The sequence below is a fragment of the Paroedura picta genome, chromosome 1 (genome assembly GCF_049243985.1).
Source record: "Paroedura picta isolate Pp20150507F chromosome 1, Ppicta_v3.0, whole genome shotgun sequence".
In the NCBI taxonomy this organism is placed as follows: domain Eukaryota; kingdom Metazoa; phylum Chordata; class Lepidosauria; order Squamata; family Gekkonidae; genus Paroedura; species Paroedura picta.
The window spans coordinates 154,909,841-155,054,019 of NC_135369.1; the positions used below are offsets into that span (position 1 = coordinate 154,909,841).

The following is a 144,179-nucleotide window of genomic DNA, read 5'->3' on the forward strand; positions in this document are numbered from 1 at the left end:
AGCCCACTAATACCCTCATAAAAGGTCAGAGGTGAAAATTTCATTAAGTCGACTCCCAGAGATGTGAGAATAAATATGCAATTCCTTGGATACTCCCTTTTTCTCTTTTTCAACCAGTAGGCATCACTCATTTATACAGAGACATGAAACAAGACATCAGCCCATCACACAGTCTGTCTACAGAAACGTTAACCTGGTGTGACCATCAGGGAAGTTTCTCTCCAACTTTTCTATTGAATGGGGTAATATTAAATGACCAACTTAAAGAGTATCCAGACTCCTTGAATTAAAAAAAAAAGTTTATAGTGAGCTAATAACTTTATGTGGAATGTTTAGCTTCAAAATGAAATGTGAACCCAGGGTGAGACAAAAAAAAAAGGGAGGGGTGACAGCTCTAGAATGTCTCCAGGATGTGTGTACAGATCACTAGCAAGATAAAAGGTACAAGGTTGACTGGAACTTTAGGGAGTAATCCTAAACAAATTCTCTCCTGAGAATTAAATTCCTGTGAAGGAAAGGTTAATTTCTGCTTCTCTCTACAAGTGACCACTGAGCCTTGATAGAATGTTAGTGAGAGGCAGTTGAAAAACAGTGGCTGAGAGAACCCTTGGGGAATTGAGGAGGTAGCAGTGAGTCTGATTGAATGAAGCTGTGGTGAGCAGCTTAATGCTGACTGAAAGAGTCAATGTGTAACAAAAGAGCCCAAGTGCGGAAACGGAAACAGGTCGATGGAAATGGAACTTGTAAACTCTATGGGTCTTTCTTCAGTGTTGTGTTCAAAGCATAAATAAAAGTTAATGACATGATCTAGTTGTCTCAGGACAAGAAACCCTCACCATAAATACACACACACACACACACACATCTTGGTCATTGCTAACAAAGACTACTGAGATTGAGATTGAGATCTTGGTCTACATATAGCTAGAAATAGGAATAAATTGTGGCAGCATATGAATGGAATGGTATTTGGTTCCCCAAAACCAATTATTTTAGAGTCTGAGTGGGGGGAAATTATTAAGGGGGAGCTGGGCTACCCTACCTGGTGACGTCTTTGTGAGTGAGAGAGAGAGCAACTGAGAAGTGGAACGATTGTGACTCTTTATGTTTTTGAAAAGGCAAGGAGGGTGGTGATCTCGGTGCAAGTGAAAAAAGGTGCATCACAGTCCCATTTTATTTGGGCTTACTCTCAGGAATGCGTTATGCTTGTAGGCTTTGTCTTCTGTTTGTCTTCCATACAGATTTCTTAATGAATGTACAAAATATTGCAAAAGATCATAGCTCCATAATAGAATGCATTTTAATAGACATTACCACGGCTTTCCTTCCTTACAAACAAGGGTTGGGGAGACCGCAGAACTAACATACAGGGTGCAGATCATTGCTACATTAGAATTTATCAGAAGATATTGATGTTCTGAACTGGATAGCTCAGGGGAGCCTGATCTGTCAGATCTTGGAAGCTAACCAAGGTTGGCCTCAATCAGTATTTGGAAGGCAGATCACCAAGAAATACCAGGGTCTTGACCCAAAGACAGCAAAGCATTCCTGACTGTCTCTTGCCTTGAAAATGCCATCACAAGTTAGCTTTGATGTAAAGTGTGAAAGGGGAGAATCACCCGGCTATTTCTCGGTTTGTTTTCAGGGTGCTGGTCTGTCTTTTACTGATAATGCTTTGGTGCCACTGGTGCGTTCTCTAATGCTTGTTTTAATATTTTTCCTTTTGGATGCTGTGTTTTAATTATTTTCTTGTTTGCTATCACGTCATAGCTGGTTTATGGTGATCCCTGTAGGATTCTCTAGGCAGGAGACATTCAGAGGTGGTCTGCCTCTGAGTTGGGACTCTTGTATTCCTTGGTGATATCCCATTCAAATTCCATTCAAGGCCTATCCTGATTAGATTCAAAGATCTAACAAGATTGGGCCAGTTTATTTTATTAGTTGTAAACTGCCTTGAGCAGGTCTCTGTAGGGGTAGCATATAAAGTTTCTAAATAAAGAAAAAAATCTGTGTTCATTCCTCTGAAAGATAGTTGGGAAGTATTGAATTGACACATACACCTTCTATAATATTAGCACGGATTTGCTGCTCTAGCCTTAAAAATATTTAAATTACCCCAGGCATGTTAGGGATGAGAAGAAGTGGAGCCAAGACTGGAAGAGAAGGGAACAGAAGCATTAGAAAGGAGACAGATAGAAATAAAGGTAGATTATGGAAGGAAAAGAGAGGAAAACAGAAGGAAGAGAAAATGATAGAATGATAGAACAAAAAGAGTTGAAGGGGGGAGAAAAAAAGAGACAAATATAAAGACATAACAAAAAAGCTGGCTGGGCAGACACAGGGATTTTCCAGACTCCAACCATGTTTCAGGTTTCCTTGGGTGTCGTGGCAGTTCTGATTGATTGATTGATTCTGCTATTGGTGCTGTCAATTCAAACTTACTTGTTTGTTTGTTTGTTTTTCTCTCATCACAGTTCCATCTGTTCACATTCACATTGAGAACTGATTTTCTGGGGGGGTTTACACATGCTGTAAAGCCTTGCAGCATCTGGGCAGCCTCAAGGGGGCTGCTCAACCCTGTATTGTTGTTGTTATTTATTAGATTTGTTTCCCTCCACTCTCAGGAAGCTGTCTCATGGCAGGTTACACAATAAAACCCTACAGTACAGTAAACCCCCATTAAAATCCCATTAAAAGAATTGAACAAGTTGCCGGTAAAAATAATCAGCCCTCCCTACAATGGTACAAATGCTGCAAGGGGTGCCAGTGGGAATGCATCAGCCAGCCATGCACCAGAATGATGTTCCATAACTGAAGGTGGTGTATCTTCTTGAGGGGGGCCCATCCGATCTTCTCCCAGAACTTGCCTCAACCATAGATCAGAAGCTCCCGCAGGAGCTGGAGCTCTTCCAGGAGCCCATTCCACCAGGTAGGGTCCAGGACCAAAAAGGCCCTAGCCCTGGTCTATGTAAGGCAAACTTCTATGGGGCTTGGAATGACCAACAAGCTGGTACCTGCAGACTGCAGTGCTCTATGTGGGGGGGCATAGGGCAACAGGTGGTCCCTCAGATATGTGGGTCCCAGACCATGAAGGGCTGTAAAGGTTAGAACTAAAACCTTGAACCTGACCCAGGCCACAACCGGCAGCCAATGCAGCTTCCTCAGCACAGACTGGATATGGGACCTCCAAGGTGTTCCTCTGAGGACCCCAGTAGCCATGTTTTGTACCAGCTGCAATTTCCCAGTCAGGGGCAAGGGCAGGCCTACATAGACCAAGTTACAGAAATCAATTATGGAGGTGACTGTCACATGGATCATGGTCCGGTGTCTAGAAGACAGATAGGGCTCTACTAGCCTCATCTGACAAAGGTGGTAGCCTGATGGTAGCCTGATGGGCTACTTTCTTGACTTGTGGCCCCATGGTCAGTGAGGCATCCAAGGTCACCCCCAGATTTCTGGCCTGGGGCTTAAAGTTCATCCCCACCGATCACACACCATCATGTCTCCTGGACAAGCCTGTTCTGGTATCCAATGCCCGTGCCCTTTCTTGGGGGAGAGGCTCCATGAAAGCCCCCTCCTCATTCCAGATCCCTTCCCTGGACCTTGATGAAGCTGTCAGCATTGCCCAAACACGTCCTGGGAACACATAGGCAGGGTGCAATCCCCTTGCATGAGCATAGCCTCACTGGGAATCCAGGGCATACAAACTAGCCAGAATATTGCTAGCTTCTCTCCCCTCCCTGCCACCACCAAGACTGGCATATTCTTCAGTCTCCCTCTGAACTGTTCTGCTCTAGAGCTGGTTTTCAAAGAACTGGAATTACAGAATTTTTTCTCCTCCAAGATCTCCTTGAAGACTTTGCGTTAGCTGCAGGAGCTGATGTCAGGTCTCCTCCTGGAATGTTGTTTCAGGACAGGCGCCCTACAGCACTGACACACTTCAGTGCTGGCACACCAATCTATTTCTCAGAAATTCACCACCCTTTCCAGGTGGGTTTTGCATGGCAACCCACAAGACAGAAAAAATGTTCAGATTCTGAGCAAGAGGCTATCTTGTGAATTCATTCTGCGGGCGGGGAGGGGGGAGGAGAATAACAGGGCAAATTAATTCAAGATAGAACTGGAGGGGGGAGAGAATGAGGCAAGACCAGGGTCTAGTCTGCACACAATAGATAATGCACTTTCAATGCACTTTAGAAGTAGATTTTCCTGTTCTGCACAGGAAAATCCAGCTGCCAAAGCATATTGAAAGTGCATTATCCTATGTGTGCAGACTAGGCCCAGGAAAGCAAAGGGATGTTAACAAAGTTGTATGGACAGAAGGGGAAAATCCCCCACTAACATTGAGGAATGAAAATAGAATGTTAAGGCAATCTGGAAAACACCAAAGATACGATGCTGAGTGGAACAGAAGGAAGAGAGCAAGAGAAATGATAGATGGCACCTCACAGGCAGGACTAGCTTGACCAGAAGGCATCAGGCCAGACGAGAGGGAGGAGTCTTCCAGAGCTGGTGATGGAATTGGTGCTCTTGAACATAGTCAGCTGGAGGCCACGGACCTTACTGCAGGCTGCAGCTTGGCAATTACTGCTGCAGGAGCCTTCAGCTGTGCTGCAAGGACTTGCCTTGTTCAAATGAGACTTGGTTGATTGGCTCAGCAGCATCTTGGGGTGGGCGGGCAACCATTGGCCTTGCTCCAATGAAGTCTGCTGCCATCCTGCAAACTTGCTAAAAAGCACAGCAAGCAGGAAGTCAGACAACAGCTGCCCCTTTCTCTGCTCTAATTTCAAATGCTGCATTCAGCTGGAAGAAATCTTGTGCAGTATTGGAGCTCTCCATTTGCTCCTGGCCACCACACCGGGTGCCAGCTCACTGGGAAACTTTCCAGTAAAGTCACTAGTCGTTCCTCCTTTGGGTGAACTACACGCTGAACAGTTGCCAGAATGTTCTTTTTGCTTCTGCTTCTATGGAGATAGTATGATTGAGCCCAGGGCAGGGAAAGACCAGATGCTCAGCCCTTCTCTTTCCTGGCCTTGAGAAACTATAAGAACTCTGGTGCTATTTCCAGAGGGGAGGAAGAGGAGTTTTATACCCTGCTTTTCACTACTCACAGGAGTCTCAAAGCGGCTTACAGTCACCTTCCCCTTCCTCCTTCCCCCACAACAAACACCCTGTGAGTGGGTGAGGCTGAGAGAGCCCTAATATTTCAGAATAGCTTTATCAGTGCTGTGGGGAGCCTAAGTTCACCCAGCTGGCTGCATGTGGGGGAGCAGGGAATCAAACCCGGATTGCCAGATTAGAAGTCTGCACTCCTCACCATGACACTAAGATGGCTGTCATGTTCCCAGCCTCTCTCTGGTTACTTAGGAAAGATTTCATCACAGTTTTTATTCAGTATCAGGCCTGCTTCTTAGCACTTATTTTAACTTGTCTTGGTTCCCACTATGAGGTGAGCAGGGTGGGATACAATGATTTTAAAATAAAATGTGTAATAATTAACCCCTCAGAACTCAAAGTTGCATTACTTGGAAAGATCACTCAATCCATATTTCTGTTAGAGACACAAAAGTTTGAACAGGTTGTATTCTTGGTGAACTAGATCAGTTGGCATAGTGGGAACAGCGCTAGGAACTCTAAGAATGAAAAGATATCTATATTACTGTTACTAAGTAATAGGGAAAAAATACATGTTAGCACGGGTTGTATCCAATGTATTTCTCCAATGGTGAAAAAAAATGGAGGAAGGAGGATCCCCATAGGTGAACAAAAGGGCTCTGTTTGGGATCAAGGCATGCAATATGGAACAGGGGCTGTGGTAAGAACAAGAGAGAGACATGCTGTTCTTGTTTGTACCCCGCTTTTTACTATCTCAAAGCGGCTTACAATCACCTTCCCTTCCTCTCCCCACAACAGACACCCTGTGAGGTAGGTGAGGCTGAGAAAGCTCTGAGAGAACTGTGACTGGCCCAAGGTCACCTGCATATGGAGGGGTGAGGAATCAAACTTGGCTCTCCAGATCAGAGTCCACCACTCTCCATCACCAAGCTGGCTCACCAGCGTGGAAAATTGGACAAGACTGAGCAAAAGAAAAGGAAAAAAGCTGGCTGGCTCCAGCTCATAGTCCCAAACGGCATGCTGCCACTGGACAAATTCCATCTTGGGGACCCTAATCTGGTAGAAAGGCAGCATGAAACAAGGTTTAAATAAATATGTTTTGAAATAAATAAGGTTAGTGGCAATGGTTCTTCCCAGGCTGATAGCTCGAGGTCCTCCCATAGTGGAACTGTTTTGGCTGCTCTGACCAGTAACTATCATCTCCATGGTTGTAAGACAGACTAACTTTGACACCGTTGTACCTTAAAACTAATCAGGTACAGCCAAATCTTGTGACCTGCTGTGCCTAACAGTGGGAGATGTTGACATAAATTGCATGAGCAGTACGAACTGATTGGGTGAGGTGTCTAATATGAAATGTATTTTTTTTGCGGGGGGGGGTCTTTCAGAAACTTTTACTTATGTTTCATAATGAGCATTAACAGTGGATTTGTTGCACGCTGTTTTTTGTGTCATCTTCTCCGCAAATCTCGCTATAATTAGAGCTCCCTTATAATTCACATGATGCATTTTGATTTCATCCAGTACGTATCCTACAAAGATGAATAGGCTGAATTATTGCAGAAATCGCTGGTTTCCTGGAAACCATCATTTGCTGGACCTGTCCTTGTCCCTGCCACAAGTATAATGCTTTTAATAATCCCCCGCTCCCTAAGTGATGTGTTTGCATCAAAACGATTGATATGAAAGACTTAGATTTTTTTTTTAAATCTCATTATTTTGTTCTTTTGGTGCCACCTAGAGGCATTAATAAATCCTTCAGCTCTGCAAAGAATGTACCTTGTTTTCCCCTCACAGGTTCCCTCTCAAACCAATCTAGAGGTTATCGTCATTTAGGGCATCATTACTACAGAAACTCTTCTCCCTCTCCCCTGAATCACGCACAAATTGTTTGTATTTGGCACAGACAGCCTCTAAGCTGTGAAACAATCTCTGCCAAAGGACTAAACAGTGAAGGGTGTTTTTTTTTAACCTGTAAAGCAAAAATATCCCCTGTAAATTGGCCTGGTGAGGCAAGGAGCATGAGCTTTGTTTTCAGTATATCCTCCGTGTACGAATCAAAAGCACAATAAATCAAGCAGGTGCTTGGAGGGAAGGCAGCTCCACAAGAGCCTGCCAACATGACAGAGCCAGAGGCAACATCACACCCGTCAGCAAAACTGGCGGACTCCTTATCTGCCTCCTGTGAAGCCAGCCATGCTCCATTTCAGGCTGCGACTGCCTTGAAAAGCACAACAGGAAATTTACCCAACATGCAGCTCAGCAGCAAGACAGAAAACTAGTCTAATATGAGAAATCTGAAGCTGACAACTCTCTGTCATGGGCTGCTTGGTGAGGGAAGAGTGCCAGAGTGCAGCCATTAACCATGGCTTCATTGCCTTGGTCAGTCTGTGCTTATTGGCAGGCAGTATCTAAATTTATTCTCAGGTCTCTCACACAACCTTAGAAACAGTGGCAAAGAGTCTAAGGCAGGGGTAGTCAAACTGCGGCCCTCCAGATGTCCATGGACTACAATTCCCAGGAGCCCCTGCCAGCATTCGCTGGCAGGGGCTCCTGGGAATTGTAGTCCATGGACATCTGGAGGGCCGCAGTTTGACTACCCCTGGTCTAAGGAATGGACCCTGAGGCTCGGTGTCTGGAAGCACCTCAGATCAAACAGATTTTCCTGCCATCTCAGACTCCCAAATTTAGTTCCCGCAATGTTTTCAGTTTCATTGACCTGCATAAGCACAATTTTGGGGCTACACGAAAGGCTACAGTGAGAAAGGGAGGGAAGTTTGTGTTTAGATATTTATGCTCCATTTTCCTCCCCAATGGGGATCCATAGCAGCTTACACAATTCTCCTCCCCCACCTCTGTTTTATTCTTACAACAACCCTGTAGAAGTAGGTAAGGCTGAGAGAAAAGGACTGGCCCAAAGTCACAGAGTGTGTTTCCATGACAACGTGGAGATGTGAACCAGGCCTCTGAGATCTAGTCTAGCTAGGGTTGTCACCTCTGGCTTGGGAAATTCCTAGGGATTTGGGGGTGGAGCCTGGGAGGGTCCAGTCCAGGCTTTCTCAACGTGGATTTCATTTATGTAGTTGTAGTTCTCTGGTGAGCTGGCTGGAATCCTATGCTTTAGCAGGTGTTATGAATAATGGCCAATGATGGAACCGGAGGGGGTGGGGAGGGGAGGGGAGGGGAGGGGAGGGGAGGGGAGGGGAGGGGAGGGGAAGGGCCTCAGGTGGGCATGTACAAAGCTATGCTTCCCAACCCTGTTCTGCATGATCGCACCATTTCGGGGGGTTCCTGAAGAATGTTTCAGGGGTTTCTCAATGGCAAAAAAGATGAGAAAGGCTGCCCACTTTTTGACCAGCCTTTGGTGCAGAATCTTTAACAACAGGTTTTCCTGACCTTCACTTTAAATCTGGCACACATATCACATTTGATCCTGCTAACTTGCATTAGGCCATTCCATCTGCCTTCTTAATACTTAGCACAAGTTAACCTATCTGGCTCAGATCCAATAAAGTATGAACAGAAACCTGCAGCCCTTCACAAGTTGCCTTTTAAGCAATTTTAAACTTTATCCTTTCAACTGTTTACAGGTAGGGATGTGGCTAAATGGTAGATCATCCGCTTGCCATACTGAAGGTCCCAGGTTCAATCACTGGCACTTCCAGTCAAAAGGATCAGGAAACAGATGATGCAAAAGGTCTCTGTCAGAGACCCTGGAAAGTTCCTGCCTCTTAAAGTAGATAATGCTGACTGTTAGGGACCAATGGTCTCACAACCTAATATGTCCAAAGAAGAGGGCAAGACTCCAAAGAACTATGTGTCAACAAGTCCAAACATTTTGAAGAGACAGAAAAATTGCACTCCTGGCATCCATTTAGGATTGCCAACAGATTATCAGATCCTTTACCGGCAGCTTAATGGATGTGGATATGGGTACCTGAAGGTAAGTAACATCAAGTAACGACCAACTCACCACTGAATCCCTCTTTCTTAGAAAGACGGGACATCCACAAGTTACTTTTCAGGGTCAAATTAGACAGTACCTGCTAGCGAATACAGTTGAGGGGATGAGGGGCTCCATTCTCAAGAAAGAAGCCCCTCATCTTCCTGTACTATGATCTCTGGTAGGTTTGGACCCATGTTGCAATTTTAAAAGTAAAAAAACTCAGGATCTAAAATGATGTAGCATCCCCTCGACAGACTTAGGGACTTGGTACCACCTAGTTTAGCCCTCAGAAAGAATTCCTTTCATAGAAACTATCTTATACACATTTATAGCTTGTAGCTGGGCCAACTGGACCCAGAATGTTGAACAATCATTATTTAAAGAGTAGGTCATTTAACTAACTTCTCTGCTACTAGCAAATGCTTTTTTTTAAAAAATCGCACAAAGTAAAACTCTGCTGCCTTGCATGCTGGACAAAAAGTAAGTGCTTATTACAAATCTTCAGCCTTTTGAAAATAGCGTTCCAGCAAGTGCTAATTTCTCTGCTTCAGCAAAGGATTAAATGCCACCATAAATTCTTTCCCTTCTACCTGAAAGGAAATGGGTAGAGCTTAGCTAGCTAAAAAGACTGACTAAAAGGCGCAGTCAGGATGAGTCTAACCTTGCCTGCAGTGTCCAAGGATACTTCCAAAAAGCTGCAACAATACACAAGAATTTCTGCTAAATATAACCTGTACACTCAACTCCATAACAATAACACAAAATATAGCTTTCTGTGCTGTATTGATCAGCTTCCAGTTTTCAACTACATCGGGAAATAGATTAACATGATAAAAGGTTTTTTTAAAAAAAATACGAAACTGGGGGGGATTTAATTTATAAATAAAGAGACTGAAGAAATCACCATGTGACCTAAAATATTTACAATAGGCTTGAACCAAGAAAAGTGAACTGCCCAACACTTGGGTGTGATTTACCTTGTAATGCTGTGATAATGCATGCCACAATTTTCAACTTCTGTATCCAATCTTCCTTTACTGCACCTGCTTTTCTCCACACAGAGGTCGCCTTATTGTAAGAATAAATCATGTATGAAGTGCGCCTTTGGGCTTAGTTCCAATGATGGCCACCTTCAGATGTCATCCTTGAAAGCTACAAGCACTGTTTGTGCTCATGTAGTCCATTGCATATGGAGCTCAACTGAAAGTAAATCAGCTGGCAAAGCTTTCAATCAAACTCCAGTTCAAATGACATCTGAATGCAAGTGTCGGAGCAAATTGGGATTTCTGTCCTCCCCCACAAACTGGGATTCCAAACCATAATTTAATCCCAGTTCAAAACCTTGGTTTGTGGATAAAGAAAAACTCCAATTTGCACAGGTGCGTTGACATGTCAAGGCAAACTAGAGTGTCATTGAAGTCTTCACAAACCAAGGATCTTCCACATAATGTCCACACATGATGGAAGAGAAAGAAGAAGATATGTAAGTATGAAGAAGAGCTTTTGTATACACTGCTTTTCTCTACCTTGACAAATCTCAAAAGAGGCTTACAATCACATTTCCTTTCTCTCCTCACAACAGAATCCTCGTGAGAGAGGTGGGGCTAAGAGAGTTCTGAGAGAACCATGACCGGGCCAAGGTCATCTAGCAGGCTTCATGTGGAAGAGCAGTGAATCAATCCCAGTTCTTCAAATTAGAGTCTGCCACTCTTAACCTCTTCATTACATGTCTGTCAGAGGCAGTGAGAGGCATGCTGTGGTATCTGGGTGACAAAGTTAAGTTGCTGGATCTTATATATTTATAGCATATTCCCTACAACAGGCAGATTCTAAATACTCAAGCTAAGGCATGGGTTCCAAGCAGTGTGAGCGTAAGAGGCAACTTCTCCAAATCCCACTTCCATCATCTGTGCTTCCCCTCCCCCCAAAAAAGAAGTGCTTCTACTGGTCAGTGGAACTCCCAAAACAGTGTAGAGGGCAGAATGGGACTCAGCAGTGGAAAGGGGGATGTCAGGGGGGAAATTACTCCCCTCCTCTCTCTGCTGTTCCATCGGAAGATCTGCCATTACGTCAAGAGAGGATCCAACTGTTACAGTTCATTTCAAGATGTAGGCTTAGATCCTAAGGTGCCGTTCTCTTGGCATAACGGCAGATCTTCTGTTGACACCACGTGAATGTATTAAAGATTATTTGTGCTATTTATAGCATGTTATTTTAGTAAAAGTTTCCTAGCTGATGAAGGGCACATGTGTAAACCCCATTTAAAATATGCATCAATGGTAAAGCAAATCAGTGTTCAGAGTCCGCGGTTTTGACTATGGAAGCTTAAGGGAGTTTTGACTTTGCCTTCCTGGGATGAGACCCAATTTGGAAGCATAATTATCCTAGGAGGTGTCTCTTGATACCAGTTCCTAACTGCTTACTGACCACACCATAAAGTATAAAATTAATGCAGTAAATGCCATGGAGTGACTATGATGATCCATAATTCGTTTCCTTTATTGTAAGTCCATTGTCTGCATGCTACCAGCTGTGAAATTGCGCAATAAGCCATAATTAAACGGTGAAAGAGAGTAAACAGAACTAGTTAAGTGTAATTTGGTGCAGAGAGAAACACAAGGTGACTTTTAAAGTTTTTATTAGCACAAAGCAGAGGGAGAAAAAACAAACAAACAACAACTGTGAAACTTATGGTTTAAATGAGTCCACGGTGATTGTAAAATACTACCAAAGATAAGCTTGCACTACAAAACAGCAATGCCACTAAGGATAGCTCAGAAGGTCATTTTTTAGCTCATCTTAATCATCTGAAGCCACAGCTCTCCATGCATTTACCTCTCTGCAGCCCATCCAAACTTAACGGGGTTTTACAAAAAGCACTGAAGGTCACCGGTTCAGATTATGGAAAAAGGTTCAGCTCCCCAGTTACACAGACAGCTAAACCCTCTGCCTATTTTGGTTGCGCTAAGCAGGGCTGCATCCCACAACAAATAATAGTGGTTTGAATGTAGGCTCATGACAGATGCCATTCTAATGGCCTGCCTGTTGTTGTTTGCAAGCCACATCACATTTCTCTTCTTAATGATGTCGCGGCATCTGTGGATGGGACTGCTCAGCAACTGAGACTGTGGTGAGTACTTCAAAATCCTTGCCTGTTCCTCGGATATTGTCAGTTACCTACTGCAGAAACACTATGGGGGAGGGACTCCTACGGCTTCTCCCTAGGCTTTGATTTGTTAAACACATTGAAGTCTACTTTCGGCCACTTTTTGCAGGTTTAGGGGCTGCATGTTCTTGAGCTGGATCTGCTGGTATTAGCCTTGTCTTACCAGAAGCAGCCGGTTTAATATCAGGCATCTCTTCACCATGTTTGTACACACTTACAGTGACATCCACCATTTCACCACCATACTTGTTCTTGACATTTATACTGTACTTTCCCGAGTCCTCTGATGACACTCCCTTAATGATCAAGCTGGCATACTTCCCTTGCTCCAGCGTAACTACATAATGGTCATTAAGTTCAAGAAGCTTCTCATTCTTAAACCAGACCACTTCAGGATCAGGATTCCCAAAGACGGTGCAAGTCAGATTCAGGGTCTGAAAAGAGGAAAGGGCAAGGGAGGAAATGAAGGGTCAGTCCGATGTTTCAGTTATTGAAACAAAATCTTTGCTATCAAAACACTGAATCAAGAAAACATAGAGGAGAACGCCCACTGTGCGTTTATGAAAGGGGGGGGAAGGCATCTTGGCACCTTGAATAGATCCGCTGTGGTTGGATCATATTGCACAAGTGCAAGACTTAGCATGGCTGCAGCACACAAGCATGAAGCATGTTCCTTAAAATGTTCTCGTTTTTGATGCAGGCATTCCTCCATCTTCCCAGCTAGTACAATGCAATACTAGCCCAAGGGCAGCATTATGTGAAGATGTCACTTGGAATGTCATTGCAGACTTGCCTGAAGCAGGCTCCTGATCACACCATTACTTTGGCATGGTGTTCAGACAATGATACATTTAAAAACGTCTTTGAAGTGTTCTCCCCATGCATAGTGCTTGGGAATTCTGAGCAAGCCACTGAAGACACAAAATCTCTCAAGGGACCTTAATTAATTTGATCCACACTGAGGTTATTGCAGAGTTATTTGTTGGGATGATTTGTTCCAACATAAGCCATTTGCAGCCCAATCTGCATTAAATAACGCAATTCGGGTTGCAGCGAATTTTTGTGATGTTCAGTTCTTTGATGCGAAAACTGTCATTTCAAAGGCCAGGAAAAGGTCTGTGGGGGGAAAACTTCCTCTCAGTGTTTTGCAAATTTTTTTCACACCTCTTCCCAGAAATCGTTCCCCTGCTGCTTGTGTGCCATTTTTTTCTTATCTGCACTCTTTTTTCAGTCCAGTGACTGTGAGCTGATGTGCATGCCAATGCATGTTAGAAACTGTTTTATTTTAAAGCCCTTGTTGCTGAGTGCTGATGTGCATATTTGTCTTTAAAAACAAAAATGAAGCTGAAAATTATTCATTAACATACATTAAGGCGCTTTTAAAAGGTTTGTTTCTATTTATGAAGGTGCACTGAAAAAATTAGCTTGTTGCTATATTTCAATTGATCTGCACTTGGGGATCTTGCAAGCCCTATTGTTGTATACTGAGGTATATGAATTTCTGGGGGGGGGGTTTCCATCAGACATCCTCTTTATTTTCCATGTGTTTTGACCCCAGATTACTATGACATAAGGGACCAGTGATGGGCATGAACTGGACCACAAAGCAAAATTTATCATGAATTTTGCCCTGTCCATGGTTCACGAACAGAAGTTCATGATGGCTTTACCATTATGGAATTCCACAGACTTTTAAACAGTTTGTACAGTTTATGGATGGAGAAAAAAGTTTAAAGCCAGAAAATCAGCTGAGTGGCAAGGAAGCACTCCCCACCATTCAGCTATTTTGGCCAGTCTTGTGCAGTTACTTTAAACTTTAAAAGGACTGCCGAAGAGAGCCTGAAGAAAGCTCTTCTCACTGTGCAGCTATTTTGAGCTGTCCCTTAAAAGTTTAAAGAGACTACATAAGACCAAGAAAAATAAGTTTGCAATGGAGTCATGGTCCCACTGTGCAGCTGCAGAAGGCAGCATGAAAAACAGCTTTGCAGCAAGGAGAGCCTCCTCCTGAACACTTGTTTTGCAGACTGTTTATATGTTAAAAGGCTGCACAAGACAGCCCAAAAGAGCTGCATGGTAGGGAGCATCTCCCCACCTACGCAGTTGTTTTGGGCTACTTTCTGTAATCCTGAAAAACTGCTCAGCCACTCAGCTGTTTAATGTTAAAGGGACTGCACAAGACAGGCAAAAAAACAACAACAGCTGAGTGGTTCTGCGAACTTTGTTTAAAGAGACTACAGTCCCTTTCAATGGAATTTGAAGGACCATGAGCTGTGAACCATGAACTGATAAATGAGCCTCCGAATTTAGTTTGGTTCAAATTATGAACTGAATTGCATATTTCTGGTTTGTGGCCATCCCTACATGGCAGTTTTCAAGAAGTACTACAATATTTATGAAATTACACCCCTCAGTTAAGTTCAACACTGGTCACAATATTTCCATTTAGTTATATGACTAGTCACAATATTTTAATACTACTAAGCATGGGAGATGTACCCAGCTAGGGATATTTCCAGTTCATTATACAAGAAAAGTTGAAGCCAAAGTTGCAGCAAGTTTTGTTTTTGTCTAAGTTCCAAGAGAAACCTAATGCCCCTGGTAGTCCCACTGTATAACTAGAAATACTGTTTGTGTCCGTATATTATTTTACCAGTGGAGTGGACATTTTGCTAGCCACAAATGTGTGTGCTGTGGTGTGTGTGTATGTTTCTTTAAAAGACTTGTTGTTATGGCAAGAGGAGCATGTAAGCTGGATTTATGGCAAGCTTTCTTATCCTTGGGGTTTCTTGACAACCCTGGAAGGGTTTCCATAATGGGTGGGAGTTAATTAATTTTTCATTTTTTTTAAATTTGACAACCATTCCTTGGGTGATATATTACATATGGTCATATCAACTTACCCATCCCTCTCAAAATGGCCAATGATGGGTCTGAAGGGGCTGGAAGGGGAAAGGCCCTAGGTGGGCATATACACAGCTGTGCTTCCCAAACATATTCTGTATGAACATGCCACTTCTGGAGGTTTTCGAAGCCTGAAGAATGTTTCAAAGGTTTGTCAATGGTAGAAAAGTTGAGAAAGGTTGATATAGGGAGTGAATGAAGCCATGGGAATGTGTTTGAATGGCTTTTTGGATAAGACCTTAATAAACAGATTTTGGGATTTGACTTGGAGGCATTATTGAACAGATATAACAAATGGGTGATGAAGGAGAAGTGGCTTTTTTGCCTCAGTCCACTGGTACCCTTTTTGCAAAGTCTAAATGAGCCTCCAATTGATTTTACTTCATGGATTTGTATTTTTCATCATTATCTGCTTGTAATTAGTAGCACAAATCTTTCTGAAGAGAGAAAACTTGTGCTGCTTATTCATTTCTTGAGAGCAGAAACGTAGGGTAGTTTTACAGATTTCCTCTGGCTGATGGTAAATATGAGACTGCTTTTAGTGACCTGAAAGATTTTTTGCGCTCAGAGTTCACATGGTAGCTAATCATTATAAATTTTGTCAGCGTGAACAGAAACCAGGGGTGTCAACGTTACAAAATATTGCTGTTTTGAGAGACTTAATTGGCTCCTGTGAGTTTGGAGCATTGGCTGATGAGATGATTAGAGATCAGCTTGTCGAAAAGACAAATATGCCTTGAATAAGAGACTGGTTGCTTTTGGAACAAAACTCTCTTTGGGGAAAGCAATAGAAATGCAAACTGAGGCAGCTTCAAATGACGCTAATCTGGTAAATTTGGGCATGGGAAATGAGTAGTAGTAAAAATATGGCCCTGTTGTAAGAAGCTCCAATACAGACACTACAAAGGAACTAAAGGAACAGATTGAAAAGTTATGGAGTAGGTATAAAATGTGTCTTTGTTGTGGTTCTGTACGGCATCTTGAAAATTATCCTAAGAGTCCTACAAAAGGAGCACTATTCAGCTACTGCGAGAAGGTTGTACATTTTGCTAAGGTTTGTTATAGCCAACACAGTAATTACCAAGTGTTTGTGACTCAGGTGCCTGATATAAATGTTTTGAGTGTGAATGGGAGTAGATCTGTGTCCATATATCTGCATGCAGCTTTGAATGGGGTTTGTTGCGTGGATAAATGTATTGAATTATTATATGCAAATTCTGCCAGTGGTAATAGCTCTGCCCAATTGTCTTGTGGATAGAATATGTAGCAGCACAGAAATTGTTCCAGGATTGCATTTACTCATTCTGTCTGTTTGTCAAACTGTGGATGATGTGCAGAGGAGGGATGGAGTTTGGTTCATAACAGAGTTTGCCAGAGCTGGGAAGTAAAATGTATTCCTCAGTCAGAAATAATACGGTTTGGGAGACTATGCCACTGGAATATATGTTGGCGATACATTCAGGCCATTTCCTATGCTATTGGTGTGCTTTTGCTCGGGATGAAGTGAGCCATTTTTGTAAACAAGTATACAATTATGAATATGCTGATGTTCTGTTGAACCTTGGTACTTCTGCCATGAAATCCATGGAGATGGCACACCAGGGACCTGGGGATGAGTAGTCCTGCCAGCTTTCCTGACCATAACTTATACATAGTATGTTGTTAATGTATTATCCACAATGTATCACCCGCAAGCAAATGGAGAAACTGAACAATTTAATAGAAGTTTGGAAGACACTTAGACAGCTAAAATGGAAGGGATGGACTGCTTTTGCTACTGATTTCTGCAGACATATAGGGCTACATGGCATGCATATATCACTGCAGAATTATTACAGGGGAGAGAGATGTGTACTCAATTATATGTTATGGGATTCTCAAAGGCAAGGCCTGATGCATTGTTAGAATCTAATTTGAGAGAAAGATTTACACGTACAAATGTAGGGTTGCCCAAGGTGTTACATTGAATGCAGTTCATTTGTTAGAATAAAAAGACCTGGGATCCCGCAGAAGGAAGAACATAAATTTACCTCACCTCTTAAAAAGGTGAAGAAGAAAGGATCATATAACTTTAGATTGTCGGATGGCCATGCATGAAATGCTTCCCATTTGGTACATGTGTATTCTAGTAGAAGTGAAATTGGTTCAGAGCCAGATTATTCCGTTTGTTACCATTAATCCAAAATAAGATTGGTTTGATCATGATAGGGTAAATTTAGGTCTTCAGTTGACATCTTTAGATATGTCTCAAGAATCATTACCATCATCATCATCTCAAGCTATACCATCTGCTATAGAGGTTAAGAAAAAAAAAGCAAGAACGAGATGACTACCTGTTTGGATGGATTTAGAAAGGTGGGAAATGCAGTGTAAGTGTGTGCACGTTCCTTTAAGAGAACTGTTGTTACCAGTTGGATGTAGGAAGTGGGAGTGAATGCAACTGTAGGAATGTGTTTTAACTACTATTTGGCTGAAGCCTTAATACCCAGATTTTGGATTTTGACTCGGAGGCAGTATTTAACAGGCATAACATGCTTATTGGTGGATTATTAAAATGAATCCAATCTCATCCATGTAAAAAGGTTTACATGTTCAAAACCTTTTCTATCACACCAGGGCTCAGAGCAGCATAGAGGAGAGAACCAAATTTCACAAGGCTTGACTGGCTGCTGGTCTCTGGAGACATGGGAAGAGGAAGAAGTTGCATGCTGTGCTTGTCCTGCTGCCGGACAAAACCAAGCTATGCCCCTGCAGCACTGCCACTACGATGGCAGCTAGGCTTGCTCCCAGCCACAAACACCACAGACTAAGAGGATGAGAAAACATTGCACAGGCAGCCTTGCACAAGCATTGAGCAACATTTCAGCCTCACAGCCCTCTCCAAATGGCTAAGCATAAGGTAACTTTACCTTTCCTTCCATTATAGTCACAACATCAGGCAATCCACCAATTACTTTACCACGGTCTATGAAAACAAGAAAAGAAATTCATCATACCAAAATGGCCAGAGTTCAGATAACAGAATAAGTGTGTGGCATCCTATTCTATTCAAAGTGTTCTGTAGTCTACTGCAGGTTAGGTTTAAATATTGGGACAACCAAACCTTTGACTCAGCAGGCTCTCCAGCACTGAATATTAAGAAAAATGCAAAAGTGGGAGATCTCCCTGCAATGTTAGAAAGCAAGTATATAGTGCAGATTGTTAAACAGTGCAACCTAGTTCTGTATTTCTGATTTAATTCATGCTTTCCCAAGGGTTTTCATTTACAGTAACTTGTATAGTGAAAAGGCCATCTAATTTATGGGAGATTCTACAAAGTTAAAGGTGAGAACCAGCTAAGCTTTCTGCAAACTGAAATGCAATCATTCAGTGTGATGAGGAAAAAACATTATTGATTGTCCCAGGGTTTTTTCCTCCTAAAAAAGGCAAACCTGTTCTGACTGATGAGACAGTATAAAAAACAAAGTATCCCATCTTTCCTGGCTCAAAGTACCTAGATGTTTAAAGCTGCATGGCCCACTGCCATACAAGGCCAGTTCAAGATTATTCATTAACCTAGCTGAATTAAACCTTTGCCTTGTCCTGTGTCTCATCATATGTAAAAAGCTCCAAACCAGTGCAATCCAAGCTAAGGTTATACCCTTCTAATCTCACTTATTTTGATAGGCTTAGGACCAATTTAAGATCTCACTGTCAATGCTCAAGAGTTAATTGCAGCACAATTTTCTTATTTTTAATTTCAGCAATTATCCTACCAAATTCCACTTCAGCTGAGACCCGGACTAAATGCCACTTTCCACTTCCAGGGCCCAGTCACTCATATAAATTAGAATCTTTTTTTCATGTGCTGGAAAAATGGTTAAAGCCAAAAGTGCAGTCTGCGTCGCTCTCCTTTTCCAATACATTTTCATAACTCAAGCAAGCACCATAAGTGGCCTTCCTGGGATCGGCTGGGCCAGCATTCACAACAGCAGATAAACACTTCAGCTGACCATTTCAGGAAAAAGTATTGCCAGAGGAGATAGTAAATGGCTAGCCTCTTCAATGTCATCATAATGCTTCAGAAATAATAATGCAGTATGATGGAATAAGATGTCCAGACATTCTTCTGGAAGCTACAATTTTAGCCTGCAATTCTAAGCATACATCATGGAAGTAAGAACAATGCCTGTTTAGGAGTTGATCTGTAAAACCTATTACATTTGCTGATGAATAGCAAACTGACTCAACTATATTTTCTGCTAGTTCTTCTGCATCACTCATATGCATGGTTAGAGCTCACTCATTTCATTCCATATTTGCTCCATCATTTTGGAGTGTGAAATGTTCCATTATTGTACTCCTGAAACTGTCCTGTGATTTCTATGAATTGTTTGTATGGATGTGCATTATGATGGGTATTTACATACATAGTTTCAGTGTGTACAGGATAGTTCCATAAAGATAATACTTACTCAGGTTCGAATCTTGCAGATAATTTCCACATAAAGATAGCAGATTTTCTCCCCTGTCCAATTCCCCACCCCCATTCTGCTCTAAAGGGTTCCCTGTTCCCAAAGCAGCATTTCACTGAATGCTGCAGTCGGAGAGGGAGCCAAAGAAGTTATATTCAACAAATTGAATCCTATCTGCTCTCAGAAATCTCTGCTAACTCCAGGCCTCAATGTGCACTACTTCAAAAATTGTTTTATTCATTTCAGTTATTTATAAACCGCCTCTGTAAACCAGAATCTGTTGAAGAAACCAACTCATTCCAGACATCACCTCCCTCTACCTATGTTTGTGTATGGGGTGGGGGACAGAGTTTGCTGGTTGCTCACGGAAAAAAGACTCAGCCAGCCGAATGCAGTATGTAAATGGAGACAGCATCAGGGGTGGGGCAAATGTAGGATTTTTAAGGGGCCAGCATTCACCTCCAACCATCACCCCCTTTCTATCTGTCTGCAAAAAGATATGCCCATAGTTCCATTCCGTGACATAACTTGGAATGCAGTAGCCTATTTCAGAGATAATTCCTATAAAGGCTTTCATATACTTGCTCCCATCAACACCTGATTTGTCATTGTTCATGCCTGCCCACCATCACATACATTTCTTTATACACAGCTTGTTTTAATCTTTGAGTTGAATATTTGGTGTTGGATGCCTGTTCTTCTACTTTCTTTTTCTATTCACACATTTTAATTCACTTCCACCAGGAAGGGGGGGGGGGCGGGATGGGACCAAATAGTTGGATTTTTCATCTAAGAATAAACTGTTGAACTTTCTATTGCAGTCTGAGACAGATGGTTAATCAAGTCTCTAGTGGAGCACCAGATGTGGCCAGTGGGTTATGTTCAGATTGGTGATTTTTATGTTGGGCAAGCCTGGCCTAAGACAACACGCTTCATAAGCCATTCGCTTTGAAACTGCACCGTGCCTGTTCTGAAACAGTAGCCTGGCCACAGGATGGTTGAAACTGGCCAATTTGGTTCTGCCAGCAGTGATCAGGCTGCCAATTAATCCATGGTTCATTTGGCTGTTGCACCCTGTTGGTGAGACTCTACAGAAACAGGCCACTGGCAGCCATCACAAGCCAACTCTCAGCTAATGGGCAGCAGCCAGCTGCAAGCTTGTTCAGTGGCTGTTCAATGCAACCTGAACGTAATCCTGATCTGTTTACGGTCTGATTGCTGGTGCTGAACAAGGTAAGCTCAACTGCTGAATAGGTTCTCTGAGAAATCTGCAGACTCCCTCGCTTGAAGGAAAGCATCATCTGTAGGCCTTATTATTTCATCTTCATCAAATGGCTTTATATGGGCATATTATAGCTGCTACCACTATCCCCTCCAGCCATTTCATTACATTACTAGCTCCTGGTGTTACATGACAATAATTAACTTCCTCCCTCTCTAAATAATTTACTTACTCTTCTCAGCAAAAGCAGCTGCCCTAAAGGCAAGAAAAAGAAAAAAGGAAATTAAAGAATTAATATTACAATACTTTATAATGTCATTTAATAGTCAACAGCAGGTAGCTGGAATTAGTATAAACATAAAAGTCAGAAAGCTTACTTGAGTCGCTGGAATTCTGCATAGGCATCATCGTACGCTGCAATGAAATATTTCAGTGTGTTATAAAGTTTGCCTTGCACTTAGGATAAGACATTGTCATAGAACGGGTGTGAGTGTTCTTTAAACCTATAACATGGTACAGAAACATCAAATGAAATAGGAACCAGGATCAAAGTCAGCCCTGATAAGAGCAGACATAGCATGAATGAAGGGAGCACTACACCCTTGAAAATTATTATCAAGAAATAAAAATCTAAAAAATAAGTAAGGTAATTTTCCCACTACAAAATAGGCCAATATTATCTGTTAACTTTAAAGAATGAAAATGGTAGACCATTGCTAAAGTTTCCTACCTTGCCCAGAGAGATCAATAGTTCGCTTATGGCCATCCTTTCCATCAAATAGCTCAAAAGTATACTTTCCTTTATCCTTTTCTGTGGGCTCACAAATCTGCATCCAAGCAATTTCTTCACTACCTCCAATCCTCATTTTTTCACTAGAAGAAATCTTAGATTCCCTAGGAAAATGAACAGAGATGGTTTTTTAAAAAATGTTTGCAAACAGAAAGAAAAGCATACTGTAAAAGGTAAAGGTAAAGGTATCACCTGTGCAAGCACCGAGTCATGTCTGACCCTTGGGGTGACGCCCTCTAGCGTTTTCTTGGCAGACTCAATACGGGGTGGTTTGCCAGTGCCTTCCCCAGTCCTTACTGTTTTACCCCCAGCAAGCTGGGTACTCATTTTACCGACCTCGGAAGGATGGAAGGCTGAGTCAACCTTGAGCCGCCTGCTGGGATCGAACTCCCAACCTCATGGGCAGACAGCTTCAGACAGCATTTCTGCTGCCTTACCACTCTGCGCCCCAAGAGGCTCTACAAGTAAGTATGAGGGAACATCAAATATAATGTACTGCTCTTATAGTAATGTGGGTCTAAGAAGCATCAGGACCTTGGAAAGGAGAACAAATATGGAGAGCTGGAATCAACCTTTTGACTGGCCTGCTGAAGTGGTTCTATAAGAGGCTCTATAAAACATACTGACTAGGGTTCAAAATCTCACTTCATGACATTCTTCTTTTAGGCCTGATTTCCCCCCCAAAACAGCAGCTTTATTCCATGCAGCAATCCAGTTCTGACACTGGGGAGACTGTCAGTGACATGCTTTGCTATAGCATTGAGTGGGAGAAGGAGGGGCACCTGCCTGATCGAAAGCAAAGAAAAATCTACAAGTTTCACTGCCTAGGCCCAAACCTCTTGGCATGCTTAGGAAAGCTTCTTGTAGCCTATCAACTGAAATTATAATTGAATGAAAAAATATTGACTTCTGTTTCATAGAGAAAAATGACAATAAATCTCATTTAACGCACAGACATTGAAGTATATTAAGGACAGGAGAATTCAGAGTTACCAGTTGGTGTTTGCCCTCCCTGGGCACTTTCTAGCCACTGTTTTATGATTGTGATTGTATTCACTGGCATAACAAACCCTAGTGGGTACATCAAAACATGAACTTTTCTGATTTGCCCCATGATATCTTATTTCCACAGAAATTCTGCAGGGTGTCTCCAACAGTGACAGTTTCAAAGTAATGTCTGCTCATATTTGAGCTTCATTATTTTACAGCAGGTCTCTGCCATCTCTGCATACTAATACCTGCAAGGTGGCTTACAAAATACAAATCAGTACAATGGTGAAGACAGAAAAAGCACACAAATAAAACATCAAATAATGAGAGACTCGGCAAATTACAACACAGGAAAAGTTTTAAGCACAGCACAACAAAAACAACATTGCTGAAAGACAGACAAAATTCAAAATGACATCCTGTTCAAATATGGAAATAAATATATTAAAAGGCAGAATGCAAATAACTATGGAAACTCTTAAGTAGGCAGGATAAGGTGGTATGACAATAAAACTCTTCATCTCTAGATGTCTGAGGATGCCCACCAACTGCCTCATCAAACATGCAAAATTACCAATTATGCACTAGCTACCTTAACTATTCCTCTAAACCTTAATTAGAGACTAATTGGTTTGAAAGACGAGGCCTAATTGTTATTACAGGTGAAATCCAAGACAATCTGAATGAATACTCCAAATATACTGCTTTGTCCCAAAGGCAACCATCTAATTGTGCATTGTTCAAGGTAGAGTGGTTGCAGCCACACCAAAATGCAGTGGAAAGGTTGCACAATTATTTTAAATAACTCTTCTTAGCCCCACCTTGATTGGCTGGTCTGTACAAGACCCCTGATCCAGCTTGCCTCATTGAATGTCATGTTCCACTCTTTATGGGTGCAGGAGCAAAAACAGGTATCTTCTCCAGCACCAGAGTTCAAACAATTCAATTCTCTCATTAAGGCAGGCAATAGATTAACCAATAATGGGTTAGACACAACTAGATATGGAGCGTTCTTCAAACACAAGGTTCCTTCTGTCATTTCAAGGAATCTGGCTGAGCTAGAAGGGACTTGTTACACTGGCAGAAGCTTCCTTCTGCTGGATGAGGTTCCATTATTAGAGAATTACAAATTCTGGAACCATCTAATGACTCAGAAGAAGGTCCTGCTTCATTTTCACAGAACTTTCTTGCAGTTGTGAGATGGTCCTAAGAATGAACAGGGGTTAATGGAGAGAAAATCTGGTATCTGATGCCTAGGTAGATTAATACTCTGGTTAAAAAAAAAAAAGCCACAAGAAGGTGCCTGAAAGCTCTGAGTCATCAATATAAAATCTACAACCCAAAAATAATTCTGGGGGTATTTTAATGTCTTCTGGGAGAGTTTCTTTCAGAGGACAAAGTATCTGCCTTTGTTTTGCCTTTAGAACATTTGACTATCTCCTATTTCATTTTGAATTTATTTTACACTTAGTTTTGCTCTATTCATATTTCAACATGAAATTTAAAGGACTTTTTTTCCCAAGGAAGAACATCTGTCACCCAGGGAGTGTTCTATTACTTCTGCTATTTATCATTTATAGTGCTTTCAAGATGTGCATGGCATTCTCAGAGTAAAAGAAAAGACATATGCAAAGAGACAAGACAAGAAGGAGTGACAGCAAAGGGGAGGGAAACAAGGGGAGATAAAAGGGTATGCTGTCTGAAAGCAAGCAAAAGTAATTACATCTCATATGATTAGGTTACTTGAAATTTTGTGAACAGAAGTGCCGACTGCGCTGACTCAAGGAAAAGATCTCTGGCAAAGCAGAAGGCTTTCAAGATGGATCTGAAGAATAAGAATAAGTTATAGCCATCTTAGGAAGGGCTATCTAGACATATGTGCCACCATGGAAAGAGACACATATGATTATAACTGAAGCATATGATTTAGATAAAATCATGTATTTTTCTCCTGGACCATTTCTGCACTGAGAACTTCACTGCTCTGGCTCCCGTCTGAGATCATAAATCCGCGTGGAAGGAGGAAGACATGGGGCAACTTGCCCCAACTCAAACTCCAGCCTGCAGCCCAGCGCAAAGCCTCCATTATGGAAATGGTCTTGTTGATGAAGGCTACCAGTGTAGTCATAACCAGAGTTATAACCTTCAACGCTCCTTCTATGCTTCTTGACTTCCATGGACTCCAAACGGTATAACTTGTGCACTGTACATTTGGCTAGACCAGCATTGACCTAGCCAATGCTGAAATTGCACCAGTAACTTTAGCCCTGCAGTACTCCAGCATGACTGAGAGAATTATATAAGAAAATTCAGTTGCCCTGGCAGAAATTCAGTTGCCCTTTGCTCTTAACATATCACCCACTGTCACTTTTTTTATCCAAGCACCAAAGGCTGAAAGTGCTGCCTCTTGATATGAGACTTTCATCTCCTGCCACAGCTACTGAGGGCCTACAATGGCTAACTCACATGTCCAAAACCTTGAACTAGGCTTCTATACATTACATGAATAACTACCATAAGGTTTAAAATCAGCAACAAGTGCGATATTTGTTTTTTCTCCTACCTTATTTCTGATGTGATCATACTGCACAATCATCTTTAAATCTGTCCCTTTAGTTCCCAAAACACATTGAAAACTGAAATTCCCACTTTCAAGAACAAGCAACTTGGCCAGCTATACAAGATTTGTGGCAGATTAGATATCTATCAATCAAATGTCAGCATATTCAAGTAAGTGATTTTTACATCTCCATTCTGTTAGATCACTACCACTCCATTAGTTGTGCTTTACACACAGAAGTCCCAATCCGGCCAGGAGTGGCATGCACACAGGGATCGGGTTTTGTGCACGTGATTATAAACTTTTCTTAAAACGTGATGTTCACATTTGGCAGATACTGGGAAATCTTAGCAAATGTCTCAGTACAATTTTAGATAGAATGAATTCCGAAATGCAGGCTCCTCAAAGTCTACTCCCATAGTACTTTTTAAAACTGATTTCAGTAACAACCAGAGACACTGTGAGAAAATGGCAGTGCACATTGGTTGGAAATCCTGTTGGAAGCTTGTAAATCAGATTTAAATCCAATGGAAAGTTGGTGATGGAGCAGAGAATCCAGATTCAGTTTTGAAATCCAGTCTAATAGGATTTTGTGATCATCATTGGTTGACTGCTGGATAACTTTCTCAACTATCAGGATCCATGACTCCATTTTAAAAATATGTGTACATCTTTTGCCCTTCAGGTTATGGGACCATTTGTTCTATTTAAGGCTTTGGGGCTGCCAGTGTTTCCTGCCAGTGGATTTAGGAAGCTATAGGGTGAAGGGGAGTGGTTGAAGAATCCGTTTGGAAACAGCAGTACACAGATAATCCAATTTACACTGAAGTGATACAATTAAAACTGGAACAGAGAAGTGCCTAATAATGTGCTTTTAGTATTTCTGTTCAGAAATGGCTAACCATATGTGACCAGAATATTGATAACCTCACTTAAATTCTCTGCAGAGTTTCACTAAACTCTGTAATACAAAGACTAGATTTCCCTTTGATCAGCTCAAAAGTAATCCAAATAGGGTGATTTGGCCTAATGATGACAAAAGCCTACTATGAAAGAGAATGAAACGTTATTCATCCCCCCCCCCTTACTATACTTTCTTCAGCTCACTAGACCGAGCAGACCTCTAAGATGGAAACTCAGTTAGATTCCCTGCAGTGCAGTGAGTGGATGATTGCATGCTGGCTTTAGGATTTGTTTTATGCTCCCTGCTATGCAAAGTGCTGGGATGATTCAGGGCTGACTGGGGATTTGAATGCAGTAGTGCCAGCTGCACAGATGACAGTATGAAAAACAGGGATTGGGCCATTTCTTATGAAAAATGTTCCCTGAGAACTGTGGGGTTTTTTAAGTGAGAAAGGAGAATCAGGAGTATAACCTTTTCTTCTAAGCCTGCTATCAATGCAAAAATGTTTATTGGCAGATGATGATGATGTTAGCCATTCAGTTGAGTCTGACCCTTGGCAATCCTATAGCACAACTGCCGCCATGATTTCCGATCTTGCACTAATTCTTTTAGTTGTGTAATGTTCTGGCTGGCGTCCATTTTGATTGTATCTAACCACAGTGTTCTTTGTCAGCCTGGTTTCCTTTTTCCACTGAACAATCCTAGCATAATTGCTTTCACCATTGAGTTGGATCGTATGATATGGCCAAAGTAAGTGAGCTAGAGTTTCGTGACTTTGCCTACCAGTGATAGATCAGGTTTTATGCACTGTAGTATTTCTTTGTTTGTGACTTTTGCCATCGATGGAACTCGCAGATGCCTTTTCCAGCACCAGAGTTCAAACAAATCAATTCTTCACATGTCTGTTTTTTTCATCATCCAACTTTCACACTGTAAGTGGCTATGGTAGAGCTCTCAAATGATTATTAGCAGGCAAAACTCAAAACAGGACTTGCAGCACAATCCCAAGCAGAGTTACACCCTTAGTGGACTTGTGGAATGAAATTGTGTTAAAGCCAGCCTCTCACTTACTTGTGATACCAGCTCACTTTCATTTCCTCTGTGTAGTACTTCAGGAAACACTGAAGTCTGATTCCTTCTGGAGTACAGTGGATCTTCAGTTCAGAAGCAGATTTACCTACAATCATCAGAAAATAGTCATAACAATCATTTGAGTTTTAAGATCTTAAATTAGCACCTTAAAATGTCAATGTTGCCAATTGGGTTACAATAATTATGAGAAATTTGGATGTTTACTTTGTAATAGGTCCAAGGAAAGTGTCAGAAAATTATAACATATATTTTTAGATCTAAAAGTTGACCTAGACTTTACAAATGTTCACGTCATAGAATCATAGAATCATAGAGTTGGAAGGGGCCATACAGGCCATCTAGTCCAACCCCCTGTTCAACGCAGGATCAGCCCAAAGCATCCTAAAGTCATCTTCACCTCCATCATTTATTAATGATGAACACTGGGCTGAGTCCAACAATTTTTCCACTTGTTAAAGGGGCTCCCCTTCAACCATCAAAAAGGCTATGTTTGGGAACATTTTATTGAGGTAACAATGTTTTGATTGTTTTGTGTCTTCTTGTTAACTGTCCTGAGTCCCCTAGGGAAGGGTGGTATAGAAATAAAATATTTATTCACTTATTTATCATGGGACCTCCATGGGCTAAACCATCCAAAACTGGGTCTGTAATAAGAATGAGAGTTGGCCAAGACAAAGCACAAAAGCTAGCTTGAACCAGTGAACTATCTATGTTGTGGAGGTAAACGTCAAAAACTATCTTCTTGATAGAAATGTATCTGACTTTTTAAAAATTGGACCCCAAAATCTTAAAAATTAATTTATCATTGCGGCGTTTCCAGTGTTTTCCATAATGTGTATATCCCTGTACAGTGTAATCTGTCAAATCCAAGATGCTACTTTGATGCATTGAACACAGTCTAGAATTCAAGGTGATTTTATTACTGATTTAATCTTTTGAAAGCTCTTGTGTGTTGTACCAATGACCAAGACAACAAAAGACTTGCTCTCATGGTGACGTCTTATCATAAAACTAACAAGCTGCATTGTCCTAAGTCTCTTTCAATAAATGACACAAACAAGACAGGGAGGAAAATAATTCCTTCCTTTTAATAATGTCAATTAACAACTTATCAAGGACCTCTTCGGAAAGTTAACCACACACCAGCACAGGGATAACACATCACCGGAGTCCTTGAGAGTTCCTGTTCTTAATAACAAGTGACTCCCTTAGGATAAAATCACATGGCATTGCAAAGTTTGGAACACGACTGTTGAGTCAACCTTCCTGCACCAATAGAAAACAATTCAGAAGCTAGAATCAGGAGTGCAAAATCCCATAGCAAGCAAGTAGCTGGAAAGTTCTTTAAGCAGCACATTTTTTTAACCCAAGTAGAAAATGCATTTACTCACCACTGACTCGACTCAACCCGAGGATCATATCATCATATACTGAGGAGAGACCATACAAAATATCAATATAGGAAAAGTAATTCTGCATTATTCACATGACATTACATTAAGGGAGGAAAAACAATGAGGATCTAATGGTTATTTTGGAAGGGCTTACATTACATTATTATCATGCTCATGCTTGCGTATCTGCCTCTTCCCCCTAGCAACAGTCGCTTGGATCCTATACTTCCTTTCTGCTTGTGTTCCTCTTCATCAGTTTCAGGGGCAGTCCTGGGGAACACGTATTTTTCTGGTGATATGCACTTCCGCTCATAAAAGACTAATGTCTTTCAAAACCCCAAAGTGTTTAGAGTGAGAGAAAGATGCTTTGCAATGGCAAACTACCTCTGCAACTGACAAAGAAGAGGGCAAATGGAAAGTAGGAGTAGGATTTTACTAGTAACTATCAGATAATCCCAAGAAGGTCACTGCAGACTTGAGATATGGACAATCAGATCAGGATGAGCATCTGGATTTGCTTTGTCTCCCATTTGTCTTGGATTTAACTCTTAGGGATATATTTAAAATAAAATCCATTTGAGCAGGCAGCAGTGGAGCCTGTAACCATCGGAGGAGCAGAAAGTAAAAGTCTGGGAGAAGAACAGCACTACCCACAATCCAGCTGAATCCTTATTCATCCATTAGAAGAAGAAGAGTTGGGTTTTATATGCCGGTTACACCTTTTTATGCAACAGTTGGCATGGGCTAAGTACAAGGCTCACAGAGACAAATAGGAACTAAATTGTGGGGAGGGGACCTGTTTTGATTTGTTTACCCCATGGCTGTTTGTATGGATGGTATATTATATATTTTAACTGATGATTGCTGTTCTATTGTTTTAATTGGAAACCTTATGGTTTTAGTCTGTAACCCACCACAAGCTGGTTTGCTGAGAGCAGCAGGAAATAAATCGGATGGATGGATGGATGGATGGAATATAGAAAAATAAAGTTTCACCTTTCCCAGATACATCCAAGGTAGAGACATCTTGACCTCTGTCATCTGTCAAGGTTGCTTTATATTCACCCTGCTCCTTTTTAGACAGCTAGAAAGCAAACATGACACAGTTACAGTGCAGCTTAAAATTAATGCAAGCCTTTTAAATGTGATACAGTTTCTGTGGCATAAGGAAAATTTATTTTGAATGTTGTCTGAACAATAAAGACATGAGAGGAAACCAAGGTGAAAGTATGGTTAATGAGGTAATTTTATTGCATTCATACTGTTCACTGTAAGTAATCGATTGAACTAAGCTATCAAGGCTTTTCTATTCTGAAAACATCATTTTCAATCTGTGTAAATTAAAGGTGGCTTTATAAAATTTAAAGCACTATTCATTTGGACAGGGTAGTGATTGTCATTGATTTTAACTGCTTAGGTATCAGGCAATCAAAAGGTGCCTTTTCATGTTTTGCTTATACTCATATTGAATTTGGCATAATGTCTCAAGATAAACATAATCTAATCAAGTAACAGTGACTTTCTGAGAAAACCTGCTACAGTTATTGAATCCTGAGTTTCCTTGAGAGTAAGCCACACTGAAATCAGTGAGATTTCCTTCTAAGTAAAGGGTATAATGCAGCCAGTCATCAGGTATAGCCCACTGACTGAGGAAATAGTTGAACATGTATTTAACTTCACCTTTATATCCATAAGGCTGAATAATCTTGACTCTGGCTAGATCACCATACCCACAGAGATTGAGCTGAGCGTCTGCAAGTGGAATTACACTACTTTTTGACTTTTTTAAAGTCACACTTTAAAATTAGAAGCTACTTGTCAAAAGATCAAAATTGTCAAAGGAAGTAATTAACATTGCAATCCTATACAAAATTTCAGCTTACTTAATCCATAGCCCTGACCTGGATGGCTCAAACTAGCCCAAAATCATTAGGACTCAGAATTTAAGCAGGGTCAGCCCTGGCTGGTCTTTGGATAGGAGACCACCAAGGAAGTTTGTGGTTGCTATGCAGAGGAAGGCAATGGCAAACCAACTCTGAGTGTAACTCCTCTTTCAATTGTGCTGGAAAATATGTAAAATAGAAGTGCAGTAGAGGCTTGCAGTATGGAGTACAGATAACTACAAACAAAAGCAAAAACAGAAAGAGTGGCGACTTACAATATATTAAAGACTACCACATTTTATTCTAGCATAAATTTTCAACATTGTGCACACTTTATGCTGGAATAAAACTTGCTTGATTCTGTTATTGTTTGTCAACCAATTTAACTAAGATTGGTCATACTAAATGATGAGCTGCAATTTCTTACTCATTGCAGGTGTTATTTTACATGGGAGCTCATTTCAGGTGTTATTTGACTCATTACAGGTGTTATTTTACATGGGAACCACCATCCATCACAACTCTTAGGTAACCTAGTAAACCTAATTAATGGTCTCTATATTTTTCTTGAGTATAATTTTATATAACCACAATTCCTGCATTTCACGGTGTCTCATCCCTTGCTGCTACCTAAAAAATTGCACAGAGAGGATTCAGTAAATGCAATTGAAGAAGTGGGCTTTATCCCACAAAAGCTTAATTCTGGAAAAAAATATGGTTAATTTTAAATGTGCCATAATACTCCTGCTAATTTTTGCTGCAACAAACTGACGGCCACATATCTGAAATTATTCTCTCAAGCCAGTCTGTTCACGGCTAACAGCCTAGCTCATGTTTTGATTATTGGTCATTTTAGTGCTGAAATTCATCGGCACCGTGTTTGGCGCGCCCAAAAATTTAGCTTCTATTTCCCCTGTCAAAACAATGAAATGTCTTGTGTTTGAAGAACTCGACCAACAGCTGTTCTCGATACAATTTTTGGTCAGAAAAGGAGCCTGGGGAAGTTACCCCCCACCCCCTAATGCCATAGATGGATCCAAATCAGACCCCATGCAGCAGCTCTTGGCCACAAAATTACACTTAGAAGACATTCAAAATGGAAGTCCCAGAGTCTCACCCAAATTAACAATTGAACGACCCCACCCATGGCAGCATATTCACTGAGGGTGCCCAGAAAACAGACATTCATTTCTGGGCAAAGCTAATTAGAAGAAATTTCATATACCACCAGGCTTCATCATGAAGAGTTAATATTTTTAATATAACAGAGGAAATAGGCACTAACCTAAGATGTATTAAAAAGAAAAAGGAACAAAGTGATAAACATTTTAAAAGTACAAAATGCTATTCGCTAAGCTTCTGAAGAAATTAATTTACGATGCTATTGAGAAGCAAGGAATAAGTACTTATGTATTGCTTTACCTTCAAAGTGCAGAGAGTATAGTTTGTGGCAAAACTAGAGCCAGGCATCATCTTGTACTGCCAAGGTATTTTGCCTTGTGACTTCCCCTCCCCCCTTCATCACGAATGCTTTCTGAGAGGCCTTTGCAGGCTCAACAAGTTGAAAGGGGCAATTGGGTGACAAAAGATGGCAAAATGTACTTTGGCACTTTGGAACACTCGCTATCTACAGCCTTCAGCCCAAACTAACTGGTATCAGCTACGGCCTCTCCAAAGTACTGTTTACCAAATATGTTTCTCCTATATTTCTTAAAAATCCTCTTTCCAGTCACTTGTTTAACATCCTGCCCCCCTCTGTAATTTTTATAAGTCCATATTTTATTATACTTCCTGGGAATCAGAATCTGGAGCAGTTTCCAACCAGCTTTTATTTAGGACTCAGAGTAAAATGGTTAGGAAAATTGCTAGGAAAGACTCTGTCCATTTCCACATTAAAATTTGCTTCTTCAGGCACAGACCTGAATTCCACCAACACCACACCTCACAATTGGTTTGCATTAAGTGGGCATGCTCAGTATTCATAAATGCTCCTTTAAAGACACTGGAGCTACAGTAGCTAATTCACCCTTAGTAGGCTGAATGACTGTTTTGCATTAACGCTTATTTACAGTTCATTCATTATGCTAAATCATAACACTCAAAGACTTTCACAGGCAACAAGACATTGACCCATTATGCACGGGCCAGAATGCCCAAAGTGGCAGCGACAGGGCTTCGGGGGAAATCCCCGATTATGCCCGACGTCGCCGCCATGCAGGGCCCAGCCCGGCCCAGGGCCACGGAAGGCCTGCGTTATAGAAACACGGGAAATTCTGCAGCTTCCTGGATGCTGTGGGCACCTGCAGGGGCTGCGGCGGACCGGCGCTGTGCATAATTACCAGCATGGGCCTTTTGGCCCACCCAGCCCCGACCTACAGTGTCCCTGTAGGGAAACTGCACACCAATGCGGGCTCCGCGGAGCCACGGAGCCGGCAGGGGCATCCCCCTGCCCCCAGCAAAGCGTGTGGTGGGGGCCCGCTCCCGGCCCCTCCCCATCTCCCCCCAACTGGCCACTGCCACTTACCCTGCTGGCCCCAGTGCAAAGCGCACGTGTGCGCACTATGCCGGGGCAACCCCGCATGCCCCACCCCCATGCATTCATGGGGAACAGTGGGGCATCCTACCCCCCCCCAGAACAGCACGCCAACAGCACAGAGTAGCTACCACCATGCATAAAGGGTCATTGCCTCCAAAAATAGCTACACTCTCAAAGCATAGCCTCTAGCATGAAACTAAAATAAAAGCCTGGAATGTCAGCATGAACTGGAACCTTAGGAAACGTCTACATTTCTGCAACAAACACTTCTCTATGATCTTAAACTTCCCATTGAAAAATTTGGAAGGAGATGATCAACTCTGTGTCATTTTGGAATCATTGCACCATACCCTTGGGATAGTCAGGCAGAGCAATTCTTTCTGCAAGTCAGGCAATTCTTCCAGATCAATTCCAGCTCCATCTCTGAACCACTTGAAAGCCGTCTCCTTCTTTGTATTGGCAACCTGAAGAAGAATACCAAAATATTTTTAAGTCTTAGAGCTTGTTGGGCAATGTTTCTCAATGTGTCATCCACTTTTTGGTAAAAGGTTCAATGACACAGGTTATCACAACATCTTCCATTCTACTGGAAATAATCAGAAAGAGTAGTTTAAAATTTGTTTCTATACTGTCATAGTGTAACAGATAAAAATTTGATTTATAGATAACATTTGAAATCTCTTTATCTCTTTTCTTTATTTTATCTTTCTATTTGGTAATGTTGCATTTGAAAAACTCTGAATAAAAGCAATTGAAGGCTATGCAATAATAGTGTGTGTGGGAGGGAGGGGGAACTAAGGACTAAGAAAAAACAGTTGGTTTGATACCACACTTTTCTCTACCTTAAGGAGGCTGAAAGCAGCTTACAATCACATTCCCTTCCTCTCTTCACAATAGGTACCTTGTGAGATAGGTGGAGCCAAGAGAATTCTGAAACTGTGATTGGCCCAAGGTCACCTAGCAGGCTTCATGAGGAGGAGTGGGGAATAAGATTCTGTTCTCTAGTCCACTTCTCTTATCAACCACACTGGATCCCTTACAGACACCCATATAAAAGGTCAAAAACACAATCTGCCCATTGCATCTTCTAAAGATCAAAGTACATCAGACTCCAGAAAAAGGTTCAACAGCAATATAAGATAGCAACAGCAATATGAGACGCCTGCGTTTTCCTAGTAGAGAAAATAGTTATGCAAGAGTATTTGAATTCTGGACCATGGTGCTTGGAGGAAAAGTTGAACAATTTTGGATTTGGCCCAAACTGATTTAGGCCAAAGCTGAATCACCCAAATCACCCTATGCTGGGTTGGAATTGACCAAATCTGAAATCATCCGATTTTTTTTCTGTGCACAAGCTTCTCTCCCTGCCTGCCCCTCCCCCACCTTCCCAGGCAACTGAGAGCTTGGGGGGGGGGGGCGGGAAGGCTTTTGGTTGGGACCAGTAATCCTGTAACATCAGTTTGGGCATTTCCTGGATATTTCCCCAAGTAGAACTACTGCTGGCCATTTACATCAGAAAGAAATTACATTGTTGCACAGATATGTTTGTAGTTTAGCCGTCTAAACTGGCTAAATCATGACTGAATCACAATTTAGATATCACTGATTTGGCCAGTGATGGGCAACTCAGATTAGATAGGTCTGAAATGTACCTAAACAAGCATTGATTCGGGTACTTTTTGGTTTATCTGAATTGAATCACCCATCCCTACCCCTGCGTAGCCTTGATCCAAATCATTGTCCAGTCAGCCACTGCCATTTACCCACTCACAGACCTTCAGCATCTCATCTGGTCTGTCCCTATGGTTCTGGGTAAAGCTTATCACAAATAAGTACACTGCATTCACCTTCGTCCACTGTAATAGTGCCAGAGGCACTGTTTGATTTGGACTCACAATTCTACAAAATATTCAGTTTACGGATCAGTGATGACATTTTGGGACCAGGATTGTTGCTAGTCATGGGTCCTTGTCTAGGTTACAATGTTCCAAAGCAAAGGGGAACTGTTTGAAGGGAAGCCTTTTGAAACACCAGCTGGAGCTCTCAGCTCTCAGTATAACTCCAAAGCAGAAGCAGCGTCCTCGGTGTTGCTTTACGCTTGAAATATAGTTGTGTCTCAGTTGACATGTGAAATATCGCTCGATGAGCGAGTTTAAACTGTAACTTCAAAGAAGCAATTTTAGAAAGAGTTTTCAAAAAGAACAGAAGATGATTGCTTTTCAGAGATGCTCTTCTATACTTTGGAACAGGCTGTCTATCAAAGAGCTGCCGTTTGTTCTGTAACCGCAGTTTGTCACACTCATGTTACAGGGACCAGAAAAATACGAGCATTATAAAAAGGCACAACAAAAATAGGCCTCCTTGTCCCCAGCAATATTAGAAGATTTAGAACATATGCAAAGCAGGGGAAAGTAATTTGAATTGGGAGGCAAGCTGAGGAACGTGACTATTTTCATTGTTAATTTCAAAACACACTGCAAGATCATTCGAAACTTGTTTGAAAAATCTAGCAAATCTGGTGCTTTGATACCTGAAGCAACAAATTTCAGCAATTAATCTCTTATAAAGACAGTGCAGATGTATCATCTTACACAAGCCAAGAACTCATGCTTTAGTCCTCTTATTGACCCAGCTATAAGATCTGTACATGAATTACAGTGCAATCTTAAGAACTCTTTAATGGAAGTAAATTGCACAGAATAACATCAGTAGACCCAACTTAGGACTGGTCCATTCATCCTTAGGTATGTATGGTGTGGTGGTTCCAGTCTAGAAATTCTAGGTCTAGAAATTTAATGTTGCAGCAAAGCTTCCTCTTCAAGCATTGCTACAAACTTTTTTTCTATCTTTCTTAAGCAAGTCATCAAGGACCAACTAGATTAATAATGAATATTCCATGGAGAAAAAGATCTCACTAGCAGGATAAGGCTTCTGTAGATTATATTAGGTATATTTTGTCACATTTTCCCACAATATGGTGGCCAATGGGACTTGACAGCATAAAAAGGGATATACCATGATTTTGCAATGCTCTTTGACTAAAATCTTTGTGGGCAGTAACTGCCCCTTACCAGTGCAGCTGTTAGCCCTAATTGGGAATACAAAGCAGGTTATCTTAACTCTTTCATCAAAATCAGTGGGAAATACAGCAATACTGTAAGTGTATTACTGAGTTACGTGGGGCTTCTTCCTAAGTATCTGAAGGATTGCATTCTCAAATATACATAACTTTTTGTTTAGATCATGCTCATAATTATTTTTGGTACATTGCTTCTGATATTTAAAATCCATACAACTTTTAAAAAATATGGAAATTAATTCAGATTTCCATTCAACTATAAATATGTTTTGTTTAGATTTTAGAATTAAACTTCACTGAAATGTATTTAAAAACCTGTTTACCTTACAGAGAAGCAGAACTTCACACTCTTCTGAAACATCCCAGTACAAATACTCCAGAAAATGAGGACCTGAAAAACAAGACGAATTTTCATATATGTCATTGTTTGGTAATTTGCAATTTCTGTCACTTCAGCAAACTAATGGGGTGGATCCAACCGCCCTCCAACTTAAGTAGTTTTAAGTAGTTTTATTCCACAGAAGACCTCATAGATTGAAGGAAGACTTCAAATTTGAGCCAAAATGAGAACATAAATATTTTAATAAACGACTGAATATATTACTAGACTTCATTTAATAGAGTGGTTATTGAGTGGAGAAAATGGAAAATAAGCCATGCATTTAAACATAATCCATGGGATAACCTTTACTCTTTTTGTCTACCCTGTTACCAGTTATTTGATTAAAGATATATCAACTAATTTAGTCATGTGCATGGAGACCCATTTGTGAGACTGACACAAATAGTTCAAGAACGACACCATTTAAACCACAGTAAGCACCATACTGCCTTCCTAAGAATGGATGCAGGATTAGCCATTGCTCTCTGCTACTTGTGGTAAACTATGTTTATATACAATATGAAGCAGCATCAAGGTTCTGTAATGAGAGATGGCTCCCCATCCTCTCCCCAGCCCCCCAACTCAAAAGGGACCTGGGTTTGGTAAAGACAGTTGATGAATCCTTCTGACTTTACCTTGCTTCCTCAGGTATTCTCTTCTCTGGAACTCAGCTTCAGCCAAAACAGCCTTAAATGCTAAAAATGAAGATATGGAGATAAACTGGTCACTCAGGTATTCAGGCTATTTAAAATATACTGTAGTTTAATCCAGACAGGTCAGTAACTTACCATCACCAATGAGAACCAATGATGACTGATTTTTGGCTTTCCCATCTTGAATCTGCACTGTATATGTACCTTCATTTTCAATAGTAAAGCGGTCCATGACCATCTCTATAACACCAGTTGAATGGTCACACTTAATTCTATGAGTCTGAAGATTTAAGAAGAGAATATTTACCAGACAGTTTAATAGCCATTAGCTATTAAATGGAAATACCAAGATTGGAGGCACTAAATGTCAGAATGGCAATGCTGCAAACACACATTACACACAAACAACCACGGTACCCCTGTTTCATGAACTCCTAGGACATCTGGTTGGCCACTGTAGGAAACATGACACTGAATCAGATGCACCATTGGTCTGATTCAGTAACGCTCTTATGAACCCAAACAAGATACAGAAAGTACCATGTATGTCCTGCTCAGATTCTTCACTGAAAACATTAAATCAGTTTGCTACTTAGCAGAGGCATGTTACTCAACCTTGTTGCAGGATTCCAAGTACATGCATTCATTGGTCCAAGAATCTAAAGATATGGAATCATAGGCAAGCAGTGAATCCACCTACTTAATGCTTGCCAATCTTTCATTTTTCAGCTTCTTTTTTTTAAACCTTTTATTTAATGAGTTAATAAAGTGTATAAAAGATGCACTCACATTTTGACTGACTAGATTAGCTATATGCTTTCATGGAAAGAGCTCCATATCTTCCAGGCCAAAGGCTGCCAACCTCCAGGTGAGATCCGGAGATCTCCCAGAATTAGAATTGTATTCCAGATTACATTGATCTTTGGGGGAAAAGACTCCTTTGGAGGATGGAGGCTATGGCACTAGATTTGGTTGAGGCCTCTCCCACAAAATCTCCAGGAATTATCCAAACTAGAACTGGCAACCTTAGTCATGCCTGACTCCAATGATTCTTTCCTCAAAGGCCAAAAATAGGCCTTGCCCTGCCTTTTTACTCATAGAAACCCAGACAGGAATACTGCCGTTTCCTAGCAACAGGCACTGAGGGAATCTGTTCCTTAAAACTACAGGCGCATCTTAAATCATTATTAGGTTTTTTAACCCCCTACATATTTTTTAAAAATTCCATATTTCTCTGTAAACGTGAGTCATTTTTCACCAGTGATCAGACAATTAGTAAACAAATGTCATGTATACCCATTTCAAGCAGGAGACTCAATTCTGGTTACTGCCTTGTTTGTTGAAAATGAAAAATAGTACAATGGAATGTACTACAAGTCTGATGCTACTGCAGAATGGTATGTTTCCCCCTGTCTCTTTAATAGTCTTTGTATACATCTTGTATGATTTCTACGCTATCTACTATGTAAGATCCACTGAGACTGACACAAATAGTTCAAGAACAACACCATTCATTCACATTAAGTCTGAACTCCTTTCAGCTATAAAAAGCTAAAAGCTGGAATATCCTTCTGAACTATTCAGTTATGTTATGTGCCAAGACAGAAGAATTAAATGAAACTGCACACAAACACTGTTCTTGCATGAACATTAGCTCCTTTCATAGAGCTGCTCTACTTACACAGGAGCAATGGCAGGCAACATCTTCCAATGGTAAATGTCCTTTGTGCTGGCTATTGGCATATTGTCCAGGAAAGTCCCTGACTCACAGCAATGGTTTTCCAATAGCAAATGCCTCATGCTTAAAAGACATTTGATCTAACCTAATCTACATTTGGATGCAACAGGTCTGCTATAACTCAGTTTAGGATTATGATTGTTGTTGTTGTTAGATGCAAAGTCGTGTCCAACCCATCGCAACCCCATGGACAATGATCCTCCAGGCCTTCCTGTCCTCTACCATTCCCTGGAGACCATATAAGTTTGCACCGACTGCTTCAGTGATTCCATCCAGCCACCTCATTCTGTGTCATCCCCTTCTTCTTTTGCCCTCAATCACTCCCATCATTAGGCTCTTATCCAGGGAGTCCTTCCTTCTCATGAGGTGGCCAAAGTATTTGAGTTTCATCTTCAGGATCTGGCCTTCTAAGGAGCAGGCAGGGCTGATCTCCTCTAGGACTGACCGGTTTGTTCGCCTTGCAGTCTAAGGGACTCACAAGAGTCTTCTCCAGCACCAGAGTTCAAAAGCCTCAATTCTTTGACGCTCAGCTTTCCTTATGGTCCAACTTTCACAGCCATACATTGCAACTGGGAAGACCATAGCCTTGACTAGATGCACTTTTGTTGGCAGGGTGATGTCTCTGCTTTTTAGGATGCTGTCTAGATTTGCCATAGCTTTCCTCCCCAGGAGCAAGCATCTTTTAATTTCATTGCTGCAGTCCCCATCTGCAGTGATCTTAGAGCCCAGGAAAATAAAATCTGTCACTACCTCCATTTCTTCCCCATCTATTTGCCAGGAATTGAGAGGGCCGGATGCCATGATCTTAGTTTTCTTGATGTTGAAGGATTATGATAGGCCATTATTAGAACAGAAAACTCAACTGATTCAATACTCCACTGGTTTCTTGATATCTTAGCAGTGGTATATCACCCCTCATGAGACTGGTAAGACATCAAGAGGCAAGTCCAGTCTGGGCTGGTGATGTAACAGGGAGGTGGGGACCCTTTGCATAAGTGTTGGCAATGCCTGATGGCTCAAATAATCTGGAACAACATTCGTAGGGAAATTGACGATATTCTAAATTGCAAAATGTCATGTGACCCCAAGATACCAGATAATATTGCAGGGGGAAATCTAGCTTTAAAATCTTATTGGTAGCAGCAAGGCAACTGCTGGCAAAGTTTTGGAAGCAGCCCACTCTTCTGGGCATAGAAAGGTGGCTGAGCAACATAAGGCATGTGACTCTGATGAATAAGATAACAGTATATAAGAGGATCTGCACATGAAAAAGGGGCTCCCAGTAATTATTTGTTGAACTTTGGATTCCATTTAGACATGGGAAGTTATAGTAAGATATATCAGCCTGGAGAAAAGGAGTTTGAGAGGGGACATGATAGCCCTCTTTAAGTATTTGAAAGGTTGTCACTTGGAGGAGGGCAGGATGCTGTTTCCGTTGGCTGCAGAGGAAAGGACGCGCAGTAATGGGTTTAGACTACAAGTACAATGATATAGGCTACATATCAGGAAAAAATGTTTCACAGTCAAAGTAGTTCAGCAGTGAAATAGGCTGCCTAAGGAAGTGGTGAGCTCCCCCTCACTGGCAGTCTTCAAGCAAAGGTTGTATACACACTTTTCTTGGATGCTTTAGGATGCTTTGGGCTGATCCTGCGTTGAGCAGGGGGTTGGACTAGATGGCCTGTATGGCCCCTTCCAACTGTATGATTCTGTGATTCTATGATCTCATTGTTCCACTGTAGTTGTAGTTGACCGAAGAAGCTAAATGCATGTAGATGTACAGCTAGAAAGGACTGGACTTTGCTAGCCTGTATGGAGTATTTTAACTGAGAATTGGTTACTCTGTATTGTAAAGATTTAAGGACTTCCACTTTGTAGCTAATGTGATTAATAGCTTTTTCTTGTAACTTTTATAAAGTTTGATAGGTTCTAATTGCATGGATAAAGGAATATGTACCAAAAGAAAATCTCTCAAATGGACACGGGAGGGGATCTTTGCACTAGATTTTTTTTCCCTTTCCTAGCTCTGCAAAAAAAATGTCCAACTGCAAAAAAAAAAAGTGGGAATTTAGTAATGTTTTTATGTTACATCATTTCAACCATATTTCTAAGAAAGACTGAAAAAAGTTATTCCAATTAGGGCTTTGAAGGAAATTATCTATTTTTGGCCAGTGCTGAGAACCAAATGATACTCTTGCTAAAATGACGGTCTATTGAACATGATCAGCAGCTGCAGTGCCTGTCTCTATGCAGGTTTTAGAATATAATTAGATTTCTAGCTATTGCCATTATGCAGCAAGATGAAGTTCAATGGTTTTATGGCAGCCATAAATACAAGGCTTTTATGCGAACCTCCACAAAAATATCATCCATCTCAAAATGTAAACGTCACCTGTGGCTTGCTAATTAAAGAGGTAGAATAATATTATAGTTCCGCTTCTTTTTAAAAGTGTACTTCTGCTGCCAATGCTTTCAAAGCATTGCTAAAAATACTAAGTTAGAGAAGGAAGGGGGGGGGAGTATTCAGCCCTAGAAGTGATAGTCCCTGGACACAACTGTGGAAAGAAAGAAGGAAAAAATTACAACATTCTAAATTAAAGATGTTTTCCTTTGGGCCTATCTTTATACAAACTAGTGATGTTACTATTGCGCTGAAGAGCTGGCAAGAAGAAGAAGAAGAAGAAGAAGAAGTAGTAGTAGTAGTAGTAGTAGTAGTAGTAGTAGTAGTAGTAGTAGTAGTAGTAGTAGTAGTAGTAGTTAGTAGTGGTTCTTATATGCTGCTTTTCTCTATCAGAAAGAGTCTCAAAGTAGCTTTCAATTGCCTTCCCTTTCTTCTCCCCACAACAGACACCCTGTGAGGCTGGGGAGGTGGAGAGAGCCCTGATATTACTGTTCGGTCAGAAGAGTTTTATCAGAGCTGTGGTGAGCCCAAGGTCACCCAGCTGGCTGCATGTGGAGGAGCGGGGAATCAAACCTGGCTCACTAGATTAGAAGCTGCTGCTCCTAATCACTGTACCAAGCAGAACAAGTTACAGAAATACAAGGGCCACTTTGCTCCACATTTTATTTTTTTTTTTCCAATTTTTATACTACTGCTCTCCAAAGGTCTCACGGTGGTTTACAATTATAAAACAATGATTTTAATTAAAAACCCATAAGAATACCCCTTATCACAATCAAAACAGACAGCAATCACTTCCCTAGAGGATACTAAATGCCCCACCTCCCCATCCCCCATTCAGCCTGAGGGCCAAGTTCTTTACCGATGGGAGCGGGGAACCAGATCTAACCTATCTGGGGGATCATCTAATGGTAACCCTGAGACCCCGCCCTGGTCTCAACCATATGCCTGGCGGAAGAGTTCCATCTTGCAGGCCCTGCAGAAAGCTGGTAATTTCGGCAGTTCCTTAATCTCTTCTGGGAGCTCATTTCAACAGGTTGGGGCCAGGACCAAAAAGGCCTCAGCCCTGGTCAAGGCCAGATAGACATATTGGGGGTTTGGGACAGCCAGTAAATTCATACCTGCAGAGCGGAAGCCCTGCGGGAGACATAAGCAACCAAGCAGTCCTGCAGATAAGTAGGACCCAGGCTGCGTATAGCCTTAAAGGTCAGTTCCAATACCTTGAATTGACCCAGAAGCAGACTGCAGTCGTCTGAGCACTGGCTGAATATGGGTCCTACGTGATGTTCTAGTGAGGACCCTTGCAGCTGCATTTTGTTCCAGCTGCAGTTTCCGGATCAAAGCCATGGGCAGGCATGGAGGTTATGGCACAATAATGCTAGGCCGATAGCTTTCAAGGGGCATGAATCAGTATCACTGTCTGCTCAACGCTTATCAAATGCTGAAACGGGTTAAGCTTTACTATTTTCTATAAAATAGTGCAGAATTGCAGAGGATAGGGAGATGCGCCAGATTGAAGTAGGTGCTCTCTGTATAAGCTACTAGGGTGGGTTATTATATATTTCAGGCCCTGTGAACATTTTTGTTGAAACGCTGGGAAATATTTTAGATATAGTAGTTAAATAAGCAGAGGCTAAGTATTTTCACTCTGTATTTTAACTCTGTGCACATGTATATGGACTTCCATCTGTGAAGGACAATTGATGAAATCAAGAAGTTTCTGGACTATTATGCACTTGACTGACTTCAGCCCTGGGAGCACCAGAAGTTATCTGACCCAGGAGATAAGTCAAGAGGGGGCAGTAAGAAATAAAGATTGGATGACATGAAGGTAGAAAAAGAAGAGATACTGAAATATATTTGATTAAAAGACACTGGGCTTTTTATGATATGTATTGCACTGTTTTAACATTTCCCCCTCTAATTTTCAGGTGTGATATATTGATTCAGATCTTTGATTTTCATTGTGCTATTTTGGGAGAAGAAACCCATAGGTAGTGCTTGCAGGAAAACAGGCTTTTTGATATGACAGATGAATGTGCTTGTGGCAGAGACATGACTGGGCCTCCTCAAGCCGTGACTCTTTGGCTGCGCTCCCAGGGGAAAAGGGACAACCAGCTCAGCACATGGTCCTGCGTGGCATGGGGCTCAGATGGTTCAGTGCCAGCACGGGCTGCCTGGCCAGCTGATTGGGTGCCAGAGGCCTGCCTGCTGCTGCTGCAGTCACCTGCAGCCTCACCTGGATTGAGCTGTGCCTCCCATCGACTGTCGCCCAGAGCACATACCCTGGTCATTCTACCCTAGATACATTACCGCATGTGAACAGGTTTCATGAGAAAGTGACAGTGTTTGAATTTGTACGCTAAGTCTCTATAGATGGGGGTATGGCATGAAAAAGAAAGTTCCTTCACTCTTAGAGCTGATTCTTTCCAAATAAAAGCCTGTTATGCACATTCCTGCCAGGTATATACTTACATCACTGTTGGCAACTTCAGTGTCATTGATGACAAATCTGTAGCTGGCTTCTGCTGACAGGCTCTCAGCCTGAAGCCAGAAACGAACCTGCCCTCTATCCAAAATCTCATAGGCTAATTCTGCCTTCATAGGGATTGCTGCAAGGAAAGAACAAAGTGCAAAGCCAACATGTGAACCCTGTTGGAAATAACATTGCAAAATGCAAGTCCCAGCAGGTTACAGCTTTTGAACATTTTAAGCAACAAACAAGCAAATGCTCTGAAAACTGAAGGGAAAATCTCAACTATATTTACACAGATGTGTATTAAAGCTGTTTCTGTGTGAGTCAGAGCACAAGCTGAAGTGTGTATTGATTGCACTATTTAGGGCTTTTAAATACATAATCCAGTAAATATTAGACATATCCAAGCTGAATCCATTCCTCCAAACACATGTGCAGTGGTGAAGAAGATCTCTCTTAAACAGAAACTAATATTTGCATTTAATTAATAGAAAGATAAGCAAGCCGCTTTATGTATTTTTTAAAAAGTTTTAATTACTTTACTCCAATCATCAGTGTGTAAATACATTCCTACTGGGACTGAATATTAGATTCAGAAGGACTACTTACTTGGATTCCTTATTTCATGGCTTAGTGTCATCAGGCGTTCAAACTCTGAAAGAAATAATGTTCAGGTTTCAGTTTATTCTGATCACCCAAATAAATGTTAAGAACACTGTTGGACTCCATAAAGTGCCAATAACCTTCAGCACAATGAGGAAAATGCTGATGAAATTCCATTTTTGATGAAGACCCAAACGTGTGAGATATACAGACCATTGCATAAACACCTGCCCACAGAATTAACGTGTTGATGATGAAATACACGATTTAAACACGACGGAAAGCTCCTTAAGCATGCCAGCAAGAAGCCTCCATCTACCTTCTCCTTTACTCTGCTGACCCTGTTTCCCTGGGCATCATTTTGAAAAGGCTTCTTTGGCGAGATTGCAAAAGAGAATGAAAGCTGGTGGACAAGAAGTATTTACAGAGATCTATTATGAATGTCAGAAAATCCTCCTGGAACTTGTGCAAGAGGCTGGGTTCTACATAGCTGGATACAGAGATTAGCCTATTTAGCATATTAGACTTGCTAATAAGGATTCAGAAAATGGTACTAATTGCATGGTGAGCAAGTTTGCAAGCAACAAAAAGACCAAATTAGCAACTGAATAATTAAGTAAGGCAACAGATATTTCCATCTCATTCCAAACTGTATTACATGTCAGTAAGCTCCATACATTTCAAGCTTTAGTAGGCTTTCAATGGTTGGTGTAAATGGACAGGTTTTTCGTCAGTTTGACTTGGCCCATGAATTCAAATACAGCACAATGCTCATTGGCAGAGGTCCCCAACCTTTTTATCACCGGGGACCACTCAACGCTTGGGACCACTCAACGCCTTTTACTGAGGCCCGGTGGGGGGGGTAGTTTACTCCTCTACTCTCAACCACTGCCCTAATGCTCTCTGATCGCTAGGGTAATGTTTAAACATCCCTTCAAAATAAGATTCAGACACACCATAACAATGAACATAAGGACAATGACAAATCAATGGGAACCCTGAGCTTGTTTCTCTGCAACGAGATAGTCCCATCTGGGAGTGATGGGAGACAATAACACCCGAAGTGTGTTGTAAAGGGCCGGGGGGGATGAAGTAAAGGGCCGGGGGGGGGGGAGAAGGCGTCCTTCGAGGCCCACCTCCAATTAGTTGAAGGACCACATGTGGTCCGCGGCCCACAGGTTGGGGATCGCTACTCATTGGGCCTCTGCATGATTTCAGCCAATGGGAGGCACAGCTTGCAAGAAGATATTTCGATGTCCCTCTCCCAGCCAGGCTTTTGCCAGTGGCTGATGACCTATCTGCTCTCTCTCTCTAGACATCCTGGGATTAGCCAGTCAATGCTGAGATTGAGCAGGAAATTTTGGGCTTCTCTGGATCGGCTCTAAAGGGGACTCCTTCTTCATGACCATAGTTCAGGTTGGCTTAAATAGACCTGATTGTTTGACTGTTTAGGCCATTACTAGTTTGGCAGGGATAAGTTGGGTTCTCACAATAGGTAAGGATGATTAGCAGGCAACCTGAGGCGGTGCGAGTTTGGAACAGCACCACACCAGTCATGCAGAAAAGTGTGGCTGGGAAAGAGCACCCTTAAGTAGTAGTATAACATAGATCAATTTATTTAAGTAAACTAGTTAAACCTAAGTTGTGGTTGGTTGTCTTTGTGGAGTTCCATGGGGGAAAGGCTCTGTGAATCAAATCCTGTAGAATATGCATAGAAATAATGATCATTGCAATGTAGTGCTGAAGAAATAACCTGATATAACATGCAAAATTCACTCTGGGGTATTCATTTATTTTGTACAGTAGTTTATAATTTCAGCCAAAATCACATGTCAAAGTGTACAACTTGAAAACATAAGTATTTTTTTTCCCAAGCAATTTTTCATTGCTGGAAAAGTCAATTCCTTTTGGGGGGCAGTTTAATTCAAACTAATTTCTCAAGTTACCTCTTTAGCCTTACATGAGCAGATAGCTGCAAGCTAACAGTTGGCGATCCCTGTGCTATCATTTTTTTTAATCTTGACTTTCCTTCGGGGAGTTCGAGATGGTGGTTTGCTAATGATCTTCATTACTCTGCCATGTGTTACAAGGAAACTGGATATCTAAGCTCAAATGAGAAAGTGGTTGTTCTTACCTTCTTCATCCATAACATAGCTAGATGAAACACCATCAGTATCACTAACAGCAACAGAGTACGTTCCCAAATCATCTTTGTCGGGCTTTAGGAAATATAGTTTAGAACTAAAAAACAGAATTAAAAAAATCAGTGGCTTGCTATAAGTACCAATAATTTGGAAATACAGTTTACCCGGATTTATATAAAAGGATTCTACAACTTACTTATCTCCAATTGTTTCCACTTTAAACTTCTCGTGATCTTCTATCTCTTCATAGAATTTACTCCAAGCAAAATGAGAAGCATCAGTCATTTCTTTGCAGTCAAAGGCAAGGTAAATATTACCTTCTTCATCCACACCTGATGAGATTTCCTTTGTGCCTATAATATATTATTGAAAACATAATTGCTGGGGGGGGGGGGAGAATCATCTGACCCTAGTTTTGATTCAATTCAGCATTTAAGCATGTCCTTAAAGTCTGAACAGTTTTAATTTATACAGTATTGTAGATGGGACAAAGCCACATTGGAAGAAAAAGGCCAGTTTTCATTTTGAGATGAAAATACTGGGAACTAGTTTGCACATTATCATGTTAAGATACATCATCATAATAATGAAATGTTTACAATACTGGTAAGAACTGCAAGAACTAGGAACAGGAAACCACTGCCATGCATGTGGTGAAAAATTTTCAGGATCTCTTCCTCACAGCATGCATATATGAGAATCAGATGACTCACCAGCTTAGAACATAGGATTAGGGTAGACTGGAATGAAAAATGGCTCATACTATTATGAACATATGGCATGAGTTCTGTGTGTGTGTGTGAGAGAGAGAGAGAGAGAGTGTGTGTAAAAGATGTAAAATAAAACCGGGGGGGGGGATAAAATTGGGAATTGGCTCCAACAAAAAGAGAAAAAAAACAGGAAAAGCAGATTTGTAAAAATTGCATAGGGACAACATGCAGTATACATCAACTCTATCAAAAAGTAGTCCCTGTGTCATAGTTTAAAATTTGATAATAGGCAGTACCATTTCAGGAATCCTTTGATAATGGGAAGAATATAGCAAGTAGGGGGCTCATATCATTAGCTACGGCCTTTGCTGTTTGGGGACCCTAACTTCCCTTATTCACCAGTGGAAAAGGTGGCTCGTTTTAGCCCAGTAGTATCATACCTGGTTTCACCTGAACCAATACAGCTTCAGAAACATCAGATGCCTTGCCAATACCAGCATCATTCACAGGACGAATTCGAAATACATAGGCATTCCCTTCCTGTAGCTCAGTAACCTTGAAGGAGATGCACAACAAATTAATTATAACAAATGACTACATTCTAAAAAATAAACAGATCAAATAAAATGTTTTTTCTACCTTCAAATAACGGCGTGATGTTGGTTTCTCATTAAACGTTATCCATTCTTCACCTTCTTCATGCCTGTAGTCTACAAAATATCCACTAACAGGACTGCTGCCAATGTAAACAGGGGCTTTCCAAAGAATCACAAGAGATGTGCTCCTGACCTCACAGAATGTAAGGTCATAGGGAGGACCTAAAGCACATGGATCAGAAGAGGGGACCAGCAATTAATCAAACAGATCTATTTCTCATAAACCTTAAATTTTACTATCATTCTTCAGTAGAAGTAGTGAATCTTCCAACATAATTTTTTTAGTCTGCCATCTCCTTCCTGACATAATTTCATTCCATATTGGTTGAATACCAATGAATGTACCAGTTGGCCACCTATCATAGTCTATAAGTAGATCCTGAAATGTATTCACAATTCAGGAATCTAGAGTCAATCTGAAATTCTGAGGAAGACAAGACTTGTGAAGCTTTCCTCACAATTTGGTAGCATAATGCAGGTGAAAAGTTTAGAAGAAGAAGGTTCTTATATGCTGCTTTTCCCTACCCAAAGGAGTCTCAAAGCAGCTTACAATCACCTTCCTTTTCCTCTCCCCACAACGGACACCCTGTGAGCTGGGTGAGGCTGAGAGAGCCCTGATATTACTGCCTGGTCAGAGAATAGCTTTATAAGTGCCACGGCAAGCCCAAGGTCATCCAGCTGAGGGGGAGTGCAGAATCAAACCCGGCTCGCCAGATTAGAAGTCCGCACTCCTAACCACTACACCAAACTGGCTCTCAAAGGGAAAGTTGCCTCTTGACACATGTATACACCTACTTTTTTTCCTTGGACAAGAATTATTAATTGGTATTAAAGTGTAACAAGCTTGTTACACTTTAATACCAATTAATAATTCTTGTCCAAGGAAATATATATATATATATCTAAATAGAACCTCGTGGTTTCATTTTGATATAGCAAATATTTTAGTACAAGCATTCATGAATGCAAGTAGCATTTGTGTGAGAGAGGGTAGACATGAATGATTACTTATAAAGCAGTTTTATGCCATTTTTCTGATGTACCCAGCTGTACAATGAGTTTGGAATCACCCCCTTTTATTGATTGCAAACGGTTTCATTTTCATCTATATTGATTTCACTGTTTCTACCATGAAATGGAAGTAGTCTCCATTAAAGTTTTCCAAAATAACATGTACATTTCAATATTTACCTCCAGGAACTTTATATCTACTTGGTCATGTTTTGTGACACAGTACTTTTCATGTTAACAGAGAAAGAACTGCTGTAGTAGGGGAGGGGAAACTGAAAGAATTTTTGAACAATAGTTCTCTTGATTCCAGCTATGAACAGATAATTTTCCATGTCTTTCCATACTGAAAATTTGAAGTTTTACTCCATAGTTAAATTGTATCTGTACACAGCCCGTGGCGCCACGGGCGCCACGGACTGAATAAAAGAGTAAGGGGTAGTGGGGAGGAGTTAGGGCGGGCTCGGTCCGGGATAAAAACTCGGAGGAGCGAATCAGGAGCCGCGAAGCGGCTCCTGATTCGCTCCTCCGAGTGTCAATCCTGGACCAAGGAGGCAATGGGGAGGCGCGCGAAGCGCGCCTCCCCATTGCCTCCTTCGCCGCCATTGTCTCCGAGTCGATGCGGGGGAAGGAGCAGGGCTGCCGCGTCGCAGACGCGGCGGCCCTGCTCCTTTCCAGCCGCACAGCCGCCCGAGCCGATGCGGGGGAAGGAGCAGGGCTGCCGCGTCGCAGACGCGGCGGCCCTGCTCCTTTCCAGCCGCACAGCCGCCCAAGTCAATGCGGGGGAAGGAGCAGGGCCGCCGCGTCGCAGACGCGGCGGCCCTGCTCCTTTCCAGCCGCACAGCCGCCCAACTGTCCGTTCTCCCGGCCGCTGGGTCGCTGTGGGGGGGGGCCGCGCCGCCTTCTCCCACCTGCTCCGACGGCCGGGAGCCACCTGAAGACTGCTGCTGTCGCCAGGCTGCGCTGTCCCCCCTTTTCGCCTCAAGAAGCCTCTTCATGGCTTGCGGTGGGGGGGCGCGCCGCCTTCTCCCGGCCCTTCCAATGGCCGGGGGCCGCCTCAAGATCGCTGCCGTGGGCGGCCGCCGCCCTCCCGCCTTCTCCCCGCCGCGCTGGAAGAAGCCTCTCCATGGCTCGCGGTGGGGGGGGGGGCGCGCCGCCTTCTCCCGGTCGCTGCAATGGCCGAGGGGCGGCTGAAGATCGCTGCCGTGCCTGGCCACCGCCCTCCCGCCTTCTCCCCGCCGCGCTGGAAGAAGCCTTTCCATGGATCGCCGTGGGGGGGGGGGCCGCGCCGCCTTCTCCCGCCCGCTGCAATGGCCGGGAGACGCTTGGAAATGGCTGCCGTTGCCGCCCAGGGCCCTCCCGCCTTCTCGCCGCCGCTGCAGCGCCCTTGCAGCTTTAGGATCGTCGCCCCACTGCACCTGAGCTAACAAACAACCACGGACGACGCCCACAAGGTCAGTCTAGCGCCCATTTTATTAAAAACTAAAATGGGCTTAAAATCTAGTTAGATATATTTCTATATTGAAATAGTCTCGATGAAACATGTCTCATCACAGTATTAAAATATTCCCATTTTCATTTTGATTAAAATGCCAACATATTCATATTTCAACCAAGACGTAAATATCCAGAGTCATCCTAAGCAAAGTTGCACCATTCTAAGTCTATTGAAATCAAAGGTTTTAACTAGGTGTAAACTCTGCTTAGGATGGCACAGATCCTCATTGTTATTCTACAGTATTCACATCTCCTGTCTTGTTTTTAAAAGTGAATGATAGAATGGTGCATATATAAATCCAAAACTTTTTTGTAATTCACCCACAACAATCTGGAATGAAATGTAGAATACGTAACAGCATGACATACAAAAGATGGCATGTTTGACATGCATAAAGACAGTGAAATGGAAGTTAGAGAAAAGCCTCCAAGTACTAAGGAACAATTCCCTTGACATCAGCATGAGAACGACTGTCTCCTTTATAAATAAATCAAAAACCCAAGCCTTCCTGCTAAAAACACATCGCAAAAAAATAACAAGCAAACAAACCAACCGAAATCATTCCTCCTAAACTGTTCAGGTTTCTTTGGTTTGTAACAACCCTCAAATTTAACCACACTTCAAAGTCTAAACGTCAGGCTAGGACTACCCACTGTGTAGGACCAAGGAGGAATTTCTGTTATGTTGCTCTTCCTAACCCATGATCCTTGAAAGTGAAGGATAGTAGTCTTTTAAACAAACAAGCAATAAATAAATGCCATTAGGATGGTATTCGGTTATCTGACACATCAGTTGAAAAATGACTCTTCCGACAAAACTTCCATAGAGCAGGCAATCCTATGGAATTCATTGTGCAGAGAAGAGAAAAACACAAGATTGGTCTACGATGCCCATCGCAACAAACTAATAATGCAATCTGTGGTTCAAAATCTAATGTGTTCATTATTGCCACTGCATGACAAATGTTAAAGTGTGCTTTGTTTTTTTAAAAAACTGCATTAATGTTATGAATAGCCAAAATGCTTACCCGGCTCTGGCATGGTCCAAGCTTCACATTTGAAATGGTCACTGGGGTCAGATGCCTGTCCTATGCCGGCTATATTTGCAGCAGCAATTTTGAATTCATAATATGCGTTTTCTGTCAAATCCTCTACCTTTGCAGAACAGTTGACATTAAAAAAAATTAATGCAGATGATATTCCCGTGTCTTTTCAATCCATACATTTATGCATATTTAAGTTCACTGCCATTTGAAGAGGAATGTGGAAGGGAAAAGGTCTTGCTCTAACTGCTTTTATAAAAACTGGGACAAGTACCATAAGGGTAGTTTGGATGGTCTAATGCAATTTCTCAAAGAAAAAGAAACTTGGGATACTTAAATGGGTAGGTTTTGAGATGCGATCTTTTGTGGGAAACAGCATAGAGATGTCCACACAAGTTCATCTTAGAATAAATGTATTACCACATTCATTGTTGCTTTGTACGTGCATGTAAGCATACATATGCACACAGATGGAATTGTGCCAAGACACCCAGTGAGTTATGAATCATGAGAAGAAACATTTGAAAGGACAGGAGGAAAAAAGGGTGCTCATGAATTCAAGCTCCACTTGGTAGTTGTTCCTTTTTTTTCCCCCCAGAGGATTCTTCCCCTCCCAATCTGAAACATTATTAATGTTAATTAATGAACTTGTATTTGACACCATGGTCATTAAGCCTAGTTCTACTTAAGAGTCAGTACATTTTTTAAAAGCCTGTATGGTCACTGGAGCCTCTTGTGACATGGCGCAGAGTGGTAAGGCATCAGAAATGTCTGAAAGCTCTGTCCATGAGGCTGGGAGTTCGATCCCAGCAGCTGGCTCAAGGTTGACTCAGCCTTCCATCCTTCCAAGGTTTGTAAAATGAGTACCCAGCTTGCTGGGGGGTGGGGGGTAAACGGTAATGACTGGGGAAGGCACTGGCAAACCACCCCGTATTGAGTCTGCCATGAAAACGCTAGAGGGCGTCATCCCAAGGGTCAGGCATGACCCGGTGCTTGCACAGGCATGGTCACTGGATACACCAACAAAGCCTGTTATCACCCAATTCCAAGCAGTACACAAGGATTATAAAGTCATAAAGCTATGTTCTGAGGTGCTGTGTGTTGTAGAGCACAAAATTAGCAAAAGAAGTACTATGAATATTCAGCAAAAGCTACTATTTGCTTTACTTACTAAGGAAAAAGATAAATGTATATCATATTGATTCTTGAATGGACTCACTCATGCTGAGGTGGACAAAACACTGGGATGCCTTGCTTGCTACTCCTTACTGTGCATTATGTTGATGTAATGTTTTCTTTAATGCTGATGGAATTCTAAAAGGCACGTTGATGTCCAGCATGAACTAATCAGTTCATGTCACACCAAGAACAGAGAATTAACTGGCTATACACAAATGTATGTAAATCATATTAGGAACCATGTTGCCCATTTCTGTTATATATTGTATCTGCCTAAACAGTTGAAAAATGATCTGTCCTCTTGCACTTAGGCTATTCACACAGCTGGATCATGAGTAACCTATGCTTTTGGCTCAATACGGGAATGGCTAGCTGAATCAAGACATGATAAGGGCATAGGCACCTTCCATAGCAGACAATGGCATGTAGCTTTGTGCTTGTACCTGAATAAGGACTCCAACTGGCCCTTATGATATCCCATCCAATGCATGAAGATGCCCATGCATGAGCCTATATGACACTCTTTGATTCTTTAAAAGAAGAATAATAAGAAGAATTTGCTTTTAAACCAAACTTTTTTCTACCTTAAGGAGTCTCACAGAGGCATACAATTATCTCCCCTTCCTCTCCCCATAAGGCACCTTGTGAGGAAGGTGGGGCTAAGAAGTTCTGAGAGAACCTTGATTGGCTCATGGTAACCCAGCTGGCTACATCTGGAAGAGTGGGAAATCAAACCTGGTTCTCCAGATTAGAGTCCACAACTCTTAATCACTACACCATATTGGCTCTCTCTCCTTCAGTAAATATTTACCACCAAAGTAAACAGTAAAAACACAACAAAATTTTAAATCTAAATACTAAAATTAAAAAGCAGTACTGACCGTATAAATTCTCTCTTTAGTAAGAGAAGAGTTGACTTCATGCCAGTTGTGGTGATGGGCCTCCCGTTTGTCTATGTAATAACCCAAAATATTTGATCCTCCACTATATCTTGGAAGTTTCCAGCCAATGGTCATTGATTGGCCATCACAGTTGAGAAGTGTGATTCCATAAGGATATGATGGACAAGCTTTAAGAAGGCAAATACACAAAACATTAGACTAATGTTCAGAAATACAATAGCCTATTTAAAGAATGCCAAGTTTCTTCTCTTAATTGGGGTCCAAACTAGACATGATAAAAGTAGAGGAATCCCATTTTCTTTCTTTTCTTTCATTTCCTTTTTTTAATTGTGGGATTCACTGCCAATAAACACATGGAGATGGCCTCTGGTAAAGATGATTTTAAAAGGGGATCACACAGAGCCATGAAGGGTAGATCCATCAGTGGATACTAGCCATTAGAACTAAAGGTAATTTCCACATACAGTGGCAATGAAATGAGTACCAGTGCCAGGAGGAGGAGGAGGCTGTTTTGATCTCCATGCCCTACAGGTTGATCTTGTAGGACACCCGTGTGAAAAAAAAAATTTGACTAGATAGGCCCACTGGACTGATCCAGCAGGCAACATTTTCACACAGATTTCTTTCCCCATATTCAATGAAAGATTTCTAGGCCCTAAAAAAACACATGTGCTTGTTAAATGGGTTATAGATTTTTGTTGTTGTTTATGATGAGGAGTCTTCTGATTTTCCATCTTTAAAATTTCACCTGGAAATTTGGCAGTCTCATTAAGTGAGGAAGACAGCTGGCTAGGGCCCTGGTTATCAACCTGTTTTATTTCAAAGCTTAAACCTTACAGAAAGTCACTTACTGAGGGCTGCTTGTACGGTTATAGGCTCAGACTCCTGAGAATTTTCACTCATTCCCACCGCATTTGCAGCTTTCACGCGGAAGATGTATTTCTCTCCTGTTTCTAAGCCATGAACTGCAAACCTAAAAGAAATATGAAGGGGATTTGTCACATTCCATTGATATGCTTGCCTTATGTTACACAGAGAGAATTACAGTCCTACATATAAATCAAAAGTGGATACCACTCCAGTAATTTGGGCATGAGATAGAATGATAGAATCTAAGGACCAAACTGTGGGGACGTGACTCCATGTCTATGGTTCTTTCTCTATAGAACAGCCATCAGGCATCTCTCTGTCTGTTCCTTTATCACTGGGATATCACATATGGATGCCATCATCAAGACAGTTCATCCAAATTTAAAGAGAACAAAAAGACAAAAGGAGGGACATGGAAATTTTCCCATGAATAGACCATGCTGCTGAAAGCTGTACATGTTAAATTACTGCTTGACTGAATAACTGATACCCTATCTCAAATGTATGTTCTTGTGTAAAGTGGTGATGACTGGGCAACTTCAGGGAATCCGGAATGTAGCAGTTTGGATCCATTCCAATCTGGTTTCGGGACTAGTTAGGGGATTAACGTAGCTTTGGTTACCTTAAATGATAACCTGTACCAGACATTGGGTACAGCAGTACAACCCTGCTAGTTCTTCTGGATTTCTTGATGACTTCTGATACCATTGATATCCTTCTGGGATACATTTTTGGGGTTGGGACTGGGAGGCACTATTCTGTGGTGGTTTTAATCCTGCCTGAAAGGCAGCTTTCAGAGTGTGGTACCATATTGCTCCACCCCCTGGCTTCTGGCCTACAGGTTCCTGCAAGATTCCAACATCTCCCATGCTTTTCAGTATCCACATAAAGTCTCTGGGAGACATTATCCAGAGATTTGAACCAAACTGCCACCAGTATGTGGATAACACTCAGCTCTCCTTTGAGCTTCCAGAGGATCCCTGAGAGACTGTAGAAACTGTATACAGGTGCCTAGAATCGATTTTGGAATTGATGTGGGCTAGCAAACTCAAATTTAACCCTGACAAAATGGAGATGCTACTTGGGGGAAGGAAGGTTTGACCTAGGAATTGGAATACCTACTGTTCAGGATGGAGCAATATGCCTCTTAAAGGGGCAGTTTTGTAGGCTGGGGGTGCTATGGATCTAGGCCTCCAGTTGAATACAAATAGAAGCTATAATTGTACAAAATGATGCAACTAGAAACTTAACTGGACTGAGACACAGGGACTACATCACTCCAGATTTGTCTGTCTTCCTCTATCATTGTCTTCTGACAGAGGGTGAAGACTTCTTTGTTTTGTCTGAAATAGCTACTTTACCTCCTTAGGGATCTTATTTGTGGAAAACCAGCTGACTCTTTTCTATCTGCCCTCCAAGTTTGGTGAGGGTTGAATTTAAGGGGTCCAAGTTATGGCCACCCAAAGAAGGTGCTCCTAGGAAACTGCTTTCGTGGGAAATGACAGGTGCAGAGTCAGGAGTATATAAAATGGATCCTGTGCAAGCTAGAAACCTAAAGTTGCAGATGCTCCTCTACATGCCCTCCAAGTTTTGACCCCTGTTGCTTTGAAGTTTTGTAACTATTTAGGTTAAGTGGAGACAAGTCTGTCTGCAAATGTATCTGTTTACAAACCACCATAAACTGCTTGAAAGTTTGTGGAAAGTTTGTGATGGTTAACCTGTTTGCAAGCCACTAAACAGCAAAAATTCACCATGAATTTTAATTTGTAAGCTGGTTTCTGCTCATCCCTACTCAGCATTCTGTGCCAGCAATAGCCTCTAAAACAGCCTTTTACATCCTTTTGACTGTGGAGAAGCCCCTGAAATAAATTTTCAGACTTTGAGAACCCCTGGAAATGATATCAACTGGCCACACTTCCCTGCCATGCCCCCCAGAAATACCATGTCACTGGAAGTGACATCACCATCTGCACCTTTCACTCCTTTACTATAGGAGATCCACCTCATGTAGGCTGGCAAGAAGGACAGGAGCTGAGAAGAGAGTCACAACCGACTCTCCCCTTTTGATTTTTACAGCTACAGCATGCACACTGAGCCCTCTGGGCAGAGGCAACCAGTTGCTTAGCTTGTTCCAAGTCCATTAAGATATGAAGGGGAAGGTTGCAGACCCCACCAGAGCTCCTATGGACCACTCTATGGACCCCAGTTGGGAATCCCTGCTCTAAAAGATTCAAGTGAGCATATCAAGTTGTCCATTAGCCCAGCTAGGCCAGCATTATTACTCAGACAGCACTTGATGCATGATTTAATAAAAATTCCACAAATTGAATCTGGGACCATCTGTATGAAAGCTTATGGCCTCTTCTTCATGAAGATCCCTGAAAGTCAATATGTAATTGCCACAAGAGTGTAGGAATGAGATTCAGCCCTGTACAATGCTGGCAATGTCTAGAGCCACATGAGTAGACCAACTAATATTGCTCCTTCCAGGGTGTGAGACCCCAGTTGATTTCTCCCAATAAATCGACTGTATGGAAGAAAGATCTTTTTATTGAAAGTATAATGAATTAAGCATCTACAAATTCTTGCTTAGACTCAAGTACTTTGGGTCAGAGCTATGTTTCCCTTAGCTTGAAAACCCCTTCCTCCTGCCATTGGACCTGTAAAAACAAAAGTTTACTTCAGATACAACCATCTCTTCTGGCCCCAAGATTGGGCAGATAATCAATTCCCAAAACACCTAACAGATTTATCAGCCTCCCAGCCTGCCTGAACCCTGGTTGAACTCTATATAAAAAGAACAAAGATGCCAACCAGTATGGGGTTACATTGACCTAACACCTCTGCTCTAAACAACTAAACACAATTAAAGAAAGACATGGCAAATGCTCGTGAATACCGGATTTGACACTTGGCAGCATTTACCTCCCTGGATTCTATCTATAAAGAAAAAGGTCAAGGGACTCTTCCTTCCCACATTGTCCTATCATCTAGATGTTAGATGTGAAATGGGATCCTCTATGTTTCCAAAGCTATATTGAAGACAAAAAGCAACTAAATTTTGTTTGGGGGAATATCTAGAAAATAAAACAAAGTATATAAAGGTTTTTCTGTACCTGGTATACTTGACAGGCTTATGATTACAGGGTTCCCAGCGGTTTGATCCCACCACAGAACAGTCAATGTAATAGCCAAAGAGATCTTCTTCATGCTTTGGCTTATCCCACTGTACTATAACAGAAGACCTTGTATTTCTTGTTGCCACTATGCGTCCCGGAGCAGATGGAACAGCTGTGCCACAGAAAGAAGCATTAACTCCATTTATAGCAAATTATGTAACATGAACAACATAAAACCACTTACTTCCCAATTATAAGATTACGAGTACTAGCAAAGAAGTTCTTAGAACAGCATATCCCAGCTGTGGAACCAACACAATACTAATACTGCTCAGTCAAAGCTGTACAGTTTTAACCCCAACTGATTTAAATGGAAAGGTGTTTTTTGCGTCCACTGAGATCTTAACAATGTTTAACTCTGACAGAATCTTCCTCCAAGAAACTACATTGGTGTTCATATTGTGCCCTGTGGCATTAAAGAGATATTATTGTGGTGCTTCAGAAAGACACTGATAGGAACAAGCCTACTGATTAAAATTAATCACAATCCCAACCCCGTGCCTGCTACCGTGCTGCCCTGATTTTAAACACCTTCTGTACCTTATCCTTTTTCAAGTTCCCTTCCTCTCATTGTTTTCTTGCACTCATTCATGCCCCTTTTCTATTCTTTCTTGTCACTTGCACATCCTTTCCTTTTTTTTCTGCCGAGTCCTTGACTCCTACCCCTATGCCACTTCCAGGTGGCTTTGAAGCATTCTGAAGGCAACTGAAGAATAGAAAAGTTGCAGTGGTGGTGATGAAACTGGGAGCAGGAGGAAGCTTCGTCCAGGAAGACTGAGTAGCAGGCAGAGCTTAAATGTCATCAGGTGCCCTGTGCTTGCAGCTTGGCTCATATTAATAGGTTTAGGCATTTACATGAATATCTGGATATTTTCTGGATTCTCTATAAAAACTGAAGTCTTCCATTCCCCCTTCCTTGCCTGAAGACTATACATTTAATGGGAAGATGATTATTTTTAAAAAATATGAAAGAGGGCAAAGTCCCTTATGGCATACGATGGTGGTGCTTACTTTCCTCTCTCAAAAGTCTGAAACTGGCCAAACATTCATCAAGATTGGTGCCTCCGGATAATATTTCATACAGCTAAAAGGCAGAACTTCAATCTGAAAGCAACTATTTCATTAGGCAGGTGTATTTTGAGACTGCGAGTTACTAGGATCTACTAGGCTAGTGGAATTCTGCTTGAAGGACTGCTTAGAAAAGTTTTCAATAAATATACAAACCACTCTAGACTTTGGTGCTAGTAACAATTACCCACAGTATTGCCAGCTCCTTTTGTATGTTGTCAAATATAGTGCAGTGTGAGCTGAAATGGAATATGTAGGTAGAACATCTTGCTTTTAGCATCATTTAAATGTCTTATTTTGCTCAGATTTACAACATTGCCTCACCAATGGAGTCTTGTGCTTGAATGGGAGGTGTTATTTCAGAAGGATCACTAATCCCATGCTTGTTCGCTGACAGAACTCGGAACACGTAGGACTTCCCTTGGGCAAGGTCAAACACTGCATAGCGAGGAGATCTCACTGCCACTTGGTCATTGACTCTCTGCCAGCTTCCACTGCCAACAATAGACTATAAAAATGAGAAAGGGTATTACTATTGTGTGAGAGTTGCCAGTAGAGTTCCCCTGTCTTGTGAAGAGACTGCTAGCTATATGCTTGGTTATCGGTATACTGTCAGATCCCTAAGTTAAAGGCAAAGTAAGATGATCTTTTTATTTCATCTTGCACTTGTTTGTCCATGCAAAACTTGACAGAAATAACAGAACATTAGACGAAGCTTTCTACTGGTAACAGCACGTTTGACAATGGAACTAATAACCTAGCTGAGAGTACCTCCATCACTGGATGTCCTCAAGCAAAACACGGACAACTATCTGTAAAGAATGCTCCAGTTTTGTTTGTTCTTAAATGAGCCAGGTTAAGACTAAATGGCCTACAAGGCATTCTCCACATCTAGGACTCTATGACTTGGCTCCTGCTTAAAATTTCCACAAACTATAGGATTTCTGCCCATAGTGAGTCACTTTCCCACCACTCCCTCCCACTGAATCTCAAATGCCCATACAAATTCAGCTCCTAGGGGATGGGAGACCTCCAGGAATAGGTTGAGTGGGAGTCAGAAGTCTTCCTTGGGAGAGGAGAATGAGGAAAAAATCAGCCCTGCTTCTCTCTTTAAGTCAACCTTTAAGTCAAATCAAAATATAGGACTATGATACTATGAATTAATCAAGAAGAGCATTTTTTCAATAGATACTCTTTTAAGAAGGTGCTATTCATCGAGAGTTTGGAAACAGTTTTGAGAAAAACTGAGAATGAAGCACATTCTAATGAACTAATATATTTCTTCTGGGAAATATATTAGTTCATTATCATTTTTGAGAACCAAGTAACTTAGTTATTCGTTTGCCTTATTTCACCTAATAGCAACACACCTTGCTCTGTCCTGGTATAAATTAACAGCAAGTACCAGAGTGGGGCTCGGACTCAATATCGTCCCAGTATATGGGAAGTGAGCTTCACCAAGAAAAGAGCCATGTTCATTACTCTTTTAGATGTAGGCCCACTAACTGTTGCCAAGGGAAGCTCACCATATGGTCCTCCTATCCCACTAGCCCTTTGTAACAGGTACACCAAAGAGCCCAGGTTCTTAGTGGAACCTACAATACAATTTCTGCCGTGTTGATCTCTCAATTGCGATGCCTTGCTTTTCAATTCACATTAAATTAAATAAGGCAACAAAATACCCAATTCCTCACGCTGTTTCTGTCCTCCCATTGCATAGCCTTGGGTTTGCTCATTTTATTGTTTTTCTTGCCTCTGCCGAGAATGATTTGTAACTAAATGGTATGTGGCCACAGAATGCCTTACAGCTGACTGCAACTACATGGCACAGTACCTTCTCAATGAAATATGATAATGGCTCTTTGCCACGGGGAACAGGTGGATCCCAGCTGAGTACAACATATGTTTTGCTGGTTTCTGAAGCATGTACATTGGTGGGAGGTCCTGGAATCTTAACTTCGCCTAGAGGAATAATAAACTCGGTAAGTGTTAAATGCCAGATTAACCTCCGAGGTCAACGCTCATAAAAGAACTTGTCTTTGTGAACTCCCTCGCAAGAGCGCATTGCTTGGCTATTAAAGAGTTCTAATATCATCTCTGTAGTTTATTCAGAAGGCTGTTCCATTTCTATTTTGAGAAACTAACATAAGCCAATTAAAAAGGGGGCACTGTTTGTTTACAGCCAAAGCAAAATTTTCAAGATAGGTATTTGTCTCACAAGTTTTTTTAAAAAAAATTTAATTCCTTTGATCATGTTGGAATCACTTTAATCTGCTCTACTAAATGGCTTGATAAAGCCTTCACACTCTATGCAAATAGAAGAAAGGGCTGATCAAAGACATGAGACCAAGAACTTCTGCCACTGAAAACAAGCAAGAAGAAGAATGCTCATGAAAGATCACAGCAATTAACTATAAAAACAATACCTGTAAAACATAGAAATCAAAGAAATCTCTCCTCTGCACCAACAGTAACAATGAGAAACGAGACACTACATTCTACTATCTGCAAATGAAGAATTTGGGGAAACAGATCTTCTCCACCTTCACCTTTCTCTTTAAACACCCCATGTAGCCCCAAGCCTCTGCTCACAGGACTCTCCTACTTCTACAAGGAGGGGAGATGGGGAAATTCCCCCTTGCCTCTTTGGAGGCAAGCTTTGGAGTAGAGCTCCAAGAGAAAGGGGCATTTAGCACTATTCCCAGTTTTTCCTGCAGCCTTCCACAATACCTGGCAGATTGTCCAGGAAGGCACCATGACCCCCAGCCCAAGCTTATCAGTGAACAGGGTTGCAGGTGAAGAAGAAGATCTTTTCCCATATCCTTCCATTTGTGGATGGTAGATCCAACCCCGTGCATTTTAAACTACAGGAATGAAAGCCTCCAATAGTCATGCTACCTTCGCTCTCAAACTATCATGAACAGCAATTATCAGACTTGTAACCTGGGGAAAACTGGAGAGTGGATGAGGATCTCAGGGTATGTCTATACCAGCTCAGCAGGCCTGATTTACTCTGGAAACAACCTAAGTGGTTGACAGGCTGTACTTCATTCCACGTCAGGCTGGAACTTGACTTTTATACCAGTGGTCCCCAACCTTTTTATCACTGAGGACCAGTCAACACTTGACAATTTTATTGAGGCCCGGGGGGGGGGTAGTCTTTTGCCGAGGGATGTCGCCACTGCCGCCTGAGCCCCTGTTCCACTTGCTTTCCCATCAGTGCGCCTGACTTCTCACCATCCGCTGGGGGTGCTGCCAGCAGCAGCTGCGCAATGCCACACCAAGGGGGAGCCCCAGCCATGGCGGCCGCTGGAGAGCATCAAAGGTGAGCCGGCAGCAGAGTGGCAGGGCAGCCCCCGAGGCAGCAGCCAGGGAGGAGGACGAGGAGGAGCCACGGCCCGGTACCGACTGATCCACGGACTGGTACTGGTCCCTGGCCCGGGGGTTGGGGACCACTGTTTTATACGACTGTATCTTATTTATATATTCATTTATTTCATCATATTTGTTAAGCACTGCGTCAGGGCAGCCGGCTCACAGCAGTTAACATGAATCCAAAATACAAAGTTAAAATTAACTAAGGCATAATACATTAAAACAAAATAAAATCCCCCCCCCCAACCTAATCCCCCTGGCTCCCAACACCTGGTACAAAAGATGTTATCCAGATGGAGACCACTGGGAACATTGCAGGAGAGGCCCAAGATGCCCCTCTAGCCTGGCCTCAACCAAAGGGAAGTCACAAGTCCAATTGATTCTGGAGACAACTTCGCATCTTCTGTAAGATTAATTCCAGCCTGATCCTTCTGTTAATTGCAGGTGTTTTCGGGCAAAATTCAGAATTTATACTTGTCAGACTTGTCTGGCCACATCCCTTTTAAGAGGTTGATAACAAGTCATATTTCTGCATAAAGGAAACTGGCTGGAGCTGCTTCATATATTAAAGCCAATGAGTGAGAGGAAACAGTATCACTATTTTAAGGAAATGCCAACCATCATAGGCAGGCCTTTTTGCTTGGCATCATCCTGCCTTCCCACCCCAGAGACATTGCCATCGGCTAGTCACAAATGGGCTGACTAGGAACTTTGATGCTTCCGCTAGATGGGACATCATGGGACTTCTTATATTCCTGCTTCATAGTGCCTTGTGTGGGTTTATTTTTCTAAACTTAATTAGGAATGGTTGTACAGGGTAGCAATGGGATTCACGTGGGTCATTGTTCACGCAAGCACCCTGAGGCCTCGAACAATAGCGGGAGCTCCCCTTAAGCAGCTGCTTAGTGGCTGTTGCTGTTTGGTAAGGAAGCTCGGTTGGTGCTGATAAGCATCAACTGCCCCACAGCTTTACCCATAGCTGGGGGAGAGTAGGTGGGGCTAGGCACTGCTTGGCACATAGCTGGGATTCAGTGACCAAAAGCATGACAAAGCAGAATTTCTTTTTGAGACAGGAGAGGGTTGCCAGTCAACTTGTATTAGTATCTCTTATATTAATTCAGGGTGCAGGGGAAAGAAGGCTACTGTAACACCAGTCTCATCAGACACAATGGTAGGCCACAGTGCCTTTTTCCAAGGTCATTGGCTTTTATCTTAGGAAAATGTTTAAGTACATTCCATTGTGGCCACTGTCACAGATCTGCAGTTCCATTGGAGCTGCCATTTTTATTTTATTTATTTTTATTTAAATGATTTAAAACATTTATTAGCCACCTGTCTTCTTTACAGAGCTCAATGTGATTTACAACATAAATGAAACATATAAAATAAAGTACAGTAAAAAATAAAAGCCAAAAATTAAAATCATAACTCAGGACTTACTAGTGAATCAAACGCAGTCCTAAATAAAACTTTCTTCCACTGCCTCATAAGAATCAAAAATGAGGGGGCCGGGTACACCACTCCAAGGAGGCTGTTAAAAAAACATGGTGCTGCCACTGAAAAGTCAACTTTATTTGATTGACGGGACAGTCAGGGGGGGGGCTCGTTCCTGCAATCTTAATTCTCAGTCAGAAACATATAGGAGAACACAGCCCTTCAGATAGACAGGCCTCAAGTCATGTAGAGCTTTGAACGTTAAAACCCACACCATGAATTGTGCTTGGGTACTCAGTGTAATTGCTGTAATATTAGTGTCATGTGATCCTGATAGCTGGCCCTGATGTCACAGCCATCATGGGAGAAGAAATCAAGATCTGGCTTCTATTTCCTTTCAGAACTCTAAGTCACCTGTCAGGAAAAATGACTCCAAATTCAAAGCAGGAGCAAAGAAGTTTCATGGAAAGGCAGACAGTAAACAGTGAAATGTAACTAAACTAACGTCTTAGAACTGGAGTTCTATTCAGCAGCTGAAGGAATACAAGATCTTTAAGTATTTTCACAAACTATAGCTCATAGAAACACAAAACAGAAACATTAAAGTGTACTCTGAGTGCAGTAGCTACTTACATACACGGGACTTCACCCAGCATTCAGAAATACAGTAAATTAAGATTCCCCTTTCCTTTCCCCCAAACCTTCATTCCCAAAATGCTAGTTTACATCGATAGAGATGCATGTTTAATTTTGCACTGTAAGAAACCAAAAGGAGGAAGCATGTATGGAAAGACCCATGTACCAAGAAAAGTAGAGGAAAATTGAGGACAGAACATAACACAACCTGGGGAACAGAAACAGACAAGCACAGTAGAGACCAATGGAGATAAAATAATGGACACAAAAACATACCTTCAAGGTCATCTTGATAGATTACAATTTGCTTGCCTCCATCTAAATGAATAGCTGAGAAACAAGCCAAAAATTAACTCCATATGGAATTCACAGTTAAAGTTTGCTTACACAGACAGATTTGAAAAAGGATTAGACACCTCCATGAAGGACAGAACTACCACCCACTATTTTGTGGAAATTACTGGTAAAGCTGATCTCAAAGGATTTCAACAGATGTCTCACTCCCTCAGACTCCTCTTTCAAAAAGACCCATTCCAAGGGGTATCTCATGAGCTATCACACCAAATCGAGGATTGTAGTACTTAGAGATGTAAATACTTTAGACTTGTTGCAAGGTTTAATTAGATGGCTACATTTTGACTTCCTTATGGACTAAAGTTTTAATGGTGTGGTGGACCAACTCACAACGGAGTTCAAGAAATATGTATATGTATATGACAGTTGTACCTGACAGTTTATTTAAAAACTGACCTGTTTAAAAGTTAATATCATCTATAAGCCAGTCAATTATAGTGGCCACCACCTGGAATAGCATTGATTGGACTCGAGATATAACAAAAGATGCTTGGGCAAGCATTTGACACCTCATCATACAAATGGCCGAGGGACCATTCACAAACAAATTTTAAATGGACTGTCAAGGAGTTGTTAGAAGAGCTTCTGTGGCTTATTAGATACAACATGAAAGAGAAGGGTAGGAGAGGCAGCCGAAAGCTGCATGCATTGAGGTCTGTGTTTGAAAAGAAGATTATAATGCTGAAAAATAATTTGAAAATAAACACACAGAGGCCCTTCAAAATAGCTAACTTGATTGCATACTTCAGCTCCAACAGGAGACATTTCTTCACAGTTCCACTCAAGCAGGCATCCTGTTTTCCCTCTTTACTCCCTAGCTGCCTATGCTCAACTGCTCTCTGAACTGCTGTTTTCCATCTGCCATGTTTTCCCTGTCATAGTGCTTGCACTCGAAAGCTCACGCCCTGAATACATCTTTGTTGGTCTTAAAGGTGCTACTGGACTCTGATCTTATTATTCCAACTGTCCAGTCACTAACATTTCATCAGCTCTCATTGGCCACTCATAGGGAGAGGCGGAACCTAAACCTGTCCATCACAGATGGTAATAGTAAAAAGGGGGGAAAGGCATCTCACCTACCACCAAATGGCAATAAGCAGACATGTGCCTGATAAATAATGAAGACTTCTTTAGTTAGTAACTTACTTTGTAACCTCGCCAAATCAACAGGGTCAAGAGCTGCCACAGCTTCAGAGATTCTAGATGGTCTGCTGATACCAGACTGGTTGACTGCCCTCACACGGAATACATAGGAGCGCCCTTCGAACAATCCGGTCACTGGATATATGCAGATTTTGACTGGAGCATCATTGCACTGAATCCAGTTTTCAGTACCTACTTCACACCTGGTTGCAAAATGATCGGAAGGAAAAAAAAAGAATTTTTCCCCAACTTAGAAGAAGAAGAAGAGTTGGTTCTTATATGCCGCTTTTCCCTACCCGAAGGAGGCTCAAAGAGGCTTACAGTCGCCTTCCCTTTCCTCTCCCCACAACAGACACCCTGTGAGGTGGGTGAGGCTGAGAGAGCCCTGATATCACTGCTCGTTCAGAACAGTTTTATCAGTGCCGTGGCGAGCCCAAGGTCACCCAGCTGGCTGCATGTGGGGGAGTGCAGAATCGAACCTGGCATGCCAGATTAGAAGTCCGCACTCCTAACCACTACACCAAACTGGCTCTCCTAACCACTACACCAAACTACACCAAACTTTAAAATGAATATTAAACAAAAGATGCTTTTCAATGGTTTGTTTGAGACCAGTTATGTCTGAATAATTAAATTACATTAAATTATGTCCTACTATATGTCCTGTAGTTTACCAGATATTTTGACTACCAGAAGGTTGGCTCCTAGGCATGAACAAATGGAAGGAATTCACTCAAGATGACCCCCCTCCTTCCACCAGAGGTCCTCAGCACAATCTGAAAAACTTCCAGTGAGGGTCAAGGGATCATCATGAATGAAGTGCCAGGTAGCACCTAGGCTGCCGCAAGGGGGAAGAAATTAGGCAAAAATTGAACATGCACATTTATATCCTGGCTCTTGCTGCTCTTTTAGATTCATGACATTTTCTTGATTGCTTTAATTTAAAGAAAAATAATTTAGCTTAAAATTTTTTTTAAAGTTTTTAAAAGGAGGGGAGTTACTTAAAAAAACTAGTGCCCCAGTCTCTACCACCTGAGATGGTAGAGACAACATCCTCCCAGACATTTATGCCATTCTGGTACCTTGAAAAAAAAAAACCCTTTAGCAACTAAGGCATTGGAGAGGGGAAAATACTTGGAGGTGATACGAGACAACTTCAGAAACCTATTTATGGCAGGTAGTGGTTAAAATCAGGCAAAAGTTTTGGAAGAAAATCTTATCCACAGACAATGAAATGCATGGAAACACATGAGACGACAAATGGATTGGCAAATATTATCTAGAACCTTTGGGTTTCCCCCCTATTCATTCATTAGAAATCACACATAGAAATGTGGCAGTTCCGCCTAATGACGAAATCTGCCTACAGACCTAATCAAAAGGGTTGTTTGCATATGCATGTTTGCTGTTTGAAGATTGTAATATATGAGTATGGCTCACATTTATAAATGAGCTGTCACAGGCCCATAAACTACAATATGCTTCATTTATTTAATTATTGTCTAAACATTTCAAGTAAAAAACAAATCAAATAGCTACCCTACCAGAATCTTACCTGTCCACAAAATATCCAATAACTGATGGTTCGTGGGTTGTGTTTGGTGGTTTCCAAGTAACAATAACATAATCTCTGTTGGCATCATGGCATTTTACATCCATTGGTGCCCCAGGAGCTCCAATTACTGGGGCATCAGCATCTAAAAACAAGGGGACATTCAGATTAAATTGGGTGTCCATAATTTAAATGGCATTATAACTGTCCTGTGCCTCATTCTGAATCTCTGACTAAACTAAGGAGTTAATCCCATGGCATCTGAAAGTTAAATCTTAAATATCAGGAACTGATGTTTCAGTAAACTATATATCATAGCTTGTTTGTGCAAAACAATCACATGATGAAGCATGTGGTAATTTCAATGTGGATTGTGTTAAATTCTCTGTGCTAAGGACTATCTAAAGAGATGCCCTCAGCATCCAAGTCACAAATTTTCTAAATAGTCTAGTCAGAAGAAAGGAGAAAGGCAAATACCCCATTATAAACAATCCCCAAGGCCCATCAGTTTAGAAATCCACAGGTGGATATGACTTAGAACCAGTCACTGTGAATATCCAGCCTCCTGCTCACTGGCCTGTTTTCCCACAGCTTGACTGTGGTGAGACAGAATTTTCTCTTTAAGATTAAGTCTAAAGGTGAACAACTGCATTGCAGAGATAATAGTAGCATGTTTCAATGAGAGAAAAAAAATAGAAATGACCTTATGGGATAGTAGGAGTGTTTGTTTCACAAGGAAAAATGATTAAGCTGTGTCCAGTCATGAAAGCTGCAGTGCTTTCAAAGGCCATGATCCTGAAACTCAATTAGTTTTATTTACAAGTAAATATGTTTCTGATGAGGGCTCAACCGTCAAAGAATATAGCCAAGCACCATTCCATTTGCATTTGGCAGGAGATGCTGCATGTCAGCCTGAAGTACTTAAAACAATCTAAATTCTGCACATAGAGGAATGTGCTCATTTAGTGCTGGGTTTCTCTCCATAAGGACTTCTGTAACTTTATTCATACTTGCAGGGGAATTGTGAATGCAAATGTAAAGTCAAAATATACCCTTCCTTAGTTCCATAGGTCCATCTCATTTTCATTTACATATCTAATTTTTTTTAAGTAAAAGTTTTCCATTCACTTTCCATCTCCAGCAATTAAATAAATATGGCAGTGTTCTCTGGTGAGCATGGACATTGTACACAAAGATCTCCTTCCCCCAGTTTTTTCTATGATGTGAGGCACAGCCACTAAAACTGAGCATCTCCTAACTTCAGTCGTGATGGAGCAGAGGAAAGGTAGATCATCATTGTTAGCTCTGATAGTTCAAAAATGGAAAATAATTTTACCAAGACAAAAAAAAATGCCCCACCTCTCACAAACAGAAATGCGCTATATTCATTCACTCCGCCTCTTGTCACTATGCGCAGGGTGTACAAGCCTTCATCGTCCTTGTTCAGGTGGCCAAAAGATAAAGTTGCCTGGCCTTCTCCAAAGTAGGGTTTTGTCCACTTGGTTTCTTTAATTAACACATCTGGAAGAGAACTGGGATTAAGCATCTGTCATCACAGTCAGCAGGGGTGATTACTGACCTTCCCACATGAATCACTGAGCCAGCCATTTTAGGACACATTTATTCAAGGAGGACTTAGAAAACTCTACCTTCCCAAAGACTGAACTGTCAGCCTTCAAATTTATGCAACTTCTGATTATATAAAGATGTATGTCCTCTATTTTTATACTCTTCTTTCTATGCTGTCCCTCAGAGACCCAATGTCTAGATGTTTCACCACAGCCATTTTATCCAAGGGGGGGGATTCAGAAGCCATGTCATAAAAACCTGATCTAGGGCATGAGCTAGATAAAGTTAAACACTTTTAAATCCTACTGATTTCAATAGAGCAGAGTTAAACATGTACTTTGCTCTTCCACTGAAATGCGCTTTACTTTGGCTGGATTGTACCCCCAATCAAGAGTTATCACGGTGTGCACTTTGGATCTTTTTAAATAAACTTCACTATTCAAAGCATATGTCAGATTAAGATGGAAAAAGGGGGAGAATGGCCAGGTTTCAGTTTAATCTGAAACTTGCTATAAATACACACTTAATTTAAAAGCTGTTGGGTATTCCTGCTGAGCAGTGAATCAAATTAAGTCTGAATTTCTCCCAGGTGAAAGGTTGTGACTCAAGATTTATGTAAATTAAATCTGATTAATGTAAATTAAATCTGATTGACTAGTGCAATTGGTGGAATGAAATGTGTGGGATATTTTTTCTTGGCCTAAGAAGTTCTTACCTGTTCCTACCTATTACCTTAATAATTGACTGTTACTTCTGCCCAGGAGGAGAGTGTGTCCCAAGGGCTATTCTGCACAGATCTATTCTAATCAACAATCATCTTGTTATAATGAACTTTCCACTTCAGGACTATAGATGAACATTCCACAGTTCTGATAGAAATATAAAATAACTGTTTAAAAAACGACCGGCTGGGCATTTTAGACAGCCACTACATATATTGAAAGATAAAGAGCTCATAACTAGCAAATGTGCCACATTTTCAAATAACAAGGCTGGTGCCAAGGAGCAACTATCTGCATATATAAATTAAAACCATCTGTTACTATGTCACCTATAAAATTTCTGTGGTGTCCCCCCGCCTTTATGGAAATGCTTCACATTATAATGGCTCTACCTCCCGCCTCTCAGTCATATCCTGATTTGCATATTTTACGTGTTGATTAAATTCACTGTTTTCTCTCATGTTGTACAAAGTCGTTTTAATCCCATTTGCAAACATCTTCAGGTGGAAGATACCTTGAAGAAATAAGCATGGATAGCCAAAACCTCTTTTTAAAAGATGCTTTAGATCAGGGGTAGTCAAACTGCGGCCCTCCAGATATCCATGGACTACAATTCCCATGAGCCCCTTCCAGCTGGAGGGCCGCAGTTTGACTACCCCTGTTTTAGATCATTACCAAAGGAGCCACTCAACCAGAGAAAAAAGTTCTGTTATGATCACAGTTGAGTCTTCCTCCAGAGTAAGGAAACTTTCACAGCCTGAAGACTTATATTCCACCAGAGGACAGTTCCTTGCAACACAGGGAGTCTCTTCCAATAGAAGAAAAGAACAATTGGAACCAAAGCCATATAATTCCTTTGGTCTTCAGAATATGAAGTTAAGGTGTCAAGCCTTTGAAACTTTTTGGAATCAACCAAGTGATTCCTTAGAGTAAAAGAATTCCATTTGATGAGGAGAGTCATGGCTTCAGGCCTTGTGGGACACTGATCATTTAAATTTTCCTGTACAAGTCCACTAACATCTTTTCAAACTGGCAATCTATGAAAAATTACTCCAGTATAATCCTATTGAAAACAATGGGCATAGGCAGGAATAGCTCTGCAAAGCATTATACCAATAACATACCTAGGAAAATGGAAAGCAGACTTTAATAAAATTATGGGCAGAGTTCTGCCTAAGTGACGGAAAGGTTAAAGCTATGGACTGATTTCCTATCAAAGTACCACTACATTTTGAGGCTAACCCAAATATGCAATTCAGCAGTAGTTCTCTTTACAGAACAACTAGAAATACTACCCTTACAAAGTTATATTGCCTCCTCTTTCTTTTATAAAGTTTGTCTTTTAACTCAACAAATTCATTTTCATAATTCAATTGTAGTCCTTACTTATTAAAATAATTCAGTACTGCCTTTCTGTAACAATTACCCCAAAGCTGTTATTTTATGATTTGGAGGTATTTTTCGCCTTTAAAAGGAAAGAAAAAAACCTGCAAAGATTTCTGTGGGATTCTGCAGAAAAGCTGGGAAAGTTTGCATCTTTTGGTAAAGTGACTCTTCTAGTCTCCTTGAATTAGTAAACTTGTCAAAACAATCTAACCATTTAAACAGTTAATAATGCATTGATGATTTCTTTGTCCTTTTGTTTGTTAACTTCTATCAGCTACCTGAATAAAAACTCTTTTTGATTTAACTGATGCAGACAGGAGTCACTCACAACCCCTGGTGAGAAACAAGTGGACAAAGACCTATTGATTTCCTCTGACAAATGTGCTGACATTGCAAATGTAACAAATAATTAGCAGTTGAAAAAGCATACTCATAAACATCCCAGCAACTGATTGAGGTAGGGAATGCATTGTCCTAAAGCTTACTTACAAATACTCTTTTAGCATATTTCTCCACAAGATATCTGTTGGCAAATTTTCTCTAAATAGGAGTCAAAATGCCTAAGAGCCTTTGGCTTGAACCAGCTAAGGACAGCCCCCTTTCCACTGGGGAAGAAATGGTCCCCTTTGCATACCCAAAAGAACACCTGTGAAGATGTTCTTCAGAGTATAATCTTTCAAGGATCAAAGCTAGGGACTCTTGAAAGCTTATATTCTTTCTTGGTCTTGAAAGTATTTTGAATTTAAATCTAATTGTCCTACTATAGACCAAACATAGCTACCATCTGAAATTTATATTTCCAGAATGCAAAGAATATCCCTCATCCACTGAAGGAAATTCTTCCATTATCAGAAACACTTTGCAAAATCCAACCCATAGAATCCGATTTGGTTGACTGGAAGTGCAATCTGGAGCCCAGTTACTCCCTTTTAAATCCACTGAAGTCCAAGGGCTCAAAAACAGGTGACTCTGCTTTGCATTGCACTGTTAACATATCCTCCAGAGTTTAATAGCCAATAAATGCTTTAAACTGTAATAATTTGGAACAAGCACAGCATTAGAAGGGGTCTGATTAGCAGACATAAATCACACATGTCCTTCACAGCACCTTACCATTTATATGAACACATTCAGAAAAAGGAAATAAAGGGGTGGAAATAAAAGATGATTTTAATATCAAAGAAAAATGAAACATTGACTTGTTTGACATAATAAATGCAAGCTGAGGCATTTCCATGCCAAGTCCTCTAAGATCAGAGCTGTTTAATAACAATATGTATCAGATTTACCCCACTAGTCACCTAACTTTTTACTGACCTTTTTTCCTTACTCCATTAATAATGGAATGTGGGAGTCATGCTTGCAGCCTGATCCCGATATCCCAGGCTAGCCTGATCTCATCAGATCTCTGAAGCTAAGGAGGGCTGGCCCTGGCCAGAGTTTGGAAGGGAGACTACCAAGTGATACCAGGGGCATGACATAGAGACGGGCAATGGCAAAGCACCTCTGAATGTCTCTTGCTTCAAAACCACATGGGGTTGCTGTAAGTCAGCTGTGTGACTTGATGGCAAAAAGAATTTAAAAAAGAAACAAGTACCAGTTGACTGCCATTTCCTGCAAGGTGAGGGATCTGTCCAGCAGAGCAGTTTCAAAGTGATATATATCCTGCACATCTTGACAAATTCAAAACCAGTTTAAGGACAAGCACACATACTTTCTCTAAAGAAAAAACAAATCTTACCATCTCTATACCACTCAGCACGAGGTCGGAGACGAGTCAGCTCAGGAGTGACCAGGAGACCACATCGAAGGACAAGAGTTTCACCCTCCATACCAAAGGTCACACCAAACCTCTCCAAAAACTGAACATCAAAATGGGTGAAGCACACATCCGGCAGAGGTACTGTATGCAAAGCCAGTTAGGACAGTGAGTAGAAGGGAAAAGATAAATATGATGAATAGCTCAGATGTGTTCTTTTATTGTGGGATGAAAATCAAGCATAAAGACAGAAGTCACATTTTTAAAAGAGCATCGGTAGAGCAAACAGGTATGCAGGTTTTCAAAAACCTGAAAACCCTGTTTGCTCAAAGCTGGTTTAGGGACAAAGCAGTGTGTGCTGCAGTATATCTCAAGAGAAGAAAAAAAACCTGTCTCCACTCAAAGTAGCATATTATAGCTTGGATGCTGCTGAAATGGCTGTTTTCTTTCTCATAGACGTTTTGATCAACACAAAGAACTTTCAGTAATAAATGAATATAGTGATGCTCATCAGACAACAATGGGAAAATCGCACAACAGCAGTTCCGACTGCATTTATCTGCCTTTTTACACCCTTCCTTATCGGAGCCTCTCTTAATTGTCCCATCCATGGTTTTTGTCCAGCCCTAATCTCATTCACTCAGGTCTCACTTGTTTCTAAGGGTGAAGTGCAAGGACTGGGCTCAATGTAATTTTTCTTGGCAAGGATATCAAGTAGAACTTGTAGACCCCATTCACGGTGTGGTCAACAATCCCCTTTTCTATGTCAAAGTAATTTCCAAACAGAAATTTTGATGCCTGGTTCTCATACAAGCCTAAACTAAAGATTAAGACATGTTTTGAATATTATTTTCTGTGTTTATATTGAACTTTTGGAACCAAAATCAAAGATACCTTCCAACACTATTAAATGCATAAACCTTAAAGTTAAATTTAAAGACGGGAATCCATGTTAGTCTATAGGAGCAAAACAAAACAAAAAGTCTTGGAGTACCTAAAGCTTTATCAGATTTATTATGGGATGCGTTTGCAAGGACTAGAGTGGACTGTGCCATAATAAGTGTTAGAAAAATAGTTTAAAAAAATAGAGAGCGGGGACCTATAACTTGGTCCCTCCTGAAAACCAAAGAAGGAAAACAAGCTTGTACGGAGCAGCTGGGTGTTCGTGAGATGTGCTGTTTGCAAGCCATCAGAAAAGTCACAGGTTAAACTGGCTTTCTAAATTGAGCACAGTGGCAAAGTGACAACCAGATGCATTTTTATGATAAAGTACTCCTGAGTTTTATGACCCCCTTTTGAATTGTAAAGTAAACTTACAACGAATGGGTAAAACTCCTCCAGGGTAAGGCTCTTCATCTCTGTACCCTATAAAAAATGACAGGTGTAATATAAGGTCCAAAAGAATTGTTGCAGGAACGTCTGAATTTGAAACAAGAAGGAACCCACAAAAACTCACAGGAGGCATCTCATTTCCTTCTCACCCATGACTTCCTCTTCCTACAACCTGAAAGTCCCCATAGCCTCTCCCCCTTTTCTTGATTCCTTCTCTCCTTACAACCAAATAGCAAAACTACCTTTATCTGTCTCTCTGTCTTCCATGTTCCATCCCCACCCCGCCCTGCAGGGTTTGCCTAGGAAAACTGTGACACAGTTGTGTGGCGCCAACCACTGGAGCATGTCCACTTGCATGGCAGGAAACCCCCAAGGGCTTGTGGGGCAACACATCACTTTCTTCTACCCCATCACTTTCCCTAGGTTAGGCTGAAAGGATGTACCTGATCCCAAATTACCCAGTGGGCTTCCACAGCATGATGAGAATTCATACTTGAACCTCACAGACCATGGTGTGAATCTCTAATGACTAGAAAACGCTGACTTTTATAGGATGGCTGCTGTTGAACAGTAGCAAGCAGCCAGGTTTAGGTGAGTTGGCAGGTGGTATCGAGTCACCCGCAGGTTAATGCAAGGCCAAGGTTTGCCAACCTCCAGGTGGGACTTGCAGATCTCCTAGAATTGCAACTGACCTCAGATGACAGAGGTCAGTTCCCTTTGGAGAAAATGACACGGGCTCATGGGAATTATAGTCCATGGACATCTGGAGGGCCGCAATTTGACTACCCCTGGTTCAGAGGGTAAGCTATATGGCATTATAGTTGGTTGAGGCTCCTCCCCTCCCTAAAACATGCCCTCCTCAGGATCCCCCACAAAATCTCCAGGAATTTCCTAACCTGGAACTGGCAAACAAACCTAGCTGAGTCCTGGCCTCGCTGAGCCCTCCCTCAAAGTCCAAAATAGGCCTGAAAGGACCCTGCCCTCTCCCCCTGCCTTTTTACCACTGAGGTAATCCATTACTTATAGCTACAGATGATTCCCTTATCATTTTGGGATTTTTATTCATCCCTCCCTTTTTTCACATTGTTCTGCAAACCTAGAACCCTTTGTAGGAATAGCTGTCTTGCCCATTCACAGCTCTAATCACCGGATTTGAGTATCCTCAGATTTAGCCATCTTCATTATTAGTATATAGATTATCTTTCCAAGGCTGACTTACTCCGCACAATTACAGCAGCATTGGTGGATACTTGTCCATGCACATTTGTTGCAACTGCAGAATATGTAGCAGTATCATCATAACTGGCCCTAAACGAGATGAGAAACAGAGAAAGAATCCAAATATTTAGCCTCTCATTCAAATACTTGCTCATCAAAGAAGAGCTTGTGACATAGTAAGTCCTGCACAACTGCTAATATAGTAAATTTGCCACCCTACATCATGATCCAATTTAGCAAGGTACTGTCAGATGTGGTGCTGGATACTCCTAGACCAATCATTCTGGGAGACTTGCATCAAGGACACCTTGTCAGCCCAGCCCAGGATTTTATAGCTGTTTGACTGCCTTGGGTCTCTCTCCAATAGGGACTGGTCCAGCAGTGAAAGAGGACACACTCTGGGCTTAATCTAGTCTACTGAGCCTTTGAACAAAGGTTTGGTTTCAGGGATGGAGATTTGGCCACTACCAGCTTAAAGTGGAGGTGAATGTGGCTCCCATGCCCTGTGTGAGAGGGAGCCTGGTTGAAGTTGCCATGCCATGGACTGTCATTAATCCAACTGGATTCTAGAATGTTCTGGGGAATGTTAGGATTCCAAAATTGTATTTTGTTGAGGGTACAGGGGAAGCATGGAACATGAAGCTCCTTCAAGCTATCAACAAGGTTGTCCCTTTTTGACCTCTCCTGCTCCTGAGACAAAGCCCAGGCCCTGGTTTATCTGAAAAGAGCTGGGCAAGGTCTAAAATGGTGCTGGCAAAGAATTCATACTAAATCTGACAGATTATGTTATAGGGCTCATTGTAAGACTTATGGAGCAGCAGAAAAGAAAGGTTTCTTCTCTACTATTCTCTACATCCGCTGCTTCATTTTCATCCCAGTTGTTCAAGACAGCTCAGTACCTGCTGATGCCAAAATCTGAAGCTTTACTATCCCAGACACAGACAATTATAAGTACACCAGAATAAAGGACTAATATTCTGCCTGGTCTATTCATGGATCATTATAATCCCATTTCCATTATGGATGTCAACAAGATCCTGGGATCTGTGAAGACCACTTCTTGTACCCTAGATGCTTGCCCATCCTAGCTGCTAAAATCATGTAAGGACCACAACAACTAGTAACTATTATTAATCAGTCACTAATTCAGGACACCTGCCCTCAAAGAAATTGTTATCCATCTGCTACTTAAAAAACAATTCCTACAGGAAAATGATGTGGCCAATTATCAGCTGGTCTCCAATTTTCCCTTTCTGGACAAAGTGGCTGAGAAAGCAGTAGCAGACCAACTCCAAGTCTTCTTGGATAACTCTGCTCTAAACACTTTTCTGTCTGGCTTCAAGTCAGGTTATGAGACAGATATGGCACTGCTAACTTTAGTTGAGTGTAGGCAAAAGCCATGCCCCTCTGTAGCTGTTATTGGATTTATCTGCAGCCTTTGTTGTAATAGATCATGCTCTCTTGTTGAGAGGCTGGGAAGCAGAAATGGCTATGCTATTGGAAACCAATTGTCCTAAATGTGGGTCCCACATTTTTCAATCACTATGTAAAGCCCTTAGATCATTCACAGAATAGGGACTGGTTTGTCATCAATATGTTGACAATTCCCAGCTCTATATATCTGTATCCAAATCTCCTGCTGATGAGAGGACCTAAATAGCTGCCAGGCTGCAGCAATTAACTGGCTAAAAGTGAACAAATTGGCACTAAACTTGAAAAAGACAGAGGTAAATGTGTTTTGGGAAGGTGGAGGTTTTGAAGGACATTGTTCTCCACACTTTTGATGGAGTTCAACCGACCCTTGCTGACTCCATTATAAGCCTTAGCATTTTATTCGTATAAGATTCAACCTCGTTATTGGAGAAGTGAGTCAATACAGCTGTAAAAAACAGTCTGCCAACTCAGCATAGCCCATAAATGGCTTTTTCCTTGATGCAGTTGATCTGGCCACCTGTATCTGTGCCACAGTAACAGAAAGACTAGACTACTATAATGTACTATATGGTGGTCTCTCCCTAAAATCAGTTTGAAAACTCCACCTGGGAGAGATAGCCACTGCTAGGCCATTATTTGAAGTTCGACAGAGCATGTATATTACTCCCATTCTTCAGACACTCCATTGGTGACCACACATTTGTTGCTGGTGGTAGAAAGTACCACCAAATCACAGACAATTTATGGTGACTCCATGGGGTTTTCAATTCAAGAGATGTTCAGAGGTGGCTTGCCATTGCCTGCATCTGCGTAGGGCCTGCAAGATGGAGCTCTTCCACCAGGCTTACGGTTGAGGCTGGCACGCTGAGGAAGATCTAGACCCCCCCCTCCATTGGGCTATTTCCAGCAGATTAAAGAGTAAAGATTAACCCCTCTGTCCACCCCTGGGTCTATTATTGCTTAGGATTTGGTTGCTTTTTTGCCACGGAGCATCTTGGTGGTTATGTATAGATTGTTGTATTTTAGTGCTTGGGTTTTTAAACTGTTTTACAGGAATTTTATTGGGTTTTTTATGGTCATTGTTATCTACCACAAGTCTTTGCAGGAGTGGCAGGCTACAAATACAATAAATAATAATTAATAATAATAATCCTTGGTGGTCCTGTCCTTGGTGGTCTCCCATCTACATACTAATCAGAGCCAACCCTGCTTAGCTTCCAAGATATTACAAGCATGCCTGGGCTATCTAGGTTGGTAGCTACTAACCTTCAAAAATCTGGGGGGGGGGGAACCTGGTCATGGGTTGTCCAGCATAACATCTTAGGGCCTTTTGATCCTAACATGACCATATAATTTCATAGTTCAAACCAATCAAAAGGATGGTTTGGAAGACCCTACTGGAAGTCAGAGCAGTCAGTACTGACCTTGATAGATCGGTGGCCTGACTCAATATAAGGCAGCTTCAAGGATCTGCAGCGCGGCAGGTTCTGATACAGTCAGAACTGTGGGTTCATCCTGGCCCTAGTAGGAAGGTGTTGTACATGTGGTGATATTCTACAGACCACATGTTCCCATGGCATCCCAGCAAGAAGTTGTGTGAAAAGGCGCCTGGTTTTATGCAGTTTTGCCTTCCTACAAAGATTCTGATTCCATTTCAGACCAGACGATGGGACAGCAGGAAAACATGAAAGCCTCTGTAATGATCCCTGAAGAAATTTTTTATCAGCTCTGCCTTGCCAGGGACTAACTGCAGCTTTTCACCTCTTTCTGCACTTTGACAGAGTCTTTGTAGAGACAGATGTTAAAGAATGCTGCATCAGCTCTCTGTTTGCCTCCCAAGCAGAGAGTGCTGGCTGCTTCTATGCCTTCCACACTAATCCAATTTCACAAAGATGGACTCAAGAACTTTATTAGTATTACTTAAAAAGAAACACCTAACAACCCTAAATACTTCCATAATGGTGAATTTAAAATAGCACGGAGACTAAATTATGTCAATACTGCAGAACTAACATGGAAATAATAAATGATATGGGGCCATGCAAACATAGGCTGTGCACATATCACGCTAAAGCAGCAGAGGCTATATTTTCCCCACATAGAGAGTCTAGGTACCTCCTGTCTTTGCTATACTTAACACTATTTAGCTCCCTTATATATTTGGGAAACAGCCTCCTGGGAGGAGACTGTCCAGGGCCCTGTCTGTCCAGATCTACCCTGATTGGCCCTCCCCTTCCAGCTCCCATCCTCCCTCCTTGCCTGCTAGAAGCCTTATGGCTGCAACCTCCATTGTCACCCATGAGGAGAGGGGCAGCGACAGGGCTTTGCGGCCCGCAGGTACTCTCCTGCTAGGAGGGAGCTGGGGAGGGAGTGTGCAGCCTCCCTGTGGACTGCAAAGCCCTGTCGCCGCCAGCAGGGGCAGGCTTTCCACTCCCAGTAGCCCGGTTTGTGGGGCAAAGGAAGCTGCGGCCACCCTCTCACACCCTCCTGCTTGCCGCCCCTTTTAAAGCCCATTTCTAAAATGGCACAATGTTCCCACATTACTGCAGCGCCCTACATCAGGATCACAGCAGCCGATTCCAGTCTCCAGGTGGGACCTGGGGATCCCCCAGAATTACAGCTCATTTCCAGAGATCAGGTCCCCTGGAGAAAATGGATGCTTTGGAGGGTGGACTCTGCAGTCTTGTACCCCAGCTGAAGTCTCTGTCCTCTCCAGGCTCCATCCCCCAAACTCCAAGAGATTTGCAACCTGGTTCTACAACCCTACCCCCTGCCCCTCCCCGGTAGCTAGGGGTGTTCTGGCCACCTTAGGCATGACACAGACTTGCCAATGTAACAAATCTGCTCAGCTGGGGAAAACCCACAAGCAGGCAGAGAGGGATGCACAAGCTGCATCAAACTCTCCTGAACACTTTTCAAAACTCCACTTCCATTCTCATTTCTGTGATGACAGGTCCCAGGATATTTGCTTGCATGCATTTGCATAAATGCCAGTTTCATCATGACTTCAACCCTGTTTGTTGTGCGGTCCTTTCCCTCACCCCCACCCCGACTTCACTTGAGAAGTATCAGAGGCCACTACTTTGAAGTTTCCATGTCTGTAATGGAACATTTAGTATGCTTGCATCAGATTTCCTCTTCAAAGATAGGGTGCCTTTTATCTTGGGAAAGTCAGGCAAAAGGGACACAAATATTGCTTTCAATTGCCTGTGATGTTCTGAACCCTTGATGCGACTGACCGGGAATGAGACACACAGAGAGCACGGATACCAAGCGTGACGAAGGAGGCCGATTTTGCCATTTTCTACCTCTGAAAGCAGACCAGCGTGCCGCAGCCACGCTTTGCCCCACAAGGGAAAAGGCTAAGATGAAGAGCTGTAGCCAAGACACTTACTGCCGACTATGCCCCTCCCCATTCAAAGGTGGAATGTATGTGACTTTATTTTGATCACTTGCCTATGAAAAACTGTATGTCTATGGAGAGAGCAAAGGGGTTGCTTTGGCGATGTGTAAGGATTACAGCTCCCCCTAGAGGCAGATTGTTATAAACACAAAATGACTCTTGAAGCAAAAGACCATAATTAGCAGTCCACAAGGGTGGGTGGGGGAGACGACTATGCGTTGTTCATTATCACAAACGTGTATTATAAACACACTGGGCAGAAATGCTGTGTGCAATGTGGAAATGTAAAGTCTTCGCATTAAACTGGCAGGTCTCACACATGCAAAGTATAATGAAAACGACAGCTGGGTTTCTATAAACCAGTGGCTTAGATTACTATGTCATCCAGTCAGGAGGCTTTGAATTATGTCAGATTAACTCAGCCTGTTAAATAATATATTGCATCCCATTTCTACTTAGCCTAACAGTACACAATATGGAAAAAGTCAATATTGACATGCTATTCAGATCTAACAATGTGCCATAAATGCTGCGGTGAGGAGAACGGCGGTGAAGAGTCGGACTATTCCCCTCATAAGGATTGCCTCGGTAGAAGAAGATCTTGATCTAGATCAAGTCCAGTATTCTGATCCCCATAACACGTGTGGACTGGAATTTTCCAAGTGGGCTGTGGAGTTATTTTCCCCAACATACGCAGTGGTATGCTGCCTTTGAAAATGGAAGATCCACATAGTGATAGAGGTTAAAAACAGTCCAACTGCTCAAGCAGCACTCACAGTAATGCTAAACCATGAGCTTGGAGCCGTCTTGGAATTTCCATGGATACAAGGAGGGTGGGCGATTTCTGTCTTATCTCCCTTCCCACGGAAGCCCCAAACACACCACAAACTGCTGCTTCTGAGGCATGGGAGCCCTCCAGGAGGAGTCTAGGGGGCAATCAGAGGTCTCCAGCAGAAAGGAGGAGAATGTGGTTCAGGAGAATGGAATGCAATAAGAATTTGTACAAGCCTTGGGTGCAAAACTAAGAACACTGTATGGCAGAAGGAAGGGAATGTCTGGGAAGCAAAAAGTGGTGCAAAAAGGACTTGAGAGTCATAATATCCAGGCATAATATGAGAAATTAGTACATTAGCATCACATGTATTCAAATTTTGCCCATTTCTTAGCTGCAGTTATGGTGTTAGATATGAATGCTGCGAATACCATGGACAGCCAAAGTTAGCAACAAGACAGTTTTAGAGAAGAGCAAACCAACTATGTCATTAGAAGGCAAGATATTGTGGCTAAAGCTCACTTAATTTGGACACATCATGCGATCAAACTCATTAGAAAAATCATTAATGCTCGGCATGGTCAGTGGCAAAGGGAAACGTGGTCGCCAAAGAATCCACTGGCTTGACATGATCAAAGCCAATACAGGGATGACCATGAAACAACTAAAAGAGGCAGTCATTGACAGAGATGCGTGGTGGAAACTTTCCTATAGAATCACCAATGGTCGGACACGACTGCGTGGATGACATCATCATCATAGCTGCAGTCTTCCTTTTCTGATAGCTAACCCTGGTAAAGCATCACCCCGGTTTTGGCATTTGGAAAGATTTTGGAGACTCCTTTCTGTGCTCTGTCCACACAGTAAATGTTACTGAATGCATTTGAGTTTCAGCTATAGGCACATGTCGAACTGTTTATGGTCAAGCTTGCTGGTACACCTGCCTCACAAGCCAGTTCAGGTTGCAGAGCAAACAAATGCAGAAAGAAAAGAAGAGCCATCAACAGTGTGTGACGGTAGAACAAGGGAGGCTGCAACGCAGCTTCACATACCACAGGTATCATTACCAGAGGACTAGATCTGATTCTTGGCTCCAAGATCTGAGCATAATCTATAACTAGAAATGATCAGAGATTTGGAGAACTTGGCATACAAGGAAAGGCATAAAGGATTGGGTTTCTTGGGGGAGACTGAGAAGGAACCTGATAAATGGATATTGGATATATGGTGAAAACCACAATACAACAGGTTTGGGCCTTATTAGTGCCCAGAGAGGAGACAGGAATCCTTTTGAGAAATTTATATATGCCACTTTGAGTTCCATGATGGAACAAAAGTGGGATATAAATGCAATCAGCAATCTTCCTGTAGAGTGCAGAAATAGTCCCAGTTTCTCTGTTTCTGTATCCTGATGGCCTTCACTAAGGGCACTGGATCCCCTACTCCTATTAACACATGGAAGTATGCCAACCTATCATTGCATAATTCACTATCTATATATTTATGGACCGGTAACTTCCATTTCCATGTATCTGAAAAAGTGTCCCTCTACATGAAACCTTATACCTTGAACAAAACTTTGTTAATCTTCAAGGTGCCATGAACTTGAACTTTATTCTGCCACTTCAGACCAACACAGCAACCCACCTAAATCTACTGCTGCTTCTCGAATGTGCTCAAAACCAAGGTACATGAAAACCAAGAGAGAATGGCTCTTAATGCTTAAACAAAAAGAAGGAAGACTGACCCATCAACATTTTTGTAAATTCTTTTGTAGCTGTATGAGTCTTCTGAGACAGGGAAACAGACAGATGAAAGAGGATCCAGTTGCTACTCTAAAATGATGGGGTGATGCCATATCTTTGGCTTCTCAAGAATGTTTCCACTGGAGCCAGGGAGCACCCAGCATATTCATAGGAATAAATGTCACCCTTGCATCAGAAGGTAAAGTGCTCTGCATGAGCTTCAGAGAAATGCTAAGATGGCAGCCAAGAAATTCCTAAACTTTTTTACAAGGCCGTGTCTCGGATGTCTTGAAGCTCAGCATATCGGTATGAACAGCTGAGAAGAATACAGAAATAGGCAGAGAATCTTACCCCCCCCCTCCAAATTAACACTATCATTAATGTTATATAACTATTTGTATCTTCTCAAAAATTATAACTAACCAATTGTTTTCTTCCACCCAGCAACACCTTCTGCCTCCCCCACCCTAAAGGAAAGCAAGTATCTAGCAGAAAACACATCTCTAAAAGTCCAAATTATCCACATCATTTTGAATTTGGAAGTATCTGCAAACAAGTCTTAAAGGACAAGAAAACTCCAGTAAAGTTTCCTTTCATCCAGTGATGTCATTCAAGTAGCTCGCATACATCTGCTTTGGAAATAAATCCTCTTGATGAGTTTTTAAATGCAGTGAGTTGTTGAAAGAAAAAGGACTCGTTGAAGTGAAAACACACAAGTACCTGTCTGCAGGTAAAGGCATTATTTCCCAGTTCAAGGCTTATGAGTCTTTATCATGAGCCAAATATTCCCACTCATCTTCAGGACCTTTTCTGTAAAATGGTGATAGCAGTAATGGTCTATCTTATATGGCTATTGTAATAAATCACTGAGAGGTGAAACAGTTTGGACACTTTAAAAAAAGCAGCAGCAGAAGACATGGTGGTAGAACTTAATTAATTCTTCAAGCCATAACAGGGCTCAGTGGTATCTAACTGTAATTAAAAGGGTCCAGGAAACAATAAATAAAGGTGCTAATATGGTCATCAAACAGTGTCCTAGAATCAGAGGACTACTTTATCAGTTAGTATAATCTAGGGGAGTATGGGCGTTGGAAAGCATGCTAGAGGAAATGAACCTTTTACATTCAGATCGTGTCAGATGCTACAATTAAAAAGTGATCAGATGCAAAGACAGTTTGTCGTTATATTCATAGCCCCCCCCCTTGCATGGATCCTGGTTGAACACGTTCTGACTTGATCAGGAATTCATGCTTCCCCAATGAACCAGAATTTGTTGACTCGCCACAGATGGGAATTTAAAACTGGGTTTAAATCAAGATTTACAGTGTAATCCAATACCAACTTATTCAGATCTAAAGTCGTGGATTTCACTGGGCTTAGGCGGGAGTGACTCTACATGTGAATGCACTAAGAATCTCAGGTTGTATGAAATGAACAGATTTGGATGTGCCTGCATTTCCCAGTTGCTCACTAATAAGTAGCACTGAGACCCAAATATACGTACCCAGATGGACCTGTGGCTCAATGGGGGATCATTTGCTTTGTATGTTCAATCCTCACCATGTCCACCTGAGAGCCACTGCCAGTTAGAGCAGACAGTCCTGGCCTTGACAGACTCATAGCTCAGCTTGGCATCAGGCACCTTCATGGGTTCAGAAAATGCAACACTAACACCAAATGCATACCACTGTCCTGTCGTCACACTATTCAAGCACACCCAGCAATGCCCCACTCCTCCCCACACTTTCAAATTTGGTCTTTGCCATCTCCAATTAAAGGATCTCACCAAGCAGCAAAGATCTTTCTCAAACTGAAAAACTAGACTGTCAGTCAAATTAGACAACACGGAGGTGGATGAACTGATGTCTGATTTGGTATAAGGCAATTTCATAAGGGTAGTCATGCAGGCACCATCCACTGGAAGCAACAGAATCTATAAGAAAATTACATGATCCAAATATATTCAAGATCCTCATTCACTGGACATGTGTGCCTGTCGTCCCCCCCCCCACTGCCCCGCAAGTGGGCCTAAAAGCCAGAGAAAGCGATCATGCCACGGGGAGGTAGTCAAGAAGAGGCTGCTTGAGCAGAAAAACACAGAAGGCAGTCAGCTGTCCTGTCATTAGACCACACAAAAATAATTATGGCAAAAGGCCCGAGCTGTTGTTTTGACAAGTTCCTGATAAGAAGCATTGGGGGGGGGGGGGCTTTCATTCCCAATCAAGAATGGAGGCACGAGAATGGAGCATTAGCATTTTCTTGCACTTACAAGAACAGCTTCTAAGATTGACTAAACTGTTTTGGAATTTGTGTTTATTGTACGGTTACTTAAACCCCTGCAAACTACTTCTGCCAGACACCAAGAGTGGTAGTCGGATTATTAAAATCAGTCCAGCTGGCCAAAAAGTCATTTGTGCTTTCTAAATGTAGCAGCAGTTTTTCCTACCCAAGGCGAAATTAACCATTCCTCTTATCTGCTTCCATCCACGTAAGGCCAAGCAGCACAAGCTCCGGGAAGCACCCCCTCTCGTCCCCTAGGAAAGCTTTTCCCGTGAACAGATAAACCACAGGGAAGCAGAAGGACTGGTCTTGCAGGTGAGGGGGAAAGACTTGATGCCGATTTACAGTGCAATCCTAAACAGAGGCTCACCCTTCTAAACTTACTGGTTTCAGTGCACTCGCTGCTTAGGGTTGCTCTGTGATTTTATTTTCTGGTGTTGTTTTGCTTGTTACAATACCCCATTATTTTCCTCTCCTAGTAACAGGGTCGTAACAGTCTTCTGTCCCATATTTTTGCTGCGCGGTGCAGTCTTTTTAGGACGGTCAGTTATTGATGTAATGGTGGGTAATATCTCTGGATAATTTACCTGTTTATTTCCAACACATGCACTCCATATTTGCTTTCAATTCTGTACTTCCCAGGCTCACTTGCAGGGGTAATCAATTCTTCATTTTTATACCTGACAAAGGGAAAGAAAACACATTGTGCTGGTAAACAAACGGCAACAGTAAATAAGGCAGAATTAGTGCTGTTTGGACACAAAAGGGAAAGAACTCGGGCTTTTTGCTCAGGCTTTAATGACCTTCTGCGGATGAATAGAAAATAAATGACACTATGGGAACAGTACGGAAATGATGACTTACGGTAAAATTCTTCTTACTAGCCCCTTTTTTCCTCAGGACTGTCCCTTACAAGGCAATCTAATTAGGCTTTCTGTACCTTGAACAGATGTGTAGAAAAGGAAATCCAACAGGGTCAGCTCTTTTCACCCTTCCGTGACAAGCTCTGCCTGCTGTAATGACCTTTTCTTTTCATTTAAAGGTACGCTGCTTTCTAATTGCATCCATAGCACAGCATCCAGTTGTGTGAACTTTCAGATAGTCAGAGAGCCCAGAGTCAGAGAGCCCTTCTCTCCCTCTCTTTTAAGGGTCGACTAAGATGTGCAGGAGCCATTTAAAAGCTCGTGGAATGAAGTCCTTAGCTGTATGGTGTGGGGTTCGTCTCCAGGCCATAGTTCCATGGTTGATGCCAGATTTGAGAAAAGCCTAGGGGCTGCCATGTACCTGCTGGGGGAAGAAGAGCTTTCAAGCTCAGTGGGCCTTGCCCACTAGTGCTCCAGAGGGCAGCAGTAAAGTGAATTATTTCCTTTTTTTTTTACAATTGTTGTCAGTGATGACATGATTTCACTTAAAGGAAAACCCAGAACGGATGTCATGCCTCCCTAAAACTCACCAGAAATTCTAATTAAACCATGGAGTTTGGGGTGATTCCTAGAGAGGCATGACATCACTTCCAGGGGTTCCCAGAAGTGAGCTAATGCTGTTGCTGATAGCTTCCCCCCATGTCCCCACCCTGCCCAGTCTCTGGTTGCCAGGCCTGGCAATCTGAGCCCATCCTGATGGCACACAAAATTGGCTCTTGGCTCTAGCCCACAACTAAGAATGATCCTACACATTATATGAAAACAAGTCACATGACTTGTCCAACTTGATGGGGACTAGAGTTTAAAAATCCAATCCTATCTATTTGGATTTATGTTAACTTTGATTTTTATTCCCTCTCTTACTCCCAGTTTGACACCTTTTGGGAGACCAGAGCATGGCAAGAGTAGTTTTAAAACAATATCCCCCACACAGCGAGACACAGAGGAATTTACAGAAAAAGGAATAAAAATGAGCAGGTCATATGGGAAGAAGTATTATATTTCTAGTATAAACCCATCCCTCCTGCCCCTTAACATAATCCACATGCATAATGAGTGTCTATCACATGATTTTCAAAGTGCCAAAGGCTACAAACAGGTCATTACTGAGAAAAAATGTAATAGAAAATGTTGCACAAATTGGATGATTACTTGAATGAGAGACTGCTACCTAGACTACGTGGGAGGTAAGAACAGACAATTCAAGCAGTCACCAGTTCTAAGTAATTAGAGGAAAGGAGAGCTATGCCGGTCCTGCCAAGTGAGGTTAGACTAAGGGCAGGTTCACATATGGATATAAATCACTGATGTCTGTTCACTCAGGGACTGAGCAACAAATATTAAACTCCATCACTGATCAGTGTTTGAAATCTCTGGCACTGTATCAAAGATGTTTGAAGTCTAGTTGTCGTGGGTTTTCCGGGCTCTGCGGTTATAGTCTGATAGTTTTGGCCTCTGATGTTTTGCTAGTAACTGTGGCTGGCATCTTCAGCTGTAGGACACAGCAAGATGCGGATCTCTTTTGCTCCGGGAGACTCCCATCTAGCTGAGCCCTACCTCTGAAGATGCCAGCCACAATTACTGATGAGACATCAGGGACTAAAGCGACCAGACCACAGCCACACAGCCCAAAATACCCACCACAAGCAGGCGACTCTGGCTGTGAAAGCCTTCAACCGTTCCCGTTCAAAGTCTCTTGCCCTGTTTGACTGATCCAGCTTGTTTTCACACTTTTCCTTCGTTACTGGATGCTGCAGGCACGGAGTGACGTCATATGCATTCATTTATTTGCCCTGGGAGGAGGGGATTTATAAACGTTGCTCATAAAGACCTGTTTCACTTAAGGACACACCAGAGCTCATCCATTTTGTTAGAAGACCGAGAAAACAAAATATTCTTCTAATTCCCTCTGCTCTATAATCACACGTAAACCAATAATGCCAATGGAATCTCATTTTCTTAGACAGACTTCCAGCATTCATCCTAGTATTTTCAACAAGGCACAGCAATATCTGGTTGCTATCCCCCTTTATTAAAATTAATAGGAGTTTTAGCTATTCATTTGTATTGAAGTAATGTAAGACATTCGAATACATGCTGGTAGGGAAAATGTTTGGCACGTCTCCGTTCGCTCTTTCCTAAGCAATTAGATTAGCATGAAGTTAAGAGCATTGATATTTTAAGTTGAAAGACGTACGACATCCAGTGTGAGTCTGCAGTATAAAGTCTAAAACCTTCAGCTCCTTACTGCAGTGCCAACAGTAGCCATTTGGCATTCCATGAAGGATTATGAAAGCTTTTAAACTTAGCCATTATACATGTGACGCTGAATAGCTGAGCTACAGCTACCAAATGAAAAAATCTTAATAGCATTTTGAGATTCTCAGAAAGGATCAAAGCCTTACCATTGGACAACAGGGGTGGGAAATCCCTGGACAGTGAAGAAGAGCTTCACAGCCATCTTTTCCCACACAGTATGAGACCGGAGCCGGACCAAAATTTCTGGGGCTCGGCTTATAGTCTCTTCCACGGCATATCTTTCCAGAGCCATCCTTTCTTCTACCTGTGATGCAAGAGGGGCAAAATAAATAAATAAAGTGAATATGGAAGAGAAATGAGTTACTTGTGATGTATGGAAGAAGGGAAGCAAATTGAGGAGCTTTACTAAGCATGGCAGTAAACTGATCTGCAATAGAGATATATACATATGCCCTGTATTCAGAAAGGTCTAAATGAGATTACTGAAGTTGATTCTGCACCAGGGGCAGCCTCCCGGGTGTCCACCGGTGTGTTGAACTAGAGCAGCATGCTTTGCCACTTCCTGTGTCCCAACAGGGGACCTTTTACCATGACGAACCCAGTCCGCCCCAGATTTCTGTGTCCCAATGATGTAGCCGGGGTGGAAAGATTTTTCCACAAGGAGGGCAGCGGGGGGATTATTTGCTGGAAGGTGGGATCGCATAACAATGTGATCCCACCTTCCTGCAAATTAAAAAAATGCCCCATTTGGCCCCACAGTGATGCAAAGCGCTGTGGAGCCAACTGGAGCATTTGTTGTCCCTGCTGGCATGCTGTAGGTGGAGAGGAGCCAGACCTGGAAGGCCTAGCTCTTCCACATCCATATGGGCCTGTGCTTGGCTAGGCCCCGTTGTCCCCCGGGGCCGCTAAAAGAACATGGAAAATATCTGCGTTCCCTTAATACAAGGCAATGGATCCCTCAAGCATACCAGGCCCAGGAGTGACGTCATGTGTAAGGGGACGTTAATCCCACTGCCATATGAGCTCCCACCTGGCCTTTCCCCACCATGCGAAATCGGTCTAAGGGATACAAGGTATTAAAAAAATAGTAAAAAAAAAAAGCAGAGAGAGAATTTGGTCTCTGTCTACCATAACACTAGAACTGAAACAATAAATGAAATTGATGGGCAGTAAAAAAGGATTATTGCTTCATTCAATAAGTGATTGAATTATGGATTTTATTGCCAGTGGGTATAGTGACAACCACTAGTAAAAATGGTTTTCAAAGGGATTTTAACTGATTCATGGATGATAGGTCTATTAGTGGCTACATGACATGGTAACCAAAAAGGACTTCCAAATTCAGAGGCAGTAAACCTTTGAGTACCCAGCTTGCTGGGGGGTAAACGGTAATGACTGGGGAAGGCACTGGCAAACCACCCCGTATTGAGTCTGCCATGAAAACGCTAGAGGGCGTCACCCCAAGGGTCAGACATGACTCGGTGCTTGCACAGGGGATACCTTTACCTTTAAACCTTTGAATATCAGTGCTAGGAGTCAACTACACTGAGAGGCCATGGATTTTATGTCTGTTCGTTGGCCTTGTAAGGGTTGGCTGTGGTGAGAGGGCCTAGCTATACAATTGATGTGACTCAAGCCAACTCACAGTCACACATACCATCAGGGGACTCACCTTATAAATAGTTCTGTCACACAATGCAACTACTCCCTTGCAGAGCTCAGAGCAACACAGTTATCACAAGATATCGGGGGGGGGGGAATCTCACAGGGTATTTTAGAAGTGGAATCAACTACCTAACGATATAGTGTGCTCCCCCTCACAGGCAGTCTTCAAGCAGTGGCCGGACAGATATTTATCCTGGATGTTTTCGGCTGATCCTGCATGGAGCAGGGGGTTGGACTAGATGGTCTGTATGGCCCCTTCCAATTCTACAATTCTATCAATTGCTTAAGCTGAGTCCCCCAATGTTATGTGTGGCTACAAATCAGGGCTGCTTTAACCTGGCTTACATCACGTCATATAGCTAGACTCTGAAACAAGATGTTGGACACATGGATCACTGGGCTGACCCAGCAAGGCATCTCTTACACTCACTTCCTTCTGTGTGTTGATTTGACAAATCTTTTCACCTCACCTGCTTGTCTTTCATTCTCTATGTAGAACAGGGGTGGCCAAACTGTGGCTCTCCAGATGTCCATGGATGAAAATTCCAGCCAGGAGGGGCTCGTGGGAATTTTAGTCCATGGACATCTGGAGAGCCACTGTTTGGCCACCCTTGCTGTAGAATATTTCTGTGTCACCTCTTCCTGCTCAAGGCAGTTTACAGTTTTAAAAAAAGCGGTGCTGGTATTCCCAATTTATTTGGGTATCCGATTCTACTTCAAAATCACTGTTACGTAATATGCCTTTTATACCTATTAAACGCCAAAATGCTTCTATTTAATGTGGAAAAATAAGCATAATGAAACAGAAAATGGCATGAAAATGAAAAATCACAAGTTTGATTTGCCCAAGGCTGACATGGCAATGAAATACAGGCCAAGCAAAGAGATGTGAAAGTCAGTATCACCCCTCTCATTTTGGAATTTAGAGCCTTACTTCAAGAGTGAACAAAAAATGTGTTTTACAGTACCATCCTCTGTATGCTGACTTTATCCAGCTGTTCTCTAGCATGGAGTCTGGCTGAGTGAATCTCTTGTTCCAAGGAAGACAACTCAGTAGCAAACCGGATTCTCCTCTGTTCACTCGCTTGAGAGGCTTGTTCAAGACTTCTGCACAACCCAAATAATAACTTTTAGGGCTTAGCCTCAATGCTTCATACTACTACTGAAATGCTGTAGCGAGCAGATGAAGTGTCATTAGCACCATTAAGCACATGCTCATTCTGTACTTTGAACTATTTTAACTTCCTCTTGTGATGTAACAAATATTTGGATTTCTTTCCCTTTTCCTTAGCTAGTACTGATTGGAGTAATGTTAGTAACGCCAACTTTAAACAAACAAAATGAGATACGGTTCCTCTAAGGATCCATTTCAGATATCCAGGGGAAAAGACTCCCAAACTCAATTCAACTGTGCATTTTCCAATGGTCAAGAAGAGCTTAAACAGAGTTTAAAGCAAATCAAGAATTTCTGTCCCTCCTCCCATCTAAAAAGGTCCCTTTGGCCCATTATGCACGGCCGCCGAAACGGCGATTTCGGGTCACATGGAAAACGCGGAGGGGGAAGAAGCGAAGCAAACCACTTATGCACGGGACGGGACGCAACGGTGGCAAAACCCAGAGTAACCGATTATGCACGCGGTGACAGCAGCGCCACTTCTGGTTGCACCCCGGTCACCCGTAAGCTGCGCTTTCTTCCACGTTTCACTAACGCGGCTTTTTCAGTGGCATGCACTGAATCTGCAGTCGGTTGCAGCCGGCTCCATGCGTTATCGGTGATTTTAGTCGCCGCCATTCCACCCCGAATGTGCGCTATCCCCCCCGTGCATAATGTGCCTTTGTTTTACCTCCAAATAAGTTACAATCTATAACAAGAGATGTCTTAAAAATAAGCATAAAATTCATTCCTTTGTGTCTCATCTTCCCTCCTAGTTTCTTTGCCTTAGCAACAAAGAACATGGTTATCATTAATATATCCCTTTTATTTAATCTAACATACATCGGGTTGTCTAGTCTGATTTCTGCAAGGACCAATGAATTATGGTAGTCGTCCTATGGTGTGAGCCTGGCAAGATTATACTGTCAGGTTCGGACACCTTACTGGACATGGTTTATGAACCCTTAATTTATGCTGTGTTTTATTTTTCACTCTTCTACATCGTACATGGCTGAAAAGGAAGCTCTATTATATTTTTTTAAGCCCCATTACTTAGCATGCTGGCATGCCTGCAGAAAGAGTTTGGAATCACTTCAAAGACCAGTGAGTACCTACTGAACAATATAATATCAAATTTCTGAAACGCCAAGGGTTAGCTAAGGAGTCTAACTGTCCAGGGTAGTCAACCTATTTCTAAATCAGACTGGAGGGCAATTGTACTTCAGTGATCAAAGGGCCACCTGTAATATAGATAAGAGAAACAAATACCAATGGTTCCTTAAAAGGGAAATTTATCTTGCCTAGTATTTATTTGCCTAGTATAACAAGGCTTTTTAAAAATAATTGTGAACCAGGCTCCTAAGTCAAATACCATTCTTATCATGTTAACACTAAAGATCTGGAACTTCTGGCTGCCAGGCAATTATAGGATCTCTTGGCTACCCTACACACATGGAAACCATCAACCAATCAAACAGACCATCTCAGGACTACTTGAGTATAGGAGACTACATCCAAGTATTTAGGGAGATTGCCCAATCAGTCTGCATGCCCACTAGATTAACTTGCTTGCATATTTTATATTGTTATATGAAGAAGAAGAAGAAGAAGAAGAAGAAGAAGAAGAAGAAGAGTTGGTTCTTATATGCCACTTTTCTCTACCCGAAGGAGGCTCAAAGTGGCTTACAGTCGCCTTCCCTTTCCTCTCCCCACAACAGACACCCTGTGGGGTGGGTGAGGCTGAGAGAGCCCTGATATTACTGGTTCAGAACAGTTTTATCAGTGCCATGGCGAGCCCAAGGTCACCCAGCTGGCTGCATGTGGGGGAGTGCAGAATCGAACCCAGCATGCCAGATTAGAGGTCCACACTCCTAACCACTAAACCAAATATGCTTCCTGTGGGTAACTCTTCCAGGCAAGAAATAATAACCTGCATGATGTGGCCTGCATGAACACAGATAATGCCATTTACATTACACAGGTAAGCTGGATCATGTGGATTCTTTGGATGACAGCGTCTGCTCACCAATAGTAACATGGCAAGTATCCACATGATTGCCCCAGCCAGTGTGATCAAACCAACTGTATTTTACTGGTGCAGTACAAGAGCCAGCTAGGGATTGGGAAAGGCAGGATGTAAAAATAAAATCATCATCATCATCATCATTATTATTATAAAAGTATCATATGAAATGTCAATAAACATCAATAAATGTCAATAAATGTTGATAAAGTAAAACCTTCCAATTTAATGTATCTCTTAGCATCTGCCGTTCATTACAATCTTGCTGTTGCCAACAGGTAACTTGAGATCTTTAACTTGTGTGAAGGGGAGAAATTATGATGTCTTCCTAGCTGTACCTTTCATAATACATCGTGTTCATGTTCCTGCTGTATTTGTTGTACAGTACGTCAGCGGGCGTACAGCCACTCACAAAAAAAGGAATGGTGTCGTCAGCATATTTATTATAGGAGTACATCCCTTGGCTGCAACTGAGAAGTCACCTTAAACCCCCTGGTGATAAATAGGATGTGCGGTAGATAACTATATTATGAGTAAGCTGCCAAAAGATATAGTTTAGGCATTTAGTAAGACCTCAGTACATTTGCTGAAGTGGGAAGCGGAGGGGGGGGCGGTCTTGGTTTGAGTATCAATGCTGTTATTGCCCCACTTTTTCAAAGTCTTTTTTAGTACTGGCATCTATACTAAATCTATTAGACATCCAGTGTTTTGGTATTCCAAATCCCTGACCCCCTTAGAAGAATTTGAAAGACTTTTTAAAAGATAGGCAGAGTTTAAGGATTTGTTGTACTGCAATCAACCACTGTACATTGTCTGGGTGCACATTCAGTGATGTATAAAACAGCATAATTCTCCAGGATTACAGAGATTAGTGATATTCCATGTGAAAGGAATATCAGAAACCCGCTGTCAGCAAACTGACTGGTAAATTCAAATCAACTTGTAGGCATCTCAGTAGCTTCATGGTCTTCTCTTGCCTCTCCTAGTTTTCCTCTGATATTCTCCACTCTGGCTTTCTTTTCATTCATCTGAGAAACTGCCTTCTTCTGCAGCTCTCCATTTCATAGCCCTACCCTCACCCCAATGCACTTCTCTTAGCGTTCACATGCCCCCTTTTACCATGTTTTCCTGGCATAAGAATGGTTCAGAAAATGATAGCCTGAGATTTCTTCTTCTCCAGCCTCCCTGTGACATTGACAACTCAACCAAACATTGCCAGACAATTTATCACCACTCCCACGACAAAAATCCTTAGTTCTTTACAGTTAGAAAATGGCTGAAACAAACGTGACCTTCTGCGGTGTTCCTGTGACTCCTCTTCCGAAAAGCCATGAATCCTCCGGGCACAAAGTCTACAGGTTGTTTTTCCCAGGCTGGAAGATGTCTGATAGGAAATTGCCTGTCTTGAAGCAGCCCTTCAAAAAAAATCAAAGAAATAGTAACTTAATATACTGTGGATTTGGGGGTCTCTGTTTCGTCCTAGGTTCATAAAATACATTTTTGTGTTTATACAAGTATAGAATTCTCCTCTGCTCAACCCTGCAGAAAGGAAAAATTGGGCCAGGTAGCTAGAACAATTGCAGCTGTAAAGGAAGCTAAAGAGCTCCTTTTGTTAGCTTGCATTCGAACTGAGAACTTAATAAGTTCCACTCTAGCAAAGAAATATCGTTCAAGTAGTGGTAGTTTAGAATATGTAGACGGTCACAAAGGACCTTTCATTGGGAAGAAATGTTTCCATTAGCTCTTTATAACAATTCAGTTGAGGTGGAAAGTATCTTCTCAGGTATGTGGTATAACCAACGTTAACAAGGAGAGACAAAGCATCCTCTTCCCTCCCAAGAAAGCATGACAACAAAATATGACAAAAGTTACTAAATTACTTTTTTTTTTGCAATGTTATGTTAGGGCTTTGGCACATTTTAATCAGGTTCTGTCCATAGTGGAGCATACAATTCACATGAGCCCCTGCCAGCGTTTGCTGGCAGGGGCTCATGGGAATTGTAGTCCATGAACATCTGGAGGACCACAGGTTGACTACCCCTGATCTAGATCATTCAGTGCCCTTGTTGGCAGATCAATCAGGTCCTGTTTCTTTCTTACTATCAATGCTAAGAATAAAACTCTTTACATGGCATCTATGACCATGTAAGTAACAAGGTTGGTTCAACTGCCCCGAGACCCTTAAAATAAATCCCATGACCCACTGAGTTTGTGCTGATGATCACTACAGAGTTGGACCATTAGGAAAGGCATGTAGGAACTTGCGACAGGCAAGCCAAATGCAGCCTACTAGTCATGACCTGTGGCCACTGCTATGCTCTGATGCCATATCTGAAGTCTCAACCAGACATAAAAGCATGAGGTTTATCATATTGCAAGTGGATTCCTATGCATTTTTATATGGATCTTACATAGCTCTTCTATGGATTCATGGGTCAAAAGTTGGGCTGCATTAAGTCAAAGAGAATTCTGAAAAGCCATTTGCATACGAAGGTAAGAAGTGTAGCACTTACTTTCTTGCTGCATATTCCTGGAGCAAATACCTGGTCTCTATGTTGCGGTAAGTCTGATCAAAGTGCTTGTGCCGTTTTTGGTAGAATGGCATTCGCTTCGATGACATGTTGGGATCTGTTGCTGTTTACAGTGCCTGTAAATTAAACAGCAATAATTCTGTTTAGCCAGGGTTTTCCCTTACAACTTCATGCTGCACTGGGATACACCTCCAAAAATAAGTGACTTGGTTCAGGAGTGCCCATTGCTGTGTCAGTATAACAGGAACTTGAAGGTCGATTGGATTAAATAGTTAGGATCATATGATAAGAGCCATGCCTCTCAATTCCATGCAAGTTTACTTGAAAGGAAATCCAATTGAATCCAATTAACTCTACTTCAGAGTAAGCAGATTTGCAGTGCTTCCTTGAAAGAGTTACACCCTTTGCAGTCAATGGGTTTAGAATAGAAAGGTGTAAATCTGTTTAGAGTTGCACTGTTAGTATGTTATTTTTAAGCAGTTCGACGTATGATGAACGTGGCAAATTTGTAATTCACGGGCGACACTGGTATTGAAGGCCAGAGAACTGGCCCTTGTTCTTCTATAATTTACACCATCATTACTGTCTTACTGAAAAATGCTGTTTGACTTATTCATTTGTTTATTTCTTTAATTTATATACTGTCCTACCCTGCCAGCTGGCTCAGGGCGGTGTACAGCATGGTCCCCATATCAACAGTTAAAACACTTTGTTAAAATGCAGTTATAAAATCTGTTATTAATATTTAAAAATCGAATGGTACTTGATTCCCATCTGATATCAAAAATAGTATAGCAGCATCGGCAATCTCGGTATGCTTCCTGTTCTTCCAGAACTAGAGTATGGTTAAATAATATAAGGGTACTGATGGCTAACTTATGCTGGATCATTCATATTCTGGCTTGATAAAACAGTCAAAAGGCCTAGTAGTCATCAAATGATTTAGTCCCATTGAAAGTGACAGAATATAAGTTAACAGAATGAGCTGAAAGTAATGGCTGCAAAGGGGCATTTGTCCCAACTAACTGATCAGAGCCACTGAATCACGAACATATTCACAAGAATCAAAGCTGGGGAGACTAAATATCACTACCAGGGCATCCTGAAATACATAAAGAAATGGACTGGCCAACCTTTCTTCAGAGCAAGCTTAGGATGTGATCTTTGTAGAAAACAGAAAAGCCAACTGACAAGGAGTCTACAAAGCAAGGCGTATGATCCAGCAGGACCACCGTTTGTTTTGCATGGGAATGTTGCTCGCTTAATTAGGACAACAGAAACAATCCTTTTTCGGCTTAAAATATTGGCCACAGCCTTTTATTAACATTGAGATTGGCAAGCATGGGAAAGGATCTGGGCCTTCTTGTGGTCAGCCAACCACAAGGTAGGCCCCAACAGCATGGCCCTCGATGGATTGTACTGGCTAGCCAGCCATACAGCTCGGAAAATAACTCATGCTGCGTAAAAATGGTAGGAGTGACCCCATTTGCATCCACCTCTGTGGGGTTCTCCTGCCCCCTTGAAATGTGAGCCCTCAATCAGGCCCTGCATCCATGCATTCCCTTAAGGGGGGGCAAATTTAGGGGAGGCCAACATGCAAGCTTGGCCTCTACAAAAAACCCGATCCATCCCATGCTTCAAATCCACCAGCTGTGACAATTTACAACAGTGAAATCAACAACTTGGATAACAAACAACTCCATTATCCTTAACCAAAGGGGCAGGAGGGTGGGTTGCGTCCTTGGGCGCCTTGGAGGGAAAAGAGGTTGAGCCACATCATGACATCTCTAATAAGGGTGCCTGACACTGCCCCGCCCCTCCTGTGCCCTCCCAACGCAGAACAGTGCCTGGGAGATGCTGGGAATCGGAGTCCTCTCCCACCAGCCAGGTCCTCTCCCACATTCATCCCCCGCTGCGGCAACATGCCCCTGCAGTGAGTCTCAGGGGCTCTTTATTAGCAGAGTGACATTCTCAATAAATTGCTAAAGGCCATTCCAAATGCAGGCTATATTTATGTTCTGGCAGAGTGTCATTGCTTGACTGGCATTACAACTTTAATGCAATGTGTCAGAAAGAGGTATGGCCTCATGAGCATCTTTCTGCCTAGACAGATAGATAAACCTCATCAGGAGAAACATTATGAGGGACTGTCGCATCCAGGGGACTGACATGGCAGTGTGTGTGTGTAATTCACAATTAGATGGACTGCAGCAGTGTTAACTGACCATTTTTCATGTCTGAAAAAGAAGTGCCCAGAAATACCTTTCTTCAAGTTCAGTTCATCCTCATGAGGAAAGCATGGGCAACACTCTGCTAGCTGCACTATCTGTTCCAGTACCTGCCTGTTCCCCCTGCCTGTTCCAGTACCTATAAAACCTGGACATGGCCAGAGGCATGAGTATGAGCCATAGGGCAAACCGCTCTTGATGTTTGGGCATTTAGTCTGTGTTTTGTAGCACAGGCCTTCAGAGAACCCATACTATAAGTTCAGGACCACCACAGTATGTAGTTATTACTGTGCAGCTGTTTGGGGAAATTTTGGTTCCCTCTGAGGAGAAAAGCAGGGTACAATCAATCAATCAGTCAATCAATGAGGGCCATTACATTTTTTTCATGTAAGCCATCACATAATTTTAACATAACAAAATAATATTAAGCCTGATGCAATTTTTACACTTATTCTTAAAGTGCTTTCTGTGTCAAAGATACACAATACTATCAAATTCTATAATTCCAAGATCTTGTCATTGTGTGGCACCTTTATAATGACAATATTTAATTGACAAAGATCTTAAGAGGCTGCAACCTAGCTTCTTCAGAACCATCTTGGGAATTTCCAATTGTGTCTCTAACTCGGTAATTAGATTAGACATTGGGCTGTGCTCCTCACTGTCAATTACATGGAAATATGCCATTAAGATGTGCTTAAAAATATTCTTTAGACCCCCTCCCAAGTCAACTAATACATCCAAGTCAACTATTTTTATCAAGTTACAATGCCTTCTTTGACAAAAAGCGTGAACTGGGATTTCTGTTAGATGATAATATACTTAATTACTATTCTGAATACCTATTGAAATTAGTAACCAAAGCAATTTCATCTCATGATTAATTTGGATTACTTACTGATTCATACATGAAGTGTTTTCCTTTGTATTACGGCTATAGCCCTAAAACTTCCTTTACAGTTCCTAATTATTTGGTTATACTATATATAGTTTTTTGGTTCTTTTGGTAAACGTCACTGACTCCCAACAGCCAAATACACAGGAGGGCTTAAAGGTATTCCTTGGATTAAAATAAATTGTTCTTGTGCATCTGGAGCAACAGAAACCATATTACGTGTGTCATTACACTGTCCTTTGTGTATTGAAGCTAAGTGTGATATATTGGGATCCCTTGTCAACTCTGACATTCAATGTTCTGGTAATACTACTGTGCTGAAACTGTTGTTTTCAAATGATGTGGGCTGACTGGAAACTCTTACTAGATTTCTTGCGTACCTTTTTAAAGGATCTTAGTATTCATTGCTTTACAGATATGCTCTATTTTCATTTTATCCATAATTCCACCAATGGTTGAAGGAATTGAAAATGAATAATAAATAAAATGAATGAAAATGAATAAAAATGTGTTAGATACATAATGGGAATGCAAGGATCCCCAGTAGGGTATCTGGTGGCACCACAGCACCCACCAACTCCTTTTCTGGCCACCTGCCAAGTGTTTTTAGGAAGTGGATAAAACCTGGTAGGACTTTGCCTCGCAATGCATCTGATTGACTACTGGAGATTTGATTGGCTGGGCAGATTTCTTTAAAGTTGCTTTGGCAGCAGCTGCCACCACAGCACCAGAATCTACCCTGTAGGGTTTTATAAGTCTGAATAATACAAAACTTCATACTTATATGTCATTGACACACCAGGAGCAAAGGTATCAACTTTTAGATTGTGAAGCTACTGTCAGGACTCTGTTCTATTTCATCCCACTTCTGCTCCGGGTCTGTCGTATGTACTTTTAGGCATGCATGGTTATTGGCCATAATGATGTTCTATGGCAGGGGTAGTCAAACTGCAGCCCTCCAGATGTCCATGGACATCTGCGTTGAGCAAGGGGTTGGACTAGATGGCCTGTATGGCTCCTTCCAACTCTATGATTCTATGATTCTATGATTCTAATTTCTATGAGCCACTGCCAGCAAATGCATCCAGAAAATACTGGCAGGGGCTCATGGGAATTGTAGTCCATGGACATCTGGAGGGCCGCAGTTTGACTACCCCTGTCTATGGAATGCATTGCTGTTCTAGGTTCTAAGCATCTGGCAAGCCAGAGATATATTACCTCTGAATGACCAGACTCCTCTTTTCTGCAACCAGACTCCACCTCTCCTTGTTCACAAATGACCCCCCTGCTGAAACGATTCCCTACTTTCTCCTCTGTTGCCATATACCACCTGTTGCCAAGGTAAATGAGATTGCTATGTAAATTTTCTTCCACTCCTTTTCACAAAGAACTAATTTTCTAACTTGTCTAAATTTCTTCACAACATATTTCTTAATCACAACATATGCTCAACCTCTAACAAATGTATTGCTTAATTTCATTCCATGCAGAAAATGCTCTGCCCCTGATTTCACTGTTTTGCTCCTGGTTGGAATGCTTATGGCTACGTGTGGTGAAGTGGCTAAGAGCGATGGCCTCTAATCTGGGGAACTGGGTTTGATTCCCCATTCCTCCTCCACATGCAGTTAGCTGGGTGATCTTGGGCTAGTCACAGTTCTCTAAGCTCTCTCAGCCCCATGTATTTCACGGGGTGTCTTGTTATGAGGAGAGGAAGGGAAGGTGATTGAAAGCCACTTCGAGATTTCTTCAGGTAATGAAACGCAGGAAACAAAAAAAGAGCTCTTCTTCTTCTAAGTTCACTAATAATATCCTTCACTGGTCAATTCCAAAATCGGTTTGCAGCTTCTCCTGCTTTCACCCCTAGGAGAAAAGAGACGGGTAGTCTGGACTTTCAATAAGCATATTAGCTCAAAGGACATTGCAGATCAAATGCACGACTGTTCCTTCTTGCCATTCAGCCCCTGGATTCACAGGCAGGTTTTTTCCCCTCCAAAAGATAAAGCTCCTGTGCCTTGTAACAAATGTTCACTTATATGAAGATGCCACGTTTTATAAATTATGCATGACTAGCCATATTCTAATGTTCCTTTTTGTCTTCCCTGCCTGATTCTGTCCTCAGTCTCATCTATAATTAGACTATGAGCCTTCTGAAAGGCCTTGTTAAATTCCATGTAAAGTGTTTAGCTTAAAGTGCTATATAAATCACCATCATCATAAAGCATGATTGGGTTTGATCAATGTTAACCGTTCTCTGCAGATGGCAGACTTCCCACTGAATCAGAACGAAGCTGGTTCCCAAGGATGGTGTTAAGGGAATCTGCTGTGGTGGTGATATGTGCTAAATCCAAGTCCTGTAGCTTGGAGCCAAAGACACCTTGATTCTTTCCATCAGAGGAAAGGTCTCCATTTATGATCCCTTTGGAGGGTGTGGAATATGGGAGCATTGATTCACAGGGTCAAATCCCGATGTATATAGTCACATCCAGTTTATTTCAATACCACCCATAATTGTAATTGGATAAGCTAGTTCATCACTTCGTGTCCTAGACGGGTGGGTTGCATTGCCATAAGCAGTTGAGCAGATATTACATAGTTCAGCAATGGTTACTGTGGTGGCCCAACTCATTTCAAAATCCGGAAGAAACTCTGGTCAGCTTCCATCAGGATAGGACAATGGTGCACTGGCTTCACGAAAAATGCATGTCAAGAAGGAGCCTCATAGCTGTCTCTTCACTGAGGGACAGAATGCCAACTGCATTTCTCTGACAGTTGCGGAAGAAAATGCATCCCAATGAAACACAGAAGTCCTGATGCCTTCACTGACTTTTCTTTAAGCCACAGAGAGACTGCACAGAATTGTTTAGCCCAGGGGTAGTCAAACTGCGGCCCTCCAGATGTCCATGGACTACAATTCCCAGGAGCCCCCTTCCAGCGAATGCAACATACAACTTAAACATGTATATATTTTTGTCTAAAATATAGTTGATATATCTACTTTCAAAAAAATGTCTGTAGCAGGGATGCCCAAACAGGGGCCTACGGGACCTCCGGGCCTGCAGCCTTTCCCCTATTGCCCTAATGTATTCAGCCACAAGCTAGGGAACCAGCTGCTTTTCCACTACTTCCCTCCCCCCTCTGAGCTTGAGTGAGTTCTTTCGTGGCTTCTGTGCCTGGGAAGGGGTGGAGCCTGCATGCCTAATCCCAACTCAAACCACCTGTCTTACCCTTGGCTCTCTTAAAGCCTGTCTATTAACATGGGTGGTGATGTCACTTCCAGTGACATACCACTTCAGGGGGGTAAGGGGAGGCGTGGCCAACTGACATCACTTCCTGGCCTCTTCAAAGCCTAAAAAATTATTTCAGGGGTTCCTTTATGGTCAAAAGGCTATAGTCAATAGCCTCATGGTCAATAGCTTATGGTCAATAGCATATAGTCAGCCCTTTCATGTTGTTCTACTATGTACATATTAAACACTTTCTTCTTTAAAGCCAGTTTGTACCAAGTACCAGCTTGAAGCACTGCCCTAATGCTTATGCAACATCACTGCTAGGCTTCCCAACCATCTGGTGAGGCCTGGAGATTCCCCAAAGCCAGTGTGGTATAGTGGATAAAGAGCAGCAAGGTGAAGAGAACCAGTTTTGATTCTCCACTCCTCCTATAAAAGCAGCCACCTGGGTGACCCTGGACTAGTCACAGTTCTCTTAGGGCTGTTTTCACTAAGCGTTTCTATCAAAGCTCTCTCAGCCCCACTTACTTCACAATATTGTGGGGAGAGGAAGGAGAAGGTATTTGTAAACCACTTTGAGTCTCCTTTAGATAATTAAGAGTGGGGTATACAAAAAGAACCAAATTATAACTGACTAGAGGCAAAGCCCATTGTATGTGGGAATACAATGGGCACTAGCCTTTTCCTGGAGGGGAATGCTTGACTAAGAGAATTGCTTACCCTGGGATGCTTGAGTAAGCGAATTGATCGGCTAGGCAGACGAAACCTCCAGCGACTGATCAGCTAAGGCGCCTCTAATTCAGCCGCTCCATATTCTGGGGGTAGGCGCCGTGTGCAGGCTCTGCTGCCCTCCGGAGCTGGAAGCGTAGTCGTTCTTTGAGGGCTGAGGCAACCCCTCTTGGCATCCCCGGAAAGCCCCGTAGCTGCCCTCGTCTTGCAGGGAGCGGCCTAGAAGCTCCCGCGGACAGCCGGAGATCCGCTGGCTATGAAGCGAGCAGTTACCACGGCAACCTCGCCACCCCATCCCCTCTTCCCCTCTGACCGCGGTGGGAATCCAAGATGGCGGCCCGGCATTTCCTCCCAGAGTGAGGCTGCGCACCAACACCAGTTCACTAGCTCTGGGCGAACCCGGAAGTACGTGTTTGCTGCGGGTTGAGCAGCTGGGGCGGGCGCTCTTCGGATAGCGTGCTCTGATCCACCGTGGGCGACCATGCGGGCAGCCGGCGAGCTGCAGGGGAAGTTCCAGAAGCTTGCGCAGGAATATTGTAAGATTATAGGCTAACGCCGATCACGCAGCTTTGCTTCCCGCGGGGAGTTTTCCGCCTCCATGGTGAAGGACCCTTCTTGGGGCAGTCTCCTCTCCTACGGAAGGGCCGCGGGGTCGGGGGCTCCCTCTCCTATGGAAGGGCCGGGGGCTCCCTCGGGCGGCGGCCTGATGCGGCGAGAGGCGCTTTGCGCCTCTCGCCGCATCAGGCCGGGAGCAACTGCGAGCCGCGCTGCGCGCGGCTCGCAGTTGCTGCGGCTGGGAATCGGAGGGCCTGCCGATTGGTCCCTCCGATTGTCTGTCATGAGGACGGGTCCAATCCGGACCCTTCCTCATCCCGGACACAGCCCGCCCCAGGAGGGCTTACTGTTGTATTTAGTCCGTGGCGCCTGTGGCGCCACGGGCGGTGTACAGATAATATCCAATTGACAGAGATCAAATCCCCTGGAGTAAATGGCAGCTTTGGAGAGTGGACCTTGGAACATTATATCTTACTGAGGCTCCTCCCCCTCTCCAAATCCCACCCTCCCCAGGATCCACCTCAAACCTCCAGGAATTTCCCAACCCAGAGTTGCCGACCAAAACTGCAATACAGGTTCGGGGGGAGCTGAGCCTAAAGCAGCAAGCAGCAGAACAAAGTTTGAGTCCAGTGGCACCTTTAAAACCATCAAATATTTATTCTTTACTACGTCAGCACATTTTAGAGTCATTCTGACCATATCCACACTGGGAACTTTGCTGCCCCAGCTCCTGTACAGGAGCACAAATTCAGGGCGGACAAGGTACACCAGGCCAAATGCTCCCTTGTGTGGAGCAGGAGAAAGTGTGGCAACTTGCTCCAGTTCAAACTCCAGCCTAATTAAGAAATCCTATCATATTTTATATCCTAAGCTTCGTCCGCAGAGCTTTAATTGACATGCATGTCTCCCCCTTCCTCCCCTGTTCCATTTTATCCTCAGAACAAGACTGGGAAACAGATTAGGATATAGATTAGGCAGGGTTACAGAATAAGATTCATATTTAAGTGGGAATATGAGGCCTTCTCAGTGCTAGTCCACTACACAAACCAGTACATAACACTGCCTCTCGGTTCAGCTCAAAGCTTTGAGCAGAGTCCAAAATAACATACAAGCATACAGAAGAATACTATTTTAGTAAGTGTAGTAAATAGCAGCATATTTTCCAATAAAAATATAATTTTTAAAAAATTTGTTTGATTTATATACTGCCCCTCCCTGCAATGTCTCAGGGTGGTGTACATGGAAGAGTAGAATTGGTACATTTAAAACATGTATAACAATATGAACAGTAGGCAATAGCAAGAACAGATGCACAACAATCAAAACATGGGATTTTGTCCACAGAATAATAAATCAGGTCAGAGGGGGAGACAGCAGTTGGGCAGCAGCTTTGGTTGGGCGTGGGGGGTGTCAGAGTTGCTTACACCCCAATTTATGGAGATCTCAATGATGGAGGTCCCTGGTACCAGTTTTGCAGGCTCTATGGAACTGTTTTGAGTTCTGATAGGGCCTTAATATCGTTAAGGAGCTTGCTTCACCAGGCTGCGGTCATAGAGGAGAAGGCCCTGGCTCTGGTCAAGTCCAGATGGATCTCCTTGGGGCTAGGGATCACCAGTCTATTTGAATGGATAGAGCAGGTTGCTCTTGTGGAGGTATAGTCAAGCAGACAGCCCTTAAGATACACAGGACTTTGATCACATATGGTCTCCGTTGAAATAATACCAATTAAAATGTTGTAATTAGAAAATGTTTTATTTTTTAAAAATCCATTTTCAAAAACATGTTGTACCTTAATTGGCCCTTTACCTGTGCCCAATGGCCATGATTGAGGGCTGGTGTAGTGTAGTGCCAGTACAATTTCTGGGGCAGGTGCATATAAGGAGCACCCCTGCCCCTTGCTAAGTGTGAACTTTCAGAGCAGGTCACAATGATTTTACACCAAACCTCAAAGTCATGTCTTAGGATGGTCTTTAGGTTACGTCTGTTTGCAATCCTTCTGGATGTAGGCAGGGATTTGTAGAAAGGATATCCAATGCTGGGAAAGAGGACAGTCGTCTCCTATTTATGAAATATTTGCCCCTGAAGGACTGGAAAGGTTTAGATCCAAATCTAGAGCAGCAACAACAATGGCTAATGTGAAGAAAATAATCATCAGTGGTAGTAGCACATGAATAAGTATAGTATTTTTTTTTAATGGTAGCTTCTGGAAGGCAAATACCTCCATTGCTTTCAAAGGAAGCACCATGTAAGTTGCCAACAGTTTTCCAGGACACTCTGGGATACTCAAAGGACTCTCAAGTGATGGGGTGGGGGACTCCATGAATGATTTGCCCATGTGTAGAATTAATTTATTAACAATAATGGATTAAAATGTGCATTCGACCAATTGAAAGAATATTGTTAATTGGGTAGTTGCTATCCAAGATCAGGAGACTACCAGATTGAAGCTCTATGCATTCCACCAAGACACTTTTGAATGATTGTCATCTTGCTATGGTAATTCATACCACAGTTAACATACTGGAACTCATTCTCCTAATGCAAAGCTTCTCGCCTTAGTTGATGTGTATATATGTCTGATTTTAAAACTAGCATAGATATACAAACAAGCAGGGCTTTTTTGTAAAAGTACTTACCCAAGTCCTGACCTGGATGACCTAGGCCAGCCTGATCTCAGAAGTTAAGCAGGGTGGCCCTGGTTAGAATTTGGCAGGGACACCACCAAGGCAGTCCAGGGTCATGACCCAGAGGCACCTCTAAACATCTCTTGCCTTGAAAACCCTAAGGGGTAGCCATAAATAAGCTGCAACTTGATGGTATTTTCCACCCCCACTCACCAGAACTGAGTCCTGGCCCCTTTCTTCAGGGCAAGGAAACTGGTGGAAATCAGTGCAACCTTATGGGTGCTGGTACCTTGGTGTTTACAAACAGGCAATAACTCTGAAGACAGGGACCCATAATAAATAGAGTGGGGGGGATAAGTCTTACCCCAGCCTATTCAATTGGGTAGCCGTGTTGGTCTGAAGTAGCACCACAAAATGTGAGTCCAACAGCACCTTTAAGACCAACAAAGATTTATTCAAGGCATGCTTGGGGGTCACATAACAACCCCCGAGCACGCTTTGAATAAATCTTTGTCTTAAAGAATAAATCTTTGTTGGAATCAAATTTCATTGTACCAGCCTACTCAACTCTCCATAAGGGCAAACAAAGGGTCGCAGAAATCTGCAAACCAATCTGCACACACAAGCCTACACATGCATCACAGCAGCTGCTAGGTGAGGATGGAAGGGGGAAATTCTGGTTTGGTGCCTCTTTTTCGCAGGAACATTTTTCATTACACACATATATGAACTGTTGTGGGACAGGGGAAAGTAGAAGGAAACCCTTCTTCTGTTGCACTGAACAAATACAGAGGGAGAGGGGGGGAGGGAGAGGGGGGAGGGAGGGAGGAATCTGCCCTCTCATCTTACCCTCCACTTACCTTAGGCAACAAAATAAAAAGTGCAGAAAGGAAGCACTTGTCACCATTTCCTCCATTGCTCACCTTGTGCCCAAGTTTTGGCAGAGGATGCTCAACCCATTTGCCTCTAAAAGTAATGGGTCGGGAATCTCTGTGTACCTCCCATGCATTGGTACCCCTTGCTGCATACAGAGCAAACCTTCCACATCTGAACCGCACATATTCTACATGCTTCTGCAAAACACATGCATTAGGAAATAACTGCCCAGAAACATACATGCATTTTCTTGGAAAAGCATTTTAAAACACTTCCATTCATGCCAGCTTTCAAAAGAATGAGACATTTGATCAGTCATTGGGGCCCTCCTGAGCCACAGTTGAGAGGAGAGGCTGCCAACATTACAGACCTCTGGGCAGGCTACTATGGGGGCAAGGGCCCTTAAGAGGTGGTGGGGGAATCTGGAGCCATTCTGTTACCGGCTTGCAAAACTGCCGTGTCCATTTACAAGACATGCCTTTTCTTAAAAGAAGCCTCTTTGATAGCATATAGGAAAGAGAAGGCATCAGTATGGAGAAAAGAGACTGAACTTCTCTGTCAAGATTACTAGGCATTTATATGTACTACCCAGAGCCAGGAAGAAGTGACCTTTTATTTTCCTCTCGGGGCCTACAAAAAAGACCCCATTAATACAAGCTGACAAAATGCTATAAATGGCACCAATTTTATTCAACTGCACAGACGTTAATAGGGGCCCAGAGGCTAGTTAGGTCCACAAATTGATGGCAGACTAATTTGGATTGATCTGAAAAAGTAACCAACCCAACTCCTTGGACACAAAAGGGATTTGCTGCAAATGCCTTGTTACGCTGGGAGGTCCCAGAAACTCCCTTATACTTTTCGCCAGGCATCCAAGAAAATCAAACAAGGAGACAATAAAAAGGGGAGCTGTTTCCATCCATCTCAGCTTCATCATCACAGCACTTTTCACTGTCTCCTGCCTATGCTTTCTTCATCAGATTCTGCTTTCTATCTATCAGGCATCTGAGCATAGACATTATTTCCAAACTCCATCAAGAGGAACACAGTGGGAATTTTAAAAGATACTAGAATAAAAATAAAGCCAGAATCAAAATCTGTGACAGGCAGAATCTAGATTTTAAAAACAAAACAAAACACTGCTTGGGAACTTTTATTAAAGACCAGTGGCTTCTTCCCTTGTTCCTTGAAAATAATTTCTTGAAAATAATTGACCAAACACGTTATAAATGTATGCCTGCTCAAACAACTGAAGCCATGATTAAGTTAATAAGCCCCAAACATTCCTATATTTTCCTATGTTTATCTTGAGGGAAGAAATTATATATGTTTGCCTTTGGGGTGCAATATATACACATACAACCTCTTATGCTCTGTTTCCATTGGCTTTAATGGAGCCGGATGACTTTGGACCCTTAGACTGCAACACAGCTCACAATTAATCTGTTTAAATCCCACAGACTCGGAGAGGATTTAAGCAGCCACCAGCACACAGCCCTGTGTGGTATGCATGGAGGCAAAATGAAGAAGGGACGATTACATAAGATCCCCATGGTAAAATGGACCATTAAGTTCATACACATTTACATCATTGCACACAGGAAAAGACATAGCACATATATTCTCTTTAAAAGCATTGCAATTGACATTGAACAGTGCATATAATTGTTTAAAATGCACGCATGCCTACCAGTGAGATGTCAAAGTGGCAGAGCAGAGAGGAAGAACAGCCTTGCCCAGCTTACCCAAGCTCAGGGCTGAGGAAAACAAAAATAATGTCCAACTCTAAAAGAAGGCTACTGCCCCTACCCTCCCATTTATGGGCAGCCATGAGGCTATATATAGAATCCATTGAGTTGCTTTCACAAACCAGGGATGTGTCTAATAAGCATTAAAGTACAATTTCAGTAAAAGGACATTCCCCAAGTTACTCCACTTGTCAGCCTGGTACTAAATTACGGTGGAATGAGTAACAAATATAAACTTTCACGGCTGACATGCATAAATTAGCATTCCATGTGATATGTAAAAATGTTCTCAGGAAGAATTTGGGATTTATGTAAAATGCCCCTTAAGATCCAGTTGTCGGATTTGCCCTGATAACGGTTCAAAAAGGCCCATGGAGGGTCATTACATTTTTAAAAATCTTATTAGTACCAACATGAGATCCCCTCGGTGCCTTGAGCTGTAAATTGATCCTCCCCGAAGTCTCTTTAAGGGCTGCCTGGATTAGAAAAAAACATTGTTGCCATATGTCAAGCCATATCATCTAAGTTAAAAAAAGCCTTGTTAACATGGGAAGGAGTCAAGGCCAACTTCTCTGATCACGGCTTCATTCTGCTTCTAAAGTGTGGAGCCGTCGGGAGGGCTCCTTTGCCCTTGCTGATAGAAAGAAGGGTTTTGGTCTTACACAAAATGGGGTCAAAAATGGTGCAGACATAACGCTATCAAAAACTACAAGGAGGTTTATCCATATGCTTAAGGCTGAAATCCTTATTCAAAAGCAAGCCCAATGAGATTTAAAAGGAGCATTCAATGGGATTTAAAATGTGTAAACCAAGGTTTGGGGGAGCACCTCTTTAGTATTTCAAACCCTGGCCTTTAAAAAGCTTATGTCTAGCTGAAGTGTGTCTTACGGTAGTGAAACTCCCACAGTAGAGAGTAAAAAGAACTCTGGTTTTAAGGTAACATGGCAACTAATGTGAGAGCTAAGAATCAAGAAAGTATTGGAGACAGATAGCAATATACTGAAGGGCTTGTGGCGTCTAGCATAAAACTAAATTGCTTTCTTTGAAAATGAAAATGAATGAATTTCATATAGAATCATAGTACTGGAAGGGGCCATATAAGCGATATACTCCAACCCATAGCCTAAAACATCCAAGATAAGTATTTGTCCAGCCACTACATGAAGTCTGTGAGTGAGAGGTAAGCTCAGTCACCACCTCCTTCGGCAGTCAATTCTACTGCTGAACCACTCTGATGCCGGGGGGGGGGGGGGAGATTCATGATATCTAGCCGATACCGTTCTACACATTGTTTAAACCCATTACAATAGAAACTGCTCCTGCCCTCATCCAAGTAACAACCTTTCAATTACTTAAAGAGAGCAATCATACCCCCTCTCAACCTCTCCTCCAGGATGAACATTCCCAAGTACCTTTTGTCATAGGGCTTGGTCCCCAGACTCCGGATCATCCTTATCACTCTCCTCTGAACCATCTCAATCTTATCAACACCCTTTTTGAAGTGAAGCCTCCAGAACTGCACACTGTACTCCAGGTGGAGTCTGACCAATGCAGAATACAGGGGGACTATGACATCTTGCAATTTCCATGTGATGCCTCTCTTGATAGAGCCCAAGAATGTATTTGCCTTCTTTGCTGATGCATCACACTGTCTGCTCAAATTTAGCTTACAGTCCACAAGTACCGCAAGATCCCGTTCATATACATTGCTATTTGGTGTCTCCCTATTTGGTGTCATCTGCAAATTTAATGAGGAGTCTCTCCACCCCCTCATCCAGATCATTGATAAAAATTTTGAAAAGTACCAAACTCAGTACTGAGCCCCATGGCACCAATCTGATGAAAGACCCTTGACAACTATTCTCTGAGTGAGGTTTCCTAACCTAACTATCTGAAAATCCAGTCTGCAGTCCTCCAGTTTACCCATCAGAACATCATGGGGAACCTTGTCAAAAGCCTTGCTGAAATCCAGGTAAACAACATCCCCTGAATTTCCACAATCTAGTAAGGCTGTCACTCAGTCAAAGAAGGAAATCAAGATGGTCTGGCTGGACCTGTTGGAGACAAATCTATGCTGACTTCCCAAGATCAACAGATTGTCCTTCAGATGTTCAAAATCTACTCCATTATCTCCCCTGCACTTGAGATCAGACTCACTGGTCTATAGTTTTCCGAATCATCTATCCTCTCTTTTTTGAAAATTGGGATGACATTTGCTTTCCTCCAATTTTCTGACACATCTCCAGTCCTCCAAGAGGTGCTAAATATGATGGACAAAGGGTCTGCAACCTCTCCAGAAAGTTCTTTGAGCACTTTCAGGTGTGCACCATCTGGCCCAGGGGATTTGAACCAATCCAGTGGAGCTAGGTGCCTTTCAACCACCTCTCTGTCCATGTCAACCTGCCACCCAGTAATCTTCTTATTACCATCCCTAGATGTATCAACATTCTTCCTGGGGGATACAGAGGCAAAATAGGTACCAAACCTTTCTGCTTTATCTCTGTCCTCTGTCAGAGTCTCTCCATTTTCACCCAACAGCAGGGCTATTGCCTGATTTACCTTACATTTTCTCCTTAGATATCTGCAGAAGCTTTTCTTGTCATATATTGTCAGCTGTAACTTACATAGTGTATACATAAGAGAGCCAGTTTGGTGTAGTGGTTAGGAGTGCGGACTTCTAATCTGGCATGCCGGGTTCGATTCTGCGCTCCCCCACATGCAACCAGCTGGGTGACCTTGGGCTCGCCATGGCACTGATAAAACTGTTCTGACCGGCAGTGATATCAGCGCTCTCTCAGTCTCACCCACCCCACAGGGTGTCTGTTGTGGGGAGAGGAATGGGAAGGCGACTGTAAGCCGCTTTGAGCCTCCTTCGGGTAGGGAAAAGCGGCATATAAGAACCAACTCTTCTTCTTCTAAGTTACAGCTGATACAATGCTTGGCGCAACTTTTTAGAGACCGTCATTGGGATGATGCCAAAACAAGAGGAAGAAAACAACAAAGGCAGCCATTAGTACCCCCATGTAAATGAAGATCTCAACTGCATTGGATATTGCATATCATTCATGGCAAAGGCAATTCCAGGCCATTGTCACACTATTTATTAAACACAGAACTGACAAGACAATGACACAAAGGCTATGTGAACTTCTGAAGGTCCTCTGCTGTCTGCTACCCCGCTCAACAAACTTATTTCAACATGTAGGCAAGCCTCGAGAGCAGCCCCATACTGTACCTAAAAACAGAGGTGAGAAAATATAAAACTTGGAGCTCACAGTAAACGGCTTCTGTACTCTCTGCTGTGGCTGGTTGATAGAAAAACAATGTCTTTTTTTTAATGTCCTTTATTGTGCAGCTTCAATGTGACTTTTTGCAGGTGACATCAGGTATTTGCTGATCAAACAACTGACCAGTCTCATACCTTCGTAATAACCATCGCCAACTATATGTTTGTTATATAATATGGAGGCCCAAGCCATAAAAATGCATAGAAGCCACTTCACCATGACCCATTTTCTTGTTGGTCTCTAATATCTATGTACACCCAAAACCAAACTGTAAAATTTTAGGGGTTAAAATGGACAAAGATGAGCACAAGATGAAAACATAGCAAAAAGAGGAAATTATCAGAAATGGAAAATATGCAGCTATACAATCCTCTCTCTCTTCTACACTATTTTCATCATGTCGTAAATATAAATCTTCTATATATTCCCAGAAATAGAATAGGACCTGAGCCAACATAGCACTTTATGACTCCAGGTAATTAAATCACATTTCATGTACTGCCTGTTGCCAGCTTAATTGCTGCTGAACCTTATCTGCATATCTCTTGAAGGAGGGGGGGGGACACTTGTATCGATGGCATTATCTGAATCCATGATTTTATCATTAAGTCTAAAACAAGATTTTAAATGTAACCCATTATTAAGTTGCCCTGTCATGTATGTGCCTTTGTCATTTGCTAGTTTTCAATTGGATTCATGCCTTCCGCAGACTTGCTGTGAGCAGATTCAACTACTCCAGCTTTAAGAAATGAGTACATGTCCAAAAGGGCCTTAATGACTTGGTTGGAGTTGATGCAACAGACACCTGCAAGGAACCGTACACCGCAATGCTCCCTTCTTCCTCCAAGCTCCTCAGTAGCTCTCGGGCCACGTTTCTCTTTTGAACTGTACAACATGTTCTTTCCAGGGTTGTTAGGTCAGCTTTAAATGTGTTGACATGCAAAAGCAGAACAAAAAAATAAAGGTAATGTAGGCCTTCAAATACAAGCTCTTTAAAGCTACAGTATGTGGGGAGCAATTGTAAGAGTTTAAATACATGAAAAGGAGTGAGAGTTGACCCTTTGAAGCAACAGCAATGATTTTGTCAGCCGCCTGATCAAATTTTGTCAAGTATTTTTAAAGGGTTAATCAGCACAACAAAATAAGAATGTACAACAAAACTGTTTAGAGGGGCATTTTATAAAGTTATAGTTAATGTAATTAAAATATCTGTGGAAATTAAGGTAGTCTACACTGTGTATTAAGCTTTATTTTAAAAGTTGTCCCTAAATTTCACGATCCATCTTTATTACTGTTGCACAGAAAATGTTTTGTTGCATTTTTCTTCAGTCTTGGCTATCTGATAGTAGCCCAATTGACATGTTATGAACATAAGAACATCTGTTTATAGGAAAGAACCAACATGCATTTGCTTTACAAATAAAAGTGCAGACCAGAACCTGGATAAAATGGAGTTTGTGTATCACATATTCAGCTGTTCATGCATTGACTGTAACATGAGCATTACTCAATGAATACACAAAGCACAGTCAAGTATACATTGTACCTGGAGTGTACATGTGCTCACTGCAGCATGAGTTCAAGGCCAGTCTGTTATCAGCATATGTTATTTTGTTGGTTTTATGTACTGTACTATTCATTATTACTGCATTATTTTTAGTTGACTCTCAGCAAGAAAGACAGACTATAAATGAAGTACATAATGGATCTGATATTCCTGCTAATTACAAAAATTAAATAGTCAACTGCGGTGATAAAAAAGAGAGAATTAACTCTAAAAAACAGAAAGGCATAATCACCCCCCACCCTTTAGGTAAATAAGCGTCAATGATGCAATGGATATTTACACGAGAGGCCAAGATATATCTTTTTTCAGTAGACGTAAGAGGCCGAGATACAACTCACGCTTGTGCAAGTCACTATAAAAGGGATTTTAACACTAAATAACAGTGATGTCTCCTTGACTCAATATAAGTGCACAACAGATGAAATCATGACTGCAAGAGCACAAAAACAGCACCACTCCATTTGCCATTTATATGATATATATTCTGACCATGTGGAGGAAAAGATGGGATGAACTGGAAATGATTTATGCTCGATAGGTTACTGCAACCAGGGTGGGGTGGAGGGTTAAGTACCTTTACACTCATTTGCTGCTGTATACTGACTGCTCAGACATAAAAGCTACTGCAAACTGAAAGTCATAAGGTAATTATTTTCCAAGGCTTGACCTGCCATTACCATGCAGCATATTAAATAATGCATGCAAGGAAGCCTAGTAAGCCTCTAGCCAGACAGATGCAAAAACTTCTCAACATGGCATCCAACTCAAATGTTAAGGAAAAGAGAGAGGTGATCTGATGACCTGCCTTGAGCTTTCAGTTTGATCCCTGAAAGTTCAACTTTGGGAGAAACTATGAGAGCCTTCTGCTGACAGACAGCTCGATCCAAACAAAGAGATGCATACTCACTTCTTACGAAGGACAAAGTGGTACTAATTCAAAAGGTCATTTCAGTTAACCTTCCGATTCTCAGCAGCCAGCTAATATGGCACATTTGAAAATGAATTTAATTATGCAGGAATGGTAGAGGGGTATGTAGACTGCAAAATGTACCACTAAGGAAGTAAAGCGGGAAATATACTTGTCATATGTTGTCCTTTCTTGATCCTAGAGCAGTGGTACACCAAAGGTGGGGCAGGGTGTGTGGTCTTCCCTGGATGCAGTTTGAGGAAGGCCCTTGAAGAAGGATCCTTGAAGCCAGTATCATGCTGCATCCAGCCAAACATCTTTCCTTTTATTTTTTAAAGATGGGTTATGGATCTAGCCACTGTGAAGGGAAGTCTGAACATAGCAAAAAGCATTCTAAGATCAGCTAGACTTCCCTTTCTCCAAGTCTGAAGCAAACTTGCTTAACAGATCATGCTAAGGCCAACAACAAAGTCAGCACACTAGTAGCTGCTACATTAATTGCCAGCCTGCAGATCTTTCTGCCTTCCGTTCACCCAACTCAGCCATATTTTATAAACAGTAGCTAGGATGTAAGATAAAAACAAGCTTTCCTTCTCTTAATTCTCCCTCTTTTCCACACTTTTCTCATTCATTTCTGTCTCTTGTCACCTAATTTTTCTGTGTCGCCATCCCCCCTTTCCACTTCTTGGTCTCAAGACCTTATCCCTATCCAGCTTTGTGACAGAATGTATTTAAGAGTAGCATAGTAGCAAATTTTTGTTAATATTATGAAAAGAAGGCACTGGTTTGCTCCATGCCATACATCACAGTGGTTCTGCTGGGCACGGTGAGGCATTAACCATTCACAATGCATCACATGTTTATATAGCACTTATGAGCTTTTAAAGCACGGTCTGTCACAGCTAGGTAGGCCACTGCCCCAAGGAGTTGTCATAAGTCAACTGTGCCTTGAAAACAAAACATAAAATAAAATAGAAGAGCAGGTGTTAAAAATGATCTGCCCCTGGCACCAAATAGGCTAGATATGCCATTGTTGTGGAGTGCAAAGAATCTGTATTACATTTATGAAATCTGGTGGAAGTATGAGGGCAAGCTCTAAGGCAAGGGTAGTCAACCTGTGGTCCTCCAGATGTCCATGGATTACAATTCCCATGAGCCCCTGCCACTGTTTGCTGGCAGGGGCTCAAGGGGATTGTAGTCCGTGGACATCTGGAGGACCACAGGTTAACTACCCCTGCTCTAAGGTATTAATCTACCTAGTATATTTTAGCCTGTTCTTCTGCAACTGGGCTCAGAGCAGCATATATGGTTCTTTCCCATTTTATCCTCAAATTGTACCCATGAGGTTGAGTGTGTATTACTGGCCCAAGGTCACTTTCTTTACTTCATAGTGTGCAAAGACATCTCTGGGTCTTCTAGATATTAATCTTACCCTGTAACCACTACACAACACTGATTACTTTACGAGTAATCACCAGAAAGTGTCCCAGATATCAAAAATAATGGACAAAAATGGGTTTTAACTATCATCTGTAAGGAGTTCATGGCTCCCTCAGAAAAACCTCTTTAAAATGGCTTATGTTGAATAACAGTGGCTTCCCCATGATCATCCCAAGGTCATCATGACAGAGACGCAGCTGAACCCAAACATCTCCAGTCCAACACTCTAACCACTACACCACAAAAAAAACTCTTTTTAAAAGGAAAAATAAAGCAAATTCCATGTACGATTTCATCCCTCACTGCTTCTCATACATGCCATATGCCCACTCCTAATTGCCTAGACAGGATTAAGATTTCCTGGTAACAAATACTCCATGTGGCTTTACCTAAACGTTTCCAAAGGCCTGGATAGCTTTCCAAATGAATTTCCTAAAAATAATCTTTTCCCCCTCTCTGCAGCTACATCTGCCATCTGGTTTCATAACTGAGAAAACTTTCAAACAGCAGTAATACTGTATGAAACCACAGACTGGCTCTGCCAAACTTTCCAATTTGCTGTCTTTTCTCCAGTAATTTGGTTTTCTTTCTTTCTCTTTCATGAACAAAATGGAAAATATGATAGCTAAAACTACATTAAGCTTAATGTTTATTTTGCAACCAAGTGGTCTACTAGATTACAGTGTGGGCTGATCATATGCTCTTCTGCTTCTTACAGGGATTAAAGCCAAAAGGACGAACTTTCATGACGAAAGAGGTCCAAGAGCTGTCTAGCCTAGCATTATCTTTATACCCAGCATACTTTCATAAAACTATTCCCACACTGGTCGTGTTTGTTTTGAAATGAAAAAGCTCCCATTTTAATTTATTATCTTCATATACTTGCTTTAATCTAAATTATTATCTTCATATACTTGAACCAGCACTGTGGTATCCTCTTTGAGAGGATTACCTGGACTGTATGTGTGCTTTAAGTGCTGTCAAGGATAATATGCAAACCACGAAGAACCTCAAATACACAAAACTATACAAATTGAAAAAGTATACATACAATTTTAATAATAACTAGGGACAAATCCAGGAATACAATGGGTGCTATATTGGGGGGGGGGGTGGAAGAACTCTGCGGATGGCCCCCCTCTCTCCAGGACCTGGAAAGATTGCAGACTGGAGGCCCCCCGCAGGCAGGGAACTCACCGACAGGGGCAGCTCTCATGCAGCATGGATCTGCAGCCTGACCCTCGGAGGTAAGTGGAAGGAGGAGGGGGTGGTCAGGGGTGGGAGACGGAAGGCAATTGGCTGGCTGCTGGACAGACAGGCAAGCTGGTTGGAGAAGGAGGCACTCAGGGGTGTGGGACAGCTACCCTGAGTGGATGTTAAGTGCTGAGTGGCATTTAAGCCATGAGACCAACTCCTCCTCTTAGCCCTTATCAGAAATATTAAGTGGAACTGATATGCAAACCCTACAAAACTGTTCTCAAATCCAATACACTCAATAAGTAATCAAAGGATCATGTAAAAGTTACTCCTGACATATAGCAACTATGAACTAATGACTTCCAGAATATCCTGTTATTATCAGTCTTGCTCAGGTCTTCCAAGCTGAGGGCCTTGGCTTCTCTTATTGAGTCGATCCATCTTACGTTGGGTCTTCCCCTTTTCCTGCTGCCTTCAAATTTTCTTGTGTTATTGTCTTCTTCAGTGACTTTTGCCTTCTCATAATGTGACCGAAGTATGAAGGCTGCGGTTTAGTCATTTTAGCTTCTAGGGAGAGTTCAGTATTACAAATGTGGCCGTGTCATAGATTTATTTAATAGAAATATACTTTGCTTTTTATTTTCCTTTTTCAAATTATCTAACATTGCATTTTCAATATTAGAGTTCATTGAGACATGTTCTTTTTTGATGAATCAATTCAGATCTTTCCACCATATCAGCCTCCATGTTCAAATGTGGCTACTTCCCCAAGCTTGCAACACAGAGCTCATAACATGATGCCTACAAGAGCTTCCATATTCACTGTCCACGGAAGTAAACAGGATGTATTATATGAGCACCTTTGTGCAAACAGGTCTCATCTTTCTCAAAAGAAAACAGGGAAGGTTTTTAATCTCTAACATCTTCTAGAGTTGATTATCTTCTTCTGTGTCTGTCACTCTCTCCCTCCCACCGAGTTGTACATTTCTCCGAAATACAAGGTTGTCATCCCTTAAGTCTCAACTGTCTATAAAGATTATTTAACCAGAGAAGAGAAATGACATGATGTGATTGAAATGACAGGAGTCTAATAAACACAAATAGAAGATTACCACTGGCTGGGAATTGAAAGTCCTCATTCATCTGTTTTGGCTTGCAGACAACGTGCTACAGCTGAAGCTCTTCCGTTTCTTATTTCAGCACAAGTGAGTGAAATGACCACTGTGAGGAGGGGGGAGTGACCAAAGACAAATCATAGCCCCATCCAGGGCTGTTATGGGTGTGGGCCAGGACACCTTGTATGAGGGCTGAAGTTCACATTGTCCTTGGCTTCAGTGGCCTAATTTCCAGGAAGGAGGTAATCCAGTGCCTGGGCTGCACCATTTGAGACTGTATGTAGGGGCTCCTAATTGAATGTTCCTCCAAATTACAATGTTTCATCACACATACACAAAAAAAATACATCTGGGAAAAGGCTACATCAGACTTCTTTCTTGGGATCCAGGTGAATGTCACAGTCAGACATGGCATAGCTCAAACATGTTTTGCTGTTCCCTACCCATTTCTGCCAGTTCCAAAGATTTCAGCCCATTTTACAATACTAGGAAGAGAAAAAGAGTTTGTTTTCATACCCTGCTTTTTGCTACCCCAGGGAGTCTCAAGGTGGCTTACAATCGCCTTGCCTTCCTCTTCCCACAGCAGGCACCCTGTGAGGTAGGTGGGGTTGAGAGAACTCTAAGTTAACTGCTCTGTGAGAACAGCACTATCAGGACTGTGACTGGCCCGCATCAAGCTGACTACATCTGGAGGAGGAATGGGAAATCAAACTCCGCTCACCAGATTCGAAGCCACTACGCCAAGCTGAATGGAGAAAATATTGTGACAAAAAGAGAGAAATCTGTCTCCTTTTCACATGTGGGGAAAGGGACTAGGGTGTAGCTAAACCCCCTCCCCCTATAAATGCCTTTCAAAGAGCCATTGAGAGAAAGTGGAACATTGCCAGACTCATCCCTGTAATCCCCAGACCCTGACAGAAGTCTCTGCCTATTTTAGACAGGAAATAAACAAACTGAGGATTAGACAGAAAAGGATGACTGTACAGAAGCCCTGAAATAGTGTATACTTGAAGGCTGGGCAGAAGTCCAGTACCTGATCTAAATACCTGGTAATATTAGGATTATAGTGATGAATTCTCCTCAATAGACGCGCTGATTTGCAAAGGCCATAAGATAGCAATCCCAAGGGCACTCTGGCATCCTATACTCAAAAAATGCATGAAGGCTATTGAAGGACTGAAAAATGTACAAAGAGAGAGAATATGCCACATTTAACCATTATATTGCTAACACAATGGCAAATTGTTTCTGTTGGCAGAAATTCCAACCACCGCAGCAGGTGGAGCCTCTGAAGAGCTCATATGAGAAGACAGGCACTGATCTTTCTACCTGGAATTCACAGGCATGCCTAATAGTTATGGATTATTATTCCCTGTATCTGGAAATCTACACTCTGTATGGTATGACCAGTACATCAGCGATAGCCAGCCTGAAAGTGTAGTTTACGGAACTTGAACTCTTTAGTAACATCTCTCTAGTTTTCAGAAGAATTTTTTTTTAATCACGATGGCGTTGTAGAACAATGCATACAAACACTAAACTCCCTGCTGAAAACAGCAGCTGTCAGTCAGGGGACATATATAGGCCATAACCTGCGTACTGTCTCATACATTGGACAATAGGTACTCCCCGGCCCAAGAGCCTCTTGTGGCACAGAGTGGTAAGGCAGCAGAAATGCTGTCTGAAGCTGTCTGCCAATGAGGCTGGGAGTTCAATCCCAGCAGCCGGCTCAAGGTTGACTCAGCCTTCCATCCTTCCGAGGTCGGTAAAATGAGCACCCAGCTTGCTGGGGGGTAAACGGTAATGACTTGGGAAGGCACTGGCAAACCACCCCATATTGAGTCTGCCAAGAAAACGCTGGAGGGCCTCACCCCAAGGGTCAGACATGACTCGGTGCTTGCACAGGGGATACCTTTACCTTACTCCCCGGACCAGTTACTTACGGGATGACAGACACATTCTATGCTGCTCGTTCCTGAAGATTTAGTCACTGGGCCTGAAAACATAGATGTATGAAGGAAAAAAGAAGAGATGAAAGAACAACATAAGCAGCACTTTGATAAAAGAGCTCAGGAACTTCCAGATCTGCAACCAGGTGACAGATTTGACCATTTTCACATTAAGAGACATACCTTGTTTTAGCCTTGCTTTGGATTTCCTTTAGATGTTGAAAGTTGACTCTATTTTTTTCCACATTTGAGCTTTCCCCCCCCCCCCTTATTTCTCAGGCTGAAATTTGTGACATGCTTACCACATTGAGTCCAAGGGAGGCAGCCTCCTATCATACTTTAATCCCTTCATTTTTTCAAAAAAAAATTTTTTTTGCAAAAATGGTGTGTGCTTGCAACTTTGTTGTCATCATGTCCCTTAATCCCACCATTCTGTGCCCTTGATCACTTCCTGCCTTCGCCTGAATGCAATAATAAAAAAAAAACCCTGAGTTCTAACATTTTAACTCCTGCAGGTGAAGACTGACAGCACGCCCATTCAGATGGCGTGATCCCAAGCCAGGGTATGGCACTCGCCTGCAAGTGTGCACCGCCTGGCAGCTACCAGCAAGAATCCTCTGGGTTGATAGGCATCCACACCCCAGTCTCCTATCCCATTGTTTGGCCCATGCCACACTCACATGAGTGTCAGCATGGGCCAACCCCAACAGCCACCAGGCCCACATTCCAATCTCAGGGACATGCCAGGGGGACTTGCAACCTGAGGCAGCCAGCCTATCTCCCACTGCCCATGGCGAAGGCAGAGGGTGTGATGGAGTGGACTCAGGGTGCAGGTGGGCATTTTTCTGCCGCAGCTATGGGGTTTGGGCCCCACCCCATGTCACTAACCCCTGCCTCCACCTTCCCCTGTCACCAAGCTCCACCTACCCACCTGCCTCAGATGCAAATATGCTAGGTATGCCACTGGTTGTATTATAATTTTATTGCTGTGGGCCACTGTGGCAGCCACTTGGAGGGGGGGGAGAGAGATGAAGGAAGAGAAGATTCTAAAGCAACTGTCCACTGGATTGAAGATTTCCTGGCCTCTCCCATATATTCTTTAAACCCCAACTACTGACAATTAAATAAATGGTACACAAGCTTTGATTAAAGGATTGGTAGCTTATTAGCTCTGTGCTTTCTAAAGCCTTCTTATTTAGGAGCCTGCTAGACCAACATATTCGACTAGACAAACAAGACACAGATAGAGTTGGACAGCAAACATTTATTTAACAGGGACTCAAGTATTTAACAGGCAAACGTGGTTTCGTGTGGATGGCTTCACTCTATAAAACCGGCTTTCAGCTTCACCCCCAAAAGTCACAGCCTTTTCCCCAATGAAAGTAATTACTTTGTAGCTGAGCCTCAAGTAAAGTGAACAAACCCCGAAGGGAGATTTGATTTCACTTTCACCAGACAGGGGACCCCAACCTATGCAAGGCTGCTCTTTTCCCACACAGAGCTCCTCCCCACAGGACCTATACATGTAAGATAGTAAAGTAGGTCCCCTGTGATAGACAGGCAGCTGCCCTGCCCCTGAGGGGGGAAACAGCCACTCAGCTGAGCCTGTGGGAGTGCTGCTCCAGCATCCAATCAGCTTTCAGAGGATGGAATGCTGTAGGGAAGCACAGCAGGTGGAAGTTCTGATCTGCCTCAGGGAGGGAGCCATGACAGCCTCGGCCTGCCTCAGTAAAAGAGCAGAGAGATTGAAGGGTAGTTAAACATTAAGGCGGCAGAATTTCAGGACACACCACACACACACACACACACACACACGGCTTCTTGCCAATTTAGTAAATGTCTTGAGGGCTCAGTCTCATAGAATGTGAAGCTTGAATGCTTGGGACAGCTGTTCTCCCACCCCACACTGACTAGCCTGTTCGGTTACAGCTCCTGGCAGTTTTCCACAAGTGTCACACATTCTATAGCCGCAGTGGGAGCTTCTACACACACACACACACATACACAAAAGGCGAATGGGACTTCTTTGCCTCTTCTGGGGTCCTTTGATGATCTTCAAGGGTGGATACAGATGATCATGTGACTGAACAATGTGCTTGTGAAAGACACTGTACTGATTGTCTCATCCTGTCTCGTGGGAAAAGGAATTAAATCCTAGGTAAATGAAAAGAGAATAGAGAATCAGAATGGGGGCTGAACACTACATTCACAGCCATCATTTGGACCAGGGGTAGTCAAACTGCGGCCCTCCAGATGTCCATGGACTACAATTCCCAGGAGCCCCCTGCCAGCGAACGCTGGCAGGGGGCTCCTGGGAATTGTAGTCCATGGACATCTGGGGGGCCGCAGTTTGACTACCCCTGATTTGGACAATGCTTCACTCAGCTGTTTGTCCACTCTTAACCATCTGAGGGTCATTGAACAACTCACTAAATACTGTGCTTTTAAAAGAAACCATAATAAAGAATAACCTAAAAACTGAACAATGAATATTCATTTTTTTGAATGCCTAAAACAAGCTTCCGGAATATAAACTGATTCCTGCTTACTACTATTCAACAGTTACATATTTAATGTATTTATATCCCACCTTCTTGCCCTCACAAGGGCCACCAAGGGAGCTAACAAATTCAAACAGACATAATAAAAATCACACATTTTGAAACTATTAATGAACCCTCCAAAACTACACGAACTGTTAGAACAATTAAAAAGAGCTAAAATACATACAAAAGCATAAAAACAGCAATATTCAGCTGGAAGGAAGGCTCACCAAATGAAAGCTATACAACAAAAAAGGGAGTTTTACCAGCCACTGCAAAATGGCAACAAAAGAGGACAAACAAATCTTTCTGGGGAAAGAGTTCCAGATTTTGGGTTCCATGACTGAGAAGGCCCTCTCCATGTTTGCAACCCACCCCAGGTCAGAACTCAAGAGCACCCAAAGCATGACCATAGTGATTGGGGAGGTTCATAAAAAGCAGGCAGCCTGTTGGTTTCAAATTATACGAGGATTTGAAGGTCAACACCAGCACCTAGGATAGTACCCCAAAACAAATTGGGAGCCAGTATAGATGGAACAAAATTGGAGAAATATGGTCTCTGGGACCCATTCCAGACAACATCCTGGCTGTAGCATTATGTACCAGTTGAAACTTATGATCACTTCTTATTGGCAACCCCATTGCGGTAATCTAGTCTAAGTGTAACTGATGCACTGAAAAGATCACAGATGTCTAACCTGCCAGAACAGGTACGGAGTGAGTTGTCTTCATGCAATTTGAAGAAGAAGAGTTGGTTCTTATATGCCGCTTTTCTCTACTCGAAGGAATCTCAAAGTGGCTTACGATCGCCTTCCCTTACCTCTTCCCACAACAGACACCCTGTGAGGTTGGTGAGGCTGGGAGAGCCCTGAAATTACTCCTCAGTCAGAACAGTTTTATCAAGGCTGGTTGCAGCCCAAGGTCACCCAGCTGGTTGCATGTGAGGGAGCATGGGATCAAACCCAGCTTGCCAGATTAGAAGTCCGTACTCCTAACCACTACACCAAGCTGGCTCTTGGTGTAGTGAACTGATTGGTCCTCATTGGCAGAGTGTTCTCTCTCTATTGGTAGCACTCTCCCGGGGAGGGCCAATCAGGTACGAAGTGAGTTGTCAATTTGAGATTTATTATGTTTAGTGTTAGTGATGATAGCTCTGAAGAGTCCAGAGATCCCTGGTCTGGTGTGGTTAGAAACTGCCTGTAGAAACCTTAACATTCATTTAAAAACTCAAGGTGAATACTGGTGTTTCTAGAGAAGGGTCTGGAAACTGGAAATAATGTCTCAGTCTTCTGAAAACCAAAGTCAGAAAATACTAAGTTAAGTGGGGTGTTTGGGGAAACACTGGGATAAAAGCCTCTTAACTTGAAGATTTTAAGAAACTGCGAATAGCTTCGAAAACTCAAGCATAAGAACTGGAGTCTGTTGCATGTACTGAAGTTTCCTCAGAGTTATCTATACAGAGTTACCTCAGAAATGTTCAACCTGTGATTTCCCCCTATCTTTCCCCCCTATGTTAAATAAAATATTGTGGGTTTTTTCATTTTAAAATGTTTTAAGTGTCATTTAAGTTGTTTAAATTAAACGGGTCTCTCAATCATTCCCACAAGTTCCAGGGCTGAGCCAACAGCCAGAATATCATTCTGTGGCAGGGTGAGACAGTCAGAGTTCTTCAATAAAGAAGAGAACACAGTACTAGGGCACACCAATCAGTAAGAAGAAAAAGAAACGGAGGGAAATATCTTTCTGCTGAGGGGGGGAACTGGACAGGGTCATCATAACTTCCCTATGTGAATGCAGAACTGTGGCATGTAAATGACCGTGGGGTGTGAGATTCTATAACCTAACCCAGCAGCCAGGGCTGCGTTCTCAGCAAGATGGATACAGACATGAGGGCAATGCAAAACTGAGTTTCCTGTCCTGAATCCAACCCGTTCAGTACCCAAGATAGCATATTCCTTCATCCACCTTTCAAGTCTCAAAAGAACATGGACTGCATACAACTTAAGCAAAACAGATAAAAGATTAATTGGACCATGATTCATAGGATTCCCCTTTAGCAGCAGCTTCTTCTTCTCCTTCTCCTTCTCCTTCTCCTTCTCCTTCTCCTTCTCCTTCTCCTTCTCCTTCTCCTTCTTCTTCTTCTTTTGTAAACTGGGAGTATTTCCTCTACAAGTCCATCGATCACCTTTCCCCTACAAGTCCATTGATCACAATAAATAATGTAGCATTTAATGTTGGATCCACTTTAAACAAACCCAGAGGTATATAATGTGGCCTGGGTGCTTTAACAGATTTTTTTTTAAGCTAGAATCCTGCCTGTTGCCTACTCAGGAGAAGGGGCAGGGCAGAGAACAAGAGGCTGGACTCACTCTCCCTTGTCCTTCGAGCAACTTGGAACCTGAGAGGCGTCAAACTGAAAAAGAAAGACCACATTTCACATTCTCTTGGCTGCGTGAACTTAATTTTAAAGTCTTTACAAATTTCCTATCCTGCCCATCTAACAAGAACAGCATACGTAGATTAGAAAAAGTTAGAAATCCACATTCTATGAAGTTAGTTGAAAACTACAGGCTTATTGGAATATGTCTTGCTGCAAGCAGCTGTACTTGTCCGAATGTTCCATTATGCAGTCAAGGAAATTCATTATAAAGCTTTTAGAGACTTCAGTGGTATTATCCATTTACTTCACCAAAATCAATGTTAAACAGCATGGAGCATCTTATATTCATTAGCTCCCTTCGAAATCATTATGAATTTCTGGCTCAATTAATAAAACCACTATAATGGTCTTAATGACCATGTATATCAGGCTTTCTCAACCAGGGTTTCGTGAAATCCTGGGAGGTCCTTAATGACCCTTGAAGGGTTTCTTGAATGGGAGGGAGTTAATCAATACACACACACTAGGGGCAAAGCCGTTGTATCCAGGAATATAACAGGCTCTAGAGGTTGGCAGTGGGAAGAGGAAGGGGAGAAATTATCCAGTCTGTAAGGGCATGTGTGTTGTGTGGGAGGTTGTGGTGGCATGGTGGCAAATGAGGCCATGGGTGTGGAGATATGGGTGTCAAGAACCTGTGGTTTGAAAGGTTCATTGAGTGTGGGAGAGGACTGACCTTTGGGATGTGGCATAGTGGTTACAGATGAGCTTTCCAGAGCCATGTCTTCAGATATGTGAAGGGAAAATCAGACTGGAGACTCTTCTTAGGGGGAGATTACATGGCAACCAGGGGGTGCTAGGTAGCTGTGGGGGCATTACACACTTTTGAGGCCCCACTTTCAGGCTTCAAGGAATATGTTCAGACAAGGGACAGCCAATCTCCAGGTGGGGCCTGGAACTGCTGCTCATCTCCAGATTATACAGACCAGCTCTTTGGAGGGGTAACAGTGTAACATTGTATCCCCCTGAGATTTAGGGATGCCAGCCTCCAGTTGGGGACCGAGAATCCCCTGGAAGTACAGCTCATCTCTAGGCAGTTTGGCTGAAGGGAAAGCTTTCTCCCCTCACATGCATCCCTTCAAAAGGAATGCACATGGCCCCAGAATCCACTGGGTTGCTTGGCTGGTGATGTCTGCCATTCTGAAGCCTGAGACCTACTGCTAGCAACTGCAGTCCCTGTTGTTGTCTGCAAGACCAAGTTGTTACCTAATAAAAGTGGATCACCTAGTTTCCCCCAAATTCTCTCTGTCTACTTTCCTGTAAAGCTAACTACACTTGAAATTCTGGGCCACTTATACCCATAGGAGTTTATATTCATAGGAGTTTATATTTACCAAACCAAGCTTTAAAAAAAGTCACTTCAGTTCCCATGTCTCTCCAGCCATTTACTTGTTCACTATTCAGACTGTAAATATTCTTTTTTTAGATCTTCCTGAACTTTTCAGTCTCAGGATTGATATTGGTATGTCTGTCTGTATCTCTGCACCCCAAAATACAAACAGTTGCTGGTAAAGGCTGGCCAAAGCCCATAGCCCAGGAGGGACACACCCACAACCACTCCACCCCAACCACAGTCTGTGAGCCTCTACCATCCTCTCTAGATAGCTGCTGCTCTCTAGATTATAATGATCAGCTCTGCAGGCAAAAATGGCTACTTTGGAGGCCAGACTCTGAGGCATTGTACGATTTTAAGGCCCTCCTCCAAACCTCCAGGAATATCTCCAACCTAGAGGTAGCCAACCTCCAGGTGGGGCCTGCAGAGCTCCTGGAATTACAGCTCATCTGCAGAGTATAAAGATCAGTTGCCCAGGCAGAAAAGGCAAAATGGAGCAAATGGCAGCAGTGATGCAAGTAAGGTTTCCAGCACTAGTTCAGCAATGTCAAATTTATCAACTCTGGTTAAGAAGAATAGTTGGTTTTTTATACCCCACTTCTCACCACCTGAAAGCATCCCAAAACACCTTTCCCTTCCTCGCCCCACAACAGACATCTGGAGAGGTAGCTGTATGTGGGGTGGTAGTGTTAGAGAGCCCTTACAGAACTGCTCTGCTAGAACAGCTCTAAGAGAACTTGAAATAGCCTGAGGTCACCCAGCTGGGTGTATGTGGAGAAGTGGGACTCAGACTGCTCTTAATCACTACACCACACTGGCTCAACAGTCCCAAGTGCTTCTATGGTCATTATTCTAGAAAATGTAGGGGGATTTCCAGAGTGTTCCTAGGTGGAGGCTACACTTTCCTCCCATCCCTCAATTTCTTCGAGGCAGAAGAATTGGAGGCCTAGATGAAAGAGGGGATCATAAGAACAATGTAGACAGAAGCACTGAGAAAACTAGAAGGCCAAGATGCTGCTAGTGAATGAGGTGCAGCTGGCAGTGGGAATGGGCTTTCCCACCCCACACCTCACATGTCCACTCATATTATTCCATGAGAAGTGTCAAAACACTGTCATTTGCTTCTGGCATCACATGGTTCCCATGAATGACAACCAGCGAGCCAGAAGGCAGCAGGTCATGAAGAGAACAAGAATGTGACATCACCTCTCGCTCTTCACATTTAGCCTAAATTGGGTTTTAATTGTCTGAAACACCCACCCACAAAATGATCTTTGCCAGGCCCTCTCAGCCCTTTAGTCCCAACGGAATGGCAGAAGCCAGGACAGTTCTTTCAAGTATTATCCGATTCTTTCAGGCAAGACTGCGGCTTTTAAAATTTACTGGGATCTTCACCTCTGCTTCATTTCCTCTTTTCCTCCACTAGATGGTGCCACAAAACATCAAAGAGCCAAGCTGTTGTGAACAAGCCAGGAATAGGAATTTGGTGGCGGCAACACGTCTTTCCTGTCTCAAGACTGACAGCAAGTGCAAAGACAAACCCTACGAAAAGAGCGGATGTTCTAAATACGGATTTCACAAACTGAAGCGCAGCTGTCTGATCATGACGCCAGCATGCTCCGTTTTATGCAAAAGGAGGAGGAAATATCTCTCTCAAGTGGGGAAAAGTAGAGGCGGAAGATTTCAGCTCCATCCCTTCTCAATAATTAATGCCCCCTAAAAATACTCTGAGATGAATCCTTTCCACTTTTCTTTGGCTGGCAGCTAACTTGCAGCGATGACATTCACAGACTCGGCCAGGGACAGCCTTTCAATTTTCACGCTGATCCCTTTTCAGATGTTGACCAAGCATCAAAAGCACACTTTCAGTATACAGGCCAGATAATGCGTCACACAAATGTCTCTCTTGGTCTTGGTCTGTCTCATTTCTTTGTTGATGATGCAACATCCAGCAAGTTTCTTTACCAATTTTGCTTGATTCATTTACTTGCTTTACATCCATTTTGTCCCCGGTGGGCACCCAAAGCTGTGCACATCCATTTTATCCTCACAGCATGTCTGAGTTAGCCTAAGAGAGAGTAATCAGCTCGAGGTGACTGAGGGGAGGCAACAAACGTCAGAGGATTAGTGCTGGGAGCAGGGTGGCCTAGAGCAGGGGTAGTCAACCTGTGGTCCTCCAGATTTTCGTGGACTACAAATGCTGGCAGGGGCTCATGGGAATTGTAGTCCATGGACATCTGGAGGACCACAGGTTGACTACCCCTGGCCTAGAGATCTCAACTGCAACTGGTCCCCAAGCAGCAGAGATGAACTCACCTGGAGAAAATGGCTATTCGGAAAGGTGGGCTGAATGGCATTATACTCTGCTGAAAAAACACCCTCTCGAGGCTCCACTCAGCAAAACCCAAAGCTGGCAACCTTAGCTGAGAAGGCCTTGGCTGTTGGTTGGGCTCTCCAGGGAGACTAGTTGGTCGCTATACAAAACAAATTATGGTAGACTAGACAGACCACTAATCTGTTCCAGTAGGCTCTACGTTTTTTTTTTAATTATTATTATTATTCCGGCCCTCTTCCATTGGTCTTGCAGTGGTTTACACAAAATATAAACAGTCAAAATACAATAAAACCCCGTAAAACACACCTTACAGCACGATAGCAAATAGCAAAATAGATGGTGATCTCTCACGCAACTTATCTAATATAGAGCTAATATCCATCCTCTCCCTTGTTCAGGCGGACATGACACTCCTTTAATGTGCCATTGCAGTTTTGCATTTGATAAGTGATTTTTTCCCCCCTCAATGGACAAACCAAACTCAGGCTTTCATGATTTCTTGACAGCCCTGGAAAGGTTTCCTGAATAAGCAAGAGTTAATTACACACACCCTTCCAAAATGGCCAATGATGGACCGGGCAGGTGGGGGGAAGAAAAGGGGCCCAAGGTGGCCGTGTACGTAACCACCTTCTGCATGATCATACCTCATCTGGGATTTCTTGAATCTTGAAGGATGTTTCTGGGGTTTCTCATGGTGAAAAAGTTGAAAAAGGCTGGCCTAACTAGTTAAATTGCTGGGAAGAATACTGTGTTGTCTGAAGGAGTAAATGTATCATCCGAAAAGGGCTTAAACAAACAGAATAAGTGTGCTTTAGCAAACCTGCAGTGAAAAACCACATCCTCACATGGGACACCCTCACAGAACAGGTGCTCCAGCAGAAATTGTTGCTTTGAGGAAGGAAACACATCACCTTCAAAGCATCAACATCTTATCTAGGTCAGCCAGCACTTTGAAAGGCCACAGGCAGGAGAGCGCAGAGATTGTGTAGTGTCCATACACAACTTGCTTTCCTAATCCATCAGCTGCATTCTTCCTGGCCATCTGCCTCCTGGCAAGCCTAAAGCCTCCTTGAAACACAACACAAGTTCCTGCTCTTTGTCCATCCTGCCGATACCCATTAGGGAGCTTGTTTCAAATAGCAAAACCAAGTTGTCCTTAAGGAAACTGAGGCTGCCTAAACCTGAACTTTGCATTTATAGTCTCAGTCCCATGGGTCTAAACGTTAAACAAAATTATAATCTTATTGCATACATTAATTAGTGCATTAATTAGCACTAACATGCGATGACTCAAGACTATGAGACTTGTATCCTTCTGAAAGAATTTTTAGCCTTTAAGATAATGTGTAGATGCTATTAATTATAGATATGATTTATTATAAACTAGCCTTGCAGTAGATACTGTCTTTAGTTAAAGCTGGAAAAACATAACATTAAAACAATTTATGATTTAAAACCTTTCTGGGTCACCTTTCCATCTAAATAGGTTCCCCAACACCAAAACAGTATTGGAGACAAATGCTGAATACCATGGACAGCCAAAGTTACCAACAAGACAGTTTTAGAGAGGAGCAAACCAACTATGTCATTAGAAGGCAAGATATTACGGCTAAAGCTCACTTACTTTGGACACATCATTTGATCAGACTCGCTAGAAAAATTATTAATGCTTGGCATGGTCAGCAGCAAAAGGAAACGTGGTTGCCAAAGGATCCGCTGGCTCAACATAATCAAAGCCAATACAGGGATGACCATGAAATAACTAAAAGAAGCGGTCATTGACAGAGATGCATGGCGGAAACTTTACTATAGTATCACCGAGGGTCGGACATGACATGATATATATATATACAATAATTCAGTAAACCATATAAACATAACACCAACTCCAGGAAGGAAGGTCAATAAGCATCATTGGGCATGGGTGAAGCAAAACATATAAGTCATTCCCCACCAGTAGAAGACACTCACAAAGAGAGCCCAACTAATCTCCTCTGAGTTACACAAAACATCAGTAATGAAGGTCTTATGAACATGCATGATGGATTCCTTCCTTCTACACAAAGACCAAAGAAATAACCTTAAATTTCTTCCCTTGCAGGACTAGATGTCTAGTCTAAACTTGCAAAGAAATTAGGTGGGCGGAGTGTGCTTTATAGCAGTGGTCCCCAACCCCCAGTCCAGAGCCCGGGACCGGTCCGTAGATCAGTCAGTACCGGGCCGCAGCTCCTCCTCGTCCTCCTCCCCAGCTGCTGCCTCAGGGGCTGCCCTGCCACTCTGCCACCAGCTCACCTTTGGTGCTCTCCAGCGGCTTTGGTGCTCTCCATGGCTGGGGCTCCCCCTCGGTATGGCACTGCGCAGCTGCTGCTGGCAGCGGCCCCCAATGGACAGCGAGAAGTCAGGGGCACTGGCGGGAAAGCAAGCAGAGCAGGGGCTCAGGCGGCGGAGGAAATATCCCTTGGCAAAAGACTACCCCCCCCCAGGGCCTCAGTAAAATTGTCAAGCATTGACCAGTCCCCGGTGATAAAAAGGTTGGGGACCACTGCTTTATAGGGTTGCCAACCTCCACATGAGGCCAAGGCTACAGAGGTTTGTTCCCGTGGAGGAAATTATGCTTTGGAGGGCAGATTCTGTATCAGGGATGTCCAGGGCTCTTACCCAGACCAGGAGCAACTGGTGCAAAGGAAGGAAGGAATGCGGCTGCTTCGGGGGGGGGGGGCACAGGTGGTGAGGTGCATGTGGTTGAAGCTGTCAAGAAATAGAAAGGAAATAGCTAGGGGGCGATAGGCCAAAGTAAAATAGTGTGTGGGATAAATGGCAGCAAAGGCAGAGAAAGAGAAGGTGTGTTCCCCCCCCCTCCTGCCTCCTCCACAGCTCAGCAAGGAATGGTGAAGCCACAGTGAGGCGGATGCAGCTGTGTTGCCAGCGCTGACACTGCTGCACCAATTGGCTTCTTTTTTTTTTTTCAAATGCGGACCGTGAGCGGGGTTGGCAAGACCTGGTGTGCAGAACAACAGCTTGCCAATGAATGGACAGGGTCAGTGGGGAGGGCCAGCACATGGATTGGGAGGCACCTGGGCTGTCTCCTGTGTGCCGCTCTGAGGGGAAATGTTCCAGCCTTGGAAACAAGTGGAGGAACAAGGGCGGGGGGAGAAGGGGGTGCTGCTGTTGCCATGGAACCAGGAGGCAGGAGAGTCGGGGTTGGGTGGGGGGTGGCGACCTCCCTTCTCCTCCCTCCTGTTCTCAGCCTCTAAGGAAAAAGGGGTCATGAGAAGACAAAAAAAAACAAAAAACCCTGAAAGGTTTTGTAAACAGTCTGTCTTCTGCACAAAATGCGGACAGATGAAACTGAGGATGAGAGGAACTGGAAGTCCCAGGGTCAGATCTCCCTCCTCCAGGACCCCGTCATCTGGTTCACCTGAGGCCAGCGATTCAACCTGACCCACCTCACAGGGTTGAGGGGGGGATGGGGTGATATAGGAGGGAGTCCAGATCCTTAGAAGTAGGACAGGGGAAAAAAGGAAACAGAGCAAAAGATGCATGTGGCTAGAGGGGAATGCTGCAAAAATACTCTGTTTACTTGCAAGGAAGATGACTCATCTCTTTAAAAAGTGCTACATAGACAAAAAGTAACTTATTTGTAAGGAAATATATCACTCCCGCTTTTATGGACAAAACTTAGCAATGCACAGGATTAAATGCATTTATAGGGGGGTAGTGCATTCTCGAGTAAATCAATGCTAAGAATCAATTGCTCGTTTGTATTTTGAGTGGGAAATAACATTGTTAATTGGGTTTGCTGCATCCTTTATAAAGGTTATATGTCTGGCTCTTGGCATTACGTTTTATGTCAGATCTGGCCCTCATGATGAATGAGTTCGACATTTCTGCTCTATAGCATCACATCCTTGCTGAGCTCCATCAGCCAGGAATTGTCCAACCCGGACCTGAAAAATGCAATGTGTTACCTTTTCAAACTGCAAACAAGCTGCACCTTTGAATGCTTCTTCAACTAAAAACTTCCTGTAAATAATATTTTTTAAAAAAGAATTGACACCTCAGGACAAAAGCTGCTAACCATCCCCTCTGTATGCTATGCTTGTGTCCTAGTTACAGGAATTTGGGAGATTTTGGAAAAGGTCATGTTTCTCACATGTTCCCCCTTCTGAAAAGTGGTCCATTCTAGTACCCCACAATCTCATATTAATGTTTGCGTAGATGAAGCCTTCAGACATAGGCTCCTTATGCAGATAGTATGAGCCAGGCTGTCTCACTGGGTGTGTGTATGTGAAACTCTGGGGTTTCTCAATGGACTGGAGGGGGTGGAAAGGTGAGGGTCCCTGGTCATGAAAATCCTTTGTGGCCAAGTCTCATCACACGTTAGTGACTGGAGTTCAGAGAGGTAAGTACTTCAATTTTAATTTAACTACATTGGGAGGCTGTCAGGGGGCAATGGAGTGGTGGATGCCTGTCCCAGCGGAGTAGGCCGCTAGACCATTTCTGGCATTCGGGGGTGGGAGGGTGACAGAGTGTGATGTCACATCCAGTGGGAGTGTCTGGGTGATGTCACTTCTGGTGAGATGTGACTTCCAGGGATGGGGGGTGGAGGTGCTTCTTGAGATCTGAAGAATGTTTCAGGGTTTCTCAATGGTAAAGTGGTTGAGAAAGGGTCATACGGATCAAGGTTTGCATATGCAGAATGCTAGTGCCATGTCACAGAGAACCCAGAAGATGCCAGGACCAAAGGGGAGGAAGACTTAGAAACAATTCTTTAAAATTAGATCCTGAAATTCAAAATACAGCTTAAGAAATAGTATTGCGGTTACAGTTTTCTGGATTAAAAGAATGTGATAAAAGTAGCAGGGTAATCAAAGTGGCTTCAGTTTATCCCATTCCTTTTCTTCAGTAGCTTAATGTTAAATCTTCAGAGTGTTTATCAAAAGTCAACATATGTGACTCATAGCTTTATCCGGATGAGAAACCAGCATAAGGAAATTCAAAGACTAGCTCTGGCAAAGAGCTCCCTTTTGACAAGACTTGCATTTTAAAAACAAGTTTAACATCTGCTCCCTCTGCTGGCTGAAACTTTTACTACTTTCTGGCATGTTCCTTTTACTATTAAGATTTTTCAAAGGAGTTAGCTTCTTTTTAAAGGTCACGTCAGATATACAAGTACAAGGCCAAATTCACATATTAAGGAAAATGAAGTGGCAGAATAGGCAGCAAACAGAAAATCTTACTTTAAAGTAATTCCTTAAATTTTAAACTGCGGTAAAAAAGAAAGCCAGTATAGCAAAATGAGAGGGTAGAACTGTATGCCTATGCTAGTTTTCTATTCTCAATAGAGGGTGTGGGTTTCTTTGATGTGGAAATGCATCTTCAGGTGCACTTGATGAAATGGAAGTCCTCATAGACGTGATGTCCATGAGTCCCCCCACTCCTGAGCGCACCAGAAGAGGCTAGGAGGCATCTGACACAGAGGTGGCCAATGGTAGTGGCAGAGGCCTCACTGGCAGCGCTGTAGGCCAAGGCCAAGGCAGCGATGCCACCAGAGGCTGAGGCAGTAGCCACACCGCCACCAGATGCCAAAGGGGTGGCCACGCCAGCAGAGGCCCGAAGGAGCCCCAAAGCAGGCAGCCACAGGGCAACCAGCTGATCACGGTGGCCCTCCTGCTGCGAGAGGAGAGGGGGAGGGAGACTCTGTGTCCCTGTGTGTGAGTGAGTCTGTATGGATGACAGAGGGAGGGGGCAGGGATCAAGGAGGAAGCTGGGGAAGCAAGAGGGAAGGAGGGGGAAGGGAGAGGGAAGGAGGGGGAAGGAATCTGTGTGTATGTGGCTAAGAGTGTGTCTGTGAGAGAGAAGGAGGGGACAGGTATGTGTTTCCACATACCCTGTGAAAGTCAATCACTTTTTTTTCCCAGGACTGGTTGCCAGACTCTCCAGTGGTTCCCCCACTCTCAGGCCCTGGCCCTCAGGGCCAATCAGCTGCCTGGTAGGAGGTTAGGTGGCCTAGATCACACTGCCAGTATTGCAAAGGAAGAGATGTCATCATGCCAGTGACTTCTGGGCAATGTTCTGATATTTGGATATAAACTCTATGGTAGAAGCTAGTTTGATTTTTGTTTTGCTCAAATTCCAGAGTGTCAACCAGAAGTTGCAGGCATGATGACGTCACTACCGAAAACATTCTTCAGGTTTTGAGAAACCTCAGATTATTATTATTACTAGAAAATAAGCCCGCTGTAATCCAAATACAGCGGGCTCTAGGGAGGCTGTGGAGGTAGAGGTGCCAGCGGGGCCAGAGCACCGAGGCCAGGTGTTGGCCATCTGGGGAGGCGGCAGCAAGTAATCCTGGCCCGCCCCCCGGCCCGTGGCTTACCGGAGTGCGTGTGCAAGGCAGGAAGCGGAGGCAGCCGGGTTGGAGGGCAGGAGAGAGCTGGTTACTGGAGTCTGGAGCCGCTCAGGGCAGCCCGTTGTTGGTGGCGGCCACGCCCGCGCATCGAGCCGCACCCGGCTCGGATCGGGGCGCGGTCGGAAGCCACGCCCACGGATCGGGCCGCGCCCGGAAGCCACGCCCGCTGATCGGGCCACGCCCGCGAGCCACGCCCGCGGATCGGGCCGCGCCCGCGAGCCACACCCGCGGATTGGGCCGCGCCCGTGAGCCACGCCCGCGGATCGGGCCGCGCCCGCGAGCCGCGCCCGCGCCGGGCCGCAGCCCAGAGTTTGGGGACCACTGAGCCAGGTAATGTTGCTTTTCGGGTGGTTTTTTTTTTTTTTATGTCGGTGTCTCCCCGGAGGTTTCCATTGCGGCCATGCGGGCTGGGAGCCCCCAGGCCGGCGGCTTAATGCGAGGCGCGCCAGGGAATGGTGCGTTTCGTTTTTTTTTTTTTGTATGTCTGTTTCTCCTCGGAAGTTTCCTTAGCGGCCATGTGGGCTGGGAGCCCCCAGGCCGGCGGCTTAATACGAGGCGCGCTATGGAATGGGGCTTTTCGTCTGTTGTTGTTTTTTTTATGTTGGTGTTTCCCCGGAGGTTTCTGTTGGGGCCATGCGGGCTGGCCTCTCGGGGCGTCAGGCCGGGGGCTCCCTAGCGGCCGGCCTTTTTTTTTTTTTTTATGTTGGTGTTTCCCCGGAGGTCCCCTTAGCGGCCATGTGGGCTGGGAGCCCCCAGGCTGGCTGCTTAATGCGAGGCGCGCCAGGGAATGGCGCTTTTCGTCTGTTTATTTTTCTTTTTATGTTGGTGTTTCCCCGGAGGTCCCCTTAGCGGCCATGTGGGCTGGGAGCCCCCAGGCCGGCTGCTTAATGCGAGGCACGCCAGGGAATGGCGCTTTTCGTCTGTTTATTTTTCTTTTTATGTTGGTGTTTACCCGGAGGTTTCTGTTGTGGCCATGCGGGCTGGCCTCTCGGGGCGTCAGGCCGGCGGCAAAGAAGCAACTGCGAGCCGCGCTGCGCGCGGCTCGCAATTGCTCGGGGCTGGGAATCGGAGGGACCAATCGGCAGGCGCGAAGCGCCTGCCGATTGGTCCCTCCGATTGTCTGTCCGGAGGAAGGGTCCAATCCGGACCCTTCCTCATCCCGGACACATCCCGCCTCAGAACGCCTTACTGTTTTATTTAGTCCGTGGTGCCCGTGGCGCCACGGGCGGTGTTAAGATTATTATTATTATTATTATTATTATTATTATTATTATTATTATTATTATTATTATTATTATTATTATTATTATTATTATTATTATTATTATTATGTGTCCCCTCCCCATTTCGCATCCCTTTGAGGGCCATCATTGACCATTGGGGGGGAGGTCAACATGACCATATATGGCCATATCACATGAAAAAGTTTAATAAATTTAAATATATCCTTATCCATTGTTCCTCTATATATTTGTGAAACAGCCTGGGGGGTGGAACGTGTCTGGCTTTCTGAGTTGTAATAGGGCCAATAAGGGTGCAGCCAGCACCCTGATTGGCCCTGCCCCTACAGCTCCTGTCCTCCCTCCCTGGACACTAGCCATGTTCCTTTCAAACACACCAGAGAGAGGCACACAGAGCCCTGCCAGACTGAACACAAGTCCCCTTTCCTTCTATCGCTCCTGCTGCGAGGGAGGCAGAGAGACACAGAGAGAGCTGCCCCAAGCTGCTGACCAGCCCTGCTTCCCTCCTAAGCATGAGCCCTAATTACCTGCTCAGGCTCATGCTGCCATGGAGAGAGAGACACAGAGAGAGCCACCCCTGCTGTGATGGAGGGAGAGAGACAGAGAGAGCTGCCCCAAACTGCACACCAGCCCTGCCACCCTCCTAAGAACGAGCCCTAATTACCTGCTCTGCCTCCTGCTGCGAGGCACACCAAGAGAGACATGCAGCGAGAGGGAGAGAGAGAGAGACACACACACACACACAGATCTACACAATCCTGTTTGAGATATGTTGGACTACATGGACTGGAAGTAGTTTGCCAGTGTTTCAGCTGGAGGACCTTCACATCACCAGCTGCCGGATCCTTAACTGGAGATTGAACCTGAGAAGTTTTACATGCTACTCACATGCTCCACTACTGAGCCACAGCCCTTACTCCGAAGCAAGACAAACAGACATTCATCAGCTTCCATGGCGGGACAGAAACTTTTGGAATGCATAACAAGCAAAGCATGGAGGCATGATGAACTATAGGCCACAATCACTTGAGTCACTTTAAAAAGTGACCCTTTCAGGCTCTCTCCCAGTTGGCTGTGCTCATGTGAAAAACTGCATTCAGCATGCTCACACTGTTTTTCTGAACTGACCAAGATCTACGGCAGGGAGGTGGATTTCCACTTTCCTGTGCTTTATAATGCTCAGTAGTCTTTGATAGGCCTCTCACAGAGCACTTCTTTCTACACACTGACCCCCAGCAGGGAGCAGGAACAACTGCCTGGTGGGGACACACTGCAGTATGTTCTGGCATTCAGAGTCCTCAGATTCACAGCAGCTTTTCAAGACTTCAACCGCCGTACTTTAGAACAAGAAATGTCAGTACCTCCACTGCTAGTCTCATAACCCTCGATTTTCCTAGCAGGGTTAATTAAAACTGATGGAAATGGGGGAAAGGCACTTTGTTCTTTACATTCTGGCAAACCCCATGATGTTTTCCACAGTTGACAGAGAGGCATGAAAGGAAATGTTGAGTTCAGTAAGATTTGCTTTGGTGTTAATAGCAGATACTCAGACATCTATCATTATATGATTTTGCATATTGTACATTACTGTTCAGAAAGGTGGAAATAATTTGAAATTTCCCTTACTTTGCATCATTAGACATAGTGAAGGAAACCCTTTTGGTTTTTCAAGTACATTTCTCTCCCCACAAATGAAGAGACAAGACTCCCCCGTGAGTTATGCTGTAGGGAGGGCTCCTGGGGGACTGTGGCGACATCCTCCCATGGCCTTCCTGTTTGGAACTACCACACCACAGCTTCTGGTTTCTCCATCTTGACTCAGGCCTTTCTCCAGCCCTTTTGGTCCAGGGCCCATCTTGCTGGTCGTATCAACTTGACCCTTCAAGGCTGGCCTGGCAATCTGACACAGTCCTGCCTCCCCTCCAAATCACTGTGGTGAGGCCTGCTGTCACCAGCCTGGAATGGTCCTGTGGCACCCACCACAAAAACAGGCTGTTCTGACTGGCTGCTGCTGCCACCACCTGCCCCTTGTGGGTTCCATCATCTTGGCCAACCATGGGGAAACCAGTGACACCTGTTTTGCCCCCCTGGGATGCCACAGTAAATGTGGGGAAGGGGCCATCACTTCCAGAGAATATTTAAGAAGCAAAAAGTCAGCAAAGTCAGCAAAAAGTTGCTATGCAATCATGAGTCTATTTTAGTGTAAGAATTGTGATTCTGGCTTCTGGGTGGGGGGGATTTCAGGTATACTAACTTTATTTTACTCAGAACCTCTCTTTGCTTATTGAACTTATTCAATACGAATTTTATGCTGAGGCGTGTGTTTTATACCTTCTCGCAACCTTTTGCTTTTTTTTTTTTTTTTTACCTTTTTACCATTGAGAAACTCCTGAAAAATTCTTCAGGCTTTGAGAAACCCCAGAAGTCATGAGATCATGCAGAATATGGTTGGGAAGCATAGCTGTGTACATGCCCAACTGCGAGCTCCTCCCCTTCCCACCCCTTCGAGACCCATCATTAACCATTTGGGTGGGACAGATTGACATGAACATATGTGGCCATACCACCCAATAAATATTTAACAAATTAAAAATATATTAAAAATTAATTAACTCCCACCCATTCAGGAAACCCTTCCAAGACTATCCTGAAACCCCAGGGTTTCATGAAGCTCTGGTTGAGAAAGCCTACCTTATAGGTTAGAGCAGTGGTCCCCAACCTCCGGTCCGGGGACCGGTACCTGTCCATGGATCAGTCGGTACCAGGCCGTGGCTCCTCCTCGTCCTCCTCCCCAGCTTCTGCCTCGGGGGCTGCCCTGCCACTCTGCCTCGGGCTCACCTTTGGTGCTCTCCAGTGGTCACCATGGTTGGGACTACCCCTCAGCATGGCACTGTGCAGCTGCTGCTGGCAGCGCCCCCCAGCGGGCAGCGGGAAGTCAGGGGTGCCAGTGGGAAAGCAAGTGGAACAGGGGCTCAGGCGGCGGCGACATTCCTCAGCGAAAGACAACCCCTCCCCCCCCGTGGGCCTCAGTAAAATTGTCAAGCGTTGACCGGTCCCCGGTGATAAAAAGGTTGGGGCCCACTGGGTTATAGTTTTTACATCCCTTCCTTGATCAAAATCCATTGCAGGTGGACATGGAATGGAGAGAGCCAACACAAACAACTGTGGTCACAAAAGGCCATACCATAGCAACAATCTGCAATGGAAAGAAATATTCCATCAACTGATGCTCATTTCCAGTGCAGGAAATGACTAGTTTGTCAACGAGCCAGACCTCTTCTTTCCATACTAATGGGATGAGTCCATCCTGGCTCTGAGTTGTAAACAGTCCTATGTACTGCTCACGTGCTCCCATTCAAACTCTTAGGCTCAAACCAGATGGCATGAGGCAGGGATCCCCAACCCAACTCTGTTGTTTGCCTAGTTGCATGTGACGTTGGGAGACAAAAGTTCTAAGTGTGCCAGTCCCTGATTTGGCTTGGGACAGCAGTGCAGTGGGAGAAGGAGCTTCAGCCTTCCTTCCCCTGCCATTTTCCTGATCTGAAACACTCTCAAAGCAGTTTAGTGTGGACTTCATGGAGGCATGCCATATCTCTTCTCCTTAGCTCTGGAAGGTCTTCCAGGGTGCTGTCACACATCTCAAGATTGTGCTGTCATTGTACTACAGCAACCTTTTGAAACTAGATTTCTCTGTGTCAACACGACAACCAAAGTACTACAGCCATATCCAAAAGGTGGCTGCAGCCCCAGTTTCCTGAAGCCACATTCGACTAAGTGCCTGGTTTAAGAAATTCTCCCTTTACCCTTCAATTGATACCTCCAGAAGATCCAGGGGAGAAAGCAACTTAAAGCTGCAAACAGACCTGTGTAGGATTCTGTGTAGACCCACTTGATATAGCACAGTAAACGTCTTATCAGAACTGCTTTTCTTGATGGGGCTTTGTTGTGTCAGTGGTCCCTGCCAAGATCTGAGTTTGAGGTCCGAGGCAGGATCATAATCCTGAGAACATGATTGGCCAGCATCTGCCGGATCCACTCAGTTCAAAGTGAAACTGACCTATAGTGCATGCTGGAGGGAAGACCTTTTGTTTGTATTTCTATATAAGTCGGGGTGTTGGTCAATTTCGCTTAGTTCAGTTTTAGTTCTCTGTAGCCTCTCACTGTGGTCACAATAAAGAGCTGAAATGAACTCCCAGTATCCTGATCTCTGAACCCACAGATCTAACAGGCTTTAAGTAGAAGAAGGGAAATGCCACTTTGGCTGCTGCCTTACTGATACCCTCTACAAGCCCATACTTCACACACATACACAGAGAGAGAGACACACACACATAATGGTTACCTAACTCTGTGCTTTAAGGTTGACTCAGCCTTCTGTCCTTCCGAGGTTGGTAAAATGAGTACCCAGCTTGCTGGGGGGTAAACGGTAATGACTGGGGAAGGCACTGGCAAACCACCCCGTATTGAGTCTGCCATGAAAATGCTGGAGGGCGTCACCCCACGGGTCAGACATGACTCGGTGCTTGCACAGGGGATACCTTTACCTTTACCTGTAACTCTGTGCTTACGGTAGGGTTGCCTGGTCCCCTTGGCCACCATTGGGGGATGCTTATGTGTATGTTGCAGGTGAAGAGCTTGAGAAGAATTCAAACAAGGCCATTCTCTGTGTAAATGAGCAAGAAGCAGCAGTGGCACACCAAACTATACAGTTTCTAAGTTTCCACACTAGTGAACTGGATGGTGACAGGGAGAAAAAACCCACTGTCAAAATATTAGCAAGTGGTGTGGAGGAGGACAGGGCAGCATCCATACCACTCACCCCTGTGCCAGGCACTGCTGACACCTCCCCATCACTGACAGGATCAGCCAATAATCTCCACTTTCCCTCTTCATAGCTGAGGCCATCTCCCTGTCCACACAGCCAATCAAAGGCAACTGCTGGATGTTGCTAGGATCATGATTGGCTATGGGCAGAAGGAACCAAATGGAGTGAGTGTATGTGTCATCTGACAGTGCCCCCCCCCACTTGTTCGGGCTCAAGGCTAGGCCCAGGTAGCATCCCACCAGTCACCTTGCCTCCCTCATCTCCAGAACCATTGGGGCAGAGGCAGAGGGGCAGGGCCAGATTTTCCTATGGGCTAACTAGGCTTCAGCTTAGGGCCTCAAGATCAAGAGGGGCCCATATTCCACATTTTTTATAAAAGTTAGTACCAATCACAACACGTTTCATTTAACATATTGATATATATCACAGCAGTGATGTATTTTATTATCTCTCATGTAAATTATAAACTTAAAAATGGGAGGTGAAAGGGAATAGCCTAGGGCCTCTTTTCATGTAAATCCGGCCCTGCAGAGGGGTGTCCATCATGAGATTCTGGTGAAAAGGTGGAGTATGTAATTGGCGGCCCAAAGGATAGAAAGGAGGAAAGTGCACACATCTGTGTGTTGCATCCCAGCTGCAAGATGAGGACTCTACTATAAATGCCAGAGAGAGGAAAAGAAGGGCTGTGGAAGCAATGCACTGAATTACTTCTGCCTGCCTTTTGTGACTCTGACTCCTTGGACCCTGTCCAGACTTCGACTTGTGAAACTGCACTTATTATAGACTTGGTGCTCGACCCAGCACTGGGACTCTGACCATGCTACACCGGATTGTGCCTTTACTCCCATTGTGCGAAAGAGCCCCAGCGTGTTCCAGGCCGGCTCTTTGGTGCTTTATTTTTGTTTCAGTCAATCCACTTTGGTGGCTTTCATTTTTATTTCAAAGGGCTTACCAAGGCTGTTTAAAGACGCTTTGTTTTCCAGCAGAAACCCCAGGACAAAATGAAAGAAAACCATTTTGAAGACAACACGGTTAAAGATGGCTGCCCAATGATATGACCCTCACGCCACTTTGCGCCTTCAGACATGAATGGAGTGCTCACTGGGGCTTTGAAGCAGAGCGCAGAGTGTGCCCCCTGACCTCCATCATGTCTGCCAAATTGCTCACATTGCTTTGCCTAGACCTACTTGCAAAAACTAAATGCGGGGGAGGAGAGCTGTTGACACAGCAGTTAGCAATGCTGTTAAAAGAAAACCGAACATTAAATGTGGGAAAGTCTGAGTTCTGAACAAAGGCACGCTATTTAATACTTGTTTTTGCTGACTCCTTAAAATGTGTTCCAACTTGGATGCTTATTACTATGTGGCTGTAAGAAATGTGGAGAAACAATGCCTCCCCCCCCAATAACCACCATTGTTTCTATCTATCATAATATGCATGCCTTGAAGAATCCCAGGGGTAGTCAACCTGTGGTCCTCCAGATGTCCATGGACTACAATTCCCATGAGCCCCCCTGGTCTAAGACATGCTCTGCTCACATCACTCATTGGGAAAGCCTCAGAAAACCCTAATCTTTATTATCTCCTTTAGAAAGACCTTGTCAATATGATATAGCCATTCACATTCCTTCTATTTCTCCTTAACAGACAATGAGCAACAGTCAGTCCACTTGCCTCCACTTGTTTCAATAACCTCACAGATGACTCCTGTAGTCTATCAGGGGCTGTCCTTGAAGGTTGCAGAAGCTCTAAGTGGGCCAGACTGCAAAAAGGATTTCTGATGCTGGCTTTAGGGAACAGAGAACTCTGATTTCACATTAACTTCATTGTTGGTTCCCAGTCTAAATTTAAGATGCCGGTGCTCTCCTTTAAAGCACTTTACAATCTGGGCCCAGGATTAGGGATGGGCTAAACTATGAACTGATATATTAGTTCACAAACCAAACCAGTTTGTATCAGTTCATGAGCCATTTAAAGCAGGAATTTCCAAACAGCTGAGCAGTGGGGACAGCCACTCTGAGTCATTTAAACCAAACTGCTGAGCTGTTTTTTCGTTAATTTATGAAATTCATGGCAGCTAGTCTTGATTAAAAATTTGGTCTATATGGAGCAACAAAAAGTTTCATAGAATGCATAGAATGCAAAAATAGTATTGTAATATATATTTTTAATTTCAACATGAGTACAATTTGCCAGGTACCCCCTGATGCCCCTCCAAAAGTGGGACAATCTGGTCACCTTAAGCTAGTGTTATCAGCATCAGAATTTCAAATGTTTTAATACAAGCTTGCTGTAATTAATATCCCTACTTAATTTTATCATTTCTTAATGATTGATGCATAGTAGGTTTTTGTTTTGCTTATTCCTCTCTTCCAACATTTAACCGAAGTTTTAGACTACAGTTTATTTGCAGCTTTCCACCTTAAAACTCATGGTAAAGGTCAGTTTTGCCTTATGTAGTATGATGCAGCAGTTAGCGTGTTGGACTTAAATCTTGGAGAGCCAGGTTCAAGTCTTCTCAACATCATGGAAGCTCATTGGGCAATCTATGTCTTGTCAGTCTTTCTCAGCCTGACCTAGTTCACAGGGTTGCTGTTGGAAGGAAGGAAGGAAGGAAGGAAGGAAGGAAGGAAGGAAGGAGAGAGAGAGAGAGAGAGAGAGAGAGAGAGAGAGAGAGAGCGCAAATGAATGTTAAGGTCAATATAAATACACAAAGACCTGAATCTGAGAAAAAGTCCTTATGTGTTCAGCAGGGTGACGAGATTTGGTTCTTGAATGCCAAAAATGGTTCAAGGAAACACAAGAAAAAAATGATTCAATTGAAATACTAGGAACAGATTCTTTGTATACCTTGTGTATGTACAGAGGGATAAGGTACACCTCAAACATAAGCACACTAAAGCACATCTCAAGTTGATAATCAATCTTCATTGTATAAACTTATTTGGATTCCTGGGGCTCCCTCTATCGTAAAGTACCTTTAAAATGGTCTTAGTCTTTTGGGTCCTTTGCTTCCCTTATCCTTTGAGTTTTCTGTACAAATCTAATAAAAAGAGTTAGAAATGTTAGTGCTAAAAGGCTACATGTTCCATTTGTACTTGGAAGTATTTAACTTTAATTTTTAAAGGTTGTTCATATAAAATGAATGTACCGTATTAAAGAGATGTGGCCCAGGAAATATGAAAATGGGAGTATTTTGCTACATTCTGAGGGAGCATACACATCCACCAGCTACGTGGTTAGCCTCTAATCTTCTAAGAACTCTTTACAAAATGGGAAGTGTACACTGCTTGTTTCATAATGTGTGAAAGTATCCAGTGTCTTCAAGACCTAGAATTAAACAGATTGCTTAATTTGCTCACCCCCGCCCTCATGGTACTATTGTGAGCTCACTCACAGTCACAATGTGAAACTAACAGATGAATCCTAATGAAGCCTCTGTTACCTGGGAGATGCTAAAGGGTGAGGGGGTGGTGTTGGAGAATGTTTTGCAGCTTTGCTTTG

At 42.9% G+C, this 144,179-nt stretch overlaps 1 protein-coding gene across 1 annotated transcript; it reads right to left on the reverse strand.

Moving 5' to 3' along the window:
- Positions 1–11,682: 11,682 nt before the first annotated feature.
- On the reverse strand, positions 11,683–108,187 carry MYOM2 (myomesin 2). Its single transcript, XM_077309297.1, has 37 exons — positions 108,031–108,187; positions 95,189–95,322; positions 93,968–94,090; positions 90,468–90,606; positions 87,981–88,138; positions 85,240–85,332; positions 75,020–75,108; positions 73,786–73,833; positions 72,451–72,612; positions 68,392–68,553; positions 67,036–67,177; positions 65,484–65,683; positions 64,260–64,313; positions 60,373–60,500; positions 58,863–59,046; positions 57,408–57,582; positions 54,273–54,394; positions 53,401–53,588; positions 51,326–51,452; positions 47,776–47,954; positions 47,577–47,691; positions 46,623–46,779; positions 46,417–46,523; positions 44,289–44,333; positions 43,679–43,815; positions 37,203–37,347; positions 37,050–37,109; positions 36,356–36,423; positions 33,304–33,417; positions 29,531–29,618; positions 28,532–28,570; positions 27,120–27,225; positions 21,535–21,698; positions 21,182–21,218; positions 21,037–21,059; positions 18,038–18,093; positions 11,683–12,661 (listed from the first exon to the last, which is right to left on the reverse strand). The coding sequence occupies exons 2-37, from the start codon at positions 95,293–95,295 to the stop codon at positions 12,314–12,316; spliced, it is 4,389 nt and encodes a 1,462-aa protein (XP_077165412.1). The 5' UTR covers positions 95,296–95,322; positions 108,031–108,187; the 3' UTR covers positions 11,683–12,313.
- Between the last annotated feature and the right edge of the window lie 35,992 nt (positions 108,188–144,179).

What these genes read in the sequence shown, in the direction of transcription:
- MYOM2 (XM_077309297.1), bottom strand. Translation starts at nt 95,295, where the DNA reads ATGTCATCGAAGCGAATGCCATTCTACCAAAAACGGCACAAGCACTTT. An exon ending in ATTGGATATTTTGTGGACAG is followed by an intron (nt 65,684 to 67,035) that starts GTAAGATTCTGG and finishes TTTTGCAACCAG; the next exon opens with GTGTGAAGTAGGTACTGAAA. An exon ending in AAAGTGAGCTGGTATCACAA is followed by an intron (nt 21,699 to 27,119) that starts GTAAGTGAGAGG and finishes TCATTTTCCTAG; the next exon opens with GGAATCTAAGATTTCTTCTA.